The sequence below is a fragment of the Lagopus muta genome, chromosome 23 (genome assembly GCF_023343835.1).
Source record: "Lagopus muta isolate bLagMut1 chromosome 23, bLagMut1 primary, whole genome shotgun sequence".
NCBI lineage: Eukaryota > Metazoa > Chordata > Aves > Galliformes > Phasianidae > Lagopus > Lagopus muta.
Genome location: NC_064455.1, coordinates 3497439 through 3634370, shown reverse-complemented (window position 1 = coordinate 3634370; position 136932 = coordinate 3497439). Strand labels below are relative to the sequence as shown.

The 136932-nt window shown below is 48.8% G+C and overlaps 12 protein-coding genes across 35 annotated transcripts; 3 read left to right on the top strand and 9 right to left on the bottom strand.

Moving 5' to 3' along the window:
• Nucleotides 1-45111: 45111 nt before the first annotated feature.
• RRAGC (Ras related GTP binding C) lies at nucleotides 45112-54089 on the bottom strand. 2 transcript variants are annotated; one of them, XM_048968966.1, is made up of 7 exons: nucleotides 53807-54089; nucleotides 51835-52038; nucleotides 50998-51197; nucleotides 50076-50190; nucleotides 49722-49864; nucleotides 48399-48547; nucleotides 45112-47376 (listed from the first exon to the last, which is right to left on the bottom strand). In XM_048968966.1, exons 1-7 carry the CDS (start codon nucleotides 54071-54073, stop codon nucleotides 47225-47227), a joined length of 1230 nt encoding a protein of 409 aa, XP_048824923.1. In that variant the 5' UTR covers nucleotides 54074-54089; the 3' UTR covers nucleotides 45112-47224. The 2 variants fall into 2 exon arrangements, with proteins under 2 accessions (XP_048824923.1, XP_048824924.1); XM_048968967.1 differs by having other exon boundaries at nucleotides 45114-47376; nucleotides 54017-54089.
• Nucleotides 54090-55087: 998 nt separating this feature from the next.
• On the bottom strand, nucleotides 55088-57421 carry LOC125703886 (MYC binding protein). The gene is made up of 5 exons (XM_048968968.1): nucleotides 57308-57421; nucleotides 57094-57166; nucleotides 56230-56278; nucleotides 55737-55866; nucleotides 55088-55186 (listed from the first exon to the last, which is right to left on the bottom strand). The coding sequence occupies exons 1-5, from the start codon at nucleotides 57320-57322 to the stop codon at nucleotides 55142-55144; spliced, it is 312 nt and encodes a 103-aa protein (XP_048824925.1). The 5' UTR covers nucleotides 57323-57421; the 3' UTR covers nucleotides 55088-55141.
• Nucleotides 57422-58433: 1012 nt separating this feature from the next.
• Nucleotides 58434-61200, bottom strand: GJA9 (gap junction protein alpha 9). The gene is made up of 2 exons (XM_048968926.1): nucleotides 61101-61200; nucleotides 58434-59996 (listed from the first exon to the last, which is right to left on the bottom strand). The coding sequence occupies exon 2, from the start codon at nucleotides 59973-59975 to the stop codon at nucleotides 58434-58436; it is 1542 nt and encodes a 513-aa protein (XP_048824883.1). The 5' UTR covers nucleotides 59976-59996; nucleotides 61101-61200.
• A 1529-nt stretch (nucleotides 61201-62729) lies between these two features.
• PAQR7 (progestin and adipoQ receptor family member 7) lies at nucleotides 62730-67419 on the bottom strand. 6 transcript variants are annotated; one of them, XM_048969024.1, is made up of 4 exons: nucleotides 66866-67419; nucleotides 65918-65975; nucleotides 65729-65794; nucleotides 62731-64948 (listed from the first exon to the last, which is right to left on the bottom strand). In XM_048969024.1, exon 4 carries the CDS (start codon nucleotides 64908-64910, stop codon nucleotides 63870-63872), a length of 1041 nt encoding a protein of 346 aa, XP_048824981.1. In that variant the 5' UTR covers nucleotides 64911-64948; nucleotides 65729-65794; nucleotides 65918-65975; nucleotides 66866-67419; the 3' UTR covers nucleotides 62731-63869. The 6 variants fall into 6 exon arrangements, with proteins under 6 accessions (XP_048824983.1, XP_048824981.1, XP_048824979.1 ...); XM_048969022.1 differs by lacking the exon at nucleotides 65918-65975 and having other exon boundaries at nucleotides 65729-65839; XM_048969021.1 differs by lacking the exon at nucleotides 65729-65794 and having other exon boundaries at nucleotides 66866-67417.
• Nucleotides 67420-69118: 1699 nt separating this feature from the next.
• STMN1 (stathmin 1) lies at nucleotides 69119-73526 on the bottom strand. 2 transcript variants are annotated; one of them, XM_048969027.1, is made up of 5 exons: nucleotides 73441-73526; nucleotides 72374-72447; nucleotides 71478-71650; nucleotides 69945-70136; nucleotides 69119-69601 (listed from the first exon to the last, which is right to left on the bottom strand). In XM_048969027.1, the coding sequence occupies exons 2-5, from the start codon at nucleotides 72390-72392 to the stop codon at nucleotides 69533-69535; spliced, it is 453 nt and encodes a 150-aa protein (XP_048824984.1). In that variant the 5' UTR covers nucleotides 72393-72447; nucleotides 73441-73526; the 3' UTR covers nucleotides 69119-69532. The 2 variants fall into 2 exon arrangements, with proteins under 2 accessions (XP_048824984.1, XP_048824986.1); XM_048969029.1 differs by having other exon boundaries at nucleotides 72380-72447.
• Nucleotides 73527-74990: 1464 nt separating this feature from the next.
• On the bottom strand, nucleotides 74991-85737 carry PAFAH2 (platelet activating factor acetylhydrolase 2). Of its 12 annotated transcripts, none has more exons than XR_007380992.1 (12): nucleotides 84301-84783; nucleotides 84108-84213; nucleotides 83842-83995; nucleotides 83544-83640; nucleotides 83367-83435; nucleotides 83136-83250; nucleotides 82263-82376; nucleotides 82063-82154; nucleotides 81816-81986; nucleotides 80120-81339; nucleotides 78866-78940; nucleotides 75008-75558 (listed from the first exon to the last, which is right to left on the bottom strand). XR_007380992.1 is itself a non-coding variant. In XM_048969014.1 (11 exons), exons 3-11 carry the CDS (start codon nucleotides 84195-84197, stop codon nucleotides 80997-80999), a joined length of 1245 nt encoding a protein of 414 aa, XP_048824971.1. In that variant the 5' UTR covers nucleotides 84198-84213; nucleotides 84301-84439; nucleotides 85540-85734; the 3' UTR covers nucleotides 74992-80996. The 12 variants fall into 12 exon arrangements, 5 of the variants coding, with proteins under 5 accessions (XP_048824972.1, XP_048824973.1, XP_048824971.1 ...); XR_007380994.1 differs by having other exon boundaries at nucleotides 75010-75291; XR_007380990.1 differs by having other exon boundaries at nucleotides 74992-75291; nucleotides 75408-81339.
• Nucleotides 85738-85956: 219 nt separating this feature from the next.
• Nucleotides 85957-92208, top strand: EXTL1 (exostosin like glycosyltransferase 1). Of its 2 annotated transcripts, XM_048969149.1 has the most exons (12): nucleotides 85957-86380; nucleotides 86492-87667; nucleotides 89657-89750; nucleotides 89819-89926; nucleotides 90013-90132; nucleotides 90201-90333; nucleotides 90410-90528; nucleotides 90833-90928; nucleotides 91007-91093; nucleotides 91267-91427; nucleotides 91497-91668; nucleotides 91746-92206. In XM_048969149.1, the coding sequence occupies exons 2-12, from the start codon at nucleotides 86736-86738 to the stop codon at nucleotides 91926-91928; spliced, it is 2205 nt and encodes a 734-aa protein (XP_048825106.1). In that variant the 5' UTR covers nucleotides 85957-86380; nucleotides 86492-86735; the 3' UTR covers nucleotides 91929-92206. The 2 variants fall into 2 exon arrangements, with proteins under 2 accessions (XP_048825106.1, XP_048825105.1); XM_048969148.1 differs by having other exon boundaries at nucleotides 91267-91668; nucleotides 91746-92208.
• A 386-nt stretch (nucleotides 92209-92594) lies between these two features.
• Nucleotides 92595-94776, bottom strand: SLC30A2 (solute carrier family 30 member 2). The gene is made up of 8 exons (XM_048968870.1): nucleotides 94622-94776; nucleotides 94214-94413; nucleotides 93925-94071; nucleotides 93696-93849; nucleotides 93447-93621; nucleotides 93218-93323; nucleotides 93001-93135; nucleotides 92595-92919 (listed from the first exon to the last, which is right to left on the bottom strand). Exons 1-8 carry the CDS (start codon nucleotides 94672-94674, stop codon nucleotides 92774-92776), a joined length of 1116 nt encoding a protein of 371 aa, XP_048824827.1. The 5' UTR covers nucleotides 94675-94776; the 3' UTR covers nucleotides 92595-92773.
• A 764-nt stretch (nucleotides 94777-95540) lies between these two features.
• On the bottom strand, nucleotides 95541-99052 carry TRIM63 (tripartite motif containing 63). 2 transcript variants are annotated; one of them, XM_048968743.1, is made up of 9 exons: nucleotides 98428-99052; nucleotides 98168-98337; nucleotides 97069-97234; nucleotides 96709-96804; nucleotides 96374-96607; nucleotides 96226-96248; nucleotides 95987-96111; nucleotides 95828-95899; nucleotides 95541-95719 (listed from the first exon to the last, which is right to left on the bottom strand). In XM_048968743.1, the coding sequence occupies exons 1-9, from the start codon at nucleotides 98659-98661 to the stop codon at nucleotides 95709-95711; spliced, it is 1131 nt and encodes a 376-aa protein (XP_048824700.1). In that variant the 5' UTR covers nucleotides 98662-99052; the 3' UTR covers nucleotides 95541-95708. The 2 variants fall into 2 exon arrangements, with proteins under 2 accessions (XP_048824700.1, XP_048824699.1); XM_048968742.1 differs by having other exon boundaries at nucleotides 97069-97237; nucleotides 98428-99039.
• Nucleotides 99053-101200: 2148 nt separating this feature from the next.
• Nucleotides 101201-112672, top strand: PDIK1L (PDLIM1 interacting kinase 1 like). Of its 2 annotated transcripts, XM_048968868.1 has the most exons (3): nucleotides 101201-101289; nucleotides 102396-102697; nucleotides 105336-112672. In XM_048968868.1, exons 2-3 carry the CDS (start codon nucleotides 102413-102415, stop codon nucleotides 106074-106076), a joined length of 1026 nt encoding a protein of 341 aa, XP_048824825.1. In that variant the 5' UTR covers nucleotides 101201-101289; nucleotides 102396-102412; the 3' UTR covers nucleotides 106077-112672. The 2 variants fall into 2 exon arrangements, with proteins under 2 accessions (XP_048824825.1, XP_048824823.1); XM_048968866.1 differs by lacking the exon at nucleotides 101201-101289 and having other exon boundaries at nucleotides 101298-102697.
• A 17-nt stretch (nucleotides 112673-112689) lies between these two features.
• FAM110D (family with sequence similarity 110 member D) lies at nucleotides 112690-116943 on the top strand. Of its 3 annotated transcripts, none has more exons than XM_048968865.1 (3): nucleotides 112690-113717; nucleotides 114114-114200; nucleotides 115388-116943. In XM_048968865.1, the coding sequence occupies exon 3, from the start codon at nucleotides 115459-115461 to the stop codon at nucleotides 116494-116496; it is 1038 nt and encodes a 345-aa protein (XP_048824822.1). In that variant the 5' UTR covers nucleotides 112690-113717; nucleotides 114114-114200; nucleotides 115388-115458; the 3' UTR covers nucleotides 116497-116943. The 3 variants fall into 3 exon arrangements, with proteins under 3 accessions (XP_048824822.1, XP_048824821.1, XP_048824820.1); XM_048968864.1 differs by having other exon boundaries at nucleotides 112690-113822; XM_048968863.1 differs by having other exon boundaries at nucleotides 112690-114200.
• Nucleotides 116944-117164: 221 nt separating this feature from the next.
• On the bottom strand, nucleotides 117165-118491 carry C23H1orf232 (chromosome 23 C1orf232 homolog). The gene is made up of 4 exons (XM_048968869.1): nucleotides 118013-118491; nucleotides 117848-117934; nucleotides 117672-117757; nucleotides 117165-117505 (listed from the first exon to the last, which is right to left on the bottom strand). Exons 1-4 carry the CDS (start codon nucleotides 118172-118174, stop codon nucleotides 117244-117246), a joined length of 597 nt encoding a protein of 198 aa, XP_048824826.1. The 5' UTR covers nucleotides 118175-118491; the 3' UTR covers nucleotides 117165-117243.
• Between the last annotated feature and the right edge of the window lie 18441 nt (nucleotides 118492-136932).

The window sequence follows — 136932 nt, the reverse complement described above, 5'->3', positions numbered from 1 at the left end:
TGGCCTCTGCTGGAGTCGTGATGCTGAGCTAAGCTCAGCTTTAATGTTATACTCCTGAATAATGCCAGCCACAGCAGGGACATGCAGATTCCTGCCACCAGGAAGACTTATGGCCATGTTTTCCTTTGCTCTGATGGCTGGCTACACGCTCACCATCCCTCCCACAACGACCTGCAAGCGCCTGCGTGAGATTTTCTGGTGGAAAACTGTGATAAATGAGTCTCAATAGCAGCAAATCAGTCTTCAGGAACAGCCTTTGCCTCCCTAATACCTGCTCTCAGCATACACACAGAATACAAACAGCGGGTGCACAGATGGCCAGCAGTGGGACAGCCCAGTCCCCTGGCTTGTGGGTGCACTTGCTGCCTGTGTTCAGCTCCAATTCGTATTCATGTCCCTCGTAATTACAAAGCAGCAGCAGGGCTTGCTGTCCACATATATTTTGATGGCTACAGCATCAATAAATTCAGCTACTTCCATTCAGAATAATGTAAATGCCATACAAAGCCACTGGTTGGCAGGAAGGGTCAGCTCCGAGGCAGCACTGCTTCGATCTAGGCCAGGTTTAGGATGCACAGAGGGAGATGATGGCACCAGCTCAGCAGGCAAGGCAACAAAATGAGATTGGATTTGTGACATCTATTCATAACACCTCCCCTCTTACCATCTGTAAAGTATTCCTAGTGTGCCACAGCATGCTGGTGAGCATTAGGAGACAGTGGGCAGGAACACTGAGCCCTGGACAGCATCTTGCCAAACAGTGGAGCTCACAGCACTGCTGGAATGAACACAGGCAATGCAGACATTGCCTATCTCCTGACTAAACAGAGTTGAAACGCCACTTTAAAGAATGCAAAGTCCATTTTTGTGGCTCAGGGCAGAATAAGCTATTGTTGTGACATTCATAATGCATGTTTGCCTCTCACGCTATAAAGAACTGCAAGGGTTCAAACTCCACAGGTCGTCTTTTCCAGCTCTTGACTATCTGTGATACCAGAAAGCTTCCCTACTGCCTAACACAGAAGCTCCCTTTTTGCAGGAAGGGACACCCTGCCTGCCGTGGCTCAGACAAAACACTGCAGTGCTCTGTCTGAAGCTGAAACCCCCCCAGCAAGCTCCCTGTGTTTCACCTTCATGTGGTGGATGACTTTTTCTCCAGCTCATCACAGCTGCCAAACCACCATCCATTTGCTGAGTCTACAGACGTACTGACATCTCCATACACATCACCGTGTGGCACTTACTCATGTCTTAAGTCTTAAGTCCACATTTTGGAAGCTGACCTACCTTTATCTCACTCATCCCATCTCCTACACAGATAACATCTCGGGCAGTGATTATACCCGCACATCCCACAGGCTTCCCTTTTTCTCCTTCCCCTCCTACTGCACGTCTCCCTTTCATCTCCATTCCCTATGCTTCTCTGGCCTTTTCCCAGAGCATATGCAGCAAAAAACCTGTTGGAACGGGAGCTCTGTCAAACCTAAATTCCCTGACACTTGAAGGAACTCCAACCGTCCTCAAATCAGACTGAAAAGAATCTCTAATGATGGCTTATTTTTAATTCTTCTTAAATAGAGGACTCTAATGAATTTTCCTAAGATATTGGGGGAGGTTTTCACATATTCCTTCATGAATATTTCTCACTACATACTGGATGTCATTATTCTACTGAGAATCAATTAGCCCAAATGTTGTTATGACAGTTGCAGAAAAATTGTATTTTTAGCAACAATTTATAGTGTTCTGTCTCTTCCCAAGCAATCTTCACAGAAACTTCAAACCCAATCAGACGGTGAAAAAAACCCCTTTGATGAGGAGGAAATAAATGTGATTGGGAAGGTTTCTGAAAGAAAACAGCAGCTTTTGAGTCTGAAATGCACCCTTACTGTAGTGGAGTCCAACTGAGCCTATAAGCAGACCAAAAGGAAAAGATAGGAAAAAAGGAAAAAAAAAAAACCAACAGGAAAAAAAAGATTTCTTTTATTTTTTTCTCTTTCACTTGATGCGTTTCAGCATGGACAAAGAAGCAGACTTGGTATTCACACCACATGCTGTCACACACGTTGTTTTCATAGTGGCCTGGTGTCCCAGCTCAGTTCCCTGCCAACAGCAGGCTTTCCTCTATGTTTAAGCACATTAAAGTGAATGCACAGGCACCAAAGAGATCACAGTTCCCTGACTTTCTCGTCTGACCACCTCAGACTTCTGCTGCAAACAGGCAAAGCAGGCAGGCACTCTTTTAATGGAAAGAAGCCTTAGAGCCATCAAGCTGGCAGCAAAACAGGTTGAAAACGTGTCTTAAGAGTCTGAAATATCAGTAGCACCTTGCAGCAGAACAACTCTTCCCAAGGCAGAATTAAGGAAAACATCTGAAACCGGGATGTGATCAGCAAAGAGTTCACCTCATGCCAGAACTGTGTGGGACTGTCATCCCAACTGCAACTCTTTGAGAGAAAAGCCAAAGGTCCCAAATGCTGGAATTACTCCCTTTCCATGCCATTGCACCAAGCTCTTTGTGCTGCACACACTTTCCCTATACTGAATCCAATCTGGAGCCTCTTACAGAGACAAAGACGTACTAATGAGCCCCAGATAAAAAAAAACACCTGGAACACCCAAACTTACATAAAGCAACTGCCTCATAAGCTTTGATAACAACATTTTTAAAGCTTTTTCCTCTATTTTTTGCCCTGATTACTGTACCTTGCTTCCTTACAGTTAATCACCATAAACAATTGCATTAACAATAGACACTTATTTTGTTCTAAAGAGAGACTGAGGCTCGACTTCCCTTTCCACTAACTCCATAGGAGATATGACAGCCACCGGTAGCCTTACGCCCCCTTTTCCAGCCCAGACACAAGGGCCAGATTTCCTTCCAAGGAAGACAGCCCAGAAAGCAAAAATTCTTCCTTGTGGATCATCTCAGTGGTTTCTGTAAAGCCATTTGTTGTGACATACGGCAGCATGCGTGATACGCCGAGTCCTGCCCTGCACTGTTAATGCTGCACTGCAGTGCCAGAGCCACAGCACGAGGAAACGCAGGGCAGGATGGATGCCTGGAGACACGAGCAGTCCCAGGAACATGCAGAGTCATCAATCTCGTGCTGAACCAGAGAAAAGGGTTCTGTCACAGCATACTGAGCACTGGGAGCAGAGCAGGCAGCGAGGAATCCGGGGTGGAAAAGCACGCACGGATGTGAAAACAGTCATGAAAAACCTTTCTCTACAAGACAGCAAGGTCTTTGGTTACCAGATGCATGGGGAGCTGTTTGCTTACTACGGTTTTCAGGGAATTTCTCATTCTAGTAAAAGAAGGGGGAGTTAGAAGTTGCACAAATCAAACTTGCATCACCATCAGCACAAAGAATTCACCATATCTGAGCCAAGGGAGTCACCGTGTTCCTACACAGCAGAAAACATGAAATGAAAGAGGAAAATTGAATGCTTGTTGAAAAGAGGTGCAAAAACATCCTCTGGAAACATTATAAAACCAAAAGCACAGTTTGACCTCAAGGATGGTGTTTTGTAAATACTACATGTTGGGGGTTTTGAGTCCTGTGGGTAGAAGTGGTAAGACTGCATAGCTACATATGAAAAGAACCAAGAAAACCTACCTGTAAAGCCTTTAGGATTCCCCTACACTGAGCAATATCAGTCATATCAGCAGCTTGTAGCAGCATATTCCCACACAGAAAAATAATCAATGGGGGGATGGATAATTTGGGAAATGGGAATTAAGTCTGAGGAGGTCTCACTGTGACAGGCATCTCTCAGCAGGTGGTGAATTCAGCATAAAAATCCTCAGGAAAATACAGCTTGGGCCTGGAGATGTTGAAGCAGATAATTGGAACCATGAGAAAAGAAGATTTTAATCCAAGGATCCCAAAATTTCAAGTGAAGATGCATTGATGTGCGTTCTGTGAGAGTTTGAATGCATTGGAGAGCTGTGACAAATGAAAGCCTGGAGGAAATGCAAAGTTATGTGCTGATCTTCTGAAAATAGGGGGCTTGTTAATTTAATCAAACTTTCCCTTTGTGTAATTAAAAAAAAAGTCAATAGTATATCATTGTGTATCATTCGATAAAAAAAAGAACAACCTGTAAATATTCTTAAGCATCTTTGCTAAACACAGTTCTCAGAGACCTAAGAACTCATTTTTCCCCTTGGAAAGTTCACAGGACTGGCACAATTTGTTGTTTTCCTTTAAGACTTTGTTGTCTAAATAGGAGCTACCACTCAAAGTTAATCTGAATAACTGAATCGCAGGAAAAATACCCTCCAACCATGAGAAATGAATATTCAACATTCCCACCTTATCTCGTACTCTTTGTAGTTCTGTTCCTCCTCTGCATATTAAATGGACCTCATCACATGATGCTTTAACTCTGCAAGAGGGGAAAAACTTGCCACTGATCCAGAAGGTGCCCCCTATGGAACCAAGGCCCTGTTTGGTGGGATAATTTGGGGCACATCCCCATTTTTCTTCAGGTTATGGAATCATAGAATCACCAAGGTTGGAAAAGACCTACAGGATCATTCCGTTCAACCATCCACCAATCACCAACAGTTCTCACTAAAAGGAGAAGGAAACAATCAATTTATCAGCTTCCCACCAACCACTGTGCAGTCTGAGTACTGTGTGCCAATGGTGGCACACTGGGAAATCTTCTGCGAAGCCTGACCCTAAAAACACACTGAAATGTAGCTGATAGGCAAAGTGCCTTGTTGTCACAAACTGAAAAAGATCTGAAAGACATCACAGGCACAACTCCTTTGTATCTACAGAACCCACTGACTGCAGCCTTTCAGTACCTAAAGGGAGCCTACAAACAGGAGGGGAATCAACTCTTGGAAAGGGTGGATAACAGCATGAAAAGGGGAAACGGTTTGAAGTTGGGGGAGGGAAGATTGAGGTTGGATGTCAGGGGGAAGTTCTTTGCTATGAGAGTGGTGAGGTGCTGGAACAGCTGCCCAGAGAGGCTGTGATGCCCCGTCCATCCCTGGAGGTGTTTAAGGCCAGGTTGATGGGGCCCTGGGCAGCCTGGGATGGTATTAAACGTGGAGGTTGGTGGCCCTGCGTGTGGCAGAAGGGTTGGAGATTCGTAATCCTTGAGGTCCCTTCCAACCCTGGCCATTCTGTGATTCTTAGAAGAGCCAGTACTCAAGAGGCTGAAAGCTGGCACTGAAAGAAAGGTGGGAGGAAAAGGAAGAGCAGAAAATAAGGGAGAAGAATATGCAAGGAGTAAAGAAACTACCGACAGCATGGCAGGATATGTGCTGTTACTGCAGGAGACGGAGCTCCAAGTGACGCAGGGACAGACCGCCCCTAGCATCCTGCAAAAACATCGCCCTTACTTGCAATAGATTCCAGTTTAAGGGAAATTTAAGGGGAAAGGTGACTTGATGTGAGCTTATAAACAGGTTATTTTAAAAGCAAGAAGTTTGCATCATGATGCAGCCTTAGCACCAGCACAGGGCATCTCCCGAGTGGACACCTGGAGCCGTTGCAGAGCTCTCTGCAGTCAGAGCTGGATCACTGAGCGCCAACTGCTGCTGTAGACTTCAGGAAGTGTCTGTCACAACTCATCTGTTTTGATGTCTGTTATGAAAGCCTCCTGGGGTTAAATAATACACAGATACAAGACAGTTTCACCTCCACTAGAAGGGTTTTAAAAATGAATTTAGACATGTTTTTTGAGGCAAAATCTTTTGCAGTTCTCTCTCCAGTTCTGCACGTATTCCTATAGAATCCGTGGCCAAAGGAACCTCCTCTAAACCATTTCCCATCACCTCCTCTGATCTGTCAACTTCAATTGGGCTTTTCCTGTAGCACTGCTCATCCTGTATTGAGAGGATAACAAACAAACAACTCAACTTATCCTCCTACTTTTATAACCTCAGTCCACAGACTGTATTTATTCTGCTGGCTTGGAAGTCCAAACTGTTCCAACCACGGGAAGCACTACAGCACATTCTAGACTGCTGTGCTTCAAATATTTCCATCATTTGCCTCTGCTCCACCAGCAGCTGTGGTACAGAAACACAGGGAGAGTATTTTTTTCACTGTGAGGATGCTCCCTCTAACAAACAGAGGGGGAAGAAACGAATATGCAGATCTCTATTAGCAGACTTCACTGATCAACTGGAGGATGGTCAGTTTTAATAAGAGTCAGTGGTGTCATCATTTATTTTTCAGTGTTTATTGTTAAATTACCTTGTAGTTGGAAAAACTAAATGAATTGAATTCTTCTGAATGGAACTGTCCTATCTCCATTCCTCTTGGGGCTTCTTTAGGAGGAAAAATGTATTCCAAATCAGATTGACTGAGAAAGCTAGAGAAGTGCCTTGCTAGCTTAACATGTAAAGCATGAAAAAAATAAATAGGAAGTCTATGAGCCCATAAGTGAGACTGTATGAGCTGTTTGCAAAGATCTTGCTAGAAGAATTTCTAAATGGAGATAATTGCATGTATAAGTAGACCAAAAATAAGAATACTCAAAAGACAACTTGAGCTCTCAGAATAATTTGCCAATAACCCAGAGCAAATGATGCATTAAACCCTATGTAGGAAGGTGGGCTGATTACAGATCTCAGCAAGATGCTGTCATGCCCAGGTGAGATAACAGGATTCCCAATCCTCACTGGATGTTTGCCACTCCCCAAAGCCACAGCACTCTAAACTGAAAGGAACAACAATGCTACATGTGTAGGAATGGTACCAGATGCTTTGAATGACAACAAGTTATCTTTGATTTGTACTCTGTTTCTCATCTCTCTGTAATCTCTCCCCTCAACAGCAATTGTTGACAAACATACTGTAAATAAGCTCTAAGAGCAACGGGGATGAATATTTTGTTAAATGCATCTTCTTACAAGCCAAATCATTATAAATGAGCAACAGAGCATCACAACTGATGGCAGAAAGGAATAGGCAATTGCTGTCAAGTCATATCTGCATTTTGCACTCAGTAGCCAAAAATAGCAGCTTTTCAATTCCCAATTACATTGACTAGCAAGCATTGGTGCAGGTAGTGGAAGAAATGATGAAGACTTCCTCTGTAACGGTCACTACCAGGGCTGCACATTTTGGCTTATTTCTTATTTGCCGTTTGCCAGGAAGGGAGCATACAGAAAATTGCATGAGCAGTTATATAGATAGATAGATAAGCAGCAAATTTTGGGGAAAATGACTGCAGAGAAATAAGTTTCCTACCCAGTTTTCTGGAGTTTTTATTTCCTGAAGAGCTCCTAGACTTCAACAAACCTGTTCCTTCATTTTTAACGATTCACCAAAATATTTCCTAAGTACTCAAGCACAGCAGGATAAAGACAAAGGAAAAGCAATACCACAAACACTCATTCGAAGCATGGTTGCTTGAGCTGTGTTCAACTCTTCATTGTACCTTTAGTATATCAGCAAGTAAGTGATAATTAATGACTGCACAAAATGAAATTTAGTTAAGCAGGTTAATATCAAATTGAGCAACCTGCATTTATACAGAGGGAGCAGACAATTCCAAGTGATGCCCTTTTATGACAGTGAAGTAACACAAGCTCACATTTAAACTTCAGACTTAAAATTGAGGCAGTAAGACTGATTAAGTTGAGGAAATCAGACCAATAAGCCTCAGAAGAAACTGTCTGCTTATGGGCATTTGATGAGTTACATACAACCACCTATTTAAAATGTTTGTGCAGCAGCAGCTTGACTTGTGCCAGTGTAACTATCACAAGTTCAAACCAGCAATGAACTGCTGGAAGGAATCCATTCCTTCCACTACTAACCTCAGCAGCAACATCTATGGCCCAGTGATGAGAACTGAGTTCCCAATGGGAAGAGGAAAGAACCGATTTGCTGCCAGAGGACAACACAGAAGAAATGGATCCATAAAAGCCCCTTAGGAAATTGTCTATGTTTAGGTTAATAGCAGGATTTGGGTTTCTGTAGAGTAACTGACTGCTGGATGGGTGAAATATACAGATAGATCAGATGCGTGTTACACACTTCTGTAACATTCATCTGATTCAATCTTTCAGGATTGAATTCCTCCTCCTTTAGAAAGAAATGGGGCATTAAGAGGTGTTCATGTCCAATTCATTTTGCATATGCTGGGCTTGGACCAGGATCTGCAGATGGAGCATTGGTGAATACAAAAATTAGTGAAAGAGAGTGAAGAGCACTGGCAGTGCTATGGAAAACAGAAGGGAAGCAAAGACTGGGTTTGTACACTGAATGCAGTCATTACAACAGGGAAATAAGTGACACAAATGATAAAGAGACACATACAAAGGGAGAGGTACATTGGGAAATCACGAGATAGTAGGTCATGCTGAACAAATCTGATTAAGTTCCATGAAAAAAGTCGCAATAAGAACTGATGGAACAGACCAACAGATGTGATGTATTTGGACTTCGAGATGGCTTATGATACTTCACAGCAGAAAAAGCGAGGGCAAAAGGTCAGTAAATACAGTGCAGAGAAATGTGGGAATTCAATGCTGAATATAAACCAAGGGCAGAAAGAAGCAGCATATGGGAGAAGACCAGACCAAGCACTGACAGCTGTGCACATGGCCAAGCAATTGACTGCCTCATCCTTAGACAAGGCATCAAAAGCAAGCATGGGCTTCTGGAAGAAATTAAAGCTGTGGCCATGAAATACCCAACTGGATATGGATGGCACGTTTGGAGTCCTGAGCACCCTGCTTAAAGCTCAAAACCGCTGTCCTGCTTGCTGTTAAGCAAATTCCTGTGTAATTGAACTTCTGGGGTAACAGACCACACAAGACTTGCACAAGACTCTTTACAGTAGAGACAAAGGCTGGAACATTTTACTCTTTGTGATAGAAAATAATAATTTCCTATCACTGTCAATACATGAGAAGTCCAATCATTATGTGCCTGCTTTTCTAACTTCCCAATTTCAGCTTTGCCAACTGCAACTTTCTCTTTTAATGATGTCAGAAAGGATTCTGTCCATGCACAGAAACAGACAGAAGGTACAATTCTGGGGGTCACATCATGCAGGTGTGGAGACCATGAAACAATGGACTTGGCAGGTGACAGAGGATGGTGAAGATGGCAGCAGACAGGCAGGCAACAGCTCTGGCAGCCTGAAGTTGGAAAAAGAACACTACCATTATTAGAACACAAGAGAGTTTGCTTTGTGATGTTTTAAATGTAGACCTTAATGTCTGATTAATATATTCCACTGCAGTCTTCAACGGATTGCATTGAAATGACTAACGGTGACATAAGATAATTGTAGATAAAACTTCCAAATGCCTAATTAGTTTGCTTATTTATTCTTTCATAATGCTCTGAGATGTTAACACAGCCCCTTTCTTGCATTCTTCAGCACTTGACATTCTTCATTTTCCAAGTGCTCTTGTGAGCTGCAGAAGTGCCAGACATTTGCCCCAAGCTTAATTCAGACTGTATTGTGCATCACTCTGCTTGTGGGAATGGATCTTTCTGAAATGGAGAAAAGCTACTTTATCTCCAATAGAAATGTTCAACGCTATTTATTTACAGAGCAAGTATCTTCTAACCCTGTTTCCCAGCACTGTCCTGCAACCAGTCCCAAGAAAAGGGCACAGCTCAGAGCCACGTGTCACAATCAGATCTCCTCCTACAAGACAGATCCCTGTGAGTTACACACAAGCACTAAGACAAGGTCCCAAATCTCTCAGTCCCAATGCTCACACATCCTGTCTTGTCCCCATGCACGCAGGACTTTAGTTATGCTGTTTCCATCACCTACAAAAGCATCATTACGTCAAGCCTGTTGTTTCCAGCACTGCAGAGACTTGGCAACAACCTCCGGTGAAGGCTATTTCATAACCCCCCGTCAGCCTACATCAAAGATCATCTTCAAGCCAGACATTCACACAGAAATCCCCCAGCCTGTCACCACGTGTGTGTTCTGAACGCCTCCGGTCTTGATGGTGTGAAAGCAACAAGTAACAGCAGGAACTGTGCACAGGGCAGTTGCACACACACAGGGCAGCCCTGCTTCCATAACCCCTAGCCCTGCTGTCTCTGCAGATTTTTAGTTCTCATCTCAGCCTCTGTCAAACATCTGCTGTTCAAACTCGAGCCCCCAAAATATGTTTGATACGTTCAATAAACATTTTGCAGTTAGATTGCAGCAATTTCAGTCATTCTATGACTCAGTACTCAGAAGCCTTGTGCCTGGTGCTCAGAGCTGATGTGGATTAGCAGCACCCTTTGCAATGGTTTGTCTTCCATGGCACTTAATTGAAGGCAGAAATCCAAAGCACAGACACTGCAGTCATACAACTTCTGACTTACAGTCTTTGAAAGTACTGATCACAGTGCTGATCATACATCATTTATTTATGTAAGAGCCCATTTTATGACTGCCAAGAGCTCTCAGGATGCTGAAACAAGGTGGTGCAGAGGCACACCTCCAGGCCAGCCTGCCTGGCAACATGAAAACTTCTATGTTAGGTCAGTCACTTGCCAAGGTGCAAGCAATCCGTACACTTTCCAGTTCCCTCTGCAGCCAGATAAGCATTTTCTGCTTTTCAATAGCAAAGAAGTACAGAAACCTCCAAATATCTTGAAGTCCACAGACAGTGAGAAAAGACCTTAAAGAAATCACCCACCTGACATGGAGGATAGAGAGGTCCCCACAGGTAGGGAGGAGAACAGGGAACAAGTAGCATAATAAATTCAGTTCTCCATGTGGACAAAGCCCACGTAGAAACCTGGACTATAGCTAAAAGGCAAAGTCAGATCAAGATGCCAGCACAGAAGCTACAAGCACACATACACAGCCACCCATAGCATCACTATTAGCCCTCCCTATTTGCTTCCAAGGAACCAAGGAACTCGTGGCCAGCTTCTCAAAGAAAGTAAAGGTGTTCAATACTTTTTGCTCAACAAGAAGGGAATGCAGCAGGTAGAGAAATGATTAGAGAAATGAAGACATGATCACCGTTTGAATGTATACCGCTGTTTGGTGTATCAAATACTTCTCTGGATCTGATGAGTGAGAAAGCAGTGCTCATTTACAAAGGGAAACACACAACCCTCAGCAGCAGCAAGCTTCTCTGCTCCTCCAGAGCCACATCCTTCCAAAGTGGTTAAAAAAAAGTGAGGAAACAAATGGCTGTGCTGGGAGAAAGCACGGCCTTCGCTTAAGCAGACCTATAAATCAGGAGCCTGACGCGGGATGCGAACGATGGCTGGCAGGGCTAGAGCTGCTCCAGGCAGACCCTGCAAGGACACACAGTGCATCTGTAATGAAACAGCACCCAAATGGCTGTTAACCCTCCGTTCTCCTCCAAGTTCCTATTGCAGGAAGCTGCGGGAGCCTGCTGAAGAAGTGTCCCTTTCTATACAAAGCTCAGCCAAAACTCACGGCAGCACTGCATTGAATGTCAGAGGAGACCAGGTCAGCAGGACCTCTGTTTTAATTATAGCACTGACTCTCGCTGCATTTACAAATCATTCTTTTATTCATTCAAATGTCCTTGCAAGTCTTTGTCTGTTTGTTTTTCACTCAGAAGACAGAAGACGTGCTAGAGTTTTCTTTTCCCCTTTTCTACCTGCCTTGGTGAAGGCTAAGAGGCAAGGCTCAAAGACAAGCCAAAAAGGAAAGGACAGAAAAGCTTTTTCATTTTCACTGAAATACAATTATGCATGAGTATGCGATTTTTCATTTTAACAACATTATTTTGACCAAAACAAAATATTTTCCGCACACTTCTGACATGCTCATTGCATTACAGGCTTTAAAACCATTACTAGTGTACAAACTGCAATTCTATTCCTTTTTCTTTTCCCTTGCTCCCCCAGTGCAGACATTCCAGGCAGTGCACCAGCAGCAGCTTCGCACCCAATCCCATTTCACCAGACATCCTTCATCCTGCCACTTCTCCCCCTGTTCCCATTTCTTTTTCGGGACACCTATGACTGTATTTCCCTATTTTCATAAGCTGTCTTAGTCAGCCCATTAACCTTATCACCAATACAGATGATCGAGTGACCTTGTCTCCCACCAGGTCAGCTCCTCAACACAAGCTGACTGCCACATCCCCAGCTTCACAGCTGCAAGGTTTTAGAAGCCAACCTCATGTCTGTGCATGTTGGTGCACTCTGCTGTACAGCCACACGCAACAATAGAGGGTACAGAATCAATCTGAATTTTCCAGGTAATTAATTCAGTCTGTGGATAAAAACCACTTCCCATGCATCTCTGCACACATACATACACACACACAAGAAAAAGTTGCACACAAACATTTTGCATTCTTCCCTTTTCCTCTGATGATTCTGCATCACTGGAAGGCCTGAATTCGTAACACCACCCCTGCAGCACGGAGCTTGCTCCTGCCCTTGGTTATTTCCCCGTTAGCTGTAAAGATGGGCAAGGATTGCCTCCAGAGTAAAGCTCCTGCCCGACCCTGTGCTGACAGCTGTGTGCATCCCATAGCTCCGTCCTCCCTGAGAGCTGTCACTGTCACTTCTGCAGTAAGTCTCCACCAGCCAAAGGACCAAATATGCCAATTACAATCCTGAGCTGTGGTGATCTAGCTCGCAGCACTGTAAGAATGGACGTGCTTTATAAATGCAAGCACATTAACCTTTCACCTTAGAACTCAAGAAAAATGACTTTAATACAAAGCAGGTTTCTGAGTGGTCTCAGTTTCTTAAGTTGAGAGATTCCTCTATGGTCAGGTTTTTTTTTTGCTTTTGGTCTGCTCAGAAGCACGCGATTCCAAGTTTTGCTCTCTATCCTGCCCTGTGTTTCTCTGTAATGTGAGCCGCAGGACCAGACCACGTTGCTGTGACCACCCCTTGCATGGTGCTGATGCTCCTTGCTACCCACAAGCTCTTTCAGGTGGATGCAGAACAGCTGGTTCCCCATGCTGACAGGTGCTTGCAGCCACAGTAGGAGTCATTCTGCTGCCAGGGCATCTCATCACACACTGCTTGCTCCACGACTGCTTGCAGGAAGGCAGCGAGCCAGAAAGAAACATCCTATGCACCTGGATGCCTGTTTCTGCTCCCATGTACCCACATTTCATCACCGCACGGTGATCTGCAGCCTGGCTCCCTCTAGTGTGAGCTGTCAATAATCTGATCCCATCATTTGAAATGCCATGCTTCAGTAAGTTTTTGGGTTTTTTTTGAACAAAGCATTCTCAGCTACTTGTGTGGTATTTCAGGAGCTGGTAAGCTGTCTCTGAGTAAAACATCCTCGAGCTGCTTTAGCGATTAATACATGTGTATTGCTTTCAATTAAACCATTTCTGCTTCTCAGTAGGGATTTGATTTCGAGGCTTCACTTCCAACTGGAAGGAGCAGAGTACTGTGACGGGGATACATCTGCACACAGCCACAGCCTGCAGGTAACACTGCAAATAAGGCATCGCTGTGACATTCCAGAGCTGGAACTCTGCCTACTCCTACAACAGCTTACAAACACCAAAGAATGGAAATATCGAGGAACACTAAGATAAAACCACAACCCTGTCCAATAATATAACCCCCAACAAACACCTGTAATAATTATTAGCAATAATAACAGAAACTGCTAGTGGAAGTTACCCATACAGAGGCAGTGAGCAAACATCCAGTGAAGTACCTTGAAAAACAGCCTCAGAAAGAAATTAAGAAAAATGAGAGAATATTCCCCATTGCCACAGGGGGGAAATTAAGTTCCACTGAGCTCTCTTATTTAAGCCTGGCTTTGTCAGCATCACATGTCAGCACACTGCTCTAAGCCAATTAGATGACTAAAATCTGTTGGGTAAAAGCACATTTACGTTTCTTTTACTTTAGGAACTAATTCAGGAACACAGTGCACTTATGAATTTAAACCACGCTTTCTGTGAGCAACATTAAAGAAAGACCAGGATATCAAACACAAGAGCCAGAGAGATTGCTCTGTGCAACTATTTAAACTCAATTTGATCAGAGGCTGCTTTGTGTAGAAGTCCGTCACTCCAGAGTCACTGGTTAGTTGTCAGGTCCAACAAAAGAGATGAAGACAGGCGGGTAGAAAATAAGTAGCCCACTTCTATCAGTCATATTAAAATCCTTATTCTATCTGCCTACCTTTGCTTTTTTGAAAGCGATTTATGTGAACGTTTAAAAACTATCTGCAAGTAGATGCATGTTGTCAGGCTAACTTCATCTCACCATGAAAGATAGCTGAAGTTTAGCTGTGTTTGAACTACAGATGGATACAGAAGGTGCTCCCAAGGGAAAGAAATACACCAATGTTCTGCCGTGAGAAAGGGATGGAAGGAAGCTGGCCTTGCAACCAAATGACTGCGTGAAGGCTGGGAGGGAAAGTGCCTCTCCTTGTAAATACGTGGGCAAAAAGGGGAAGAATTTATTCCAGGATAAATTGGTCTTCACTAAAAAACCAATGCTGTTTTTTAAGTAAAAGTCCAATAAGATTTCTGAAAGCATTTCTGGAGCAACAGGTGCAGGAAGTAGATGACATAATTGCATGCTATAGCAGGACAGGAGATCTTAATCCGTTCATCTGAGTGGCTGCAACTCACTCCCATATCAGAGGTCCCTGTGTCATCAGCCAGTTTAAAACCCCTCATTATAGCAATACTGCTGCTCTGCTGGGAGGAACTGCTCAGCATCCCCGAGCTTTGCCTTTGCTCAAGAGCAGAGGAGAGAGGCTGAGGCGAGTCCTCATCACTAAAGAGTTTGAGGAAAGCATTGACCTCTGAGTGAAATAAATGTGAATCTCTTGGAAACGAAGCCAAGAGGTGAGGAACCAGCAGATCTCTGAATTGCTTTTATGTCTCTCCTGGGTGCACCCAGGCTCTGAAATAAGAAAAGGAGAGCTGAGAGCAGGGATTTTTTGGTGGTCACAGCTATGGATCCAGGCCAGGTAAGGTTACCTGAATCCTCCAAGTCCTAAACAGATTAGGTGCTGCAAGACTTCCTCAGAAGTGAAGAACTATAAACCAACACAGAGGAGAAGATGAGAGAGTGAGATTTCATCTGTCATCCCACGACCTCAAACACAGTTTCTTGGTTCTACTGTGTCAATATTTATAACCAGAAAGCAAACGAAATGATTTAAGCAGAAGACTTCTCTGTCCTGGCCTCACAGTACAGAATAGTACATATATTCTAATAAATGTACTGCCCAATGGATCAGTCATCCCCACCAGATTATGGATCTCTCTCTCCTTAAGAGCCATCACAGCACTTTGCAGGCTATCATAAAACACATCATAGTGCCACATTGTGCTGGATGTCATAGGGTCTGCAGCACGGACCTCAGAGCCCCAAGGTACAAATGGATTCAGCCAGGCACTAACTTCTTTGGCAGCAGGGAAGAAAGAAGCAGACTTGGATGAGCAAAAGAGAAGAACTGACAGATAAGGACACCTTGGAAATACGCCATTAATTGACTACCTTGTGATTAGAAATGCAAACAAATTCAGAACCTAATTAAATCTTTCTTACTATTTCCATTACATGGTTGTAAATTTTTTTTTTTCAACCTTTGTACAGAAGCAATTAAATAAATTTAGAGGCAATGTAAAATAAATCCCAATTAAACATGCCATTTACAAGTCACTTTGCAAATGTGGAGGCAGACCACTTACCTGAAATACAAAAAAAGAACCATAAAATAAATGCTGTTGGCCAAACACATGTCTGAGCAAAACTAAACAGAGGAGAAAAGACAGAGGAGAGACAGTAGAGTACTGTGAAGCTTTATTTCTGTAAAGGAACGAACTGCAAATCTGATCATATGCTTCAAACAATACTGCAAGTTTGCACTGTAGCTTACACTTATTTGCAGCCGTATTTCATTCATTATTCCACATTTTTCTATTATAGTAAAAAGCTGTGCTTGAGCAAAAGAAAAACATCCATAGGATGCCTTCTTGTACAGAGTTTGAAATCAGAAAGTTGTACGTTAAGGAACCACTACCATTGGATGTCACCATCTTCTGGAGCAAGAGAAAGGTCCAACGTACACCTCAGCCCCAAACAAATCATTTCTTAACTGCATCAGGCATCCCCCAGAGTTCTGGCCAATAGATAAGCAGTAGTTCAAGCAACAGGAGCTGCTGTATACCCAAGCACAGGCTGGTTGCTGTAGCCAATGTTGGCTTCTGAGCATTTAGGCTTTGGGAAAATGACTCTAATAGTTTTAAACCCACTGCTGAACACTTAACACACACCATTCCCATCCTCCCACCCTACACCTTGAAAATTACCAATACAAAAGCCAAAGTGTTCCTTATGCATAGATTTAGGTTAAATGACCACAAATATTCCCAATTAAAACTCGAGAGCTGGAAACCTCTAAATTAATCAATCCTTACTTTTCTTGTCTAAAAAGATCCCAGTTCACTACATGAAAATGCAGCACAGGGATGACAGACACAAACTTCTTTCATTCTGATCATTTCTAAAGGAACGTAAAAAGCAAGAAAGTTTCCTACTGCTAAACATCTTGGGGCATCGCATAACGAGTTACACATCTTCCATCTCCACCCCAATGGGAATCTGAAGCACATTGTACTGACAACAAAAGAAAAGCAAAGCAGAAAATCAGCCATTTGTGGCCATGACAGCAAAGAAAAAAATATATATATATTTTGAAATACGAACAAACTAAGATTTAGCACCCATTTGCGTGATGAGAACTACAGAATATTACTGGAAGAAAACTGCAGGTGAATCTCTGCAGGTTTGATACCAAAGTATAAAAGCTAACAGGAGTTCAGATCACAGAATATGAGAGGAAAAAAAAAAGTTATATCAGAAATTAAATATAATGGACAAATCTGCCAGAGCAGGTACAGAACTGCAACACGCCGTGCCCCAGATTCTTGGCACGAGGGATAATATTTGAAACACACATCTCTAAGTAGGGGCGTCAGATACGAGACATTTATTTCAGATTTCAGGAAACAGCCCCGTCAGGCAGAGGCTGCAAGATCTCCCTCTCCATATTATCTTCAAACACATCTGAGTGAAAGGGCAAACAGAGATTTGAAAGAGATGATTGCTTCCTTTGTGGGGGATACGGTTACCCACTGAGACAGGAACATACATGAATTCCGATTTGCAATCATTTCCACTATTTATGAGGTCACTGGACTTGCTCCTGCTGAGCTCAATTTAGCAAGAGCTTTGGCTAGATCAGTACAGAGAATATTGCAATCACATTGACTTGGTGATGGCCAAACTGCCACAGATACGGAACTCAAGAACATCCATAGGCTGAATGCTAGAGGCAAATCAGCAGACAGTCAGATTCTATAACCTAAGACGTAAATGTGGATGTTCTTGGTTTTAAACAAGACTTGGAGCAGCACCATACAAAATTAATTACAGGCTTAAAGCCATCATTAATTCTAAGCCAAGAATAAAACAGATCTCTCTCATGCACTAAGGTAGGCATAAGGAGCTAAGAGGAGCAGCCATGCCAACAAGGAAAGCTAGTTTCAGGTGCTTTACAGCACTGGATCTTGCTCCATAATATTAGAAGAAATCTACAGTGTAATCTGAGATTAAGAATACGCTTCTTAACCAGCACAAAGTTTAGATTTGCAAATGGTCTTCAGGGAAGTCCACAGCAATCAGACTTGCACAAGCTATTTTGGAGACTATCAAAACCAGAAAAGGGATGAAGTACATAAAAACATTTCAGCTATCTTAATCTTCATGCTTAACTTGTAATTGATAGATGTCAGCATTCTACTTCTGTTTTTCTTTTCTTAATTCCTCAATAGTGGTAAGATAATAGCTCAAATAGTAAGATTTATTCAGATCGGAGTTGCACTCCACAGTTTTAACTGTGAGGGCAGAACGATATAAATGCACACCCAGTGGATCCAAAAGAAAATGTTAAAACACACAGGATGACATGCAGAGTGAAAATTCTATGCATAAACACAGGGCTCTGCCTGTCACCCTTTGAGAAACCTCTACAGGTGGCGATTCAGCAATCTCTGAGCAGCTTGCCACCGCTCTTCCTACTTGTTGTTCTCCCATTGATGAGTGTAAACCACAGAACCCAAATAGCTTCAGGAAGTTTGAATCATCATGCAGAAATGGAGCCTCAATAGGAAAGAAACTCCTGAAACTGCATCTCACTCTGCTCTCTGACTTGCAGTCTGCAGCAAAAAGTATTTTTCTACCTGTCCAGCTCCTTGGAAAACAAGGCAGCTTTCCCACAGCACATTTTACTCCCAGAACAAATAGAGGAGGAATGCTTCCTCTCTCCCATCAGTCTTCTATTTCATGCGGATTGCAGCACGCTTGCAGGTCTCTCCCAGCTGACAAGCTTTGTGTTACATGGGGAAGTGACAGCTCAGCTGCTAGGCACGGGAAGTCATGAAAACACATCTCCTTCTCCACTTCCATACAGCATAAAATAATTACAATAATATTCCACGTAAGAATTCAGATTGGATGCAATCCCTCACTGTACCACAGAGTCAGTCTCCACACTGACAAGTGATTTGTTATCTTGTACAGTTTTCAGAACTTGAATTAAACACCCAAAGCACGCACTGAGGTATTGCATCCTTACAAGAGCAGCAATCTGTAAAACATGGTCCAAGCTCCTTCTTGAGAGCCCAGCAATCCAAACTATTTCTATGATGTATCCTAAGGACAGAGGCTGCACACCAAATAAACTCCAAATAAACAGGGCAGCTGCTAGCAGGGCAGCTCTGTGGATGGAATACTCCCCTGACAAGCATTAGCCACTACAGCTTATTTTCATGCAGCATTAGCAATGTGAAGAGTGCCTGAACCCAGGGGAGCACAGGGCAGAACCGCAGGACTGAGGATGGTGAATGAAAGACATCTCTGAATGCCTTTGCATGAACTAATGCTTGAAATGGGTGTGACAGTGTAGAAGGACTGATAGTTCTGTCAATATCTACAGAGAAACAGTGAGGGCAGAAAGTGGAGAAAAGGGAAACTCAGTAAAAGGAAGGTGCTGCAAAATACTGTTAGCGTAGATTTAAACCTGAGCAGTTGCCAGTGTATGAATACGCTCATTAGCAAAGGTTAGTGCTGGAGGCATCAAAAGGTGCATTTCCCCTCTTAAAATGCGTTACATCAACTTCCTGAAAAAAAAAAAAAAAAAAAAAAAAGACTGCTACATTCCATAAACCAATGTGAAGGAATTTGGAAATAATAAGCTACAGGAAAAGAGAAACTTGTTTGTAAATCATTTGTATATATCCTACATGAGGGAACGTTGACTGACCTCGCACAGAAAGTTTCCGTTTCCGTGCACATTACAGGGCGTTAAATTGGAGAATTTGCTATTGACCAGCTTGAAGAAAACCACTGGGGCTGAAAGACGTGCAGTGTGTGCTGTACATCCCCCTTTTTACACAGCCAGGAACATCCCCTTGCTCCTATAGGCGCCTTCACACCCCAGGCTTTTGTGCAGACCTGCCTGTCACAGCAGCGAGAGCGATGGAAATTGAACCAAGATGTTTCATCTGGAGACGTCGCCTTATTATTTTCTCTAAGCGCAATCTTTGGCTTCGTTATCCTGAAGTATTTTCTATTGGTGTTTGCACAGAAAGGAAGCAATGTGCATTTTGAAAGAGCTGCGAAGGCCTCTATAGACAAAGTTGGGAATAATGCGCCTCTGCTTCCCGGAGAACCAACCCATAGGAAAAAAAAACAACATTCCAGTAATTCAGTTTATCCCTAAGTATAAAATAACTGAAGTCAAGGTGCCTGCGCTGTTATTATTTTTTCTGATGTTTTTGACACCAACGTGCTGAATTTTATGGCATTCACAGTTTCAAAAGCAGCGAGTTCCCACTTGGTGTAGTCGTAATACTCCTTAATATTTTCATTTTGATGTAATTTACGGCCCCAGCTTTTTAAATATCCGCTCTGTAATAATGTTTAATTTCAGGGGTCACTCCGCCAAGGAGTATATTAAAGCTTATAAAACTCATTTCCAAAGCTCAAATATCAAGCTGTGATCAGGTTAGGAGGGCAGCATCTGTGAATATTTCATCTTTTATCATGCTGATAATAAGGAGATGACAGAGGCACATTATTACAATGAGAGAATTGCTCATTTCAGCCCCGGCTGCTGGAAGCTAGGGTCTGCAGTGTGTGTTACTCAATAAAAGCAATTCTGATATGAAAAGCAAGTTTACTGAGCCACCACTGTGTCTTATTTGATTGTAATGAATAATATATGGGCCCAAGAGCTTGTGCATCTGGTAGGGAGAAAGAAAGGAAAAGGTTTAAGTTTGGAGGGGCACTTGAATGTAGGCAATAATCTATCAAACCTGCACTTTATTGTTTAGAAATACGAGATAACTGTTCGTTAGACTTACTAGTCTGATAACAAATCTTTATGGTCTGCTAATGCAAAGACAGGACATTCATCTGCAGTGGCTGGACAAGGTCCATCTTCTACCCTTCCATTCACATCAAACGATGACCAAGCATTGGGCCAGGTCAAGGATTGCAACCACCTCTGCTGCAGAGCTCCTGGCCACGCTTCATGCTAACCTCTATCAAAAGAAACACGTGAGAAGTTTGTCTCTCATCTTGTGTAAAAGAGGGAAAACACCCAAGAAACTCTCCTATCTCTTGGGTTATTCAACAACGTCGTCGTGGCTCAAACACACTTCTGCCATTTGAAAACTACTTCCTATGAAACAGAAGTTTGATTAATGTCACAGAGAACATGACTCACCATTTGTCCAAATTTGTTAAATTTAACTACTGGTGTCATCATACCTCCCCCCCCCAGCCTGTTTGCTTTGAATCCCATTTGTTCCACAATTCAGATGTCGAATTGAAACTGGTTTGCATCATTCGAGCTACAGTTCCTATAATTACAGGCATTTTGTGATAACATTTATTTTAAAATAGAATGTTACGTATAGCAAAACTTCATTATTTATTATTACTTTAATATAATGCTTATTTTCTATTAAAACTACAGACAGTGTTTTGGGTGACACATTTCCATATCCTCATCATGAAAACAGCTGAACTGTATGCTGAATTATCAGAGGAAGCACCATTACATTGAAGAAATTCATAACTACGTAATCAGCAGTTTTATGTGGAGAAATTGATTAAAAAAAAATCTAGTTTTCAGGATTGTTGTATCAGAATATCAAGCCAACCTCATGTGTCAAGCAAACCTTTACATCACTGGGTACCATATGATGCCTGGTTGAGAAAAGCTGAATGTAATTTGTCTGGAATCTCATGTCCTGGTAGCATCTTGTCAGTGGCCATGGGTTCATCTACTTTTCCCTTTCCAACTCTTTTAAACAGGACAAATGCTCCTCAGTGTTTCACACTTTGCAGATATGGCAGACAAACTTCTGCCACCATTATAAATTGGCCTCCATCACAGAGTACAAGTTAGGAACCAGAACAAGAGAAACAGTTCTACAGGCAGATTTTGGCTTCCTGGAAATGCTGAAAAATATTATTTTCTTTCTTAAAACATCTTTGTAATAAACTGCATCCCACTACATCTGAGAGATACAGAGAACTACAGCTGTAAGTCACCTGCCTCACTTCCAGATTAGTCTAATTCTCAAAAGTCAATTATTTACTATTAGCAACAGCATCAAACAAGGCCATTTCTTTTCTGAACTTCTGGGAACAAATGGCCCTGATCACAAAGATAATATGACTTCTGAGTTGTCATTATCACCACGCTGTGATAATGACATATCATTTTGGCACTTCTAACTCTGTCTGTTCCAATCTCCTGTTGTATTTAACTCATTTACGCCTAAATATTTACTCTGCCTGCCTCCACGTCTTTCCCTCCGCTCACAACCCTGCAGGTTCAGTAGGGCTGGCTTTGTAGAAGTTTGTGTCATTAATTTCATGCTTTTAACTCTTGTTCATTCTCATACGGCTGCAGCTGCTGCAAACTGAAATAGCATTCCCTCCTCTTCAGAGAAAATAAAATAGGGAAAAAGTTGAATATGAGTGACAGGAATACAAGAAAGCTTCCCAAAGTGTTCACGTGCATACACTTCTTTCAGCAAATGCAGGCTAAGGAACAGATCACCACAGAAAGGCTCTGCTTGATATCAACACCAGAGAGGGCATCTTTTCAAAGCTGCAGAGCTAACTGCCTGCTGTTACTCAGGAAAGTCCCCTGAGCTGTGTGTGCCAGTGCATCATTAGTGCAAGATGTCACTTAACAGAACAAACAAAAACCTTCTTGTTTTACTCCTTCTGTGGCTCTACACCATGCCTGTTACACAAAACTGTGCTGCTTGAATGCTGCAGCATCGCACAGCGATCAACCTCATCTCTTAACAGTAACATTTAAGTCTCCAGTCATTAACCTGAGCTTCTCTGGCTTCAGTTGGCCGTTGATGATGCTTGTGTATGAAGAAGAAAGAAATCTTCTATGGTACACTATCAGGGGAGATCCAACTTAAACTCACACAAAGAGCAGGACTCAAAACCCAACAGCCCCGTGGATGCAAAGCTTTTGGATTTTAATACTGGAATAGAAGCATTGCTCAGAGACCTGTTTAAATGATCATGCTGAAAATAAACTCAAAGCAACAATTTAAATACAATAAAAATAAAGTTACAAACACAACACCAGCCCTTCCAGTGCAGGTTTCGGGGGGGGAGGGCTGATGGTTTTGCCACTTGCTGTAACAGACTGCAGTTTGCCAGCGTTTCCCCCCCATCCTCTCAACTTTCTCTACAAATAAATCATTTGACTGCATAATTTCACATACTTAATCTCAAGTCTGTTTTATTAGGTGATTTTTTATCAATTTGCACTAGACATATCGGAACAGGAGCAACTTTCCAGCACCCAGACACTCACTTTCACTACCCTGTCCTTCCCACCCCCAGAACTTCTCCCAGTGCCCAGCTCCTGTGAGCAAGACAGCAAAACACTTCCTCACCATTTTATTCCTTCTCGTAACATCGCATTAGGGAGCCTTTAATTACAGTGACCCCCATTTTTGATCAAAATCAATTAAAAAAAAAAACAAACCTGTACCTTCACATTGATTTAAATTTAATAACTTGGCCTGCCAAACAGCTCAATTTGCCACTTGAAGTTATCTTCTTGCTTTTATCTTTTGTCATAGCACAGAGTTAGATTCACTATTAATGGACAAAGCAGCACTTACTAGTGAGTATATAACCTTAAATACTTGATTAAAAAGTGCTGTTCCCATTTACAGAAGGTATTACTGTACTCAGTAGCTTTTAAATGGTTTGTTAATGGCTTACTCTTTTCAGCCATCATCAAAATTAAAGTATTACTAATAAATGTGTTTTATGAACTTAAGAAATATGCTTGTTCAGCTGTAAGAGCTCGCTTGCAAGTGATATTTGCTCCTTAAAATAAATTTCTGCTCTTCGGTGGTTGTAATGGTCCTATTAATGGAATTATAACTGTGTGAACATTATGAGCACTGCTTAGATGATGAGATGTCCATTACGCTCATCACAAAGCTGAAAGTTCATCCAACATACTATGGGATGTCCTGTCATGAGGATGTGAATTCTTAAAAAGAAAACCTACAGGCAGGTGCCTTATTTCATCCTGAATGCAGCAAAACAGAATCTAGAAGAACCACTCGGAAACCCTCCCGCTAAAACATCCCGTGCTTTTAATCACACAGAACAGGGCCCTGCTTACAAACTCCCAACAGCTCGTACATTTGAACTGCCCAGGATTACACCTTAATTAAGACCATTATTACACGTTGTTTTACTGCTGCATCCAGGAGGCCCAACTCAACTAGCATAAACCAGCACCATCCTCCCTCCTTTTCTCATCCTTCCCCACCACTGAAGTAATGGGAAAAAAAACTAAGAAAAAAAAAAGACAAGTCCAGAATGGATTCCTGCACAAAAGTAGTTCAGAAAAGGGGGGGAGGAATTATTCTACTACAATTCAGAGCTTTTGAAAGATCATCTATGCCATGCTTTTTAAGCTATTCTTTGAGATATATGCTCCATACTTTGCTATGTTGCTGCTGATATGAATGAAACCTAAGACAGGTCTTTACACACCTGCCACAAGAAAAGTCCGTGCAAATGAATGTCTTTGCACCTGCTGAGAATTTGTAGCTGCTGGTTTTTTGCCCACATTTACGCTTCTATAGACGTGGTGGTCATAGGAGTACATGGGCAAACTCACTGTCTTAAATGCTAATTCAGTGAAGCTGGCACACAAACCAGAGGCAGAGAGAATCGTGCCCCAGCAGTGCTGGGACAGGAAAGAATTCTGGTCAAGAAAGCTGGAAATCAGCCATCGACTCAAAGGCAAATAGCAACTGGGCAATCTTGGCTGGAGCTCCAGCAAGCATGGTGTAATTCTGCATTCACACACATTTGCTACAATTCAGGCCAAAGCCCACACCTCCAACAGAATAACAGCCTTCTCTCTGCTTCACTTTCCTGTTTAGCAAATATGACATAAGCCAGAATTGTACAGCACATTGCAGAGAACAGAGGCATAGATTAGAATGATAGAGTGACACTCTTTGCCTCTCAAATGCAAACCCTCCACACAAGGAGAACTCATTCTGCACACAGCAGCTATAGTCTTGAGAGGGGCAGGGAGAGGTAGGGGAAGGGGGAAAAAAGAAAAAACAACATTACAACTCTCATCTTTTCACTTGGTGGCATTATTTGCATTTCCCTTAATACATGCAAGCTCCTGCTGAATAGCTAGGTGTTATTATTCATTACAATTTTCTATTATGCTGTGATAAATGACACCCCCAGGGGTAGAGCTGCTCTACGAATGCTTATTACAGTCATTTAAGTAGGAGTTGATTTAGCTTAAATAGGTTGTTTCATATAGCTATATGCCCCAGCTATAGGGGCCTGCCACTGCTATTCGTTTCAGCTCTGGAATAACTAGGATTTAATTGAATTATAACTGTTTTGTGCATGTATTACACTGCATCCTCTTCATTATATCTTGTAAAACATGACAGCGCTGATTAATTCCACACGTTGCAGAGCAAGAATCTTTTTATTCTGTTTAGATACTTTCTTTTATTCCTTCAATTTTCAAGTGATTAAAAAGATCATCGCTCTCGAGAGACGACTCTATAGAGGACCATCTGCAAGTGGCACCAATCTGCTGCTTCTGCAAGTAAAGCCCACATCCTTCACCCAGGTATCCCAAGGCACACTAATAGCAGTGCCCAACTGCTGCACAGCACTGTCTGGATATAGGAGGGCAGGTGAATTTGACAGAGCAGACTGAACTCCTCATAGAGCTTTGCCCTTGTCTTTCCCACTGCTGGGTTTTTGTAAGCACACTAATTGAGAGCATATATTACACCACCTTACTTCAGCTTGCATCAGTACAGCAGGTGGTGAAGCCTATCGACAGCCCAAATGCAACCAAGGCTGTTCACTTTCCGAAAGCATCCAGTTTAATATACAGAAGATGTATTACACAACTTCATAAAGAGTGAATGGAAGGCGAAAAATAATTAACGCTCCGAAGGAAAATTCTCCCCTGAAAAAGGAACCAACTAGTCAAGCCCATTTTACATTATGCTCCTAACATGCATGAGGCTGAAACACTCCAGCAACAGCCATGGGTTGAAAGTCAGGCCAGTTCTCAGCGCTGTTTTCCCACCACAGGTAGCTGAGTTTGTTTCCTAAACCTAACACAGGTTTTTAATTTTATTCCTCTCCTGGTTTTGGCTTTGGGTTTTTTTGGTTGGTTGGCGGCCTGTAGTTTGGATTTTCCTGCATAATGCAGAGAGAGAATTGCAGGCAGCATTACCTGCATAGCATTACTCTGCTGGGCCAGATACAGCCATGGAGGCAGGAATGGCATTCACGCCATCAATCAGAAGTTCTAACTCAAAATGCTGTGCTCTCTATGGCTGACTCTCTGAGCGTGTGAAGGTAAGGAGGAAAACTAACAAACAACCAGCAAGTTTACCTCGTCCCCTTCCAAAATTAGATATTCAAGGAACTTTTTAAGACGATGCCTGAATTACCTGTCGGCAGTGCGTTCCACCTATTGCTACGACAGCACAAATCATCAACATGAATGGGATTTCTGTAATTATATCACCTACATACGTGGGCTGTAACAGTAGAAATGTTGATAAATAAGCAATTTCAAGTAGAAAAGTAAATTTATTTAATGACAACAGGAAAGGATGACCTCTGCATTCAGCTGCCACTTACGTTGTTCTTCAAATAATCTTCAGCATCGATTCACAGACCCAGATACAGCAGTTTTTACACCAACTTCGTCCCAATATTAAAATAAGTCTTTTAAATGCCATGCAGTAATGAATTAAACACAAGCTAGCTGAGGCAAACGGTAAGCCAACAGCTGAAAATATTCTAGTGAGAATATGTAAAGCAATTAAACTTTAACTACTTTTAAAACAAATTCTTTTAAATGCTAATGGCCATTGTTTTCTCACTTGGTAAGTAAAATTGTGTCATGGAAGGTTAGATGATTGCCAAGATTTAATTGAATGTCTAAAAGAAAGGGAAATGTTTCTTTAAAAAGCTAAGATGGACCTCTTACCACATTCCTACAGCGAAATGTCCTATAACAATGGAACTGTGATTTGCTGAAATTAAAATGCTATTATGGTGGAATTAGGGCTTCAATATTTTTAGCAGCTTAAATAGGCCTTGCATTTTTAAAGGACATCTGATAATAGATAATTACATTTCATCTTAAAGAAACTGAGTTGTTTTCTTAAGGAAAAATACTTTTCTTTCTTCCATAGAGGTTAAAGCATAGCCATCATTAGTAGCAGCAATAGGCTTTAGGTGCCTACTTCAGCTTGGGGATGGATATTAGCATATAAATAGCCGGCGGTAGCTGCTTGATTCTACCTATTTTATGTTTCAGCGTGGCATCACGATGCACTTAACAAGAAACGGGGAGGGGGAGCAGAGTGTTTGAGGAAGGGGCTCCTGGGTTTAGAGGGGGCCTCGCTACCACGGAAATTCCTATGGTGCTGAGTTTGGTGGGGCCTTTGCTTTTTGCTGTTGACCTCGCTGCTCATTTTGGAAGGTTTCTGTGCACCTCCTGCAATTCCAGCAATATTAGAGTCCTACACAGCAGCGTGGCACTGCGTTGAGGTGCATCGGGTTAAGCAGCAGCTGGAAGAATACAGGAGCGAGACAAAGTGGTGCAGTTTCCAAAGCATGAATATAACTGCTTATATTTTTACATTTATAAAATAATTTCTATCCTTCGCATTACTGGAGAGCAGTGGGCTGTTATTGCTCTGCCAATCCTGCTCACACGCATCGTGTTCCCTCACGGGAGGCAGAGGGGAAAGAGAGCCACGAGCGTTCCCTGTCCTCTGCTTCACACTGACCTTCAAGATTTACTGCTTTAAAATGTTAATCATCCTGAGTGACATTTCTTGTGTCACTCAGCTGATTGCTACAGCAGAGGGAGAAGTGTTCTTTTTACCCAGACTTTCCCCCCAGCCAGGCAGATGAGCAGGCAGGGGCAGAGGTGAGGCTGGTGCTCAGGAGCACAGAGCAGCCTGCCCTCAGTCTGCATGCTTATGAGCAAGGCAGCGAGTCCTAGAATGGAAGGAGCCTGCCTGGCTGCATGCAGAGACCCTTTCCCAAGTTACAGCCCTTCAGCATCACGTACCCAAGCCACTAAACCGGGCCCTCAGTCTGTGAGAGCTGCAACCAAGGCGTTGGGACCACGTCAATCCCAGTGCAACGCAAGGCTGTCCCCAACACCAGGCTGTCACAGTGCTCCATTACAAACATAAAGTGCAGCAGGCCCCTTAGGCACCTCCAAAAAAATAGAAAATCATGCCTTCATCGAGACTCAGCACCGTGGTACAACAGATTTGGCAGCCAACAGCATAAGATATAAGATGGCCGTTCAGAAGTAATGGGCTTCTTGTGCCACACAGTCTAAGCTCCAAACTCCTCGGACTCCCCAGGTAGCTGCCCATCATCCCCAAATACAATACAGAGAACTGGTCCTCCTGGGGCTGCTGGAGGCTGTTAGGTCACTGGCTGCAGCACTGGAGCTATAAATACAACTTGCATGATACAGATGCATTCCAACCACCTGCAGTAATGCATTGCAGGATTCTAAGAAGTTTGCTGTGATTACAAGGCAGCCAACCCTGCAGCAGCGCTTCAGCAAATGCTGCCTTAGAATATTCTGCCAAAAAGAAGCCCTTCTAAGCAGACTTCAAACCTTCTTCCTTGCATCTCCATTTTCTGGAGCACTGAAAGGTCTTAGACAGAACCTGAGTTGATTCAACATAAAACTTTAGCAGAGACGGTAAGGCAAACTATCCATTTTCTTATGAGATTTGAAATGCTGAAATTGAAAGTTAAAGAAATACTGTAAGAGATTTTTGATTGGGCTGACTAAGCAGCCATTAAAAATGTTACTGTTTGATTATAAATAAAATATTAGAAGAAGAAATTAAATACCAGTCCCATCATTTTTAATATTACCATCCCGCTTACAGCTAATCAAGTCAAAGGAAGGTCAGAGACCTCTATCATCCAACAAACAGCTCTTGATTCATTGCATTAGTCAAAAATTTTAGATTGTAAGAATGTGAAATAACCCTACCCATTTATCTGCATCATTATCATTTTTAAATACGTTATTTAATCTCCGTGACCTTTGCATTATAGTTTATACTGACTGAAGCTGGACCAACAATCTGCAAGTTAAATAGAATCCATCACTCACCAATTCAGATGGCTCTTCATTATTAGAAAAGCAAGGGGGGAAAAAAGTAATCTTTTCAGTTGTAAAGCCTACTTTTGTGGGTTTAAGTTGCTTAAACAGAACTAAAACTTCCTGAAGTAAGAGGAGGAACACCAAAGTATAGGCATAGAACATTTTAGTTCTTTCTTAAGAAGTTTGAAATAGAGACAAGTGCCTCAAAAATGAGAGTCTGGCAGTGGGATCCGTTATCTGGCTGGCTGGAAGCATAGCAGAGCTGCAGCTTGAGCCCCTCACCAGCCGGAGATGTGGGTTGGGTTTGCACTGCACCAATAAACACAGCCACACCACACACATTAAGGAGGAGGACCACAAGGCACGAGGAAGAAAATTGTTAAGAGAGTAGAACTGCAGCACGGACTGTTTGAAAACATCAGGTTTGTTAAACTTACACAGCCACAATCTTTCTGAAGGACCAGTATCTTTAGAAAATTCCCCCAAGAGAAAAAAGGTTGATAGGTTTATTTCCTAAATCCAATATGAAATCTTATCTTAAACTTGAAATCTTTTCTGCCAAAGACCACAGGGCACGTGTTGCAAATATCAGAGTGGTGACAGCTGTGTCTTCAGGAGGGTTGTGAGCTCGTTAACTGGTTAGCTCCCATAGCTAAACAATTCTAATTGGGAACATTGCTGTTAACGGTATGATTATCAGCACAGCAGAAATTAATTCCAGGTAAGTCAGATTTCATCCCCTCATGAAGCACACCAAAATGACTGCACAGAAGTACATGAACAGCAGCAGAAGAACTGGAGATCCTCTCTGTGCAGGAAGCAATCCATCTGAGCTCAGTTATTTCTCATGTACTCAACGTATTCAATACACAACCATCATACTAATGAACTTATACAGTAGCAAGTACTCATAACTATGGCTGTAGTACTTGAGCTTCAGTTCTGATAACTTCTCATGAGAAACATGCAGAAGCAGTTTGGCTGTCGAGCTCCAAATTCCTAGCCAGCACTGACACACTAATGAAGAGCAACAGAGCTGTGCACTTCCCTTTGACAGCTGCACCCAGAAGAGTTTAAGGGACAAAACCAACCAACCAGAAACACAACAACAGTCATCAGGAAAAAGACAACAAACCACACAGCATCAGATGTAATTTAGATTTGTATTTCCCAGACCAGGAGTATCTGTCACATATTAACATCCTGCCGTTTCAGGAAACCTCACAGTAACGGCTGTGCTCTGTAATAATTGTACCTTAGTCATTTTGGCATGGTTTCTGTAAAGATATTCCAAAAACATTGGCCTAACGACCAAGAGTACCAAGATCCCACAAGAACAAGGATTTCATAGCGTGGCACAGCAATGCTTCCAGCACAGAACAGCTTAATCAGCGTCACTGCTAAGCTAATTTTGCAGACAGAGTTGTGTTGTTTTACATCTCAACTTAGTAGATACTGCTCTACGTGCAACAACCTAATTAGCAAAGAAAACAGCAGGACCTGAGCAAGGCAAATGCAGGCATCCTTTTCCAAGGAACACAAAGGACACACGGTGAAAGCCCAAGGGTGGATAAGCTCACAGCAGTAGAAACATGGCAGCAGCACACTCTGTAAATCAGCCCCAGCTCAGGCAACAGGGCACTCTTCCTGCCTTTAATGAGATAGTTTTCCCCTGCATGGGAGCAGCTAACAATAGAATTGTCTTTGATGTGATTCACGGGAAGCACTATTTGCAGCTGGAGCAGCTCCATTCCAGGCCCCAGCACTTCCATCTGTGAGGACATCCAGCTCACATACCTGCAAGTGTGGGACTTTACTCTGCATTGCTTATTCACCAACCTCAATAAACAAAGGTTCTGCTTTTAGTCATCCTGGTTGTATAATCAATGAATATGCAGATGTTATAATTATCAAACATACAAGAGAGTTTAGCTAAGCAAGTTATTGCACTGAAACAAGAATAGATAGAGTACTTACCCTCATCCTGGGCTGGCTGAAAAACTCCAAAGGAAGGATCTCCAAAAAGAGAACCTTCCCCCCTGGTAGTCAGCTCTTACATGGGGGTCTAGGAGAGGTGGAGCCAGAATTGTCTTCACCTGTGCTCCCAGGACTGACTCATTGCTCGCCTCAGGTGGTCAATCAGAGGTTCAGGCCGTGATTCAGCAGTTCCTATGCACTGATCAAATAAAACACATCATTCTGAAAGTGGCCTTTATTTCCCCTGCTTAAATAGCTGAGGCCATTTCCCCTTGTCCTGTCACCTCTCAAGTTGCACCAGGAGAGGTTTGGGTTGGATATCAGGAAAAACTTCTTTACAGAAAGGGCTGTGAAGCACTAGAATGGGCTCCTCAGGGAGGTGATTGAGTCACAGTCACTAAATGTGCTTAAAAACCATCTGGATGTGATGCTTGGGGTCATGGTTTAGCTCTCCTAAATATTCAGAATTTCCTAGGAATTTGTTTAGGAATTATCCATGTACCCAAATTCCCTACTAGCAACCCAAGTACCTGCAGAACTGCAAGCAAGTACAACATTCCCACATAATAAATTCTGCAGTTGGATCCTCCATGAAGCACTATTGGTGAGCTTTATTCATCGTATTAAAAATGCATATCCATTCCAAAAATTTGAGCAACACATTTTGGCATTGCAAATACCAATAGAATTTCTTCTTTCACCTTACTTGTTCTGCTAGGAGGTAAGGAGGTATTGCGCTTCAAAAGCAACCCAGAAATGCATGGCACCACCAAGACAGACAGGTCTCCTGAGTACAAAAATATCTGTAATCGTAATTAAACAATAAAGTGCTGGTAGCATCTGTTTCCTCACATCCCTGCGGGGCTTACATGTAGCACTTGAAGTGATCTCGGTATACTGGTCAAAAGGGTTAATTATTATACAGTGGTAAGTAGGAAAAAAGAAAAGAACACTGAAGGGGAAAATGTCACTGAGGAAATGTATATTACTGAATCAATGGCCAGCAACTGAAGAACAGATTCACAGCAGGCTGCTAATGATGAGACAAAGATTACAGCAAGGCATGTCTTGCTGGCAAGCCCATCAGCTGAGCAGTAATAGTGCTGAGGTAGAGCACGTTAGAATGGATGATGTGTACCAAGGAGAAGAAAATGAAGAGGGTGGGTTAATAAACTAATAAACAAAACGTGTTCTCATTCAATTCTTGTTCATTCTTCTAATTATTTTAAGTTCCGTGAGCCAACTATACAGAAGCATTACTTCTTTCTAATCACACTTCAACAGATGAGGGCTTTTTTCTTCCCTTAAAGACTGCCTCTACAGAAATCTGTGTTCCAAAGCAGTCCACAAAACTTAAGGCTTTTTAAAAGGGTCATGTTCACAGGGCCAGAAACATGCGTTCAGTTACGACTGCTGAACCTATAAAAAATGTGTCATTTTGAATTGCAAAGATGAAGTACAACACAGTGAGATCTGTTCGGTTTCCTAATGCCTTAAGAATATTTTGTTCACTGTATAGTTATCACACACTCATTTCTGCAAGGCATGCTGCTTCTTGTACATGTCAGCTGAAACGACAGCAGCCCTATTCAAAGACAGATGATGTACCTCCTGCTGTGCTAGCAAACAGACACTCAACAAGACTTGACTTTCACTGCTAACAGGCATGGACATTGAACTTTGCAAATGAAGCCTCAGACTGAAAGAATGTGTCCAAAAAGCCCAAAGCTTCAGACTCCAAGTTGCAGTCTCTGCCTCTTAGCTTGATCGAAGCAGCTCTCTCAGTTGGCCTTGTTCTTTCCAGATCTTTAATTCAAATTGTGAATCAAGAAAAGACTCTAAATAGAAAAAGACAAGACTTGAATGTTGACAGTCAAAAACATAACGTTCTAGAAAACCAGTATAGTTCCCTGCTTAACAGAAAGCTAATTTGATTCCCCCTTAAGATGAGGACAGCTGACTTGCTGCAGATTTTCGACATCGTACCGTTATATCGTGCAAAATCTTTGTCATGTGGACACTGGAATAAGTGAAATTGGAATAAATGCGTAAGTGAAAGCATGTGTCAAACTTGTTTCCTTTGCAGGAACAAGAAGCTTCCTAGTTAATCTATCTAATTGATGACCTGGAAGGCAAGCAACAGTAAAGGACTTCTTCCCAGATCTGGGAGGATAACAGTGACTGCACACTTCTACCTACCACCACTTAAACAAAGCAGCACGTAGCAAAGCAAATGGAATCATGGAAGTTGTCTACAAGTGTAGGCTGCAGATTTAACCCTTTCTTCAGGTTTATGGTAAGAAAGCCAGCACAGCTTATCTAAGAAAGCATATTGCAACTGGGAGCAGGGTTGAGTGACACGGGAGGACTTTTTGCATTGGGTAACTGTTTGTCCAGTTAGTCAATCCAAAATGTATAATACAAAAACTGTGGAGAAGGTCCAAAGCAAGAAAGAAAATAGAAACGAGGTGCAGTGTGGATCTCCTCGAGTCAGTGCAGGATATTTGGCAGTGCAAAAATGACATCCTCAAGTACGAGAAATAGAGAGAGTAAAGAACAGAACACCTTTGTAGGACGTGTGGGAATCTGCAGAAGGAACTCTGTTCTTCTCTGTGGTCTCACTGACCAGGAGGGAAATGCAGGCAATTGTGAATGGATCACAGGATTTCTTTTTAAATGGGAGGCAGAGCAACGCTTCCTACAGAACAATAATGGTTGGATTCTAATGCTCAACGACTGCCATTCTATCCATGGGTTGGTAAAACCTTTTCTGCTGATGTAACTGAATACATCTCTGTCACTCTGCAAAATTACACTCCCAGATCTCCTCAGTTGTGGACTGCAAGTAGCACGGTGCTTGGGGATGGGACCCACTGACATGTTGTGCTGTTAGCACTTATTTCCATAGAAAAGTGACCTATAATGAGGTAAAGCAATGAGCCATCAGCTAAACATCCTCTGGTACTTTTTCTTATGTGTTTCTATCTTATGGAATTTAGAATTACTTCGGCTTGACTATCGTTTAAGCTCAATTTTACATTACAAATCACAGTTATCCATTTACCATGTGCATTACTGAGACCTAGGAGCTACAGTTTACAATCCCACTTAAGAAAACGCCCTTATTTCTACTATAACATTGCAGATATGAAGGGATGACACCACACGACTTATGTTATATTACAAACCCATTCCCAATATTTGCTCCACGCTTGAAAATATTTGAAATTTACTAGGGTAGCACTCAAAACACTCAATACAGAGAGAATGCAATGTGAGAGCTCTGCGCTGACAGACAGACGGACTAATGAGACACTGCTTTGCTTGGTCTGAGCGGGTGGAGCATCTCACTGCACATCTCCACCAGCGGGGAGGTGGGGGGGGGGGGGGGGGGGGGAGAAAAAAAACCCCATAGTTAAGAATATGGCTGGGAAGTAATGTATTTAAAACCACACCTGACACGATAAATGAAAGAGAATAAATGTATACAGCTAGTGAGGCTTCCAGGGAGCGGGGGGACGTCAGCACTCTGCTGACAGGGCCTCTCCTGTCAGCGCCCGTCTCTCTGCACGGCAGCTGTCAGTCATGGCACAGCACTCCCCAAGGAGTTCATTGTGCCGGCAGACAGCGGCGGGAGAAGCGCTCCTAGGCGTCAGAGCGGCAGATGGAGTGTATCTGTCAATCATTGTCACTAATTATTAACTTCTGTCACTCAGAGCAAGGCAACATCTCACTGCCTGATCCTCTGCGATTTGATCCGCGCCGCCACCTCAGAGACGGGCAGGCCAACCTTCCATCTCACGGCACGCGGAGCTCCGGCGGGTCGGTGCGCCGTGCCGGGAGCTCCGTGCACATGGAGGATGCTGAGGAGGGCACGCTCTGCTCACCGTGCCCACTGTGCAGGCAGAGCAGCGTGGAGGTACGGCTGCTGACTTCCAGCGAGGAGCAGTGATGGACTCCGAATGCACGCGGAGTAACCAGCACGCGTTCGGCTGCCCCGCGTGCGTTCACTACGTGAATTACCTCGTAAATCCAATTCTGAAGAGAGGCAGTTTCTTTTAGCGGCTGTTTTTTGTGACGTTTAGTGAGGTTAAGGCAGCAAAACCTGCGCAAGGGATCAGCAGTGCCCTTTTGCATAGGCCAGAAAATGACCATCAGTGATTTCTGATTTCTGCTTGCCTGGGTTTTCTGTCTTGGAATTTTCATACAGGTACTCGTAATTCCATGCACCACCATTGGCCATGCTTGCTAATGAGAAGAATCAATTAACAAAGCGTACTGCTGCAGGAAAGCCATATCTGTTCTCTGCCCCTATGGAATCCTGCATGGCCAAACCCAGAGCAGCATCCCCAACTGATGAAGAACATTTATTATATCACCTGTAATATTTAATTAAAACAGCCACAATGCCTTCAGTACTTTCAATTGGCTAAAACCAAGAGGACAAAAACACTTTATATAAAACCAGACATTTTCAGTTTTTCATCAGGAGCCTCTACTTTTGCAAAAGTCTTGTGCACAGAGCTATTTAGACACAAATAACCCTAAGCTAGCTTCAATCCTCTCTCTATCCTTTCTTCTGTCTGGTAAACTTACTAACAATGAGATTTGCTCATGCTATGGATTTTTAATCCCTTCTATTGTGTTCCAACAGATTATATTCTACTCTAATACAACCAGATGGAAAAGAAAAAAAAAAGGTGGATGTGGAAAAGGGACTCAAGACACAGCAACAGAAGATCATAGAGGGATTGTCCACAGGTATATGGATCTTCATGAAAAGAAAATGTCAAATATTACTTGAAAAAAGCAGCCCAACGCTCTGCAACAGCACTTTTGCACAGCAGAGGTGATCCTGTTCCAACAGTGGGTTGCCCGTGGTCTCTTGACACCCTCAATGGTTTGTGTCTCCAGAGAAACAAGGCCAAGTGCTTTGTGCTTTTAGAAACACTAATGGATTCAAGAAAGAATTAACAGCTGAAATACAGTACTAAGATGTTCATTTCCATTATTCTCCATTTTTAAGTCTCCTAATGTGTAATTAGAACTTAAGTTTTTAGTAGGCTCTGTTCTGACCTTAAATTCTATTAACCTGCATCCAATACCGCTCAGCCTGACCACGACACCTCAATAGCTAGCTAATGCCTTCCATCTCCTTTGCTTCATTTCCAAGAAAAAGAGTGATCAATACAGTTCAAATCTTAAGAACTCGTGCTGCACTTGAAGATTCCTGATGAAATATGTCATCGTGCACTTACAGGTTTGAACAGCACACTCTTCGTTTATTATTTTCCCCTATGAATATCATAAGACTTTTTGATATCAAAGGACGGAGATCAAGCTCAGTACTTCCCTCTCACCAAAAAAGAGCTAATAAGATTTAAAGAAATAAAATAAAATTGCAGCAATTTTGCCTAAGCCTGTTCAAGGTCCTTAGTCACTTCTCTCTTAGAATACTTCTGACTCAGAACCAAATCAAATTTCAAACTGACAAACAAAAGAAATAGGAGGAAAACATTGCCCCAAGGGGAAGCAGCTGCTGGAAACCGCATAACAAACTGATACTTCAAATCTTGGAAAATTTTTATTTATTTCCTCACATCTTACACGTGCAATTTTTGAAGAAAATATTTTTCAGTGCCTCTCATTATAAGGATTTTTGTGCCTTTAATGGAAAATGGGAAGGAAAGGAAGCCACGAGACCATTTCTATTCTCTCTGTTTGAGATCGTGAGCATCTGTTGTCATTGCAGCACAAAGTACATTCCATTTCCTTCCATAACCAGTGACAACAAGAATCACTAACAGCATTTTAGTGCAAGAAACTTTTATAAAATATTACAATCAAATCAATTGCATTAACACATTTGAACCCCTAAGTTCAACGCAGTGGAAAACACAATACTTCTTTATTATATCATCTGTCTGGTCATATCTGCATCACCCGTAACTAAAACCAAAAGTGTTGGGAGTCCTTTTTATCCAGAGTTAGCAAAAGGAATTACCTGACAGCTGAGAATGAAAACCCACTAATCAGCATTACAGTGTATTGAAAAGTTTGAACAATATGATTAAAGAAACTTCTGCAATAATAAGGGACGTGTGCGACTCTATCTTACCTTGCTAACAAAACCCCTCTGGGATTTCTTATTCCATCACACGGTAACTAAGCTGGAACATTGCAGCTAAACAACTCCCACATTCTACCTGCATTTAGAAAATATTTAAAATTGAGAGGTAATGTTCTCTCGCTTCACTAAAATGTTCAGACTTTCAATCAAATTATTTGCCCAAAGCAAGAAGCAAATGGGAAGTCAGAAGGTTCCAAATACGCCTTCAGCCACATCGTGTTTTTGAAGGTGGACTTTTAATCACCCTTCCTGAAGTTTATTTTTAAGAAATGAAACAAAGAATTCTTTAAGAAGAGACTGCTGAGTGGAAAATTGAATGAGGGGATATAGAGAAAGAAGGCAGAAAACAGTGTATGTTGTAAGTCCTGCAAGCATCCCATGTATTCCCTGGTAACAAACAGCATTGAAGAGGAAACTTGGGAACCAACAGGCCAGAGAAACTCAACAAATTTAGGAGGGAAGATGGCAAGGAAACAAAACTAAAATATCGTCTTTGTCCACATATTCCACATCACAATAGTTGGTCATGAAGCACTCCTATGCTGTTCACATCGTGATAGAAAGCGAAATAAATCATGGTGCACCTTGGAAATGCGTGCAGATAAGAAGGAACAGCATTTGTAATGCATTCTTTGTTTTGGTCGGCAGCATCAGACCTACAGCCAAACATCCATAAACAAAATTGGGTGATCCGCAGATCATTTACCTGGAAACTACAATGCTTGATAAATACTGTATTCCCAAATTGCACAGAATCACATACTCTCTTTGCATTCCCATTAAGCTCAAGTTTTAATTTGTATTTACATTCCTTGGTTAACTTTACACAGAGCACTCTTTGCAAATATCTGTGTGCTGAACAAAATGCTCCAGCAGAGTTTTGCCTGGTGCTGCCAAAACACAAAAATACTATGCATAATATTTCAAACCTCCAGACCAATAGAACTATTACCTGGTGCTACTTTACATGTCTGAGGTTCAGGCTTGTGCACATCTGGAATAGCACACGCAGTCTGTTTGCTTCCATCGTTACGGTGTAATGACACAGAATCTCAAAGCACACCCGAATCTGGGCTTTCGTTTTGCTCAGATCTTCAACTATATTTAAACCCAGCCACAAGAAGGTCAAATCCATAGTTAAGTGTAGCAGCTGTTTATGTCGAGAATATTGTCATGGGAACATATGAGGGTGTACAGTTATCCTACATTTCAAATTCATTTCAAGTAAAAGAGAGCAACCTAAATATCAGACACACGCACCCCCCTGCACAATCTCTGCTTTAATCACATCTCAACCTACACTGTTTTTCTTCAAACCATTCCTAGATTCGTTACATTTCAGATATCATCAACGGGAGAAATGCGATGACAAAACCATGCGTCACGACCGCTTGGCTTAGAAAACAGCTTTCTGAATGTTGACATTGCATGTTTCCAAGCAAGACAAATACAAATCCCAGGAACCCAGAGCTGTTATTCCTACCATCACTGTGAGCATGAGCTCGTTTTATCAGTTAGGTCAGTAGGCATAAAGAACCCTGCGTTCTGTTCTTAGGCTTTCAGAAAAGGAGCTGCAAAACTCAGAGGAAACATTCAGCACTCAGTTGACAAGCAGGACCTACGAGCCCAAATCCCCAACGCTCTGTTCTGCCACAAGCTCATCCAAGGGGCATCTGAGGTCTCTACGTATTGAAGTTCCCATAGGGCAAACTTCTGAGGCACTTCAATTTGTGTCTCTGGACCCGGAGCCATCTCACATTGCCCTTCAGCTGCTCAACAGCAGCAGACCCACAGCTGCACCCGGAGGTGTTCAGTGCAGCACTGCCCTCCGAGGTGGGCTCACAGGACAGCACCATTACCACAGAAAATAGCATTTCAAAAAACTCTCTTTCATCCAAAATTTCTAATTTTGCCCACGTTTTATTATGGACATCGTATTTTAGCACACGTATAATTCATATGAGAAAGGTTTGGAGAGCAGTTGGAGCAATTACCAAGCTGCATTCTCATGGCTGGGGAAGATCAAGAGGCAAAGCTGGCTGTATTTTAAGAGTACCCTTAAAAAGCTGAGCAATGGGAACACCAGCAGGAAAGGCAATGCAGTGCTCTCAGATACAAACGCTGCCTCGCTAGGAGCAGAGCTTTCCACTCAGGTCTTGGTGAACTCGGATTCTGTTTGAAACCCCGGTGGGATGCATAGAAATGAACCTCCTCCTTGCTGCATTCTGTAAGAAAAAAAAAGACTAATCTGCCTCAATGATTTCCAGAGGTCAGGTATCAGAATCCTTAACAAAAAGGAAGTCTTCAGCCCTTATTTTGGCATTTTCTATTTGCTAGTTGAAACAACCTGGTGAGCAGGCTTTCGCAGATCCCAATTTTAGGTGCCAGGCATTTTCTCTCCGTGGTGCAGCGAGATGCTTCAGACAGGAATCCTCACACTCAGCTAAAGAAGCATCAGAGAACTGCTTTGAGCTGGCAGCAGCACACTATTGTGCAACCAGACATAAAAGATGGGTGCTAAGATGCTAAAAAGAAGCTTACTGTGTAACCTAGTGGGTGGCTTTTTTTTATTTGTTTGGGTTGGGTTTTTTTTTGCTTTCTACAGGCTTTGGTGTTCTATTCTCCATAGGCTTCTCATGATTCCATTTAGCCTCAAATTTAGCTCTGTTTATGAAGAATTATACACACACAGGTATAGAGCTAAGGACGCGCAGTGCAGTTCAGAAATTTGAACACTGTGCAGTTCAAGAAGCTTTTAGGTGCTATGATAAAGAGTCTGTGATGTTATGAGACAACAAAACACCTTTGTCACGATAGAAGTTACATGGAAGCTGCGTTAAGCAGAGATGCTGAACCAACCAGGAGTGGAAAATGAGCAGAAGGGACCAAGTTCTTGGTGCCACGCTAACATTATGGTCCCTGTGCTGCCACTATAATGATGGACAGCACTGGGAGAAGAACAGGAAAGTTCACTCAGACTTTCCTGGGCCGATAGGATGGAATTCTCCCAGTGCAGGAATGCTCAGCTCCATCCAGACCTGAGAAGCATTTTACCCAACAGGACATCAGAGCCACAGCAGTCCCAGAAGGACACCGCCTGGCTCCCGAGAGACGAGCTTGGTAATAATGATCATAACCTTTATTATCCTACAACAACAACAACAAAAAACCATTTCATAGCGAATAAGCCGAGATGTTTTGTGCCCCTCACGGTAATCACAAGACCTGATAGCCTCAACGTTTGACTCTGACTACGTCTGTCACGAAACAAGCGCCAGCCTTCAGCAGCCGCCGCCTGATTAGCCTCAGAGCCATCAGCATCCCAGCGTGGGGCTGCGCCGCACCGCTGCTCCGAGCCTTTAGGCGAAGGATTCTCATAATGAGGCGCAGTGCCGTGACTGAGGCCACACTTCTGCTCTGCTGAGCTGCTTGCTGAGAGGGACTGCATGCTCGCTCGTTATCATTTTATGGGTTTTTTTTTTCCCCTTTCTCTTTTTCTCTTATTATTCCTTTTCCTTCTTCCCAACGCTCGGTGCGCTTCAGTCTGCGCTGAGCGCTGCCGCCAGGGCAGATCCATATGCTCACGTTTAATAACCTTATGGTGTGAGGCAGTGATAAAATTGATGATAAAACAGTATTGTGTAGAAGAACCAGATATCAGGCTGGTATCAAACCCTAATAAATAGGTGTAGTCATCCTCATGCCAACCAACTACACTGGTTCCAAAGAGAACGCACTTCATACTCTTTCATTGACGATCCTATGCAGAATTAATAAGTGGGGGGGAAAAAAAGGAAAAAATGATGACTCACTTTTTATTTCTTCCCCCCTCCCCCCCACCCCAATATCTGAGAGCTTTTTATTTCCCATATATATATATATATATACTGTTGTGAACACTGGGAAGCTGATGAATGCTACTGAAGCCAAAATGCAGTCACATCACTTCCATCTCACACACACTGATCATTCTCTCTTCTGGGGAGGGAGGGGGGGTAGTTTTGTTTTTTTTTAATGCCAAAAAATATACTTAGCTCCTTTATAATAATGGCAAATGATCCAGGTCTTCAGTTCACATTGCCATTGACTTGCAAGCTAAGCAGAAAATTAAAGAAGGGCACACAGCAGAATTTGCATCGTTTCACATGCAGACCCTATCAGCACTGACAGTGGAAAGCACAAAACACGAGAAAGGAAAGCGTTAAAAATAAAAACGCTGAAGATAGCAATGATCTCCAAAGAGCAGCATTTCCATGTAATCGGAGAAACACTGAATATGACAGCACAGCCTCACATCTCCTCTAATTTTACATGATTGGAAACCTCAAGTGTTCCAATCACGCATCTTTCCGTGGGATACTGCTACCTTCAAATCAATCAGGCTTACTTAAGCTGACTTCTAACTGCTGAGTTTGGGCAGATCTTTGTGCGTTACAAACACCTGAATGTTTCCTCCAGTTCCACAGCATGGACCACAGCTCTGTTCTGCTCTCACAACGTCAGCAGTGTCCAAAGGAACTATTTTAAAGGCAGCTCGCCTATATTCCTGCAGCCACAGAAGCACTGTTAACCTGTAGATGTACCTGCAGCCGTGATATTTCCCTTTTCATCTTCGTGGTGACAGGCTAAAGGCTCCACACAGCAGAACGGAGTGTCCAGAGCTGATCCTTGAGTTTGGTCCAGCTCAACAGCTGCATTCAGATTCACACTGTAATATTCTCAGTTATGTTTGAGTCAAGGTTATGCTCTTGTTTGGCATTTTGAGCAAGTGTTAGCAGGAAAACAGACTGCAACACAGAGAAAGGAAAACAAGAAATTCTGACTGAAGGACTCTCCTGCAGCCACTTAAATGATAATCACCTTTGTGTTGGAAATTTTCTGCTCGATTACTTTTGACCCATTTGGGGATTCTCCTTCCTCTTCGAAGATGACTGCTTTTACAGGGACGGCTTCTGGTGATGAGTGCTCACACAGATGCTCAGCAAACAAACCCAAGTCCTTCTCTCACTCCCCGAGTTTCCCAGCAATCTGTGATCAGACAGCTGCAGGCTTTGGAGCTTTCTGAAAGCATCACCTGGCCACTGAGCCGATTGGAAACATGCAGAAATTGCCATTCTGCTTCATTGAAACAGATGCATGTAATGCAGTGAAATCAAACATGAGCCTCACGTGCCATTCCTCTTAGTGCTGGCTGGGCTGAGGGTTGCTCTGTTTTTGTTTCAGTGACCTGTCATCCTCAGCCCATGATGTCAGAAGCCACGTGCCTGATGGTGCTCAGTTCCTTCTGTATTCACCCTTCCATCCCTAAGAGAGTTCTGTGACACAACCCTAAAATTAGCGTTAACTTTGTCAATAATCAATTCCTGTGTTCCCTAGGACTGATGTGCTGAGAGCCATTCCAGGCTAAGCTAAGCTGACAGACTCTATTAAAGCACCGTACTGTCATGGAAATGGTGATCTTCACACAAGTGCATGTGACGGAGAGCAATTACTTTGCTCTTTTCCATAAGAACTCCGCATGACATAGGAGTTATTAGGAATGACTGATCAGATCACTGAATGCTTTACATCATGATTTTCAAACAGGATTCATCCTTAATCACAGAGTAAGCCTAACTGCTTATCTATGGCATCAGGACCCGCTGCATGCAGGAGAAGCAGATTAAGCCCATCACCTCCCAGCCGAAGTTGCCATCAGAACGTGCTAATTACCATCACTTATGGAGACTGGCATCTTTCCTTATGACAGTGGAAGAACGCTTAATAATCTCAGCATCTCCCCTTCAGAAGCATTAACTTATTAGACAAGAGATTCTTTTCCAGAAAGCAATTATTTTAATCAATGCTAAATCATAGAAGTCATCATCTCTTAACAACTGTCTTTAAAAGCAATTAACTACACAGTTGTTTCTAAACACCATCAGATCAGTGCTGTCAAAGGCAGAAGGAGGACTCCGCTTTGAGTATGAGAAGGAGAAAAAAGTATATAAAGATTGCTAGAAAAAAAGAAGGGACACCATCAAAATGAAATGCCTTCCTCAGAGTTGTTGGCTTTCCTTATTGAAGGGCCCCCACGTCCCATAAATGCGTTGTGAATATGGAAACGTGTAAAAGCTGTGACTGTTCCAAAAGTTTCTCCTGCAGACACTCCTTGGGTCACACACGTTCTCCAAGAGAGAACAAGACAGCCATCTAGAGGGCAGAGCCAATTGGTTTTGGGTCATGGGCAGACCAAACATCCAAAGCCACTGAGAGCTGAGAAAACCACTCCATCATTATTCCCAGTGGGCATCCCATCATAACTCCCATAATAATCCAGAAATCAAAATGTGGCAATATGCAATGATCGTTCATAAAGAAAACACACGTTTTCTTGAAAGCAGGATGCTCGTTAGTATGCACAACATCATCCCTAATTGTGGATCTGAAGTCACTTCTGCTGTATTCAGCATTTCTTCTCCCTGTGTTGGCTCCAGGGCAGAACACAGCACAGCAAGGCAGGTAAGCAGCAGTGAGCTTTTGTGCTGCATGGTCATAACACAGCTGCAATGTCCTAAGCACCCGTTGCTGACAAATTGTGTAGAACATCACATTCAGTCATAGGAGCAGAGAGTTCCGAGTTGAGCTATTTGCTGGTGTATGTTTAAAAAATAATAAGTTTATACATTTGGAGATTACAGTCCCCTGAAAAAGGATTCCTTGCTGCTCACTCAGCTCCATTCCCAGCAGTGGGAAGGTTTCATGCACTTCTGTTAGCACAGCTGACGTGGAGCAGGCATTGTAGGTGAAAAGATTGAGAGAACAGGATGATTACTTGAAGAAAGAGGAGGGAAACCTTCCTAGAGTTTCATAGAATCACAGAGTCACCAAGGTTGGAAACGACCTACAACATCACCCAGTCCAACCATCTGCCTGCCACCAGTAGCTTTCACTGAGCCTTGTCTCTCAACACGATGTCTAAAGGTTTGATTCAGATCAAGAGAAACAAATAACCAGCATTGCAGCTCTTTCTCTCTGTCCAGCTGTCCTATTTTTGTAGGTATTTCCAGTCCTGTTTTCTCCCGTACCAGAGACATAACTGCCCATGGCATTACAGACCCAATGATGCAGGGCCTTTTAAGCCTGTTTTAAGCCCATTACAGACACCTGGATCACTGCCCACCGCAGGAGGACAAACACCGAACTCCCCCACCTCTCTTCCCATTTCTTCAACAGGGAGCAGAGGAATGGATTTATCCTTTGGGAAGAGGGGGTGAGGGAAGGGCTGCTCATCACACCCTGCACTCAGCATGGAGAAAGCCTACAGAAGCAAAGTTTTTCACTTCAGACACTTGCAGCCGCTACTAATAAATTTGAAGAGCCTATTAGAAAGGCTTGCTAGTTTAGTTAATTATTTTTCTCCATTGTTTCCTGAAGCCAAGCTTTATTCCTGCATTTCAGAATCACGACTAATTTTCCTTGAAAACGATCTCCAGAAAAGTCACAGCTCAGGTTCTCCAGTTTAGGCCTCACACCCTGCTCTCCTAACGCCCAGCTGCAGCCCCCAGCATCGTTCAGACCTCCTGCTTCAGGCCTGAGCAATGTCAACTGCTTCCTTTCCTTCTGAGCATACCTGGCTGCTTTTCTCCCCCTGCCTGACCAGGTGTCCCAGAGCTAAATCAGAATAACAAGGTTTGATTTATCAAGCTGAGTGATGGGGGTGGGGGGGGGAAGGAAAAGAAGTTGTGTTATCTGAAGTAAAAAAAAGAAAACTTGAATGTTATAACACAGAAATGTGGATCAAGGACAGAAATGAAGCAAGCAGCCAGGACAAGCTTTCATCTCCATCACATCTGCAGGGCAGCAAGCATGGCTGTATTCCCTGCTACCAAAAGAAAGCAGGACCTCATAAACCTCATCAAGGAACCTCGCTGTGTCACAAGGAAACACCCAGCACTGCTCAGTGACTGCATCTGCTCCATCTGCCCCACCTTTGCTGGCAGTGTTGGAGCAGCAGCCCAATCCATTGGGACGTCTGGTGAGCCTGCAACAAGCTGGGTCTGATTCATTAACACAGCTGTTAATTAAGGCCAAGCAGGATAGCAACATGTGATGCGAAGCTCAGCAGGTAGGGAATGGGAACGTTGCTCTTTAGGAAACATTTCTGAAGAACTTGTTGTAGCTGCGATACGAGGGTGCCATCTGCTGCCCATGGGGGCTCAAAGCTGACACAGCCCACCTGGGGGGCTTCTTTCTAATAAAAAATAATCACAGTAAAAGATTTTAGGTAATAAGGATGACACGCAGCAGAAGGCAGAGCTTCGTAATGCAGCCCAAGGCTCAGCATTAACCAAAATGATGAGAGCGAGGCTCTTTATCACAGATGTGCCTTTCACATCTAGAGCCATCTTCTGAATGCTGAGTATCACGTTGGCTTGGAGTTGAAAGGAAAGCAAAGGTTGGAGAGAATTATTAAAGATTGTTTAAAAGAAGAAAATAATATGGCCGTTTTATTTGCTTGTTAATGTGGCCCCATTGGACTGGGCTTGTTGGGCATCTCATCCTCCAACAGAAAAAACAGTGCCATGGTTTGACCTTTTCTCATTTTATTAGCACAGACTCGTGTACAGTGAAGACAAAGAGAGGAACGCATGTACCCAGAACATGGAAAAACTACAAAAATGGGAATGACTCGTGACCTCCTGTCATCCTGCCTCTTATTTCTCTCACCTCGAGTACCTGAACGCTGCCACGGACTTTGCAAGCCACAAAAACCACACTTGCAAGCCTGTGGCACACCTTTATAAAACCCTGCAGTTCCATTACCAAAAAGGGGCCCAGGTTCAGAACAACTGCACCCAGAGACCTGGACTAGAGCATGTGAATTGCCAAGTCTCACACAGACTTGAGTAAATTTGGAGCAAATCCTTTAGGTACTGAGTATCACATAACAGCTTTAAAAGAAAGGAAAAAACATTTACATGGTATGTGCATACACCCTAATGTAAATGTATGTATATTCAACTGTACATAGTTCAATGAAAATCCATTCTATAAGCACAGAAGCAATTTTGTGGTTATGTCTGACCACATAAATACAAACAGTCACAGAGATCGCTTACAGTTACAGACCTTCTTGTGGAAATCTTCATAGTGGCACTTGTAGTCAGTTGGTCCAGTGGCTTTGGAACACCTATACACACACAGGGATAGGCAGAAAGTGGCGAGATCTTTGTAGGCCAATAGCCAAGCTTACTGCATAACAAGGCTGATGTACAACATGACATCTGCAGCAATATTACCAATAAATTAGATGAAGACTGCTCTGATACGCATCCCATAATATAACGGCCAGCATTCATAAAAACAGAAAATATGCAATTCCATTCAGGTTGCACGGCGACAAACAAGAAGCTGTTTGCCACAGCGCAGCATCAACCCCTTGAGTGTCAGCTATTATCAGTAGGTTGTGGCACCCTGATATTCAGTCGCTATGCAAGGAGAACACCTCCAGATATTTTCCTAAAACGTGTTGTGATTATCAGTCAGAAAATAAAGAGAGATCCCACCATCAGAAGCCAGGAATGCAGTCACTTCTTCACTGGGAAAGGGCTGAGCCTTGTTGCTTTGCTCCAGCAGATGGCAGACATTTCAGTTTCGTTCGCATTTGTTTGAATAGGATTAATCAGGTTTATGACACCCATGGTTTTGCAAAAGAGAACAGGTGGATTTATTTCTGGTTTTAGCACTGCCCTTCCATCAAAGGGGGCTCGCTGAGAGGTTGTCCAAGGCAAAGTATCACCACCTCTTCAAATGAAACTGCAGCTCAGTTCTCCAAGTGAGAACACAGCTCTGCCTTGCATCCACTGCACAGGTACAGATTTCTAATGATACTCTGAGCAAACCATGGAGAGTGAAAGCTTCATGGAATGACTTGTGAGCCACAACTAAAAGCATGGGTTTCACAAGCCTCACTATTAACACTGACAACGTTCTGCATGACAAAAGGTTAAACTTAAGCCAAACTGGATATCTTACTGAACGACTCAAACAAAAAAAAAGGTTGAGCAAGTGACAATTTGGTGTTTCACATTAAAATCAACTCAACCATTCTGAAGTTTTGACCGGGGCAATCAGTCATAAACAGACTGCTAGAACAGGACTCCAAACTGAAATACCACTGCACTTGTGATAGAGGTGGTTTCAAACTGACATTTCTAACACCACTGGCCTCAAAGTATTTTTACAGTAGTTTCAGCTGTCCGACATGAGTTACAAGCTGCGGTGCCACACTTAAGGCTGCTCTTCTCCTTGTGAAACGCACTGCAGGCTTTCAGACTATTTTTCTCTTGTTCCACAAAGCTTTGGATTGAAGAGCTGACAAGTCTGTCCAATGTCTTTAGTTTTCCTCTAGACTGCATTCCTGGGTGTGCCGTTGTGCGTCACTGCCTTCAGACTGGAGGCGCTGGCTTGATGGTTGCAGATTCTGTGGGAGGCAACACCTACCTCAAAGACCTCGTGAATGGCTTTGCGGAAGCAGTGGAAATTGTAGTCTATCAGACCTGTCAAGAAGGAGGAGAGGGGGAAAGGAAAAGCTGCTCAGCTTGGCACATTTATGTAGTCAACAGAGCTTCAAAATCAACGTACGTTTCATTTAACACACAGCTATTTTGTTGCTTCCTGTAGTATGAATTTGAGATCTAAGGGCTATTGGTTTTACTAATGCCAGACTTTGTTTAGATTGTCTCTTTTCATAGAAACAAGGTGCTCGTTTGGAACGCAGGGTTTGTATTTTTAATTAAAGAGCAGATAAGGGGACAACACAAGACTCTAGCCACCCCAAAAATGTTCTAACACACAGAACAGTTAAACATGATAGTACAGCTTGACCATGGCTTTAATGTTAGCTTCCACTTTGCTGGTGTTGTTGATGTATATCCTAAGTGTGCTGAGTGGAACTTTAGACCAAATACAGTGCAGTTAGAACACATCTGCCTTCCACCTTTTGAACAGTCCACCAACACCAAGGTAAACATCACCATCATTTAAGCCCAATACCTTAAAATCAAGGGTTAGGATTTCATTTCTATCCCATAACATATGCAAGACCATTCATACCAATTGTCTTCTACAGGTCCATGCAACCATATAGTGGGTTAAGCCTGCAACACATTGAATGCTGCCCTACATTCCTACCGTGTATTTTGCCAGCCCACCGCTGTCCATTTCCTCAGCCATATGTTAAAAAGGTTACAGGAGTGTAATAAAGGTAATGGACAACGTGGTTATCACAACACAGCAGCTTGTCAAGCAGAACATAATAAGTGAGAGCACTACAGCAGATGGTAATGACAAGGCCTCATTAGCTACACAAGTAATTTCAACAGGAGGACGTCAATTAAGGCACTGATTCACAAGAACAAAAATAAGATCTGTTCATCTCTAAGAAGGGAGAAAATTCCTCCCAGAAGAAATTACACAAATTTAATTATACGAAATTAAGGTGAGCTGTAAAGCCTTATTAATACCTTACAGTTGATAGAAATCAGTAGATAAAAGCCATGCAAATGGGGGAAGCTCTTACCTTTGCGCTCAAAACTTTCTTCTCTAAGAATGCAAACTAAGGCCAAAAACTTTGTTACTTCCTTTAAGTACAGGACTGTTGTGTTATTGAGCTTGATAATTGCCATTGACTCTTTATCATAAGCACTTCCAGTGCCATCTTCTTTTAACCTAAGAAAGAACGAGTTCACCCAAGGTGCAGGTTAGTAAGATACGCTTCAGTAACTTCACAGCAAACACTCAATGCCTGTGAAACGTAGTGAAAAGAATAAAGCTCATATTAAGAACAAAGCAGGTGAAGGACTTTCAGCACAGGACTTAAGTGCTATTATAAGAGCATTACCACTACTTAAGTTTCCCCATGCTACACGAAAGCCAGACATGAACAGAAGAAAAGTCTCCCTGCACACAACCTACATTATCTGAATAGCTGCCTGCAAGCTCCCAGCTCGCATCCCTTTGACACAAGCTACAACTGTGGCAGTTTAGTGGATACTGTTCCCAGCATTCTATATAGTGGATACAGCACAGCACATGGGCTGTAACACAGTTTACCTCAAACCAAACACTCAGTGCTACACACTATCTGGTAGCACCCAGTGCCACGCATTATGGCAACCAGTGACTGAAGATTCTAAGGCAAAACTGGTAAAAACTTCAATAAAGTAACATGTCAGCAGAGTCACTTTTAATAAGTGAATACAAAGGCTTTCTCAGTCCGCATCCTTGTGCTGTATGAGATACTGATAACATATATTCTGATCCAAGGACTGGTCTGTTCAGTCACCCGGCCTGTTTAGTCACTTGAAGCAGCTCATAAAAAGGTTAAATATAAAGTGCTGTAGTCTACATATTTCTACAGTCATCCTCATAACTACTGAAGGCAAGTCTCATAGGAGCATAAAGAGCAGATGTAAGGACAGAAGCTTCAGGAGGACTCACAGCAGCCACTTTAATGGGAGCAGTCAGCCAGTAAGCTCCTACCACGGACTGTTTAGAACTGAAGCCATATAACAAATCACAGAGCAGTAAGACAAACTTTACAGTCAGCAAGGCTGGGGTGACCAGGCCAAACGAGACACAGCAATACTCACACTGTACACGGAACACTTGCCTCTAATGTCAAAAATGGATTCCCACAAACGTGAGCAGAGGGGAAAAACTGATCACAAAACTGAACCCAGCTGCCAAATCGTTTGGCTTTACTCCAGTTGCTCACAGAACAAATGTGCTCCACAGAGCAACTGACAGCACACTGCAAGATGCTGCAGCAAACAGCACCTGCAGTCTGCAGCCTGCCCTACAGCTTGTGAGGACTTTTTCCCTAAGAGCATTCGTCACTTACCCATATATACAGGAAACATCTATCACCACATCGATCATGTCACAGCACAACTCATACGACTGCATGTCCACAGGGGAACTGTCTGTTGCAATGTAGATTTTGCTGACTACATCGAAGAGAAAAGCTTTTTCAATGCCTGAATTCTTCGGGAAGAGAAAGAATTTGGATGAATGTTTACATTTCAAGTGCAATTCATATATTTGCACGTTCTTAACAGTGAGAAGTCTTTTAAACAATCAATTCAGAGGCTCAAAACACAATCAATATTCAGAGCACACACTTTACATCTGAGCAGAAGGAATTGCTTTACTGTTCCACATACTTCACTCAGAATTCTGTAAGATCACCACTTACTGATATAAAGATATTTAGTAGATTTTCCAGTGTTGGCAGTTGTGGAATGAGCTTCTGTACCACTTTACTGAAGGCTTCAAATATTGAGTGGTCGTAGATGCTGGTCAAATAAAAGCTGAGACAGGGCAAGGCAGGGGGGAGGAAAAAAGAGAAGAGATCCATGAGTCCATCACAATAGCAGTAGAGATGGTGAAGCTTTGTTTTCTAACACTCAAGCCTGATGAGTCAGCCAAGATATCACAAATATCTGTAACTTCTGAGAGGCTGCAATGAATGTTACACACTCTCCTCATCTGCAGGAGATGTGAGGACAGCGAGAGAAAATCATGCAAATGTTTTCACAATACACTTGGCCTACCAGAATACTTAAGGCAAAGGAAATAAATGCTTAACTAGGTTTCAGTGAGTCCTCTTCCCAGCCTTCTATTTTGTCACACTAATATCGAGATGCAGGCCATGTTTACAGGCTCCACAAGAATCAAAACAGCAGTAAAAAGAGAAAAAATGACATTTCATTGCACAGGGGTCAGAAGAAGACGCCCTACAAAGCAGGCCAAAAGTCAGGGATGAGCCTCAGCTTTGGCAGCCAGCTGTGCTGTAAAGCCAGCAGCAGGCAGTGCCAGCAGCCATGCTCCCTGCCCACCCCTCCAGGCCACCTGCATGAATTTGGCTTCACACACAGAATGAAAGCTGGGCAAGAGGATCTGAAATTATGAATGTGAGCTTATGAAGAAGTCTGAGGGGCATCTGATGGCTAGCTACCTGACTGAGGTAAGGCAGAGAGGGCCAGATGCAGCAGAGCATTCTGTAGTTTTGAGAAATTAACAAGACCTTATTCCAGTCCACTACTTCGTGTCAAAGCCAGTAGTCTGTACACATACAAGCAACAGCAAAATCACATTTGCAAGAATATAAAACTCACCTAAGGTGAAGTTTTTCAAGCCCAGCGTCTGTGAGGTCATCATTAGCTCTCTGATGAATATCCCTCTGAGTTTCTATTTTATGGTCATCTGATAAACCATCCACTTTATGAATAAAAACTTCAAAGTTCATTTCTGGGTTGACCTTGTAGGCCTTTGAAACTGTGATGTGGAGTCTTGTTAAAGCTTCCATATAGTCATCCTGTGAACAAGTTTTGGCAGGAATAAATGAAAAGGCTTTATCTTCAATATCTATTCCATTCAGTACAAAAAACTTCATTTCACTTCTGTAACGAAACAGAAGTTTGGTAGGAGAGAATACCTTGGAGAATCAGAAATCCACGCAGCTTAGATTCTGTTTCATTAGCTATGTTACACAAAACTAGGCTTCATAGCAAAAGGTGGTTATGCTTCAACTCCAGCACAGCGCAGCAGTGATCTCCAAGGCGGTCCCAACAACCAGGAACTCTCCATCGGTGCAATTCCTAAGTTCACTAGAAGCTACCAGAAACCTAACAGGGCCATTCCCTTGACATCGAGGTCAGAAGCGTGCTGGCACTACATGAACTCCACAGCAAGCAAAAGCAGAGGGAAGAGATAACTGGGTAATTCAGATCATCTAGCAGATCAGATTCTCACTGCTCCAGCTCAGAGTACTTGCCACTTTCCACTGGGGATACACATTCCACATAATCAATTCGTGAAACTAAAAGCAATTGCCAACACATCCTTTCATACATAACGAATCTTTCACAAACTTATCTTAAAATACACTCCCGATCATTCTTCTCACAAAGTAAAAGGAAACTTCTTCATAATTCTGAGGGATTTGTATTTACCTGAGCGTCAATAACATATATAAGAGCACCTGTTCCTCTGAAGATCATCTCGTAATCAAAAGTGGGATCAAAAAAGTCCATCTGCCCTGGAAAATCCCATATTTGGAAATTCACAAATGAACTGTTGGAAATATCATCCTTGTAGATCTTGTTGGTGCTTTCCAAGAACAGAGTCTCATTTGGAGACATTTTGTGAAACACCACCTGTTAAAAAGAACACAAATCACAGTCTTGACTTTGTCTCAGTGAAAGAGATTGCAAGATTCAAGTCACAGAACTTCTAACAAATAGGTTTTATCCTATATTCTAAAGCATACAGCTTTTCCTACAGTTACTTCAGTTCCCTTTTGGTGCATAGACAGCTTCCTACATCAGCCAAGCACATAACAGCCAACCAGAACCAAGCACTAACACACAGCCCATCACTTTCACAAGTGTAAGTAATGATGCAACCTAAAGACAGAGACATTCTGGCTATTTTCTAACAGTTTCTTCAAATTTTGCTCCATTACCCAGATCACATCAGGTATCAAGCCTGTGTTAATTAAGCAAGCCTTTAAGAACGGTCTATTTCCAATCTTAGAAACTCCTGTGCACACTGCTGTAGCCTGGCACTCAGCATTATGGCCCAACAGAGTCAGAGCACTCCAAAAGTGCAATACAAGTATAAAAATAACATCTCTCTTTCAGTGTCTGGAATAACTAAGTCGTTGCCTTCCCCAAGCAGCTGATGTATCTTGGTTGACCTTCTCCCTTTAGGTATCCTACAGGAATGCTGGCAGCTCCCACACTGGCCGGTAACCCACTTAGCAGTGATGAAAAATATTCTTCTTGCTGTGCTCAGAAAACCCCACTGGGACTTCAGCCCTTTCCTGAGCAAACAGGATATCGAAACATTTCAGTTACAGAATTCAGCCCCCAAAGAAACCACGTGCCACAATCTCTGCCTACCTGCACGACACACAGCTGGGCAGCACAGCACTCAGTGAGCTCCAAAGCTCCATCAGACTCAACTTTAAAGGATAAGGGGAAAGAAACGCACTTCCTCAAGGCAGAAGCATGAGAAAGCCAGGACTTTAAAGAGGTTTTAAACAGCAAGACATTTGTATGGAAAAGAGAGAACAGTTCTAGATAGGTTCCAGCCTTACTGTAAGGACTAAAAGCTCAGCAGGGTTTGAAGAACTCAGTTGTAAAGCAATTTGGAAATCAGCACTCCTTTGGAGCTCAGCATCTTTCACAAAGAATGGGGCAGAAACTGGGAGCAAAGGTTAAAGCAGACGAGTCTCTGAGAAGCAGTGAGCTCATCCTCCCTCCCTTCAGACTGATCAGGACACAGCCTGGATCAAATCCCACTTCTGCTGCCTAGCGTCTACCCCCATTCTTTCTAGATTTAAACAATTTGGATAAAGCAAAGGAAAAAGTCGTGGTAGAATCCAACTGGAAGCACAGAGTTGGCTCTAACACAGGCAAGTGACACCAGGCAAACACAAGCAGAGCAGACAGGCCTGGAAAGTGCTACAAAGAGCTGATCTTCTTCAGCATGGCTTTGCCTTTCCAAGTGTTCCTTTTGCACTTTCACAATCCAATGGTTTCAGCAACTTCCCACCAGATGCCTGAGGTTGCAGCTTCCCCCCGACTTTTAAGTTTCACAAATTTTGACTGCAAACAACGCAATCAATCTGTCTGCTGGCTGTCATTCACATCGCTTAGAGACTTAGAAAATACATCAGTCCAAACGCTGCATTTGCACACGGAGCGGGAGCATCAGGCCCAAATAACAACAAATAACTGGAAAGCAACGGCGGAGCGATCCAAAGGCAAAGTTTGCTCGCTAACACCCGGCGCGCGTTTTGCAAAGGAAGGGACGGACGGCTCTGCAGCACGGGGCGGATGTCGGACCCCCCGTTCGGAGGACGCAGCCGCCCAACGCCCCTCGATAGCGGCCGTGCCGGGGGGTTCAGCCGCCCCTCACCTTCTGGATGGAGGACTTTCCGCTGCGCCGCAGCCCCATCAGAAGGATCCGCGGCTTCGAGTCCGCCCCGCCCGCGCCGCCCCCGGGCCCTCCCGCACCGCCTCCTGGCCCTCCGGACCCAGGGCCGCCTTCCAGCTCAGCCTCTTCCTCCTCCTCCCCGTAGCCGAAGTCTTTAGGGAACGAGTCGGCCGCCCCGAAGCTGCCCCCCACCAGCGCCGGCTCCTCCGCCGCGCCCGCCGCGCCCGCACCGCCGAACTGCAGCGCCATGTCGGCCCGGCCCGGCCCTCTGCCTGCGCCGCAGAGCCCCGCCCCTCCCGATCCCTATTGGTTGGCAGCGAAAAGAACGACGCCGATTGGCTGAAGGAGTCGGCGCGGTGCGGAGCTCCGGTCAGGCGGTGCTGGTCACGTGACGGCACTGGAGCACGTGAGCGGCGGGGGCGGTGCTGCGGGGCGGGAAGCGGCGGCTGCGGAACAGCGGGGCGGTACGGCGGAACGGACAGACGGACACGGGCGGATCGGCCCGCCCGTCCGCCGGTCATTCGTTTCCCTATCGGCAGCAATTGGAAATGGTTTGGAGTTGAGGGAAATGGTTTTAAATTGAGGGAGGGCAGATTGAGGTTGGATGTCAGGGGGAAGTTCTTTGCTGTGAGAGCAGTGAGGTGCTGGAACAGCTGCCCAGAGAGGCTGTGATGCCCTGTCCATCCCGGGAGGCGTTCAAGGCCGGGTTGGATGGGGCCCTGGGCAGGTAGTGAGTGTGGAGGTTGGTGGCTCTGTGCGCGGCAGGGGGTTGGAGCTACATCATCCTTGAGATCCCTTCCAACCCTGGTCCTTCCATGATTAATCCATTCCACACAAGACTTAAGGCTCAGCAGACCCAAGGCCTGCCTGCAGCCCCATGCTTCCCTTGGCCCAACGCCACCCCCTGCTGCTTCCCTATCAACAGGGGCTCCAAACTGCACTGCTCCCCCCTCTCTTACAGCACCGATTCATCTGCCTCATGCATTCTGCACAGCAGCCCCTTCCCTGCCTACACACACCTACAGTTAATGCTGTACATTCTCATTTACCTCCTTTAATAGAAACAAAAGTCCAGTGGGGGTTGTTTTGCTTTTGAAACACTTACAGTGTTATTTCCTCTTTCAGGTCCCTTTAGTTCTCTTTGGCTCAACCACAGACACAGAAGTAAAACAAACAACCACAAAAGCAGCTGCACACTCACTATTTCCCTTTAAGATGAGGCACCACAAAGACAACGCAGTGCTCACACAGAAGAGACAGGACTGCAGTTCTCAGGAAGCCCTTTATTAAGTCAAGGTATGAAAGGAGAAACTACTGTTATTCATCACGCTTCTCTTCTTGAGGTGGTTCATATTGAGCCAGCTGTGGATTTAAAGAGAGGAATTCAGTTAGATGTCACATCTTAAGAGAAACAGGAGTTCCAAAGTTGTATTGGCTGCAGCACAAGTTAATGTCCCATAGGGGTAAGGGTGACCTCCCCTGGTAAAACCCTGCTACAGACATGTACCCAAGTTCCCCTCCTGCATTCGGCCTCTGGAAAGCCTTCATAGTAATGCATTAGCTTTCCCCCAGCCCTTCTTCTCAAAGCTCTTATGGAACCCACAAGCTATACAGTATCAGATCAAAACAAATGGGAAACTTCATCTCATCATTCAGTTTCCCAAGATGCCTTATTTTACTTATTTTGTAAAAAGAAAAGTCTGTAGTTAGCAAGAACTGCATTCCAGAATACGAGTCCCTCACCAGAAGCTACATGCAGGTAGGCAAGGAATGAAATGCATTCCTCAGCCACAAGGCCGAACAATTTAACATCATCATCATTTATTCCAGTGAAAGTTAGCTGTATTCTAAGTGTCAAAGTTCTCTTCTTGTCACACACGGAAGTACTTAGGAATATTAAATAGACTTTTACTTTGGTTTTCAGTTTTTTATTTTCTTCCAACACAGCTTCATATTTTTCCTTCATCTCTGCTACTTCCAAGCGAAGTGCCTCCACTTCTGGACTCTCGGGAGCTGAAGCTCCCAAGTGATGCTTCAGAAAGCTGATATTTACATGTTAAGTATTTCCTCAGATAGACAGAAAGACACTTGGTTTTAGCATTTAACCATAAATTAGTGCTGCAATAAACATGACTGGCGCAGCATTTAAATCACTCAAATTACTGCCATGCTTCTCATCCTACAGAAAGAAGCTGGAAAAATAAGAAAGCTTCCCAAATTTATTGCTATATTCTACAGAAAGACATCAGTACATACAAGACAGCTACTCACATTTTGCCACACCAACATCTTTTTTGGTTAAAAATTATCAGTTTGTGTTCCAAACAGTGAAAGAATAACCAAGCAGAGCAGGCTGCTTATAACAGCAAGAAACAATCCATAGGATAGAGGACAAAAAAGGATACTCCAGTGCACTACTTGGTTTCTCTGGCTCTTCATATAAGGCTACTAACACTGCAAATATAAAATATTCAATTACAAGACATCCATGCAACTCTAGTAGTTGAAAGCAACAGTCAGAATGCATAAAAGTCCCGTGCCATGCTTACAGCATGTTCTCCTGTTTAAGAAGATGCTCACCACATCCTTCATAAGGACAGAGCTGTACAGGAGGAAATAGAGCACCCCACACTTCAACAGTTGAGCAGAAGGGATTTTTTTGACCTAACCACAGGCTTTGAATACGGATGACAAAATAAGTGATGTAACACACACACACCAGAGGCACACACTTCCATACGTTTGCTTTCATAAATGCTGCTCAAGCACTACTTGCAGAGAGCTTAAGCGCCTTCCTCCCACTTTCAGCCACATGAATTGCACAGGCAAGCTGGTTTTAAGCTAAGCACTTAAGTTAGAAGCAAAACTCGGTTGCCACAGGGCTTGGAAGATTTATTTCGCTGTCACACTTTACACAGCAACACCTACAGGAAACCAAAGGGCCCCAACACACCAGGAAAGGCTCAGCACAGAGCCATACAGCTGCTACACCCCACCAACAATACAATTTCTCAAGCAGGAATACCAACATCCTGCTGAAAAGCTCTCGAGAACACATACAGATAATTTAAAGGACCTCAGCCATAAGAAAATAAGCGTGCTGAACTCGCAGCGTGCTTTTATTCCCTATTCGGATAAACACAGCCGCTTCCACAAAGACCCACGAGCTCCCCAGCGTTAGCAGCCCCGCTCCCAGCAGCGCCGTCCCGTTGTTCTGTCCCAACGCCCAACTCCGGCAGCACCACGGCCCGGCCCTCAGTTCGCCTTACCCTTGGTGAGCGTATCCAGCACCCCCGACTTCTCCAGGTAGCGCCGAAACTGCTCCCGCTTCGAGTCCGCGGCCTGAAGGAGGACGCCCACACGGTCAGAGCGCCGACGCACCCCTGCCTACGGAGGCGGCTCGGCGGGGCGGAGCGGCCCCTCCCCAGCGCCGAGGAGAGCACCGAAATGCCCCGCCGCCCCTCGCGGGCCCGCAGCCCCTACCTTGTGGTGCGCCATCTACCCCGCAGCGCTCGCACCGCCCGCGCCCGCCTCCTTTATGGCGCCCCGGCTTCCTACCGTTGCCATGGCGACGCAACCGGAAATCCCGCCCTCTGCCTCGCTCCCGGCTCGGCCGCTGATTGGCCGAACCTCGTGGAGTTTTCCGGTCGCTGGAGGTCTGCGCCTGCGCAATGCCTTCAAGTGTCGGCGTGGGCAGCGTAGTTGATGCGGCCGTCAAGAACCACCCACCTCAGAGCCCCGCGGCTGCCATTCGGGGTCCTTTCTAACCTCGAGCGGACAGAAGCGCACTGTGTGCCACATGCGAGCCCCTCGGCACCGTCTTTCTGCTCTTTAGCCTGTGCAGCGAACGCGTGTTTTACTATTGAGGTGTCCAATGGCAAAATGTGGCTCGCAGACCCTGCAGAGAGTGCAGGGGTTAAATGTCAGAATGAGCAAAATGGCACTGGTGTGTGTCCGTGGTGTCAAACCCCAAAGCGCCCACGGTTACCCAGAGCTGTAACTGAATACACACAGAATGAGAACAGAGATAAAAACAACAGTTGCTGGAGAAACACCTACAGAGAATGATTTTAATGACTCCAACACTTGATGTGGATGCGGTCAAATGGCTGCAAGCGAAAGCACTGTGCTGGTTTCCTGGTTCTTGTGCTGGTTTCCTGGTTCTAAGAATGTTATTTATTGTTAATTATTTTCTCTCAGGTGTCCCAGTGCCTTTTTTTTTCACCTAATTTCATTTACTAGTTTTCATAAAATACATTTATAGACTGGAATTTTGTCTTCTACTTTTAGCCGGCTTACATATCGCCAGCTATAATTTTAATCCTGACTTTTCATGTGTGGATTTGTATGTGGATTTATATGATGTACATTTTCCTTTGCAGCTGGAAGGTTAATGCAGAAGCTTGGCACGGAGGTTTAAGCCATCCCTCCATCGCCAGCGAAGCAAGCAGATGGTTCAGATGTTATTTAGCTAAAAGCAAAAGGGCTGCACAACTTCTACCTTAACCTCTGCGGAAGGCTAAAGCTGAACGAGAAAGCTGCTCGTGGCTGCTCTTGCTCCTATCACAAAGCCCGGCAGCTAGCCAAGCACAGTGCTTGGGCAGCCATGCTATATCTGCAGGTCGGTGGGGGCCCGCCGGCTGCTCGCGCTGCTCGACAGCGATGGACGCCCAGATAAGGGCAGTGGCTGGGGGCTGCCGCAGCCCTGGCTGTGCTTGGAGCCCGTGCTGGCCTCCCCTGCCGAGTCGGGGGTGTCGGGGCGGCTGGGGTGCCTGGTGTCGGCTTTGGGAAGCAGTTGGCCTTGGCTCACGCTGGGGCTGCTCCGTCTCCTGCTGCTGCTCTTTGTGAGGGAATTGGTGGAGGATCCGACGCTTTCAGCTGCTGCGGAGCAGTTCCAGGAGGAGATGATTCCGTGCTGTCTTCTCAGGCTGGCAACGGGAAAAGGCTGCAGAGGGGGCTGCGACAGCATCTCAGCAAAGCTTCTTGAAGCGGTATCTGCATTCTGAGTACCAGCAAGGAAGTGTTTCTGATCAGCTTCTTTCTGGGAATTCCTCCTTTCAGTCCCAGGCCTGCCCAGCAAGCCTTCAGTGCAGTTTGTGCTAGCATTCTGAGTCTGACCAGCTAAAGCATCTGTAGCTGGCTTTTTCTTCGGCAGTTTGTTGTCCTGATTGTGGTGGGTGTAATTGCCTCTATTTTCTGTGTGGTTATTTTGAATAGACTGGAACATGGGAGCAGAATTTAAGACCGGGTAGATGGCAGCGTCGGTTTGCTTTTCCATTAAAAAGGCATAACCGCTAAGTACAGAAGGGAGAGTTTTGGGGGGAGTTGCAGATATACCCAGAGAAGAGCGGGGTATCACAGAGTATTTCTTGGATTTGTTTGTGTAGAAATTGCCACGGTAATCCTTGTTTTCCTCCTTCCCACAAAGACCTATTTTAATTTTTCGGAATCCGAGGTGGATAATTTCTAAGACATTTAAAAGCAATGATACGGTCGCTATTGACTGCATGAATAGGATGAACACTGTCTTTTCTGTTGGCCGTGATACAAAGCAGTCGACTACGTTTGGACATGGATCTCTTTGACATTTGTAAAGGGGATCCAGGCGAAACCCGTAAAGCAGATATTGCCCAATCATGAAACCAACTTCCACTGCAGACCTAGTGAAAATGTGTATCACGTAAGTGCAGAGCAACGAACCTCGCAGGGGTGCTTTGTTCAGCTTTCTTTGGTCCAGCTGCCGGAGTTCCCTCTCCAGCCTTTTCCGATATTCTGTCATTTCTAGTTCAGTGCTTTCAAGTTCCACTCTCACCTGAGCTTTCTTCTTCTGTCTCTCTTTCTCTAAGGCTCTTAGTCTGTATAAGGCATGACCCATATACACCAAAGAAGGAGAAGACACAAAGATAACTTGCAAGACCCAGTATCTTATGAGAGAGATGGGAAAGGCCTCATCATAGCACACGTTCCTACAGCCAGGTTGCTCAGTGTTGCAAATAAATTCTGACTGTTCATCATTCCAGACGTCCTCGGTGGCCACTCCAAGGACAAGCATTCGGAACACGAAGAGGATGGTTAGCCAAATCTTGCCAATAATAGTGGAGTGAATGTGGACCTCCTCCAGAATGCCTCCAAGGAAATTCCAGTCTCCCATGGTTATTGTGCCATTTTAAGACTAGAACATATGAGAGAGCAAGCATCAGATATTGTAAAAGCTGAAGCCCTTCTTAAATTCATTACAAAAAAAATGACACCATCACATGGTGTCAATTGCAGCATGACTCATTGGCATTGTAGGCATTGTTATTTCTCAGCTAAAAGACAAAGAAGTGCATCCACCTGTCTCTAATTTATCATTAAAAGACACCCAAGACAAGGATGTAACTATGAGGTATGCAGCATCCCCTGTGCATCTGAATCAGTGGAAAATACAGTGCCTGCCTCACAGCAGCACTGGGCATCCAGGGATCTGCTTCTCCATCATCCAATAGATCCCACTGTGAGAGTGGGATGTTTATCTGTAGGATACCTGAGAAGGCAATGAGTTTTTATGATTTGCAGTCAAACAGAGAAATACTTCCTGACCCTCATTTTCAGTGTTGTGAGCAATGTGTTGCAGCTGAAGTGATGGTTCTGTCCTGTTAACTTTTTGCCATGAGATCTGGTTACACTTAGGATCTCATGAGGATCCTAAAACACAACAAAAAGGCAGTAATCGATTATTTTTAAGGATTTTTAAGCATAAAACTGAGAGCAAATAACTGCTTTCTCTTTGTGGATGACAGTGCTAAGCAAATAAATAAATCCCCATCGCCAGTCCAATTCCCTCTGCTTGATGACACCCCTGTTTGAAGTACAGAACAGTGTCCAAGCACCAAGAGCTGCTACCTTTGCCCACGAGCCTATGAAAAAAAGAATGACTTATGCAAAAAATTATCTGCTGGTTTCATAAACAGTTCTGTTTGTAGATATAACATTACTTTGTTTGGAATTCGGTCACATTAAAAACAGCATGATCTGATTTTTTAGTACATAGGTCATTTAACACAAAGCTTTCGGTTCCGATGTAATTAATCTTGGCACTGTAAAACAAGAATATTAAGGAAGTAAATGGATGTTAAATCCTTGTGGCTACAATATTGCTGACTGCAGAGGAAATGTTACATTGAGACAGCTATTAAACACGAAAATACACTTTCAAACTGGCAGACAAATAGGTGTCAGACATCATAAAAGAGAAACAAGTGAAAATAAACAGCACATTAGAAATAAAACGTACCTTTCTTTACAGCAAATGTGTAAAATTAAGCTCTATGGTATCCAGTGACAACCCCTGACATCTTCCATCCGTGTGCGTTGGATTTCACATTACGAACAGTTCATGTCACCACCCGAGCAATTGGTGGAATGCAGGCTCTGCACACTTGGATTTATATTTGCTGGGGATGGAGGGAGGAGAAAATCAATGTGTTGGTCTGTCTGCTACAGCTCCGAGCACAATTCAACGGTGACCAAATTAATATTTATGGGGAGGGGGAAACCACATTCAAAGAAAGGCTAGAAATGAAAAATCCACAGCTTGAGCTTCCTACCAACCATGTTCCCTTTCATCCTCCAAAGGAAAGAGGTACATCTGCTGAGTCGGAGCTTCCCAGCACAGGCAGAGATAAGGCAGGGATGGCCGGGTCATAGCAGCCCAACACGAGGCCGAGACGTGGCACTAGGCACTCCTTTAGGTTTCTCTGATCAGTGCCCTGCTAAAGTGCATCGCCACTACAAGTGTCCTGCATAGGATGAATGCACTTCCTCTACAACAGCCCCGAAGAGCCCATCGATACCTTTTAATTTCGGTCTGAGGATCAGTCAATAGGTCACGTCCGATTTCACAGCTCGGTGGCAGTGAGGGAAGCACTCGATTGCTCCGGCTGTGCCACCAGTGCTCTCTGGTAAGCACTTGCAGCAGCTCTGAGGCATCATCCTGCTGCTGCTACAGAGGGATCTTCATCCATCCAGGCGGTCTACATATGCCTCCCAAGCTTTGCAATGACGCTGAAGCTCTGTTTGATAACCTCAGGTATTAGAGGAAGCGTTGGAAGTATCCAGTGACAACTTCATGCTAGTGATGTGCTGCTCTGTGCTTTAGTGCAGGTATTTTGCATCTATAACTCTTTACATGGACTGGCACACCAATACTCAGCATTTAGCAGTGCCAGGACAGAGCACTGCTTTCTTTCAGGTCAAAAGGAGCACAGTGCTCATCCAGTTCCAACCCCATGCTGTGTGCAGGGTCGCCAACCATCAGACCAGGCTGCACAGAGCCACATCCAGCTTGGCCTTGAATGCCTCCAGGGATGGGGCATCCACAGCCTCCCTGGGCAACCTGTTCCACTCACTTTTACTGTAGTTGGTTTTGCTTTAAAATAACTCTATGTTTCACCTAACTACTAAATGGCGTTTTCTAAGCTCAGGGTCAAACTCCCTAAAATTCCTTTGATCAGGGAAACATTCTCCCAAGACCTTTTCATTCCTACTCATCAGTAATGTGCGCTTCATGTGCAGAATTGATTTTTATTTCCTACTCAATTTGTCTGACCCACAACGACCAACTGGATAACCAGAGCACAGACATCAGCAATGTCCCATGGGCTGTCAGCATAGCGCAGACTCACTCTGATGCTTCTGTTTCCATGGTTACGTCAGGGTCACAAAGGATGAACTGCAATACCAATAAATTCGGACAATCATACTATTTCACATTGTCCATGACTGCAAAATGCAGCAGTACTGTGTTAGAAAGCAGATTGCAGAGTGCTGTATAGAGACACACTGCTGGCATTCCACCATTCTCAGTGCTGGTGTATGGGATCAATTGGTATTGATGTCCATGCAAACCAGTAGATGCAGGCTGGTGGGTCTGCTTTCCTAAGCACTATTTCTGAGGATGGCCTGGCATTACTTAACCTGAGGGTTAAGGTGGTTTTTGGTCATTGGTTATTTTTAAGCTTAGGCAGCGTGCAGCATTTCTACTGGGGATGTTCTTTATTCCTGCACAAGTTCCTCACTCCCTTGCAAAAAGCTCCTTGCAAGGCAGCAGGGCACCCAATGTTCCACACTAAGCTGAGAGACAGCTCAGTAATGTTCACAACTTCCCAGCTTGGGAATTTTGTAGATTAAAGGTGGCAACATTTAGATGTCATTCCTACAGCCAAGAAATACCAACCTGACATGTCTCAGCATCTTCAAACAAAGAGCGGTTGGCACAGAACCAGTTGGCACAGAGCAGCAGCTGTGCTGGAGCCGGAGGGCAGCAGTTGTGGCTCTGCAGCTGCCCTGCACTGGTCTGGGGTTCTGTGCTTTGCCCCATCGAGGCTGTGCACTGCTGCTGTGCAGGGGTGCAGAGCTCCTCCGGATCCCCCAGGTCTCAGTCCCCACCAGATCACCCTTCAGACCCCAGGAAAGCAACAGAGTGAGTCTGGAAACTACTACCACACAAACAAAGCAAGGGATTGGGAAAAGCAGCACAGATTTACCAAAGGCAGCTCATATCTGAGCAAGTGGACACTGTCCTGCAAGATAACATCTTCAGCCAAGGTGGGGGAGCAGTGCTTATCGTTCACCTGCATTGCAACACACTGCTCCCCACAGCCTTCCTGGAGACACACAGAGATGCAAGCAGAGCAGGGCTGGGAGAGGCCATGCAGACGTCCCATCTGCAGCTGCCCCTTGTGAGAGGTATGCAGCCCCACTGCTGCTGAGATGGAGTGGAGGGGACAGCTGTGGGGACCCCCGGGACAAAGCACACAGGGCTCAGCAGTGACCAGGCTGCACCACACTGCCACGTGGTTCTATCTGTTTATTCAGATATAGGAATTAAATCAGTGCACTATTTCATGAATAAGATGGGATTAATTCTGAATTAAAAAGCACGAAGAGCAGCTCTTATTCTCCCTCCCTGGGGAGAGCAGTGCCAAGTGACAGTTTGCAAAGCACTTCCTTCCTCTCGGAGCATGCAGCTTTGGCCATGGCATCCCCCACTATGCCCTGGATCTCAGTCTTCTTTGAAGCTCAGCTTATCCTTCACTTTCCGTGCCATGTATGCAGCAGTGAGCACAGAGCACGTCACAGTGAAGACACACAGGGCAGAGAAGTGGTGTGCCAGGTCACCCTGCAGCGAGGAGTAGATGTGCCGCCTGGACTCATAGTCCAGCACCACGGCCTCGATCTGTGCCAGCGTGCAAAGCACCAGGAAGACATGAAAAATCTGATGGCTCTGCCCAAAAAAATAGCATTTCCCAGGGAGCAACTTCTCTGGGTAAGGATGGGAGAAAAAAAAGGCACCGATGAGGAAGAACAACACCTGACACTTGTGGTACAGCAGGGCCGGGTCCGTGTGCTCCGCAGGTGATGCGGTGCAGATGCGGTGCACAACAGGGCTGATGTCCAGCAGGTAGGCCAGGCCTGAGGGCACCTCCTGGCACAGCCGGCTCAGCAGCCATGCTGACTGATGGAAGTGGAACTTGGCATAGCATGAACCTGCACATGACAGCCAGGCCAGCAGTGCAGCCGTGGGCATGAAAAAGCCCTGAATCCTCTCGTGCCAGCTGGGTTCGATGGCATAGTAGTAATGCACCAGTGCACTGCCATACTGGTAGATGGCCACCCCTACATAGTCCATGAAGAAGAAGCTGTAGTGCCAGAACTCAGACTTGGCCTGCAGGAGGTGAGCGAGCGTGCTGAACGTCAGGTAGGTGATGGATGCCGTGATGATGATGAGGAGCGGCTGGGCGTGCGGGTCCTGCCCAAAATCCACCCTCTGGGAGAGCTGCTGGAAGCGCAGCAGCAGGATCAGCGTGGCCACCAGGTGAGTCCACACGTTGATGGCTTCGTTGTGTTGCTGGAAGAGCGTGGAGAAGTAATAGCTCCAGGTTTGGTGCACCGGGCGATAGCCGGTGTGGATGTAAGGCTTCCAGAAAACCCTCGGCACCTCAGAGCTGCTGACAGTGGTGGGCAGTGGGGGAGCCAGCAGCTGGGGGACCTGGCGCACGTTGATGAAGAGGCGGCTGAGCTTCTCTGCCACCACCGCTGCCATGGCGCAGCCACACTGCAGCTCTCGTTGCTCGAAAGCACCTTGGGACAAAAAGACAGTTCTGCTGTGGGGTTTAGTAATAACTTTACCAAAGAAGCTGCCTGAATGCCTTTTTTTCCCCTCTCATATGTAAAATCCTTCATGATTAAAGAGTGGCCTCGTTACAGCTGACATAACAGATTCACTAAAAACAGCAATATGAAGGAATGGGAAGGGATGCTTCAGCAGTGCCACTGCTGTGCCCCATTCCATACAGGTGACACCATCTGGAAGAGCAGAGAGGTAATTAACCCCATACCAGTGCTCTGTAACACTGTAATTAACTCTCCAAGGCACAACAGCTCCTAGTGAAGTTCAGCTCACTCCCTTCCTGTAGTTTAGTTTCTAACAACTTCCCCCTCCAGCAACAGCCTCAACTTTCCCTTGCTGGTTGCCTGCAGCATCTGTGTTCCCAAGCTGCAAGGAGCAGCATCCTGCAAGCAGGCTGGCAGCTGCCCTGCAACACCGCTGAGACCACAAATGACTGCAACATCAGAAACAGGACACGTGAGTGAGAAGGTCTGAGTTCTCAGCATCGTTTTCCAGCTCCACATTTTCCATGTGGCTTCACACAAAGACAGTGCAGCCTGAGTAAGTTTGTCCGGTTGCATCACTGATGTCCAGCAGCGTAATCTCAGTGAGCAAGCTTTCCATATTTACATTTTTGCAGCTGCTGTCCCTACTGAGATAAAGGCAGCTTCCCCAGCTTGTTTTGCCTTTTCACAGCAGCCTTAAGAACTGAACAGAATTTGCTCGAGGTGATCCCCCACCCCACTCTTTACCTGCTCTTGCTCAGACAAGTTGGGAAGAAACCAGCCCAGCTCTGGTGCTGCTTTAAGCCTCAGCTCCTGCCAAGTTCAGTCACTTCAAGTACGGCTCAGCCAGGAAAAGCTCTTCAAAGTTTGGAAATAGGAGGGGGAGGGAATGGGACTGGATTTAAAAACAAGCAACAACAGAATCAACAAACCCACCTCTAGAATTTCCTCATCAGAATGGAGCAGATAGGTCCAGAATTCAGCCTGCCTGAAGCTGAGGAGCAGAAATGCAGATAAAATCAGCTGTTTACTGCTTGACTTCCCTCTTAAATGCTCTTTCCCCACCTTGCCTGGTGTCTGAGGCACAGCACCAACAGCAGCCACTGGCACAGGGTGACCCTTGTCCTTGCTCGACCTCCTGTGACATGGGCAGGGCGCCCAGGGAAAGCCAACTTAGTGAACCTTCCATATTCACAGACCTGCTGATCTCAAACAGTCGCAGTGCTGCAGCAGCTTGTGCTGCTGACAAAAACAGAACTGCCTGGGTGAGGCTGATTTGACCAAATCTTTCCAAAACAAAGCCCTGGTGTCGCACGCAGAGCTCGCCCTGTGCCTGCACATGGGAAGGTGGCTCAGCTCCGGCTTCAGCCCCTGACGGTTCTGCTGCAAAAAGTCCCTGGGAGGAACGCTGGGGTGAGGCCAAGGGAAACGCGTGCCCAGAGCAGCCCAGCACGGGGCAGGAAAGGCACCGCAGCATGGCATAGGCTCTCCGCAACTTGTCGGAGCAGGACTTAATCTGCAAAGCTCTTCCTAGCTGCAAAACCTGAAGCAACGTTCGGTATGAGCAGATCAAGCTCTGCACGGTACCAGCAATCATTAACCCGGCTTGAGCTCGAATAACAGCCTCCACACAACCGTGAGATGTCAGCAACTCTGCCTTCAACGCCTGTTATTCCCTGCGGAGTTTTCTTCTCCCCAGCAGCACCCGCCCACCCTCTGGATGGGATTCAGCCTCGGCCCTTCTCCGCCGTACGGACGGCGCTCAGCATCCCGCAGCACAACGCTCCGCTGCCGGTCCCGCCCAGCTCAGCTCCTCACGACCCCCCTCGGATCTCCATCCCAACCCCGGAACGTCCCTTCCCCATCCCAGACCCCCGCCCTCACCTGCGGACCTCTTCTCGGATCACCGATTCCGACGGAGCCTCCGCAGCGGCCGCCCCGGCGCCAGATCCGCTCCGCCCCGTCGGGAAACGCCGCCGCCCCGCGTGGTGCGGAGGGGGCAGCGGGAGAGCAGCGCTCGGCCTCCGCCTATCGGAAAGCCTCGTTTGTATTATTCCCTCTTTTATGTCATTATTCCTCTCCCTTACTCCTATCACCCTTGCAGCCCAAATAAGGCTTCATCGTTTTTGTAACTCGCTACTGAATCAAAGACTAGCGAGTTAGGCAGCTACGAGCAGTCATTTTTAAGCAGCTTTTTCCACTTTCCTGCCTGAGCACAATGGCTGTTCTCCTCCTCCTTCCTCAGTACTCACCTCCCCGAGCTTCACTCCCACCTCACAACTCCTCTCTGAGGAGTTCAGCTCCGTTTATGCTCACAGCAGAAGCCACGGAAAGAACTAAGATAAAGGAACAGAAGGGTCCAAGTTTGCATCTGACAGCTTTTGGCAAGTCAGAAACTCGTGTTTTAAAAGCCTTTGTGTTCTTAGTGCCAGTTGGGTTCTGGCAGCGCTGTCATCCTTCTCTCCTCCCCCAAAAAGAAGGGGGGGTTTCCAGCATTAGGGATACTTGGGTTTTGCTCAGGCAGATGAACCCATTCAACTGAAGAGCTGATTTATTTTTTTTCCATTGCTACTGAGGTATGATCTTAAATAAAGGAAGTGATTCAGTGATGACTTAAGCCTCTACAAGGCAGTAGAAAGACACTCACAGCTTCGAGCCCATCTCCACAATGAGCACATTGCTCACTCCTCTTCACCTCTGCAGGTGGATTCTCACACCAATTTCCATACTCTCTGCTTACAGGCAGTAACACATGCCTCTAACCCCATAAATCACACTGTACCCCACTGCAGCTGGCTGGGTGATTACAGGCAGACACAGCCCATTTTAAATTGTCATCTATGTGACACCAGCACTGAAGAATCCTTCACACGGGATCTCAGCCATCCCACCTACCACCGTTGGCTTTATGTCACTGTATTGGCCAACTTTTCCTTCCGTTTCAACAGAAGCCTTATCCCACATCCTCCTCCCCTTTCCATTTTTGCTATTTAAGTACAAGTTCAACACAATCGAAAGCACTAAGCGTGAAATATGAAAGCTCCCTAAACATTCCTTCATTACCAAGCCCCAGAGGTAAACGATCCAGAACTCAGTAATACCCACTGAATAAAAGAAATCCTCACCTCGTTTTCCATCCTCCAAATATCAAACTGTCACCAGGTTGGTGCCAGATGATCCAGGCATGAATTAAACCCAAGCAAACACAGCAGCAAACCCCAAAATCAAGGACACAGGTGAGGGAAGGCAGGATGGGAGAGGCCTCAGAGCAGAGCCTCTCTGTGCCTGACAGAAGCTGCAGAACACTGAGCTTCCCTGCTCTGAGGGAAGGAACCACAAAAGCCAACTAATTCAGATCAGGGCACTGTTCATAATGAAAACGGGGGTGGCTATTAACTCACCCTAATTGCAATCTTGTCTTTACTGAGAGCAGCATGAGTTCTTGTGGGTGTGCCAGACAGTAACCTTAAAGTAGTTTTTTGTTTTTTAAAAAAGCACCTGCACAATGCAGACACTCTCCTCCTGAAAAGCATCTTTACTCACAGCACAAGTACAGTTGCATCTGCTTCACTGCCCAGAGAAACAAACACGACACGTGTTCCCGTGGGCAGGAGCTATCTTCAGACTCACCCTGCAGCAGTTTACTCCAACACATCTGCAGCAGGCATCAAATAAAAAACAATCTCCAACAGCACTCTGCTGGGGGAGGCACATGATGCCAACACAGAACAGGTTTGGCTTTCATCAAAGCTCTGTGATGCTGCAGGAAGTGGTACACAAGTCCCAATTCAACAGCACAAGTTACCATCCAGAATCCCTTCCCAAAAAAACAGAAGGGTCAGATCAGAGTCATGTGGCCACAAAGACGTGTTTGTTGAAGCATCAGCATCTGAAGGGAGGTGGTTCTGAAGCATTTCAACAAAAACACAACAGCTGACAACTGCTGAGGTGTCAAAACAAAGCTCTTATTGTAAAACTGAGACAATGAAAGCGCTCTAGGGAAGAGCCAGTTATGCAGCATGCCCATGGATGTAAGGAAAAGTGCTGTTACAGAGCTTTCTATGCAGTGCTGGGTAAGGATGCCTGCTGGAGGCCTCAGCCAACTGTTTATGTCATTTACAGAAATCATTCTCATGATAACAGCACTGTGCAGCTTTATTTAGTCACTCAGTTACAGCAGTATTTTAAAAGACTGGGACAGTCAGATTTTTGAAGTGTAACAGGTATTCAGCATGGAACAGTATACTACATATTCCTTTCACAAATGTCTTACAGAGCTGATACAGTACTAGCCATCAATCCAGCAGCAAGCGCTCTGGAGTAGAAAAGGATGCAACAAGATAGCTACACTGGAAAGACAACTTTAGAAAAAGTGAAACATGTAAGGTCTCCCCTCTAGTCCCCAAAGAAAGCATACAGTTTGGATCTAACTTTACAGTTCTACATCAGTTTCTAGAAACTTAAAAGAACAAAACCAAAAAGCAAAACCACTGGCCAGTACAGTCTTTGGATATTTAGAGGAGGGGGAGAATGTCAGTTTCCAGAATGAAGTCAGTTGGTTTCGGCCTCACCAGGGTCTTTGCCTTCTTTGTTCTTTCGAACCTCTTCAATATGCTTGTCCTGAAAGACACGAGCAGGGATATATCAGCCCCCCCAGGCCCAGAGGCAGGGCACACAGCAGAGCAAACCCAAGCTTGCTTCCCACTCCTCAGCTCACAGCAGGTTCCCAATGGGGGTTACTAAAGAAGGCTACAAAATGAAGCTCCCTGAGAGCAAACAGCCCAATCTCACCCCATCACCCCACAAGGAGCATTTCTACAAACCCTTTTGTGCATTTAATAATCTTATTTTAAATTTAGAAGCTCCACAGAACACTGAAGGATATCTGTCTGCTCCCTCACTTGGCTCTTCCTATCTTTATTGATACATTCCCTCCCAGACAGAACCAGGACTCTACACTCACCTTCTCCCTCAAGCGTTCCAGTTTGGCAGCCATTTGTGCCTCACGGTTCTCTTTGTTAGCTTCCATTTTGTGGGTCAGCTTCTCCTCTGCCATTTTGCTGAAGTTGTTGTTCTCTTCAATTGCTTTCTGAAGCACTTCTTTTTCATGCTCCCGTTTCTCAGCTAGCTGCTTCAAGACTTCTGCTTCATGAGACTACAAACAGACCACGCACGTTTTCAACACAGAAACGGATGAATGAGGACAACTACAATCCTGTTGCCTGCAATTCTTAAGAAGAGATTTCTCTGCTGTTTTCCCCACAACGAAATAACTTCCTGATGCAATACAAAGCTCCCTAGTACTTTCTCCACCCCCATAGCCTACATTTCACCATTACAAACCACACAGGAAAGCAAATTTCTATCATAACTGAAGCCTTGACAAGTGGGATACTTCCCAGAGCAAACAGTACGGGTAGGTCTTCATTTCAGCAGACACAGTTGTTCTTCTCAGTAGTGTTTGGTATGATGTTATGCTTTGATTTCAGGCAAAAAGCAGCATCAATAACATACCAATGCTTCCAGGTGTTGCTAAGCAGGGCTACAGAGAACCAAGGACATTTCAGTTTTCTCAGCTTCTCCTACTGCCTTGCCAGCAAGGGGGCTGGGGGAGGCACAAGGAGCTGGGAGGGGACAAAACCAGGCCAGTCGACCTAAACTGGCCAAAGAATGGCTACTCCACACTGCGTGACATCAAGCAGAAAGTAAATTTAAAGAAGGGGAAGTTCATCAGTCAGTGGGTGGTGAGCAACTGCTTGTATGTGACTTGTCCTATTTCTACATACACACGTATAAATAATGATCAGAACTATAAGCCTTTTTCCCTCTTCCTTTTCTCATATCTTAAATTATTATTATTATATTTTTTTAGCCTCAACTTGAGCTCTATTTCTTTTTTTTTTTTTAATCCAATTCTCTCTCCTATCCCACTGGGAAGGGAGGGAATGAGCAAATGACTGCATGGTGCTCAGCTGCCTGCCAGGCTAAACCACAGCAGGATATTTGATGCTAACACCTATAAACTCTCCTACAACACTCCTGCTTCTCAATATGGTGGGTTACTGTGATTCTGGTTGCACAGGAGACTGCACCCTACTTAGTAAGCCTCTGCACTGCTAAGGGCTCCAAACCACATCTGAACAGCAGGAACTTACCTCAAGTACTTTACTCACAAGGATTCTAGTTGCAGGTTCATCACTAGATATTGTAGAAGAAAATGAATCCTTCAGTTAAGTCTGTACTATTAAGAAAAGCTTCTTTCTTGAAACAGCCTCCCCTCCCAGCTAAATATCTCCCTGCTTTTCAAGTGATCATTCAAAACCATTTTGGGAATAAAGCTTTGTAAGAACAAACCTGAGTTCCTAACAAAGCCGAATTAACATTCACAATGTAATACCAGAAATAAGCTGCTCACCACTCATCTTAAGAAAGAAATTGTATTTAAGGAAATCCCACTGCTTGCAGATCTCGCTCCAATCTGTCGTTTCAAACGTACCTTGCGTCTCTCTTCTGCTGCTTCCAGTTTCTTCTGAATTTCTTCCAATGACAGATCCTTCTTTTTTGGAGGAGAAAGAGGAAATTCTGGGGCTGCCTCTTTTGAGCGGGGACCAAGGATCAGCTCAAATGCCTGCCCAGAGGCACGCTTTTCCAGTTCTTTCACTTGGATATCTAGGAACACACAACAACAACAACAACCCTCAGTGGTGTTTTAAGCCAGGAAACTGACTTGGCTAACATGAGCAAGCCTTCAGTAATTCAATGCCACCAAGCTGGCTTAAAGGAGACAGCTGCATCTGAGCCAATAGCTGTGCTTTAAGCAACAGCACCACTATTATGAAAAGAGAAAAAAGGCAGTGGACAATTTTGTCTGCTGTTCTTCCTGGATACTGCATCCTAAAGCACCTGATGCTACTGCAGCCTGAGGTATCCAGAGTCACAAAAACTAGCATGGCAGGAATACAAACTGGGGAGAAAAAAGAAAGTGCCTTCCTTTCAGTGAGAAGTCTGAGGCACTGCTTTTATTCATTAAAAGTCAGGAGAGCCAAGAACTGACAACAGCTCCCACGGAAACACACGAGGCAGCATTCTGCTCTTTGAAGACCTCTGAGCAGACACCTCAGCCCCACACAGTTTCCTTTTTGATCACCAAGCTGCCTGCATGACAGCTCTGCTGGCTGAGCAGATGGCACACAGATGAACTGCATCCTATCTGCTAACAGCATGTGATGGCTCGGGGTGCTGCTTTAGCAGCTTCTCCACAGCAAGCCTAGCGATGGAAGAGAAGCACGGCAAAAAACAGTTAAATATAAATTTGGTGCAGCTCAATTACAGAGTAGTAAAGCGAGTAGGAAGCAAGTAGACAAGAACAATGCAAAAGAGCATCGAGCATACCCGTACCAGAAGTAGCCATGACCGAGGCAATCCGCCTGCAGGAGCCAACGGGAGACCTTCAAGCAGATAAAGTCCTGGAAAACAAAGAAACACGCGTCTGAATCGCTCGCGGTTTCTGGACGCGTTTGGGATCTGACTGCAATTCGCCGAGCAGCAGACAGACGGCCGGGTCGCAACACGGTGTTTTTTTTCCCCTTTGTTTGAATCCACGTCCATTAAAACACGCAAAGCCAGTAATGTCAGCGCTCCCCTTCCCCTCCCCTCCACCCCGCAGCACCGAACGGGCGGACCCGACCCCAACCCCAACCCCGACCCCCCCACGTTGCATTGCCCCGCTCCGCCCTCCGCCAGCCAATCAGCGCCGCGCGTCGACGCGGAAGCCCCGCCCCTCCCAACCGCACCGAATTCAAACGGCCGAGCGAGACGGCGCGCGCGCAGGCGGGCGGGCGCGCGGGGGGCTCCGAGGGGGCGGAGCCAACGGCAACATCCGGGCTCCGTCCGACGCCCCCCCCCCCCCAACCCAACCGCCGCAGGTGCGGCCCCCGCCTTCCGTCTGCCCCCCCCCCCGTCCCCCAACCCGCAGGGAAAAGACCCCCAACGCGAGAGGGGCTTCGCAGGCGCTGGGGCGCGGCCGGGCGCCGCCCCTTCCCCAGCTGACAATGGCGGGGTGCTGTCAGCCGAGGGCGCGGCCGCCCCTTTTCTCCTCTCCCCAGCCGCCATCGGGGCGGTTCCCTCGGAGCGATCCCCCCCACCCCCAAGCCCATTGTCTCCCGCGGCGCTCTCTTCGTCGCCGCGACGCCCGCGGATCGAACGGACAACAGCTGGTGTTGAGGGGACAAAAGCAGCGCCTGCAAACCTCCCCCCCCTACGGCTGCGGAGCCGCCCCGTCGCGCTGTCAATCCCCCCACAGCCCCCCCCCGCAACCCCGCGCTGCGGCACCGCGACCCCCGCAAGGACAGCCGCCCCCCACCCCGAGCCCTTCTCCTCAGAGCCCTTCACAACGGCAGAAGGGCGGCGGCGGCCACCGCTCCGTTCATCCGCGGCTGATCCCGACGCCGCGCACCCACCTGCCCGCTCCGCTGCTCCGGTCCCACTCCGCTCCCGCCCGCCCCGCCGCGCACAAAAGCGCCAAACAAAGACACGTGACCCGCCCCGCCCCGCCCCTATTGGCCGAGCCGAGCGGCACGTGCCGGCCGGCGGGGAGGGCGAAGCTGGGGGCTCTGCGCCCCCTCCTCCGCCGCCCGTTGCATGCCGGGAGCCGTAGTCCGCGGCGGGCGGGCGGAGGCGATGCGGGGCGGCGACCCCCGCGGCCCGGCGGTGGCCCGGTGGAGGATGCGGGGCCGCGGCGCGCCGTGCCTCGCCTCCGCGGGCCGTCCCGGGGGCTGCGCGGCTCCGCGCCGCGCTCTTGTCGCGTTCCCGGAAGGCTGCGGGACTCCCTTTGTCTGCCGCCCCGGTGGCGGGGAGGAGCGGGAGCCCCGGGTGGCTGCGGTGACAGGGCGGACAACTCCGGGATGGCTTCTGGGCTGCGGGCCGTGACCGCGCCGTCCTTCATCCCCTATTGATGTGCAGCGGCCCCTTGGAGCCGTCGGTCACCTCGGGGCGGCGGTCGCTCGGGGCCGTTGTCTCTTAGCTCAGTCCCTCGGTTGGCCGGCACAGACCTCCACCATCTCAGCATCACTGCAGTGCCCACCTTTGGTCCCTCAGGGCCACAGCCACCCCATACCTCCACCTTTGCTTTTAGAGCCCTAGGGGAGCAGGCAGCTGTTCTGGGGTCAGCCACCAGCACAGCACCTCTGCTGGGAGGTGACAGCAGCAGAAAAGCCATCCTGCTGTTCGGGAGACAAGACACGTGTACTGCCTGCACGCGTTCCTCCATCCTTGGCTGCATAACGAGCATCCATTCCCCGGATAACACCATCAGATAAGTGCTTTGCTCACCAATGTGTCTTTTTGTACACGCTGTACAATGACCAGTGTGCGATTCCTATGGCCTGGCCATGCTGCAGTCACTTCAGCCAACACCAGCAGCCACTAAGAAGCAGATGGCCGGAGAAAAACACCAATCTGCTACAATGCAACCCAGCACAGCAGTCTTTGTACCCAAAACACCAAAAGAAAGAGTTTTCTGAGGGATCCGCCCTTCTCGTGCATAGTCTTGAGGATTTTGCACCAAAAAAACAACCACCCTACCTTCAGGAAGGTTAATATTGTGACAGAAATGTACAAAGCTTTCAAAACAGAGATTATTTTAAACACTTGCCCTGCTTTTTTTTACTGATCTGATGTCTATTTCCATGGAAACCACATCCAGCCGCCTGGCTGCTGGAACTGGGAGAGGTTTCTGCTGGAGTGAATGGAAGAGCCATTTTCCAGCAGCACCGTTGGGCCTTTTGGAGGGTGGCAGGGATCCCAGGTCCCACATGGTTTGTCTGCCTGGCCATTTGGGATCATGCCTGGTACACACACAGGGTTCCTGGCTCAATAGCAGCTGTACATCCATCAGTGTCACACACAACATGCTTGTTTTGTGTGAAATATCTCAAATGCTTGGATTAAATTGCACCAAATGCTGCTGGAAGACAAAGAAGCCAAGTAATAATGACATCAGCTTGTGTTTTGCTTTATCATTTGCTATTATTCACACAGATCAGTGTTGGATGCTTTAATATTAATGCTTTTCAGTACAATTAACGAGCTTATCCTGGGATGATCTCAGGATTTCCCAAAGGAAGTAAAGCTTCCTGGGTGTTGGGCTTCTCCTTCAGTACCTGCCTTACTGCCATTAGTCACTGCTCCTCCCTGGAGAGACGATGATGAAGTACTGCTTTGTTGCTTTTGAAGAAGGGCTGCAGGCTGGGATACAACCACATGTCACGCAAGAGCTGTTTTCTGAGCTTTCCATCTTATCTCGTGGGCTCCTCGCAGGGACAAAAAAACCAAAAGAGAAAGGAAAAAAGACCTGATTGTAACTTACCTTCCTTTGTAGATCAGCTTTGCAGCCAAAACCATTTAATTCAGCTAAGAACTTGCATACCTAAGAGGCAACACAGTGGGAGTCAGAATTGGGATCCGCTCTCAGCCCTGACATTTTGCAGCCCAGGTCAGTTAGGCAGACTTCAGCAACCTCTTTGTGACACCTGCCACCCACCACCCATTCCAATTGAAGCCAAAATCTCCAAGCACTGCTGCAATACAAAGAGGAGTAACAGCTCTTAGCAGCTGGAGGAGCACGGAGACGATCTCATTTTTGGCCTCATTGCAAGACTGCTTTTATTTTTGGAACCCGCTTGTTTATGTGGAATTTATTTTTGTCAAATCTCTGCGAGAACGAAGGATGTGAAAAGCTTTTATTACATTTGATTTGTGTTTATCAACGCTTTGACTGGGATTCTAAGCAGATTCTTCTCCCATAAAGCCTCAGCATTCTGCGGCTGCAGTCCTGTTCATCTCCCAGGCTCCTCACCACCAATAAGAGCTGTTTGTTAGAATTCCAGTTTAAAAAGAGCACGGAGCACTCAGACTCCTTCCACCACTGCATTCTGCTCTCAGAGCAACAGCAAAGCCAAGGGCTCATCCAGAGAGCTCCCTGTACGTGTAAATGTGGGACGTGACGTGATTAGATGTAGCACGAAGATTAAAGAGCCCCCTCTGATGTGATTATCAAAATACTCCACAAAGAGACTGACATAATTAGGTGACAACTCAGCCCATGGCAGCTCTTTTAACTTGCAAAAATATTTAATCTCCAGTGAGAAAATGTGCTTTGTGAGCATTGAAGTGCCACGCTTAAGCACACGTGGTGGACAGGCTGACATCCTATATGTTAGTTGGAGAATGTTTCAAAGCACCTTTGTAAGTGCTATCAGCAGCAAGTACTTTCTGAGACTAGCAATGGTCACTGCATGAGTAAAGCACGTCCTAAAGCTAGAAATCCAATGCTCTGCTTGATCCAAGCCAATCAGAGCCTGTGAGAGGAGACAGCAATAAAAGAAACTTGTGCTCAGGGGTAGAGAAAGGCTGCAAGGTTTCCCCTTTCCCTGTTTCCCAGCCTTTGCACTAACCTCCAGCAAGCCCCTTTGCTCTTCCCCATGTGCTGCTGGAAACTATTGGACTTTTTTTCCAATCAGACAAGGCACCTGAATTCTGTCGCAGGTTTGCTTTTTGGGAAACTCACTGGAACTTGCTTCATTCAATTCCCTCCCCTCTCCCACTTGGAAGGGCGCAGCGAGTGATGGGGCTGGGCAAGAAAAAAAGCACAACAGCTGAGTTCCTCGAGATTCTGGCAATCAGGTGAGGCGGCTGGGGAGAGGCAAAAGTGAGGGAAAGGACCCAGCTGTTAATAGAAAGCAGAGACTTCACACTGGGTAACATTCCAGGGTTGGTGGATTCCTCCATGACACCAGCAGTGCTGAGAACTGCCTGATAGAAGGGGTCTGTGTGCAGTGAAAGCTGTCCCGGGGGTCTCCTCTCCTTGCTCCGCTCTCCTTACTCTCAGCATCCTTTCATCCTTACATCTCAGCTTTCCTCCTTCTGCTCCCAGCACACATATCTGTGTTTCCCATATGGAGCACTGAGAACTTTGCTATTTGAGGACGCCTGCGCACAGCCCAGTGCTGAGGGAGGGAGAGCCATGGAGAGGGGCTGCTGAGAAGCCCTCTGGCAGGCTTTATGCTGGTTTTTGTGCGCGTGAGCCAACGTGAGAGGCACTAATTACATTTCAGAAGTGACAGTCAGTCACTGCAGGTGGGATAGAGCAAAGGAGACAACGTGTTTTCAACAACCAGGTGGAAGAGAGGTACATAAGAAGTCATTAAAAAAATCCAGTAGAGATGGAAGATTCCAGTAAAGACATTTGCTTTCGCTCTTTCCAAATGAAGTGAGGGAAAGAAAAGCTGGGGATAGCACTAATTATTCCCTGGTTCCTAATTAGTTCCTTGCATTTAAACGACGGTTTCAGCTCTCTCAGCATCTCAGCAAGCCCATTGTGCTATTAATACTTCCCTGGTGAGATATGGTTAAAAATACTCCCACCCTTTCACGACAGAATGTAGCTTGGAAGTGTTGTGATGGGAGGAGTTCAGGGATGGAAATCCTCTTAAAGGAGCACGACTTCCCCTGTGTCAAATAGATGAGGTGGGTGAGCTGGTAGCAACCCCAGAGTGAGCCTGCTTTCACTAGGAACAAACTCTGCAATAACACTCAATGCAGAGCTTCGGGCTGCTTGCTATCAAAGCAGATTCAATTACAGAATCAATGCAGAGCCCTATAGGGATGGATTTCTTGCAGAAATCTGCTGCCTGGGAAAATCCTACAGTGCCTTCCTCTGAATGGGCACTGTAAGGAAATGTCACCCCACACAGAACCACAGTGCTGTACGTGGATGAGATCTGTGTCAGACACCATGGACACAAACCATTTCTGTCTGTTTTGTGAGCCAAATACATATATATACATACACATACACGTGTGCATTTGAATATATATACACACACACACTTTTAAAGCATCTTTCCACACTGCAGTCCAGCCATGAGCTGCTTTCAGCCCCAAGTTCCCTTCAGGACAATCAGCAATTCTCTCCCATCTCCATCAATAATTTGGCTTCAAAACGGGTTAATTCCCACTCCATCCCCCTGGCTCTGTGTGCTGCCTGGAATCACTCAGTATGGAAACAATACCTGCACTTAACATTTGCTCAGTGCTGTCTGATTCCTTTTTCCCCCCCCCACTAATTTGAACTCCTAATCAATCAATACATATATTAAAAGAAAAAGACCAGGCACATCCACTACAGCTGTGAGAGCAGGCAAACAAAGGCAGCCTTGCCGGCTGAAAACCCATCGCTGTCTTTTATGCAATAAACCCAACTGCTGCTGTACTCTAAAATCAATACCCAGAGAGACATGCCTACGTTGTGACTGCTAACCTAAGTGCTTCATTTAATTAAATACAACCAGAAACCCAACCCAGGCCTTGGGTGCTGGATGTTGTTAGAGAGCTGCTATGGACTTGAGGAGACAAAGGCATCCTGAGGCCCCCGTGTCAGCCAGGATGGGGCTGATGGAGCACCTGTGGTTCACATCCCACAGGGTCTGAGCTCAGCCTGTGCTTCCTACACTCAGGGGAAATGACCCCAAATGATCCCTCTACCGTGTTTTGTACAGCCTGAAACTAGAGAGACCTCACGCAGCCCTTTTCCTCCTCCAGTGCCTCGGTTTCCCTGCATCCTCTTTTTCTTTTTTCTGTTATTCAGGGAGCATCTCTTGTCCCATCCAGGGCCAGCAGAGCATCGCTGCAGCTGCAATGGGGCTTCAGAGTGAAAACTGACAAAAAAAAAAGTACCTGTTTTTCCCTCCAGGTAGCCTGGAAGCGATGACAACAACTCGCTTCTGTCATAAAGGAAGTTGATTTTTCCTTTGAACTTCACCCGGAGTAAAGATTTGATTTGCCAAGGGAAAGAACAGAGCAAGGTGAAGAGCCGCGTGTACTCACCGATTAAAGGGCTGCGAGGAGAGAGGAGCTGGCTGGGAAGTGGGCTGGGTGCTGCACATCCAGGCTTTGCTATTCCTTTAACAAACACAAGCAAAAGGGAAGAAAAAAGAATCACGCTCCACTAGATGTTACGGTAATTAAAAGGAGGCTTTAACACAAGTCTCAATTTGCATTAATTAATTAAATCAAGCTGCAAGCTTCGATGGAACAAAGCTGGCTTTCGAGCAGCAGTGCTTATTGCTGGGCTGGGGTGTCTGTGTGTGGGTAGGGAGGGATGCATGGAGAGCCCTGAGCCTGCTGTGTTTGTGCTGCCCGATCTCAGCCCCAACCCTGGGAACAGCAGCTTTCAGAAAGCAGAGCTTGCACTGCGATAGAGGAATGCACCCATTCACACCCTGGCCACGCTGCAAGCACAGCTGTGAGAGGAATATAAACGGGCAGCTGTTGGGCTATTTATTTATTTATAAACCACCAGTCGGAATATGGAAGCAGAGCAGGCACAGTGCAGAGCTCAGCTTGAAGCAAGTCCCTCCCAACGAGGGTTGATCTCCCATTGAGCAGCAAAGCCCCCCAGTGGGACCCAATAGACACAAACCCCCCACATGTAAGGACAGGGTGACCGAGAGCTGATAAGCAGTTGGGTGCTAGAGCAGCTCCCAGATCATGGTAACCCTTAACTGCTGCTTCCTGCCCCCCCACCACCCCCCCCAAAAAAGCCTTCCATCCAGGTCCAGCAACACAGTGCATCGATCCAGCAGCAGGGTGAGCAGCACCGCCCTGTGCTACACTTGGGGATTTGTGTCACTGCTTGTGCACACGCTGCTCCTGGCATCCTCCATTCCTGTCCCCATGCCACACTCCAGCCTGGAGGATGCCCAGTGGGGGGAATCTGGGCTGGGTTTGGAAGCAGCAGCACTGAGCCTAAGGCTGGCACTGGAGGTGGAAACGAGCAGCTTTCAACACACCGAAGGGTTAACATATTGAAGTTGCCCTCCAACCACAGTCATCCCCCCCCTCCTCCCTGAGCCTTTACATAAGGCTCGTGCAGAATTTATAGCCTCCCTCAGCCACGCGGAGCTGAGCCACTCCCTGCAATGTCAGAGCACATCACAGCAGTGCTAATTCTGGGAGGAAGATGGGACTTGATTTCTGCACCAGTCACTGTCTCTCACTGTTAGGTAGGACACAGAGGTGTGTTCCCCCAATGGGCTCTGCAGGCAGTGACCTCAAGTGTCTCCTCCTCACCCTCAATACCTTGGTCCCAACGCTGCATGATGCTCCAGTATGCTCCCAGCACCGGAGAGGGTATAAATCAGTTAACAAGTATGTATCCAGAACCTTTAAAAGAATTGAGGTCTTGCAGCTTTGTCCACGCCAGTCCTTGCTTTGCAGGAAGATGAGCCCTTCTGCTGTTGCATCTCCCCCCCAGAGCATCCTTACCTCCTCAATTAAAAGGAGACAAGGAGGAAAGGATTTGGCTATCGCAGTGGCACAGATGGAGAACAGAGGAAGGATGCTGCTCCCTTCCCATTCTTTTCCCTTTCCCCTCCCTTTCCCCCAGGTTTGCTGTCACCAGATGAGGAATAGCTCCCAACAGCCTAAGCCAGGGCATCCTAGCTGCATGCAATGCTATGAACCGTGCCCATGGCTTCTCCCTGCAATGCAGGAGTTGTGGCACTGGGCTGACACTGCCCTCACCATGTGCATGCCCAGCGGGGACAAAGGAGGAGCAGATGGACACCACTCAGCAATGCAGCAGCTGCTGAACAGCGTGTCCTGCTGCATCCCAGCCCCACCGCCCAGGGGAGCCTGGGGACATCTGTAGGACCACCACCAGTGCAGCTCCAGAAGCACCGGGCTTCTGCTTGGGGACAGCTGAGGGTGGGAGCCACCTTACACAGCACTCCTTGTCCCAGCATCTCTGGTATTACACCTAGGATTGTGCCCTAGTTGATCCTCAACTCCCCCCAGCTTTGCACTTGCAAAGTGCCCTGATCAGACTTTGCCATCTCCATACTCAGAGCCCTTATTGCATCTTTCCTTGTGCTGGATCATTGCTTGAACCCCCCCAACCTGCAGCAACCCCACTGCTGCAGTGCACACAGGGCCCATTCACGCAAGCAGGGCACTATCACCAAGGCAAGCTCAAGTCTGTGACCCCAGGGGTTTTATTCCCTGAGCTCTGCAGTCTCCAGCAGCCACCACAGGCTCTCAGGCAGAGAGGGCTTCGTGGAAGCATGGCGGGCATCGTGGCCATATCTTGCAAGCACAGTTTGCAGGCCTCACTCTCCCAAGTGTCCTCCTTCCCTTTGGAGGCAGACCCCAAACATTTTAGACAAGGAGCAGCTGAATTCTCAGCAGCTGGATCCCAACAGCAAGCTACAGGTTGGAGAGGCGGAAAGGTGCTTCTGGAATGACAGAGTCCCCAATGCCTTCGAGGAGGTGATCCCATCGAGCAAACTCCTCTCTCACATCTGCATGGGGCAGAGATGGTTTCAGGGTTACTACAACAATAATCACCCTGGTTTCATGCATAAGAGGAGCAGGAAAGGGACCAAACCAGCAGCTTTCCCAAGGACTTCCCAACCAACGCTTCCCCATGTCCTCTGGACATTGCCACTCTTGCCCAGAAGATGGCAGCCAGGCAGCTCATGGCCGTATAGAACAGGGGATCATCAAACCAACCTCGTGCCTTCACAAGCCCCATTTAATTCCACCTGTGCCATACCAAGGTGCCTCTGCAGGAAGGCCAGAGCCGCCTGGGTGGTGATGTCCAGGCACTTGTGGGGGTCGAGGGTGCCCCTCGCATTGAAGACACGGGGGATGAGCTTCCCAGTGAGGAAGGCAAAATCAGTCTGGCTCTGGTGCACAGATCCCCTGGGGAAGGGAAGGGAGCGTGTGTAAGAGCCTCCCACTCTTGACCAGGCACCTGCCTCAACCCCAGACTCACAGGATGGTTATGATCTTTGTCTGGCTGTTCCTGGAGCTCAGCCTCTTCATTTTGGCCACACTTTCGGGGGTCTGGAACTTCTCGGTGTTGATGAAGAACACGGGCTTGGGCACCTCAGGGTACAGCACGTTCTCCAGGGGGAACATCCATGCATCCAGGGCCACCGCGCACCTGGTGGGATGGGCACATGTGCCCATAGCCCCTTTGTGGCCTTCCCAGCCCTGGGAAGCATCCCAGAGCCACCCACCTGAACCCAGATTCCTTCACTAAGGCCAGCACAGCTGTCACCCCACCAAATGAATGGCCCATGACGGCTGCTTTAGCCAAGTCAATGCTGTCCTGCAAGAAAGACGTGCACCACAATGAAGGCATTTTCCTGTTTGTCACACAACATGACCTGACCCTTCCAGCCAGGAGCACCCAGGCCAGCCCTGCAGCCCCATGTACCTTCAACACAGAGAGGTCGAAGCCCTGAGGAAGGATGTTGGGGATGGATTTACCACTGCTGATGGCCCGGAAGAGCTGAAGTGCTCGTGCACACTCATTTGCTCTGCGATGAACCTGCAGTGCAAGCTGCCCTCATCAGCTGAGCAAACCCTGTGGGGGTCTGCACAGGTGCTTCTTTTCCCCACATCTCCCACCAAGAGCTCTCCTCTGAACCCCCAGCACTCAGACACAGCTCATTTCCCTGAATTACCGCAAGCATAAAAGCAAACAGGAGGCTGCACCACAGCAGCTCCCCCGAGGGATGCAGTACATTTCTTTGTTATTATTATTAATTCACTTAATCTGATACCACAGACCACTGGAGATAACCCAAAGCCCTCAAACACTCTCCATTCTGAGCCACAGCAGTGCTGCCAGAAGATGCTGCACTTCAGACCGAGGCTCTGCCCTCAGCTCACATCCCAGTCCTGAGCACACATAAAAATAACAGGCTGGGATTTAGGACTGCCAAAAGCACCTCCAGGCTCTGCATGTTCTGAAGTGGCTTCGAGCCACAGATCTCAGCTCCGTGCTTCCCTTTTAAACAAGACAGAAAGGAGCAGTGGAGAACCTCGCTCAGCAGGAAGCCCTCCTGCTATCAGCTGTGCAGGGTAATCCCAGAGAGACAGCAATGGGAGAGCACCAGCAGGCCCCCAGACCCCAGAAAAGGAGACAAAAGGGGTGGAGTGGGTTTTTCTCAGTTTACAAGGAGAAAGCTCAGGTTCAGCCCCAGTATTAACACAGTACAGGTTTGGGAAGGGTAGATCCCCTAGGGTGGGGATGTGATCCATCCTGGTTTGCCCATCCCAGTTCCTCCCATCCCCCCCCCCTTACCTGACTGTTCCGAAAATAAAACTCCTTCTGTCCCTGTGGCACCTGCTGGTGGGGGATCCACTGCTCCCGGACAGCCTCTGCCGTGCAGAAATAGGTCATGGCAGCAGAACTGTCCCTGCAGCAGCAAGTAGGAAAGGGGAACATGGTGAGGCAGCCCTTTGCCTGGCCCCCATCCTGCCGTGTATTTGGGGAGGGGTTTCCTCTCGAGGCTGCAAGGACTGTGACACCAACCTGTGCTCCAGCGCAGCCACCACAAAGCCCCAGGATGCCATCTGCATGCAGACGGATGAGTACACAGTGCTGTGAAGGGATGAGGTCAGGCCTCTGTCTTGAGCACCAATGGGTTGGTGAGGGACTGCGAGGACCTCACAGCACTCCAGTTCCCATCCCAGCCCCAGCCCCCCCTACCGAAAGGCTCCCAAGCCATGTGAGAAGATGATCAACGGGTACCCACTGCTGCAGGTTTTGAAAGGTGCCTTCCAGCTGAGCGGCACTCTGCAGGAGCCTGTGAGGGACAAAAAAAAAAAAAAAAACACCCCAAGAAAAATCGAGGAGATGGGCAGCAAGGCACTGCTTGGACCCACTGCACCGACCCCAGCTCCTCTTCACTCCAGGGCCCGGAGGATTGGCCTTAAGCCCACGAAAGCAGCAGGTGTGGAAGACACGGGAATGCCTGCGTGGGGATGGGGGTAGGGCCGCCCCTCACCGACGGCGATGCTGAGCAGCGGAGCGCACCACCGCCGGCTGTGGCCACTGACATCAGCCAGTCCGCTGCAGTACTCGTAGCGAGGGATCCAGAGCGGCCGTTCGGCTCCATCCCGGGGTACGCAGGGGTAGAAGAGACGGAAGAAGAGCCCCTGCTGGACAGAGGGGACGGGGAACGTGGTGCGTCCTGGCAGCGGCCGCAAGATGTCCTCAGGAACTCAGCCCTGCCGATACCCAGCAGCCGCCCCGCCCGCCCCCATCCCATACCTGCTGCGTATGGCCCACCATGACGTCCGCGCAACCCACGCGGTGAGGTCCCTTCTCCGGGGGCAGTGCCAGCGACTGTTCCCCTCCCATGGCACCGCAGCCGAGCCTAGGCAGAGCGATGCGGTCAGCAGCCGTCCCCCCAAACCTCCTCTTTCTCCTGTCACCAAATCTCCACCGCGGTCACTCCTCATACCTGCCAGAAAAAAGGCTCCTGCTCCCCTCCGCACCTACGGAACCCCGCACACACCTCGGATCGCAGCGTATCCCCGCCGCCGCCCCGGCTCCGCGCTGCCCTGTACCCGGCCACGTGGCTGTCCCGAGCGAGCAAAGTCCTGCAGCCGATCAGAGGTTACGGCTGTGCTTTCTCGCCCCGTGTCCCGACTCGCCTCATTGACACACGCGGCTGTTAAACGCATCCCGTGCCCAATTCGCCCCACGTTCACACCGCGGCCGGACAGCTGACCCCATCCCACGATGGGGAACGTAGAAGACGAGAAGGGGCGGCTTGGCCGAGCCGGAGGTGGCACATAAAGCTGTGAGTGAGGGAATGGCGCAGGGCTGACACGGGGACAGCCTCGAACACCGCGGGAGACACGGGAGGATGCGGTTCTGTATCGCACCCACGGAGAACTACAGCTCCCAACGTCTCCTTGACTGAGGACTATATCTCCCAGAACGCACCGGGTAACCGGACTACAGCCCCCACCATCCCCCACAGCACCACAGCTCTCCCCGCCCCTCCCTCACGCAACCCCCCCACCAACCCACCCCGCCTCAGCCCCCAGCGCTCCCCGCCCCGTCTACTCTGCAGCTCTCAGCGTCCCCGCAACACGTAGCTCCTCGAACTCCCAATTACCCGCTGTGCCCTCCCCAGCTTCACCCCCCCCCCCCTTCGAGCACCGACGGCGCACCTCCCCGTGTCACTGCTGCAACCGCACCTCCCAGTGCGGAAGACGGTCCCCAGCTCAAATCACGGTTCCCCAAAGCCCCGTGGCGCTGCTGGGCTCCGCCTGCCCCCACGCCCTCCCCCCGTCCCCACGTTCCCCGTCTTTAATTTAAACCGCTTTCGCAGCCCCGCGCCCCCGATAATCCACGGCGGCGGGGGATTAAATCCCAGCGGGGCCGAGCTGTCCCCTGAGCCGGGCAAATCGCCAAAGATTTGGTTTAAAAATAATAATAATAATCCCTGACAATTTCCTATGCACGCAACCCACGCGCTGCTCCACCCCGGGGAAACTGAGGCAGGTGTGGGCCCGGTAGGGCTGTGGCGGTGCCACTCCCGCTGCATGCCAACCGCTCCGCTTCCCGCCCCGCGTCCCCGCGGGCTGAGGCCGGCCGCGTTGTTACACCCACGGCTCGGTTTCAACGCCTGGGCTGCCGGGTGGGGTGGGGTCTGCGAGCTCCGGCCTGCCCGCCGTGCCCCGGGGCTCACCTCCGGTAGGCGGGACGAGGGTGCCCCACTCCCACGTGGGACGCGGTGATGGCAGCACTGCGGGGCTGGGTGAGGGCACGGATACACACCGAATGGGCTCCGGGACCCTCACACAGACCCCGCCGGGACGGGGGAACCCCCACGGCCACGTGGGCGCGCCGCGATATCTCCGGGGCGCGCCTTTTTGGTGCCGCGGGCCACGCCCACTTGGGCTCGGACAGCCAATGGGAGAGCGGGGGCGGGGACTCGGTGGCGGGGGGAGCGGGAGGCCGAGTGACAGATGCGGCTGGGGGGGGGACAACGGGGGAAGTGACAGCTCGGGAGGGGGGAACAAGAGCAAGTGAAGGGACACGGGGACGGCACCGGGGGGAGAGAGGGACAGAGCTTGCAGGGGGGACAGACAGCGTGGGGGGGGAGGAAACAGCCTGAGGGGGGACACGCAGCTTGACTCGGGGTGTCAGCAGCCCGGAGGGGCACAAACAGCGCGGCGGTGGCTGTTTGTTGGGAGGAAGACGGACGGGCAGCCCAACTGATGAAGTGACAGCAGGGGGACACTGCCGAGGACAGTGACACCCCCAGGAGGCACAACAAGGCGCTGGGAAGGGGGGGTGCCCCCGACGCAATGAGCGGCGGAACGCGGCGGGACCCCCTCCGGGGAGCGGGGCCGATGGAGTGCGGGGACCGCCCCACAGCCGTCCCACGGCGGCGTTAAGGCAGCGCGGGGCCCCCGTCGTGCGGCCGCGTCAGGGATGTGGAGCCGGGGCTGCGGCACGGCCGGATCCCGCGAGCAGCATCGACCGAGAGCGGGCACCGGCGCCGGGACGGCGGAGGAGCAGCTGAGGTACGGGAGCGGCGGTGAGCCGGGGTTGTCTCCCGGAGGCTGCGGGGGGAGTCTCGCCGGGATTGACCCGCTTGGAAGGGAAGCGATCATGCGACCTCGCTCCCTCCCTAGGGATTTGAAGCTGGGCCAGACGGCAGAGGGAAATGTGACCGTCGCTGCACCGAGCCCGGGAGAGAAGGGAACGCTGCGCTGGAGGGGAGGCAGTGGGAAACCCACAAAAGGAGGATCGCGGGGTCCCCCATCCCCACACTGCGGGGCAGTGAGCGTCAGGAGCCGCTCCGCCTGGGGTCGGGGACACCGTTCTTTCCACCGGACCGCAGTACCCGTCCGAGCCTGATGAGAAGCTCGTGAACCTATGCAGACCAGGAAGAAATACATTTTCCTGACTTTCCTCGCCTCTTGGCTTCTGCTTTTCTTCTTTGGAAGAGAGCAGCTGCGTCGTTTTGCTTTCTTTCCCAGGAGGAACGTCGCAGCCCGCAGGAGTTGGCCCCGCTGGGCGGATCGTGCCCTCCTGCACAGCTTTGCGGAGCCCACGGAGCTGCAGGGCAGCGGAGACACGGCGCAGCCCTCACCCCGAGCCCTGCGGGCGGCACAGCTGAGCACATCCCAGGGCAGCCGGTGCCGCATGGAGAGCTGCTTCGACGCCTCCCGCTGCCAGAATGGCTTCAAGGTGTTCACGTACCCGCGGGAGCACGGTGAGCCCATGTCAGAGAGCTACAGCAAGATCCTCACCTCCATCGAGAGCTCGCGTTACTACACCCCACGTCCTGAGGAAGCCTGTCTCTTCGTGCTGAGCATCGACACGTTGGACCGCGACCCCCTCTCTGCTCACTACATCCGCAGCGTGGAGCAGAGGATCCGCTCCTTCCCCTTGTGGAACAGCGGCCGCAACCACCTCATCTTCAACCTGTATGCGGGCACTTGGCCCAACTACACTGAGGAGCTGGGTTTTGACATCGGCCACGCCATGCTGGCCAAGGCCAGCTTCCACAGCAAGAACTTCAGGCCCGGTTTTGATGTCTCCATCCCCCTTTTCCCCAGGGAGCATCCGCAGCGCGGCGGGCAGAGCGGGTGGCTGCACCACAACTCGGTGCCCCCAAAAAAGAAATATTTGCTGGTGTTCAAGGGGAAACGTTACCTGACCGGGATCGGCTCTGGCACCAGGAATGCTCTGCACCACATCCACAATGGGAGGGACATCGTGTCGCTCACCACCTGCAGGCATGGCAAGGACTGGGAGAGGCACAAGGACACGCGCTGCGACCAGGACAACGTGGACTATGAAAAGTGAGTGGGATGGGGCTGGGGCCAGGCGGGGGGAGAGGCTCTGTAGGTGTGCACAGGGAATGGGGACAGTCTGAGGCTCTCCTGGTTTCATTTCCGTCTTGTAAGGTGGTGGTGGTTTGAGGCTGATCCATTCTGTATTAAAGTTGGAGCAATCTGGTGAGAGCAGTTCTGATCTGCAGTCGCCACTGCTGCTCCTAATACGATTTCTCTTTTTCCTAACACCGATGAATGATGCTTTTCTACTCCCCTCTGCTGTCCTCCCCTAACATAAATGTTTATTTTGGAGATGAGCCTGAAACTTCCCCCCAGCCCAGCTCAGCTCCAAGTCCCATAAAACCAATGGGTGCTTGGGCATCCTGGTGTGGACATCACAGTGTGGGCTCCTTGCCTGCAGCTTTGGAACAGCTCATGGCCACACGAGAACTGATGGGAAATATCCTCAAAGTATCTTAGGAGGTGCTGGGAGGTAAAAGTGGAGCCAGGGCTGCGGGCACTTGGATTAGCCAGGGCTTCAGGGAGGCTCAGGAGGATCAGCCCTCATGGTGGGGCCTTCTTGGGGACGGGGCAGTGGGACATGTGGTGGGCCAGTGGGATGGGACCCAAGGTCAGTCCTGCACTATGGGGTGGGAAATCCCCCTTCCACCCAACCCAGGTAATCCTCTAATGCTGTTTGTGATACACGGGGATTTACACCTTGCCCAGGACAGCTTTAGAGAGCAGACTGATGGTGAGCACGTGGCACATGGCTGTGTCCTCCTTGTGACCATGTGTCTTGTCCCACTTGTCCCTGTGGGACACCTGGGTAGAAAGGCATCAGCATCTCCATCACACCCAGCCAAGAATGTGTGCAGATGTCCCCAGGTGGGACAGTGGCAAAGGGGCAGTGGGGACAGCACACCAGGGACAGGGCGCTCTGAGGTTTGGAGATGTCCCTGTTTGCTTGGGGACACAGGGAAGCAGCCCTGCCACTGAACCACAGGAGAAGAAGCCAGCCTTGTTCAGGGCTGCATCGCCCCCCTCACTCCAGAACAAACCCGTTCTGTACTGGATAAAGGGCAGTTGTGGCCATGCCACGGTCCTGCCCTGCTACCGCCACCACGGGGAGGGCTCCCTGCAGCCGCGGGTCCCCCGTGGCACCGAGCCCAGCCGGAGCTGCACAGGGGCCGTGCAGAGGGAGCACGGTGGGCACCCGGCCCGGCCCTAACAAAACAAGGAAGCCCTGCCGGCTCGATTGCCCGGAAACCACAGTGCGTCAGGAGCTGAGTGTTTCTATCGGGAGGTGCCGGCCCCGCAGCCCGGCCGGCGCCAGGCTCCCCACCACGGCCGCCTGCGAGGGAAGGATGCCCGGCCATTGGGGACACATCGCGTTCCCGTGGGGCAGGTGGCGGTGGGGTATCCCTGGGATGTGGCAGAGGCAGAGCGTGTTCATGGAGTTTTTGGTCAGATGGGTTCTCAGGAGGTGCATTTTGTTCCTAAAGGTTGGTGTTGCTGACGCCTCAGCGCTGGGCTGGCTCCCTGCAGGGATGCTGCAGCACACAGAGGGGGGTTCATCCTTACCTCACAGCCACCCCATCAGTTCCCCCAGCCTGGAAGTGGCCGGTGCTGACCCCACATCCTCACCACAGCTGGGTCCAGGGGACCTTCCCCTTGGGGTCAGCAATATCCCACATCGCTTTGGCCTCGCAATCCCCCCCATCCCACCCAGGACCCATCCTCTTTATGTGCAGGAACAGACAGGGTCTGTCCCACCCAAACGTCAATATTGGCTTTTCCGATGCGGTCGCAGGGCTCTGTGAATGCCTTTCCCTGCAACAGCACAGAAGGGGCTTTCACAGCCAGGGGGATGCACTGCCTGCAGCCCCCCCTGAGCAGTGCCAGGACTCAATGCAGTTTTGGGGCTCGGGGATTTGGGTGCTGACTGTGCACTGTGCTTCATTGCTGGGGAGCGGATGGTGCTGAGCCCACGCTTGACTCCCCTTCCCCTGCCAGGTTCGACTACCAGGAGCTGCTGCACAACTCCACCTTCTGCATCGTGCCCCGAGGCCGGCGTCTGGGCTCCTTCCGCTTCCTGGAGGCACTGCAGGTACCAGGGGGCTGCGAGAGCATGAGGGATCATCCCCGGTGTCCCTGTGCTCATGGGGTCCTGCGCAGGCCGCCTGCATCCCAGTGCTGCTGAGCGACGGCTGGGAGCTGCCCTTCTCTGAGGCCATCGACTGGGGCAAAGCAGCCGTGGTGGGCAGTGAGCGACTGCTCCTGCAGGTACTGTGGTGCTGCCCCATGTCCAGCACCAGGGGTTGACCTGATTTGGGGTCTGAGATGAGAACCCCATCCCTCCCATCCTGCAGATCCCCTCTGCCGTCCGCTGCATCCGCCCAGAGCGCGTGCTGGCATTCCAACAGCAGACTCAGTTCCTGTGGGACGCATACTTTTCCTCTGTCGACAAGATCGTGCACACCACACTGGAGGTGAGCCTGGCCCCAAAAAGCCCCCCCGGCTACCAGGACCACCTCGGTGTGCTGATGTCCTCACACAGATCATTCGGGATCGGCTGCTCCCGCACCGCTCGCGATCCCGCATCCTCTGGAACTCACTGCCTGGGGGGCTGCTGGCACTGCCTGACTTCTCCACGCACCTCGGGGACTTTCCCTTCTACTACCTGCAGCACGGTAGGACCCTGTGCCACAACATGCTCTGTGTGCCCAATGCCTGCTGCCACACCTCTCCTTTTCCCCCACATTGCAGGCTCTGGCCCTTCTGACAAGTTCACAGCACTGCTCCGGGCTGATCCCCCGCTGGGTTCCCTCTCCCAGCCCACCCTCAAGCTCATCCAGGCCGTCTCCAGGTCCCAGTACTGTGCGCAGGTGGGGAGGGATGGGGCTGGGAAGGGCCAGGGTGGGATTGGGGTGGGAGGGGGTTGGCAATGATCGTGTCACCCTCAATGTCCCCTGCTTGCAGCAACAACTGGACCACTTATGGTTTTATTCTGAGGCTGGTCCAAATCCTGGTGTAATGTTTTTGGGATGAAAGAGGTGCAGCCCTATGTGGAGAGTGGGCTGGAGATGGTCCCACAGCAGGACCAGGAGGGTTCAGCCTCAGCTGCCTTGCAAACACTGATAACAGACTCCAGGGAATGCCCCTCCACTGTGCCTTTCCCCCCTCCCAAAGATCCTGGTGCTGTGGAGCTGCGAGAAGCCACCGCCTCCAAGTGGGACGTGGCCACAGACTGCTGTGCCTCTCACCATCATCCAGGGCAGGACGAAGGTACACAGAGCAGGATGCAGGGAGCTGGGGTACACACCCCATAGTACATCCCATATTGAACTCCCACCTCTGCTGCAGCTCAGCGACCGCTTCTTCCCATACGCAGCCATTGGGACAGATGCAGTGCTCAGCCTGGATGAGCACACCAGCCTCTCTACCAGCGAGGTGAGCACTTCCCAGCCCCATGGATCTGGGCAGGATGCATGGTGGTCACTGCAGAGCTGGCAGGGAGTGCTGTCCCCATATCCCAAAGCTCAGGGACAGGCAATGGGGCGGCCATCAGCCTCCTCTCACAAGTCCCTGTGGGTTGAGACTATGCCATCCCCTGCCCTTTGCAGGTGGATTTTGCCTTTGTGGTGTGGCGCAGCTTCCCTGAACGCATCGTGGGCTTCTCTGCATGGAGCCACTTCTGGGACCCCGAGCAGAAGCGCTGGGGCTACACCTCCAGGTGGACCAACAAGCTCTCCATCGTCCTCACCACCGCCGCCTTCTATCACAGGTACCTGGGTGGATGGGGAGGGCCCTGTGGGGCTGTGAGGCTGAAGCCTGCCCTCCTCATTCTTCACAGGTATTACCACAGCCTCTTCACGGAGTACCTCCCCGTGGGGCTGCGGGAGCTGGTGGACAGACTGACCGCCTGTGAGGACATCCTTATGAACCTGCTGGTGGCTGCTGTCACCAAGCTGCCTCCCATCAAGGTCACGCAGTGGAAACAGCACAAAGAAGCTGCAACTCAGCCGGTAGGATGGCATCCTGGGCTTCAGAGACACCCCAGCTGCGGGCACAACCCTTCACCCTTCATTCTCCTCCTGCCCAGGTGAAGGACACGGCGGCAGGCAGCACCCGGCGTTTCTCCCAGCAGCAGGATTGCCTCAACCAGCTGGTGGACTGGTTTGGCTCCATGCCCCTCGTGTCCTCCCAGCTGCGCCTCGACCCAGTGCTCTTCAAGGACCAGGTCTCCGTCCTGCGCAAGAAATATCGCTACTTGGAGAAGCCCTGAGCTCAGCTGTGCAGCCCAAACCCCTGCACAGACCTCGCAGGGCATGGCACAGCCCTCCTGGACCAAGCACAGCCACGGGGCTTTATTCCTGATTGGGTTTTACCAGTACAATAAAGATCAGTGGAGGTGCAAAGTCTGACATACTGTACCCAGCAATGGCACAGCACTGTGCCACCTCTCACAGCACCTCTGGGCTTAGCAATCACTGCTGTGCTCCCGTGTTTGAGCCCCGAGCAGCAGCACAGCATCAGGAGCTGCGTTGTGGCCGCGGGTGCCCCATAGCCATCCCTACCCCACACACTGCAGGGCCACCTCCCCGTCCCTGTGTTCCCGTGATGCTTTCCTGCCACCATCCCCACTCCGCCAGCAGCTGGCCGGGAGGGCTGAGCTTCCCAAAAATAAACACAGCAGCGATAAGGGGTGAGAGCAGTGCGAGCCGGTCCTCCCTCCCCCAAACAGGACAGCGGGACCGGGGGCTCCTCCCTCTGCACTCCCGCATCCCGCTCTCCCCCCAGCGCTCCCCAAAGCTGGAGGGAAAAAAAAAACGTTGTTTCAGATGCTTTTCTCAGCTAAAATAGTGATAAGCGAAGCAAGCTTTGCCTCCCTCCCTCCTCCTCCCTCCCCCCCCCCCCCCCCCCCGCCTCCTCCTGCAGCCCTGGCTCTGCTTTCACTGCCGTCACTCCCGATAAAGCCCCGCTGCCTCCAGACTCAACATCGCCCATCCCGAGGCCGTCCGTCTCCCGCGGGCACCCGGCGCTGCTGTTTGCTGGCGTTTATTTTCCTCGTATTAAAAAAAAAAATTGGTGGGGAGAGGGACGGGGAGGAACGGCGGGGCTCAGCGTCGCTCAGTCGCTGGGAGGCTGACACTCACGGCAGTCCCGCATGTCCTCGGAGTAGCTCTCGATCTGGATGGTGGTGGTGTGGAAACGGAAGGCGCGCTGCAGCCGGGAGCTGGCCTCCTCCAACACCTCCTGCGAGTCGGCACCCGCATCTGCAAAGAGCCCGGAGGGGTGTTGGGGGCCGGGGAAACCCCCCGCTTCCCAGCCCCCTCCCCCGGCCCAGCAGCACTCACTGATGGCGATGTGCACAGAGAGCAGCGGCTGCGAGGCTGTCAGCGCCCAGATGTGCAGGCTGTGCACCGCCTCCACGCCGCCCACCGCCAGCAGCGTGTCCCGCACCGCGTTGAAGTCCATCCCCCTGGGGGTGCCTGGAGGGACGCGGGGTGGGATGGAGACAAGGCATCCACGGGAGGGGGGGCACATATCATCAGCCCCCGGGGGGCTCCCTACCCTCCATGAGGACGAGGAGGACGTCGCGGAGGATGGTCAGCGTTGTCCCCAGCACCAGCACGGAGAAGAGGAAGGTGCAGATGGGGTCCACGTACTTGTATTCGGGCTGGGGGGGGGTGGGAGCAGGTGAAACCCCCCCAAGTGCAGCCAAATCCGCACTGGCACTCAGCCCCATCTGACCTCACGGCTGGACAAGCCCACGTCCCCCATGTCTCCCTCCCCTCCAGACCTTAAAGAAGATGATGTAGGATGCAATGAGGACGCCGACGCTCTGCAGTAGATCCCCCACCACGTGGATGAAGGCTGCACGGACGCTGGGATTGGGCTGTTCATGGGTGTGGGGCTGCTCATGAGCCCCTCCATGGCTGTGCCCGTGCCCCGTTTGGTGCAGAGCTGCCCCCATCCTGCAGGCAGGGCAGTGGTGACATCCCCCAGCCACCGACCTCCTGCCCAGGGGGTGACAGCACATCATACATACACGATGTTGACGGCCACAGCACAGGCAGAGGTGATGAGCATGACGCTGCCCTCGATGTCGTAGTCACCCAAGAGCAGGCGTTGGGCCGCCAGGTACACTAGGACACCCGTCACTACCCAGATGGACAGCACGGAGAGCAGGGCCCCCAGGATCTCTGCAGACAGCCCTCAGATGTCACTGTGCCCTGGGGACGGCACGCAGTGGGGCTGCAGCAGGATCCTGAGGTTACCTGCACGGTGCCAACCAAAGTTCATGGTTTTGGTGGCGGGACGTGAGGACACCCAGAGGGCAAAGAGGCTGATCATGATGCTGGCAAAGTCCGTCAGGAGGTGGGCAGCGTCCGTCAGGATGGCCAGGCTGTGGGCCAGATACCCGCCTGCAGTATGGATGGGAGATCCCCATCCAGAGCCAAACACAGACTGGGTCACCTCACTGCAAAGCACGGAACCCTGCCCCATTGCATAGATCAGAACAAGAGGTGCCATGCAGGGCAATACGTTCACCCAGCACTCGCTCACCCACAGCTTCCCCCACCATGAAGATGAGGCAGATGCCAGCAGCCACGTAGAGCTTCCTGCGCGCCCGCTGCTGCTGGCGGGGGTCACTGCCAGCCCCCCCCGCATGGCAGTGCCGGCGGTGCCGTGCTCTCAGCTCCAGGGTGGGCGCCTGGCCCTGCGCCGAGCCCGCCGCGTGCTTCTGTGCCATGCCCAGGTAGGACCTGCGGGGACGGGTGACATCGGGACACCCGGCTGGGGGAAGGGGGTGGGGGGAGGGAGGAGGGGACCTGCAGCCCGCTCTTTGCATTCAGCTCTGCTCCTATGCATCCCCTTCCCCAGGTCCTCTCCCTGAACGGACGGCTTTGGCCACGGGGACCCCATCCAGGAGCCCTGTGAGGGTACACGCAGCCCCTCCGCGCACCCCCTTACCTGCCCGTGCCCTCGCCCAGAAGCTGCTGCTTCTCCCCTCCGCCCGCTGCCATCCCTCGGAAGCCGGCGCTGGTGACCCCGGTGCGGGTCCTGCGCTGGTGGCAGCTGCGGTCGCGGCCGTGTGGAGCGGCGGGACCCGTGTGCAAAGCCAGGCCGGGGGAGGAGGGCCAGGCCGGCTGCAAAGCGCCTGCTGAGCCTCGCCCCAGGCTGGCCGTGCCGCAGCCCGCAGCCGGGGGGCTCTCGGTGTAACGGGGGGCTGCTCCCCACGTGCATCCCAGGGGCACATCATATGCTGCATGCAGGATGTAGCTGCACCCCTCAAGGACAGGGCTGCATTGACCCCCCCCCCCCCCCCCCCGTGCACTCCCTTCCCACCATGGGAACCTCGCTTTCCCCCAGTTTAAATCCAGCTGGGCAGGTGGATCTCGCCTGAGATCTGTGGTTGGACACCCCCATAGCAGTGACTGCCCCCCACTGCCTCCAGGGACAGCACTCATTGCTGTGGGGCTGACTGCAGTCACGGCACAGCACTGAGCACTGCTTTCAGCACTGCCTCAGTTTACTCTCGACCCCAAGCTGGGCTTGTGTTGGCACTGGAGAACCTGACTGTGCTGTGATTTTGGACCCGTGTGAGTTCAGCTCCATGCTGGCCCCTTTTGGGGCTGGCAGAGTCTGGAGTGCTGTCACCCAACATCCCTGAGGCTGGGTAAGCACTGGGATAAATCTTTCCAGGTGCTGACCTGTCACATCCTGGGAGTGTGGCCAGCATGGGGTACCAGTGCCACCAGAGGTGTTAATTAGGCTGAGAATCAGGCACTGGTCCCAAACCAGGGAAACTTCCCACATCCCCAAACCCATCACAGGGACGAGTGAGAAAATGAGAGGTGAGGGGGGGAAAAAAAAAAAGCCAGAGCACCGGTTTTCTGTACAAAATACACAACTCCATTACAATTATATACAAAACAAGGAACATATAAAATGTGCGGAATAGTCCTCTTGGCACCCGTATAGAAAAGTGTCCTGTACTGGAGCTGGATGGCTGGCCCCGTCAGTGTGTCCCCAGGTTCTGTCCTGGACATCCTGCGTCCTACTGGGGGGCTGCAGAGGGAGAGGGCAGTGAGTGGGACTTCATCAACCCTCCATCATCCCCTCTGTCTGTGGGGGTTCCACCGTGATGCTGGCGATGCTGGCACAGAGAGGCCCTACCTGCCGCTACCCTTTCGGGTTCTGTGTCTCCTGTATCTTCTTCCACCTCCTCATAGAACTCATCCTCCTCATCTGCAAACGGGCACCAGATGTCAGTGAGGGCAGCTGCTGAAGGACCCTCGTTTCCAGGTCCCAGAGGGGTTTTTGGGGTGGGATTACCTGACTCAAAGTCCAAGGCATGGACGGCATCGGTGAGGTGCTCAAGATTGACTGTGAAGGCATCCATGTTCTCATAGCCTTGCTCAATCTTCTCCAGCCTGCCGCCCTTGGAGGCCTCCACAATCCTGGGGGAGGGAGCACAGCAGTGGTCCCACAGCCCCGAGCGTAGAGCAGAGCCATATGGTCCACACCTGGCAGAGGATGGGGATCCCCCAACTTCCCCCAGTTTGGGCACTTACGTTTTAATGAGCTGCTTGGCATTCTGTGGGATTAAGAGGAAAGGTGAGGGTGGCAGAGCAGCAGCAGCCAGCATGTCCCTGTGCCACCAGGACGTGGCACAAGGGGTTCCCTATAGGAAGCGAGGGCTTTAGGGCTTGAGGATCTCACCATGAGGAAGGCGGCCCCGTCGGTCTCCTCCATGGCCTGGACGGCCGTCTCTACCAGCCGGCTGGACTTCTCTAGCTGCTCCTTATACTTGTGGATGAGGCCTTGCACAAAGCCTGTCTTGTCCTCCTGCTCACGGGTGATGCGTCCCAGCAGCTCCATCTTCTTCTCCTCCAGCAGCGCTGCAAATGCATCAAAACGTGCACAGAGCTCCTGCTTGGCTGCCTCGCTGTTCTCCTGTGGGGACAAAGCCGTGTCCTTCCAGCTCCTATGTCCTCTGCTCAGGGGCTGGCTCCCCCAGCACTGGGTTTCGGGGTCTATATTTCCCTGTCCCTCACCTCAGTGCTGCGGCAGGAATCCTCCAGCTGGGAAATGATGGTCTGGATGCGGTCGTTCCCTGCCACTAGCATGGAAATGCAGTTGTTCAGCTCGCTCTGGTCAGGGACAGATGGACAGAAGCAGCTTTAACTCCTGCAGGGCAGGGATGGGTGCTGCCAGGATATCACCGTCCATCCCCCATCCCACAGGCTGAGAGGGGGGGCATCACACTAAATATAGGGCTGTCTCCTGGTCAAAGTCAGCCCACTGCCTATTAATACCCCATGAGGCATCCCAATGCTATTTGCAGCCACCCTAGCTCAGCACATCGCCCAGTTCTGGCCATGCCCCACCGTGGCCCCATGTCCTCCCCATGGCACCTTCTGGCCCTGGAAGATGCTCTGCAGAGGGGCCACTTCGCAGTCCTTGTGAGCACCGAAGACCTTGCACATGGAGCAGGTGGGGACCTCGCAGGTGACACAGTAGATGTTGATCCTCTCATCCTCGTGCTCCTTGCACATAGGGTGCTCCCCCTTCTTGAGTGGCCTGCTGGAAAGAGCAGCCCGGCCACGATGACATCCCCAGCATGATGACATCCCCGCCATATTGATGTCCCCATCGCGGTGATGTTCCCACCATGGTGACATCCCCACAGCAGTGACTTCCCCACCAATGCAGAACTACTGCCCATAACCAGATCCTGGCCCCCGTCCCCCTGCAAGCCCAGTAAGCCCAGTTTGCAGCAGTGTGTCATCAGCTATGGCAGCAGTTGGGGCCACGCTCCAGGGATGCTGCACAAGCTCCTAATTTTAGCTGAGTGCTGCTGGCATTTATTATTATCATCCAACGCATGACCCAGGCAGGGGCTCCAGGGAGCTCAGGGGGGTGACAGCAATTGAGTCACCACTGGGGGGTTCGCCAGCTCCCCCTCGGGGGCTGCAGCCACCTGCCACGTGCCTTCCATCCCTGTTTCCATGGCGCTGGAACAATATTTACAGTGGGGCAGGAGAATGGGGAGACGAACCCACATGTCTGGGTTGTTTAAAAAACATCACCCCCCTGTCTTTCCCCCTCCTGCTGCGCCTCTGCCACTGAGCAATGCCATCAAACCCCTCAGGCTGTCCCCTTGTCCCTTATCACTCCTTGCTGTCACAGGCAGAGCCTGGATTTGTCCCTCACACCCCTTATCTTCAACCTAAAGCCAAAGCTGCAGGGTGCCAGGCTGGGGGCAGGATTCGTTCTTCTGCCACCCCCTGCAGGGTCCCCCTGTCCCGAGGGAGCAACTGCAGACCAAGAATGGCACAGGCTGGAAGATGAAGATTTGGGTTGAGGGTAAAGATTGGAGTTGAGAATGGAGATCTCAGTTGTGAGGTGGAGATTTGGGTTAGGGACAGGTGGGGGGGGAGCACCAAGCCAGCCCCCCAGCTTCTCGCCCAAAACAAAATGACGTGGCAGTCCCCGTGTCCCCGTGGGACCAACCTGGAGAACTCCTGCTTGTAGATGTCGATGATGTTCTCCACCAGCAGGTTCCTCTGCAGCCCATAGACACCGTGGCGGTCCAGCAGGACCTCGTGGCGGCACGTAGGGCAGCGGAACCGGCCCCCCGAAATGATGCTGCTGCCTCGGCTCTGCCAGTACGGATTGGCAGCCTGGAGGGGGACAGGGGCATCAGAGTGTCCCCAGGTGCCTGCACAGAGCATCCCGGAGCAGGGCAACGTCCAGGGGGGCCCTCATCTCACCTGGAAGATGTCATTGGCACACTTGCGGCAGAGGTTGTGCTGGCAGGGCAGGATCACCACAGGCTTGCTGAACATCTCCAGGCAGATGGGGCACAGCAGCTGCTTCTCCAGGCTCTCCATGGGGCTGCCATCGCGCAGGATGCTAGGCTGGAAATCCATCGGTACGGCACTACTGCTCCTCCTCAGAGCAACCCCAGTTCTGCTGCCGGAGCCCCTCACGCAGCTTTTATCCATCGCCCAGCAGTCACGTGGAGCTGGCTCGGCTGTCTGAAGGCATCACCTGTCACATGGTGGTGACAATCGAGGCGCACGGCCGCAGTAAACAAGCTGGGGACATGCTGTCCGTATGGTCCTGCTGGGGGACGCCGGGAGACCCGGGGGGGGGTCGGTGCTGCGTGGAGTCGGGATGAGGAAACGCCAGGCTGAGGGTTTGCATGGAGCATTGCCTTTTGAACCCCCCAGAATGCGACCATTGTGGGGTGCAAAGCACCTGCAGGGCGGCCGATGGCTTTTTACAGAACCGCAGCGCCTGGGGGATGCAGCACGTGCAGTTGGTGCATGCAGCCTCTCCTCCTCACGCTTCTCTCCACCCCAAAAATCCATGTAGCAGCCTGCAAGGAGGTCAGCAAGGTCAGCACGCTGTACAGCCCGCCTGCCTGGCCGTGCCCCGCACTTGTTTGCAAAACCTGACCCAGAAACATCAGCAGGAAAACAGGAGCATGGCCCCTCCAGACTGCCCCAGGGAGACTGCTGGGAGCAGCCCCGATCACATTGCCCAGCTGTCAGCTAGCACACCAGTAAACAGGGTGTTCTTCCAAATCACAGCACCAGTGCACAGGGAGACCTGTAAATATTGGCAGCTGCAGGGGAGAGAGGATAATTATAACACCTCTGCTCTGAGTCACGGGATGGGTGGGGTGAGGTGGTTGCTCTGTTCCCCACAGAGCCTACGGGCAGGAGGTGCTGCAAGTGTCCAAAGGGACAGGTGGTGAGATGCTGGGTTATGTGGGTTGTGGGTGCACAGTTATGGGCACACAGAGGCACAGATGCATAGGTATATGGGAACAGGGATGCACAGGTGTCTGTCTAGAGGGGTGTAGGAGTGCACAGGTGCATGGGTGCACAGATACATGAGTGCATGATGGATGCATGAACATGCGGGTACAGGGGTACATGAGTATGAGGTTACATGTGCAACTTGGGTGCATGGGCACACAGGTTGCAAAGGTACACAGATGCATGGGCACATGGGGTATGTGACTACATGGACATATGGGCACACAGCTGTATGATTACACTTGTGCACAGGGACACAGGCTCATGGCTGCATGTTGCAGGGACTCTGATTTAACGGACCACCTCCCCAACAAAAACAGGCTGAGGGAGCTGAGCGTGTTCAGCCTGGAGAAAAGAAGGCTGTGAGGTGACCTCACTGCAGCCTTTCAGTACCTAAAGGGAGCCTACAAACAGGAGGGGAATCAACTCTTGGAAAGAGGAGACAACAGCAGGACAAAGGGAAATGGTTTGAAGTTGAGGGAGAGAAAATTGAGGTTGGATGTGAGGTGGAAGTTCTTTGCTATGAGAGTGGTGAGGTGCTGGAACAGCTGCCCAGAGAGGCTGTGATGCCACATCCATCCCTGGAGGTGTTCAAGGCCAGGTTGGATGGGGCCCTGGGCAGCCTGGGCTCATATTAAATGTGGAAGCTGGTGGCCCTGCCTGTGGCAGGGAGTTGTAGATTCATCATCCTTGAGGTCCTTTCCAACCCTGTCCATTCTGTGTTTCTGTGACTTTGCCACAGATGCACCCCCCAGGGAGGGACAGCCTGTTGCTGTTCCAGACGCTCCTTCCAGGAAGGCTCTCACATGCCAACCAAGTGACCTCGCCGAGGCTGGCCAAGCACATCTTGCAAAATTGTCCCCGTTTTGGCACTGGGAGCTCTTCCAGGGAGCTTTGTACACTGAGAGCACACGGGGGAGAATGACGGGGGGGTGACCACCGGATGCACACCTGTCCCAGTGCTGGCCCCTCCCGCTGAACTCATCAATGCTGGACTCCCATGAAGGGGATTCCCAAGAGAGGATGTGCTGTATGTAACATTCCAATCGGTTTTCCAGCCCTCCTCAGCCCCCGGTTGGCTCTGAGCACCGCAGGCACGGCTGCCAAACCAAGCTGGGGCGCTGAGCTCAGCGTTGCACACACAGCAACCGTCTGCTCCCTGCTGCCATTGAGGACAGCGGAGCAACCCCAAGCTGCCACCGAACGGGCAGGTGAATAAATGGATAAAGAAACAGATGGGTAAATAGAGGGATAGGTAAACAAACGGCTAAGTGAATAAATAGGTGAGAGAGGGTAATTAAACACAGAGGTAAATGAATAGAAAGGCTGTCGTTGCAAAGCTGCGGTGCAGACACACAGCCGAAGTGCAGCAGAGAAGTGCTGGGTGTTGTCCCACCCCAAGCAACGAAGAAACAGATAAATACAGAAACAGACAAATACGGACATGCACACGTGGGGAAACGAGGAGAGTCCTTGCGAAGCTATAAGGGCCAACGCACACAGCGCTGTTAAAGAGCGAACAGAAGCAAACAAACAAACAGAAACAAACAAACAAACAGAAACAAACAAACAAACAGAAACAAACAAACGCACACAACAACAAACGCGGCGCAAACAGCCGCAGCGCCCGCCGCCGCCGACCACGACCGCTACGCGCATGCGCGTGCGCACGCTCATCTCTCCCACTTCCCCCCGCCCCCCCCACCTCGCAGCCAATCAGAAGGCTGCGTGGCGGAAGGGGGCGTGGCGCCGGGGTCGGTCCCTATGATGGCGGCCGGGCGGCGGCGGCGGCGCGTTGGTGCTGAGGTAACGCGGGGCCGTGGCGGGCGCTGCGCGGTTCTGCCGCGCGTCACAGAGCGGCCGGGCGCTGAGGGGGCGGGCGGGAACAGAGCGCCGCTGTGTGAGCGCCGCGACGGGTCCAGGTGCCGCCTCAGGGGCTGAGCGAGGCCTCGAGGTTCGCCGGAGCTTGGAGTGCGCGCGGTGCCGTCGCACTGACGATGCCTGTCTTTCTCTTTCTCTCTCTCTCTCTCTTTTTCTCTCTCTCTTTTTTTTTTTTTTCTCTGAACAAATAGTTCCTACCGCGCTGGAATCATTTACGAGCTCCCCGCTAATAACTCTGATGCGATCCTCTGTGTGTGACGGAGCCGGGCGCTGTGCGGGGCTGCCCTTCCTCCTCACCCCCAGCCTCGTGCGTTGTTTTCCTCACAGAGCATCGCCCCGGCTTTTATCCTATCGAGTAACTTGGAAGTCTGTTGGGTGCTGCTGCCGCTGCTGCCAGTTTTTCTTTTTGATTCTTTTTTATTATTATTATTTTTGTGACTGTAGGAGTTTAGTTGGGAAGTCATAGTGGTGTTAATAGATCGGTGAAACTTTCTCTTCTCTGAAGGAAAAGCAAAAAAAAATCATTGCGAAATTAGAACGCAAATCTTTACCTATGCGGTCATCTTAAAAGTCAGCTCTGTTTCATTCTGTTGCTCCTCAACCGCAGGTTTCAGCTAGAACCTCTCTGATAGCCCGGGTGTGGATGGAGAGCATGAAACAGTCCTGTTATTCGCATAGAAATTCCCAAAAGACACTGAGAGAAAGGAGCAGCAGGATATGGGATAGCCCTGCCTCAGCGCAGTGCAATTCTAGGTTTGAATTGTTGCCTTCTTGAACGCTGAGCTGTGTTTGAAATCGTGCAGTCCCACCCAAATGAGGTATTAGGCAGCCTTTAGCGTGGCTGCAAGCTTACAGAGTGACTTCTGAAGTATTCCGGCACAGCATTGCATTCAGTGCGATGCTCAGGGACAGCCCTGCTCACCACAGGGTGTTGATGCAGCTGGCATTGCCACGCCAGGCCATATGGGGGAAAACACAGCTCAGTTCTCGTTCATAAGTTATAGTTCTGTGGGTTTTTCCCCCTTCCCCAGAACCTTTGATCTTGAAGATGGTGAGTAGCCAGCCTAAGTACGATCTAATACGGGAGGTTGGTCGTGGCAGTTATGGTGTGGTGTACGAAGCAGTCGTCAGGAAGACCTCTGCACGGGTGGCAGTGAAAAAGATTCGGTGCCATGCTCCAGAGAACGTGGAACTAGCTCTGCGTGAGTTCTGGGCACTTAGCAGTATCAAGAGCCAGCATCCCAACGTCATTCACCTGGAGGAGTGCATCTTGCAGAAAGATGGCATGGTGCAGAAGATGTCACATGGCTCCAGTTCCTCCCTTTATTTACAGGTACATGAAGCTGAGGTAATGGGGTGGAAGTGCTTATGTGGATGTGCAGCTGGGAGGGAAGGAGGTGGGTAGCTAAGATGGTTTTCTTGAGGTATGCTTAGGAAGGAAAGGGTGTCGTTTGCTTTATTTTATGTCTTTAAAAGAGCTTATCTATTGAACAATCACCTGGTCTTTTTAATTTGAAGCCATGCCATTCTAAAGGCTCCAGGACTTGCTTTGCTAAGTTGGGGAAACACCGCAGATAAGGCATGAGGGGAGGTGCAGGCTCTTGGTAGAGTCATGCTGCAGGTTAGTGAGCAGTACTGATGTCTTGAGGCAGAGATCTGAAGCATTTCATAATGTCAGATGCCTTTGGAAGGGGAAGGGGCTGTCTTGATATAGCAAGCCAACGTTTAATGCTCCCAGAAGTAATAATCAATTAAGGAAGCTCAGTGAGCTGGTTTAATTTCTTTTTTGGGTAGATAACTTCAAAGAGAAGTAAATGTGTGGTATGTAGAGGAATAGAAGAGTAAATACTGCTATCCCTTATGTGGGGCTGTTGAAAATTGAGTTGCCTAGAAGTAGAAAGGCAAATATTTCTGAGATATACGTAGCTCTGGAAGGACCTGAAAGCTCATGTGAGCTTGCTAGGAGTCTGCCCCAGCTATTAATCATCCCCTGGCAGACATTTGTCTCTCTGATGTTAAAAAGTCAGTGGCCTGCTAAACATTTGCTGTGTTATCCCTGATCAGCTTCTATCATTTCAGTTTTTATTGTTGTCATTCTTGCATGGCTGACATTGAACCTTTTGTGAGTGAGCACTCATTTGCCAACACTTCACAGCTGTTCTGATCCTGTTGTGCTGGGTGCTCTGTGAGCCTGAGAAAGGCTTCTTGCCTTTGTCAACTTGCTGTAGCTCAGTCATCGTTACTGGCACGTTGCCCCAAAGGGATTAGGGTGAAATAATACTGGTCAGCTCACATGGGGAAAAAGTAGTACCTTATCTTGTTGGTGGAGCTGTAAGATACTGCGTGAGACTTGCAGGCAGCTGTACAGGGAGAAGTCTGGAGGGGGAAAAAGAGGGGTGTGAGGGAGGCTGCAGGGTGGGACCATGAGTGAAGAAGAGCTTCCAGGTCGCTGCAGCGCCAGGTTTTTCAAGCAGTGCAGCATGCAGACCTTGCCCGTGTTTGTGGCACAAGTGCTGCGAGTTGTTTTCCTGCTTCAGAGAGCAGAGAAGAGCAAAGGGCAGAGCTGAGCACAGAGATCACTTGATGATAGCATGCGCTGAAAGAGAGAAACCCACGTCTCCCTTGGCTTGCCCTCTCTTCTGCCCACTCCAGGTGATATTACTTCACTGAGCTGAACTGGTGCGGTGTGAGGAGGCCTGGGAAGGGCTGTTGGTGTCTCCTGCAGTGCTTCAGGGCAGGTGCTGTAACTGCTGCCAGCTGAGCTGGGCTCTTGTAGAGAGCTCTGAGCTGGTGTGGCTTCCTTGTGCTGCAGTCCCAGATCTGGAGGTGAATTCTGTCATCCTGGTGCTCTGAACTGAGACCTGAGCACAGCTCCAGTGAGGCTGAGTGGAGGGAAGAGCTGCGTGCTGGGGTCGCTCCCTCCTGTGCTGCGGTTCCCATTTTGCTGTTATTGGCTGTAAACCTGAGTCTGCAGTTTAAGTTCTAACACAGAATTGCTCTTAAGTTGGTTTGAGTACTAACTGTGCTCGCAATTAAATGTAGTTATAATTTGTTACTAATTTTGCTCTCGGATGGGGGAAAAAAACCCACTTCTTACAATTTTAATATGTCTCTCTATGTATTAATAGCTGTATTAACTTTTGAAGGCCTGTAGAGGCTGCATCTGCTTTAGTAAGCACTGGTTTACTGCTAACAGAAATAATAGCAAGTCTTATGTTCTGGAGTATGCGAAGAGCCACCTCAGAGGAGCTGGAAAGACAGATTTGTAGCTGTGTGAACAGAGAGAGAGAGCATAATTGCTGGTGTATGTTGCACATTGTACAAAGAGGCCATTGGAACTAGCTGCTGGAGTTATTCTCTGCTTATGTGCTAGAAAATAGCTAGTGTGTTGTGGTGAGAAAGGTGTTGCTTGCAGCAGCTGTTGAGCTGTGCCTGTGGATTAGCATTCTTCTGAGCTAAGAGATCCTGTGCTAACGCTTGTTAGAATGCATTCACGTCTGAGGGATGGAGGGCAGGCTCCAAAAGCATGTGGTGAGGCTGCCTCATGAGCAGAGGACAGGCAGCCTCGTGGTGCTGTGCAGGGGTTCCTGGTTGAGGCTGTGTTTGTACTTGGAGTTAGCGAAATGGGTGGGACACTGTCCAGCTGAAACAGATGGGAGTGCAATGACTACATGATAGCCTTCAAAAAGCTGTTATCTGGGGCTGGCTCTGGCTTCTGGGTAGGAGCGTGAGGTCGATATGCTTCACACACACACCAAAATAACGAGGCTGGCAAATACATTGTGATTTTTTTTTTTCTTTCTTTAAATCAGAAGTTTGACATGAACTTTTATTTTTACCAGTTGCAATTCCTTACTCTCTGGGTTGTTGAGAGGAAGATCCAAAATTTATGCTTTTTTTTTTCCCCCCCATCATATCTTGATATTTTTGTGGTCATCAGGTAGTTGTGACACTTCTTTTCCTTATTGCAGCTTGTAGAGACCTCATTAAAAGGAGAAATAGTCTTTGATCCCAGAAGCGCTTATTACCTTTGGTTTGTAATGGATTTCTGTGATGGAGGAGATATGAATGAGTATCTGTTGTCTCGAAAACCTAACCGCAAGACCAACACCAGTTTCATGCTTCAGCTCAGCAGTGCGCTGGCTTTCCTGCACAAAAATCAGATTATTCATCGTGATCTCAAACCTGACAATATTCTGATATCGCAGAGCAGGATGGATGCCAGTGACTTGGAGCCCACGCTGAAAGTAGCTGACTTTGGGCTGAGTAAGGTATGTTCAGCTTCAGGACAGAATCCCGAGGAACCAGTCAACGTAAATAAGTGTTTCCTATCGACTGCGTGTGGGACTGACTTCTATATGGCCCCCGAAGTCTGGGAAGGACACTACACTGCCAAAGCAGACATTTTTGCACTGGGGATCATAATCTGGGCAATGCTAGAAAGAATCACATTCGTAGACACAGAGACAAAGAAGGAACTCCTGGGTAGTTACGTCAAGCAGGGCTCAGCAATCGTGCCTGTTGGAGAGGCACTGCTAGAAAACCCTAAGATGGAGCTGCTCATCCCTGTAAAGAAAAAATCCATGAATGCACAGATGAAACAGTTGATTAAGGAAATGCTGGCTGCCAACCCGCAGGACCGTCCTGATGCTTTTGAACTAGAGCTGCGATTAGTCAACATAGCTTTTAAAGACAGCAGCTGGGACACGTGAGCTGCGGAGCTGTCGTCTCTTGGAAGAGCTGCTCCTTGCCCAGCAGATGGTGCAACTTAATGGCAGTAAAGAAACGAGCCCGATCTCAGACCTGCAGGGTGTAGTTTCTATTGATGGAATTTTGTTTGAGTTCCATACGTTATAAGAATGTTGGCAGTTGTGTTAGAGATGCTTTGTGTTTGTTTCCAGGATGTTATGTGTTAAGTCTTAAGATGTGACAATGTTCGTTTGTGTGCGTTGGCAGTGGGACATCCTAAGAGCTGAGACTTGATTTCCAGCCAGATCTCAGAGTATTTAATACATTCCAGTTTCCTATATCAGTATTAGGATCTCTCCTGGAAGAAGAGATTTGCATGCTGGTAGTGCAAATCTTCAGGTTTGTAAAGTTAATTGTGTATATATTTATGCATATGAGTGACAGAGAGCGTATGCCTGCAAGTGTGTTGCATTCCATGAGGAAATGACACTTTTCCTAAATTATTTGCTGTGGGTCTGAATGTTTGGGTTCTGCTAGAAAACTGGGTGAATAAGATGGATGAGAATCATTCCTTCTTTGGTCCGGGATAACTTTATTATTTATTTTTATCTATTGTTGAAGGTAGGGTCTAAGACTTGACTTTGTGAGCAAAAAATACGATGCAAGTGTGTCAGCAGCTCTCAGAGTGCTGAGGTGGCTGAGCTTTGCACTCACAGCTCAAGGAGCTCAGCACTGAGGGATTCCAATGCCAAGTGTGTGCAGCTGGGTGCTAGCATGTTGGTGAGGTCATTAATCATTCAATTTTGCTTTCTCCTACTAATCAAATACTTTATTAATCCACTAATCTACAGTTCCACAACGTGCTCACTGCTCTCCTACCTGTAGTCCAGCAGCAAACAGAGTACTTAGAATAGGAGAGTACTGTGAGCTTCCATCACGAGAATGTGAACGCCTGGTGAGGGAATCCAGCAGCATTGAAGCTCTGGATTTAAGAGCACTCAGTTATGGTTCCAGCACAGCTGGATTGGATGTCACTGGGCACAGACTTTTCCTTTTTGATGCTGACTGTCACCTGGGAGCGATGGGGAGGAAGAGGTGACTGTCACCTCTTGGACATGGAACACATGCATTCTCTTGTGTGAATAAGCAGTGCAGGCAGAATAACTGCTTGTTCCTCCAGAAGCAAAGGATTCTAACTCTATCAGAAGTCAGTGGCTGTACAGGCTGCAGCAGCAGTTTTGAGCTGTAGCTCTGACCTGGTGCAGCACTGGTGGGGCAGCAGACCTGGGGTCATTAGCCTTTAATCCTTGTCACTTTGCATCACTTTGTGTAAGGCAGCTCACCTGAACAGGGATGCTCAGATGAGCATTGCTGCCTTGAAACAAAGCAATGTTTAACGTTCAGAAGATGTCATGGAGGAACTCTCAGGTGATCCATCAGCTGAGTGCAGCAGAGCACCTCTGGGAGCATCAGTTGGTGGGGAAGGAGGTGAGTGACAACGGGGTTGTGCTGCTGACCCTGCAGGGAGCTCAGGCTATAAGGCAGGGCGTGGAACCTGTCTGTGGGTAGTGGATGACAGGCAGAGATGCACCTCTCGTGCTCTGGAAGTGGAGATCTGCTCATTCTCGTGTTTTAATTGGGCTCATTGCAAGTGAGGGCTCAGCTTGTTATCAACAGGAGGAGAGCAATCCTCTTGCTGTCTGCACCAGCACTTTTACGGTACTTCCATCCCAGCACCAGTCATCCAGTGAGGATTTTGTGAAGTTTTAAGAGGATGTATCATCTTCCATGTTAAACCTGAGAGGTTTTGGAAACACATTAGCTCCTTCCTCTCACCTGCCCACCCAAAAGACAGAATCAACTATGTTAATCTTACAGCATTAAACTACAGAACAACAGCACTTACCTTTAAGTCCTCTGCAAGTCCTCTGGTTCTCCTCAAGCACTTCAAAGGTTGAACACAGGGTGCTGCCGAGCTGCACCACAGAGTTGGGTGCTGATGAATGGCACAGAAAAAATGTTTTTTGACTCCCACAGCACTTGTTTGCACTGATTGCCACTTTAAAGGGTGGGGGAACCTGAAATCCCTCTCATGGTGCTTAGCTGGTGGGTGACACTGGGCATGTCCTCGGTTCATGAGGAGTGGTAGTTCTTGAGGTGTGTGTTCTGTTTGGTGGTGAGGTCTTTGTTTTAAAGCCTTATGATAAATCAAACTTGTAGCAGCTACAGAATTGTTCACCAGCACGACACAAAGTCAAGATACTCTTCAGCACTCGTCAAAGGTTTTTCAAAATCTTCCTTTAAAAATTGTAAAATATATTTTATGCAGGATTTATAATTGAGAGATTGTGTAACTTATTAAGTTCATGCTTTTTTTTTTTTAATAAAAACCTGAATTTCAATGAAGCTTTTGAACTCTACTGAGAAGTGCTTTCCTTTCCCTTCAGTTGGCACAGCCGTCTCGCTCTCAGCCAAGCTTCAGGATGGTTTATTTGCTTTGCTAGAATAGCAGTAAGCTGTAGCAGTTCATCACGGTCCCACACTGTAAGTGATTTTAGCTCGTAAAAGGTGCTGGGTTGGCTGGCAGAGGCAGTGCAGAGCTTTCACTGGTATGTAATGCAGTGCTCTGACAGAGCAGGGCCGTGCTGGGTTTGAAAGTAGCTGGCTTTTGGAGCTGTGGCCTCGTGGATCCCTCTGCTCCTGCTGAGCCTCTTAAGAATCAAAGCACTGCTCCTCTGGGCGTGCTGCTTGGTTTTCAAAGAGGGATTAAAGGCACAGCAGTATTCTTACATCCTGCATGGGCTGGGAGCTGTTGCTACAAGCGGAGCAAGTACCATCCTGGACTGTATGGAAATCTCTGGCAGGCTCTGTCTGCTGTTACTGGTCTTACTGGATTTTTGGGGCTGTGAACCAGATGCTGCTGCTTTCCAGGGCTCTGATGTTCCTCCCTCTGCAGCCAGCCTTGCAGGGAGTCTCTGAGTGCTGGAATGGGAAGATTTCACAGAGAAGCCTCTGGTTGTTGCTGGTGGGTGAGCCCTGCTGCCCCCTCCTCTAACAAATTGGGATCCCCCATGCAGAGGGCTGAGCACAGCCTGTTAAGCATCCTCCTGCACGTTTCCCTCCAGTGTCTGAATGCTGACACTGCTGATCTAGCTGGCTTCTTTGGAGTTGCTGGACTGCTGCTGTGCTCCTGAGGCTGAACCAGATGTAAATGGTGCCCTGAAGGCTGGGGAGGTGATGATGACCTGCTGGTTTCACATGCCCTGGGAAACCTTAGAAATTAAGGTGAGGAAACACTATTACTTATACATGGCACAAGAGTCTAAAGTCACTTGCATGTTTTAATTAAGAGTGCTCCAAAGCAAAGGATTGTTGTGCAGTCTGGGAATGGGAATAGCCCAAACTGGGAACACTATAAATCACCTTGTGGTTTTATTTGTTGTCCCACCAGCAAGCACAGACCCGGCTGTTCGTTGGTGTCAGTGCCCTTGCATAGTTTGTTGCTTCCTGCACATCCTGGTGCTGCAGATAAGCAGATCCCCACCTGGCTGACAGCTGTGTGCTTAGATCTGTATGTCAGTGCAGTCACTGCAGAAGAGAAAGGGGTTGAAACTGTGACTCTTTTCAGTCAGAGGATAATTAAGCACCTGAATTAAAGGAGAAAGTTGCCTTTCTGTTTTAAGAGCAGTGATTTTGAATGCAGATGAAAGCTGAATTCTTCCATAAAATGAAGAAAACAAAACCTACACACATGGAAAAATGATGTGCAGAAATGGCCTGTGACAGGTAGGATGTGTAAGGCTGCATCCCAGCTCCAATAACTTGAGCTCTGCTTTATCTTCCTGGTTCTGCAGAGCACAGAGCCAGCACGTTGTCTGTCCTGTTTCCTCAGGCAAGGTTTGGCTGGGAGATCCCTGCTCTGCAGTGCTGAGGTTGTGAATTCCTCTTGTTCATATTTCTTGCTTTGTGCTCTTTTAAACAGAGCTTTCTTCAGAGCCACCCAATCACAGCTGCTGCTCGAGCTGCGTTGTGATGGCAGGTGTTGCTCTGTGCTTGTGTTTAGGTCCTGCCCCTTGGAAGGATGCCTGCATTTCAAAATTACTGCTTTTTTTTCTCCCTCTCTTGTGCAATGTCTCGCTGAGCAGACGTGCTCAGGTGCACTTTGCACTGTGGATAGCACAAACATGACTTTTACTCTCTGCCTTGCTGTACCCACATCCTGTGAATCCTTTATGGTGTTGCTGTGCTTCCAGTCCTTACTGGGGCCTGTGCTGTAAATCCAAGCAGCAGTGTCCCGAGAAGAGGTCGTTGAAGGGTTGCAGTGTAGTTAGCAGGGCAGCTTGGGCAGCGCTGTGTTTCGTTTCCTTTTTGGTCAGGGTCTGAGGAGCAGTCTATGCAAAGTGCTGGCTATTCTTACACACTGTTAGGGAAGAGGGACTCATATCAAATGTCACAAACTGTCCGGAGTGCCTGCCTTACATATGGGGAGGGGCAGGAGGTGGAAGTACTGGAACAAACTGCTGCTTCTCTCTGATCACTGGGTCTCAAAGTATTTGAGGCAGTCTGAGATGCTTTGCCTCTATAAGCAGAGCAGGGGAAGAGTGGAGAAGCTGAGTGACCCAAAAGACCAGCCAGCAACCCGCTGCATCACTGCAAGAGGAGCCATGGCCCGGGTGATTCTCTCCTTTAAGTCACTCTGTTCCCAGATGAGTTTCCAGGTTCATCTGGGTGCCTGAAGCACAAAGCAGTTGCAGAAGGGTTGTGGTTGGTGAGGAGCAGATGGTGCTGCCCAGGGGTGTGCAGTGCCTGACCTGCAGGCTGAGCTGGCAGGTGGCAAACAGGAGCTGCAGGTGGTGAGTTGGACCTGCATCTGCTGTGAGACTGGGCGAGGAAGAGGAGGAGGAAGGCTGCCTCCCTGCAGTGCCTCCCACACACAGCTTGCACCTCTGGAGCATTTTAGCCAGGTAAAGTATGCTGGGGTGGGATGCTGGAGATATGGCTGACTTGCTTTGCATTTTTTAAAGTGGGCAGAGGGAGGACCAGCGTTAGAATTGCACTGTGGTGCACTGAGGCCTCTGTAGCCTCTGGGATTTGAAATGAAACCATGCAACATAACAGTGTTTGTGGGTCCCTTGTGGGATGGGGCAGGTTCATCACAACACACCCTGGGGAGGCCCTCCATCACAGCACCACCTCCCACCTCTCCCAATAGCTTTTTTACTTCCCAGACACAGGCTCCAGAATTCATCCAGGCCGACTGTTCCAAAGGTTCATCCGTAGGGCACCAAGGTCTGTGTGAATCTCAGTCTTTCTTCTGTGCCCAACTGCTCTCTGGTTTCTGCTTGCAAAAGCTTGTGGATGGCTGCCTTAGATTAGGTGTTGGTTTCAGATTTATTGATGCCCATTTGAGCCCTTGATATTTTTGAGCTAGTGTAGCAGATCTTCCACTCCTGCTCGCTCCCCAGTAAAAGTCCACGCATCTCGGGCCCCTGGCATGCAGCTGTACTGCCCTGAGCTGCCAGCTCACTTCAGCTGCTCTCCTGTCCCTGGCATTTATGTGGCCTCAGACCAGGAAGGGCTTTTGTGGGTTGTGAAAATAAGCCGACAAGTAGCAACAGATGGTAACATTGTCAGTTTTACAGTCATGTCTGCACCTGGTCACCCCATGTTGGTGATTTTCAAAGGAGAAATGCATCTGGAAAGGTGACTGAGGGGCACGTTCCGTCCTGACCACTCTCCCACTGGCAGACTGAACTCCTGAGAAGTGAAAATCATTCAGCTCCACTTATTTACCACTTAATGCCACAGATTGGGCTGTTACCCCTTCTGCTTTTCCTAATATCCTGGTGCACGTTGGGCTGTTGAGGCCTTTTCTGGGGATCAGACCCTGCCCCCAGGAGTCTCTAGCCCACAGCTTTGCTTGGGGCATGCAGGGGCGATAGGTCAATGTCCTATGACTACACAAACAGCTTCTTCCCCCTTGCAGGAGTGGGCTGTGAGCTCTGCTAGCCATGCCAAATTCCCCCTCTGGAAGTCCTCCCTGCGGCATCAATTGGCCACAGCCTCAGCCTCCTCCTGGGGCTGCTCCTGCTGCTCCTCTGGGGTGGATCAGAGCCGTGCAGGAAGGCATGTGATCTCCTTGACGAGGTGGGGCATGCAATTATCTGTTGCCAGGAGAGAGGAGGTCATGCTGGGAGCGAAGCTGTTTAATCAGAGCTGGATGTGATCTGAAAAATCACTTTGGAGGAGAGCAGTGCTCCCGGCTGTTTGACCTTTGAGGACTTCCTCAAATTCTTCTCTGCCACCACGAGGGCTGGAAGCACCCCACGAACAGATCCAAACCTGAAGCCCCCATGTAACCACAGTCAGCGTTGGGGCTGTAAGAAAAACAGCCTTAATTAAATAACAGGAGTTTGAGCATCTGTATGGCTCTGGTGCATTTGTTAGAGGCTGATGGATGGAGTAAACAGCTTAAGCTGAAGTGACAAAGCTTCACTGCCTCACCCAAGGAAGCAGGAGCTGCCCAGCATCCCAGTGCCAGGACAGGCCCCTCAAACCATCCCCTTTTGTATCCCCAAAGGAGTTGGGGTCGGGATTTTAACAGTTCAGCAGTCGGTATGAGCTACAAGTGCCCCCCCCCCCCCCCCAGTGCAGCCTGTCTGTCTGTGTGTCTGTCTGTCCATCCCTTTCCCAGGGCAGGGGAAGTTGCAGGCGCCTGCTGGAAGTGCCTCACAGGAATCGTCCACATCCGCCACGCAAAGGTGAACTGAAGGCTGCTCTTCTCATGGCTGTCCTTACCGGAACGGCAGGCTGGGTTCCAGCTCACAAAATAAAACGTGTTTTGAGAAACAGTCATTGCTGTTGCCTGGCATTAACAATAGGGTCCGCTCCTCCCCCAGGTGGCAATCTGTGCTCTGTGTGGGAGGGCAGCAGATCCCAGCCTTGCCATGGGTTTCTCAGCCTCTTCCCCCTGTCCTTTTCCTCATCTTCCTCTGGAACGTTGTTTTCCTTGCTTTGGCTGCATCCTGCGTGGGGAATGAGTGCTGCACGGTGGGGTCCTCCTCCTCGGATTGGTCCTGCCTCACTTTCAGTGGGGTTTGGCCTGTGCCAGCAGAGCTTGGACAGGACCTGGTGCGTGGGATGTTGCTATGGCCTCAGCTCCAGCACTGGTGTACAGCCCTGGCTGCAGTGCCTGAACACAGAGGCATGCTGGATGCTGTGGAGCTTCCATGGGGATGGGCAGGGCTCTTTTCCCTTCTCCTCTTTTCCCTTTCAGACACAGAACCTACAAGTGTCACATCTTTGTTCCCACTAGAGCCTGCTGGTTCCCTGCAGGTAGCGGTCATGTGGCTGCAGCCTGGGCTGTACCCCACTCCCATTCAGCACGGGAGGGATGCGGGGAGCTGAGGCCTCTCTGGGGCTCTGCAGTGCCAACTCCAGGGAGCTGAGGTCTGCCCACGTTTTGGGATGCTGGGAGTGGAGGTGGGCTGGGGCCGGAAAGGACACTCAGCCCTCCGGGAAGGGAAGAGGGCAGAGGTAAAAATAACCCCTGGGCTGGCTCTGGTCCCTGCGGCTTCCTGCAATTTACAGCCCTTCCCGGGGAAGGGGAGGCAGGAACCTGCCTGGATCCGAGCTCACTTTGACCCTTTCACCGCTGACAGAAGGTACTGGAAGGACCTCGCTTTGCCCCGTTCCTGTGGGCTTAGGCAGGACCCTGAGGAAGGGGATTGCAGTGCCGGGTAATCATTGCCCTGTTCCTGATGCACCTGGTGTGTGTGGGGTCAGACACAGCGGGCTCCTCTGGGGGGAGGCAGACAATGCTGCTATGGCCTCAGGGGTCAGAGGGATGGAGGGGAGCCTGTCCCACAGCCAGGATCCTGGCTGCAATCCCGTAAGAAGAGCTGGGAGATGGAGCCCGTGGCTGAGGGGAAGCCTGGGGTGTAAAGGTTGCAGGGACTGAGGGCTCAGTGCTGGCAGGGTGCTGGCACAGAGCAGGATGTGCTGATGGGGCTGGGCTGGCAGGGGTTAATGGGGTGGCTCTTCCTCCCTCTCTATATGAGGCTCCTGCGGCTCTGGGCTCAGTTTGCTGCTGGCTGCTGGAGGAAACAGGAGCAGAGGAGACCAACCAGCACCCTGCACAGGCCCAGGTGAGCACGAGCAGCCCCAGCACGGGCACACAGCTGGGACATATGGGACCTGGGGCTGGGCTGGGGGCACGGAGACACTGCAGCCCAGGGGGGGGTGACAGAATCATGTACTGGGGGCAGCATCCATGGAAGCACTGCAGAGCTCTTGAAACCCATGGAGATGTGGGAGTTTGCCCCTCAGGAGCACAGGATCTGAAAAAATCTCAGTGCCTCAGTTTACCATCTGTAAAATGGGGGTGGATGCACTGCTGAAGCCCTTGGGCTGCGTGTGGAGGCAGAAGGTTCCTGGGCTGCCTGCTCTCTGGATAGCTGTGGTCTCTCTGTCCCCATCATCACCCCAGAGGTGGCTTTTCAGGGCCATTTGGGCCTCTTTTGCTCAGGGGCACCATCTGCTTTGGGCATTTACAGCCACCTCTGCTATTCAATTTATGGCCCCATTGCTGTGCGCCTGCTTGGTCCCAACATTGTCCCCCACTGTCCCTGCATGGGTGCTTGGTTAAAGCTGAGCAAGGGCTGTTTTTTGCTCCTTGACACTCCCAAATAAGTGGTGATAGGAGAGGAATCGATTATCCCAGAGCCTGCCTTAGGGACCCCTTGTTGCAGAGGGACAGGACAGGAGAGGATGAGCCCCCAGCAGAGTTGTGGTGCCGACCAAACAGCCTCTGCTTAAAATAAACCTTCCCGGAGCTCCTTTGTTTTCTTTTCCTGAAAGGGAAACAGAGCCGGGAGCCCGGCCCAGCCCAGCACCGTGGGGAGCCACGATGCCCCGAACAGCACGGAAACCCCAGCAGCCAAAAGGGCCCCCACTGCTGGCACAAGGGGAGGGAGGGCTGGGGAAGCACACTGGCTTCCCCATACTGTCTTTGTTCTGCTGTCCCCGGGCTCGTAAAGATAAAGCAATGGCTCCAGTAAGTTTCCTGTACGAAGCTGCTCTTGGGATCTTGATGAAGCCGGCGGATGCCTGGTGCTTCTCTCTTCCTGCCCGTGATTGTTCCTGCCCCGGTTTGCAGGGCGCCTCCTCTGCAGGCAGGGACCAGTCCTGTCCCCCTGCACGGCTCTGTGTCGCTCCCGGTCCTTTTGCTGGTGGTGCCACATCCCTTGGTGCCAACCTCACCCTCGGTTCCAAACTCATCTCTGGTTCCAACCCCATCCCCATCGCTAACCCCACCGCTCCTTTCTCCTCCCAGGACAGCGGCTGAGCGCAGAAGCTGAGCGCGGCTTTGGGGTCCCCATCCCGCACGGGGTTGGCTGGCAGGCGATGGTCCCACTCGGCAGCACCCCCCGAGCCGTCTGCGCTTCTGGCCGCGGCGTCTCCCCTCTGCGTTTGCTGAACCGGGGTCCCGAGTATCTGCGGGAGCAGCTGGGGGGAGGCGGCGGTGGCCGCACACCCAGCGCCGTGGAGCGGCTGGAAGCAGACAAAGTGAAATACGTCAAATCGCAGCAGGTCATCAACAGCCGACAGGAGCCGGCACTGCGAGGCTGCTCGCCCTGCTGCTCGCCCCGCGGCCGGCGACTTCTCGCCCTGCAGCAGCGCCACGAGTTCTGCCACGGCTCGGATCTGAGCTGTGAAGGCAGCCGCAAGGTGCTGCCCTGTCCTTCGTCCCCTGTGCCGCGGAGGGGAGGTGGCAGCAGGCGTCTGCTGAGACCCGACTCGCTCGTCATTTACCGGCAGAAGCGGGACTGCCCAGCGATCAACAAGGAGAACACCAAGGGCTACGGGCTGGTGCGACGCCTCTTCCAGGGGCCGCTCAGGGACAAACCCCCCAGCTCTCCCCCGGCCCAAGGGTCGGATAAAGCCTCCGAGAGCCCCATGCTGTGGGCATCCATGGAACAAGCAGAAGATGTGCAGACGCCGGGTGCCGGCAGCAGCAGCAGCATCGTCCCGGTGCCTGGCAGCCCCGTGCCGCAGCCCCCCCAAGCCTCCAGCCTGGCCCAGCCCCCCGCCTCCCCTGGCCCCAGCAAACCGGCACTCGGGCTGCGCCTGTCCCTGCCGCTTTCGGAGAAGGAGCGGTTCTTCAATTACTGTGGGCTGGACCGGGCCATGGTGGAAGGGCTGGGGAAGGAACGGTTTGTGCCAGCGGGATGGGATGCTGCCTCAGCACGGCTCCACAGCTCCTGTGAGTGGGAGCCCAGCCAGGCGTCAGGATGCAGCGGTGAGGACGTGGGGCCAGGTGAGGAGGAGCCGGACGCAAGGCTCTGCTCCGCCATTTCGGTGGTGGAGCGCAATGCCCGTGTCATCAAATGGCTCTATGGCTGCCAGCGAGCTTGGGCAGCCGCCAAGGAATCCACAGTCTGAAAGGAAGCACCCCAGCCAGCCGTGTGTGGGTCTAGGTGGATGATAACGGCCCCCTGCTCTTGCTGGATGTGGTTTGGGGAGTGGCAGCACCTTGACACTATGGTGCTGCTTGCAGGCCAGCAGGGACATCAAGTCTACCCTGAGCAGAGACAAGGTCTGCCCACAGAAGGGACAACTGCTTCACCCCTTGGATATGCTGCCCACCAATAGCTGCTTTTTGAGGTGTGGGTGGGGTGCCCAGGGACTTTCTTTGGGTGAGTCCGGCCTCAGCCGTGGTGGCTGGAAGGCTGCTGTTCCTTGCTGGTCCCTACCTCTTGGTCTTCCCTATTTCTGGTTGTGGTTTAGAATGGCAGCTTTCTCCCCATCAGCCTCAGTGGGAAAGGGGCTGCTAGGATGAGAGCAGGACTCTAATAAACAAACCTGTGGTTTTCTTCTAGCGTGGCTGCATCTGTGGTTTCTTCCAACAGTGCCTGAGCGGATGGGGGATGCTTTGAGGACTGAGGTGGCAAGCCCCCTCCCATCCCTCTGGAGGGTCTCAACCCGCTGGGGCAGCTCTGCAGTCTTGGGGATGGAACGGGGCTCCACACGTGGCAGGGCTGTTCTAGGAGACAAAGGCAAAGAAAGCACCACACACGCTCAGGGAGAAGGGCGCCGTGGGGTCTTTAGTGCCAAAACCTCCACATTGCCAGGGCCCATCACAGCATCACTGGCTGGCGCTGCCGCAGGGCCACGTTGGCATCGCCTCTTCTAGTTGCCCTTGGAAGCATTTTTATTTCGGATTTCAGCCAGTTTGCTGGCCAGGAAGCCCCATCTGAAGGCCCCTTCCTCTGGCTCTCGCAGGTCGCTGGGGCCCTCATCACCTGGTGGCTCTGTGGGACTCTCACTCAGCTCTGCAGGGGCCACCTCCTTGTCCGGTGTCGATGCTTGCTGCCATTTGGTAGCGAAGAGATCCCAAAAGCCGGCTGCTTTCTGGGCGGGAGGCAGCTCAGCTGGCACGGCAGCAAGGGGGCTAAAGGGAGAGCAGGGGAGGGGATGTGAACACAGGTACTCCTGAACCAGCTTCAGTGCTGGGGCATATCTGGGATCATAGGTGATGGGGGAACAGATGGGGATGCAGAGCCCAGGGCAAAATCTAGGCTACGGGAGCCCCCCTCCCTCCTTAAGACATAACTTACTGGTCGGCGCAGGGCTCTGGGTTGAGCAGCTGGTGCTCATCCTCGCGGGTGAAGAGAGATGAGAGCGTCCTCCAGCCCCCCTGGACCTGGAGAGGAAGCACAGTGCGACTCAATGGGGCTCACTGGGAGTTATTGGGACTCCCGATCCCAGCAGCACCCACAGCCGCAATCCTCACCTTCCGTGCCAGCTGGGACACAGGGCCGGATCCCTCCTCCATCAGCGCGGGAGGCTCCGCTGCCTCCATCAGCTCAGAAGGGTCTCCCTGCAACGAACCCAACCGAGTGAGAGCAGGAGGAGGGCAGGGGGCTGCAATCAGCCGTAACCCCCCACCCCCCATTACCTCCTCCTGCAGCGCACCGTCAGCCCGTGCCCCCCCCAGGGTCTGCAGCACCCTGGCTTTGTAGAGCCCCCAGATGCCCTGGGTCATGGCGCGGGACAGAGGCGATGCGCAGCGGCAGGCGGGGAGGTGGGGCGGCTCTCGTCGGCCATCCGATGCCCTCATGAAAGTTTCAGGGACTTCGCTCCATGCACAAAGGGGAACCTGAGCCCGGGTCGTGCTGGGGGAAAAGCAGCGGGCGGGGGAGGGCTTGGTTCACCCCAAACCCCCTCCTTGTGCCCAGTGCGCACATCGGGGCGGCCCTGGGGAACGGCCGAACACAATCAGGCAGCTCTCTGTAGAACCATCGCCTGCGGTGGGTGCGTTTTAATGCCCGTTTCGTGTGCATGAAGGAACGGCAGGAGCCACGCAGCGCCCAGCTCCGCAAGCAGGGCGCAAAGAAGCAAACACAATTTCCGCTCTTCCAGCGCATGCGCAGTACGGCCGGGCGGACCTGCTATCGTAACGGCAGAGGAGCGACGCCGGACGAGCGTGTGTCCGCCCCAGCGCCGCGCTGCTGCCACCTGCTGGCCGAAACGCGACACTGCAGGCGCTGCTCCGCACCCCGCGCCGCTGCGTTAAGAGCCGCTATCCCATCACGTTCCCGAGCAGCAACTAAACTAATTAACAATTCCTTTTCCTCCCTTCTCACGTCTGCTGGCTTAAAACAACACAAGAACTCTCGCATCTCCAAAGTCAATTAATCACTGGGCTAGAACTTTTGACATCGTAATTAGACTTCATTAATGGATTGCCGGAGGCTGCAAGATGGAAATGTGGTAGACGAGCCTCCCTTTGCATCATCCTTCAGTTAATTACATGCTTATCTTGGAAACAAAAGATACTGCACACAATGAAAAACCTTATTTGTATGTCCAAAAATATGCATTGGTGGATGCACAGTGAATATTTGTTGGAATGGAAAATGTGAAGTTACCTTCCCTCCACACAACCCGCCCTTTTCACCACATTGCCAACAAGCCCTGAGATCCTTTAGATCTTCTGGTGAAGCAATTTGCAAAATGCTGTCTTCTGGGACTAGGAAAAATGCTTGGCTGATCCTCCTGACCTCCCCTTGGTGCTGTGCATCAGAGACCTCTGCTCCATCTGCACACAGATCTGCCTGCACCACCCCTCTGGGGAAGGGATTTTCTCATGCAGGTCACTGATATCATAACACAGAGCCATAAGTAATCAAATTTAAAACATGCTTTCAATTAAACTGAGGGCTTTCCATTTGGTAACATCTTTCAGCAGCAATTTGGAACACCAACACCATATAATTGCTGCTAATAAACATGCAGGTAGCAGATAATCTTAACCACTTGCTAAGATTGTTTCTCCCAGCGACATCAGGCACTGCAGCCTGTCTCAGCTGTGTGAATTTACTGTTTCCCTGCAGAAAGCACTGCTCTCCCTGCCTCCAAATCCTCCTTTGAGGCAATTCAGTCAACAGACAGCTTAAGGTGCTGCTAAATTGAGGTTGTGAAAATTATCTCTCACTTTATGTCCCACTTGGGAAGAAGCTCCACCAAGCCCCCACACAGCGCCCTGCGTAATGCCTTTAATGATGGACTCAGAGGCTCAGAGCTCTGGAGATAAATTTTAGGTGGCTTTATACTTCAGACAGTCACTTGGATTTATTTATTTTTTAATCACCGACCACAGCAGGAACTGTTTGTGAGTTTTATGGTTGTTGTGGTATTTTATCATTCCATGGCCTGCTTCCCACTATTAGGATCAGGATTAGACCTGAGATAATGCTAAATGCTGGACAGTTATCTGTCCTTGGGCAGTACCATGGTGGAGATTGTTACCCCACTTCTCCCTAATGACAGCATAGGGGCATCGTGGAGCACTCCAGGCTCAATATGAGGTGCTATGCAGGTGGGCAAGGGGAATCACTGCTCTCCCACACTGTCCTATGGCAGACGAAGGGCAAAGCAGATGGGTAGGTTCCCAGCTGAACAAGGAGGTGCGTTATTATCCAGCCCACTGAGCACATCACACACAGCTGAACCCCATCATGGATGATGGACCAGCCTGCAGTTGGAGAACAGTCCCCTCTGGAAAGCTCCTGGTGACATTTCTGGGTTCACAACACACTGCTGCCCACAGCTCTCACATTATGCATCTCTCTCTTCCAACCCAGTGTGATTCCTGCTGCAAAAAAAACCCCCAAATTTCAAACAGAGAAGGGTAAAATGTCCATTCCTACACCTGGAGCTGAATGTTGCAGCCCAGTCCGCTTCAGGTCCATCCTTCAACCAGCTCCATTTTATAAGTGGAGACAGCAATGGAAGAAGCACTGCTCCAGATAAGCTGGCATCAGAGTGGCAAAGGGACAACTTGACCACAGCCATCTGGAAACAGGCTTTGGTAGCACAGCACGACCTGATGTGGGTCAGCAGGCAGCCAGGTGTGTGGTGTGGGCATGTCCTGTGTTGAGAGCTCCAGATAATGGGATTGTGCAGAGATCTGCACACCACAACAAATGGCAGAAAATGAGTCAACTGCCCCCATGGAGGAAATCACTGCCTGACCTTTCATACGGTTCACTTTCGATGCAATCACCTGACGTTTATGGGTTTTATCAGTATATCCACAAATTAGCCACAGTGTCCAACCAGCTACTAGGAAGAAAGTAATTATGGGCACCACTGCTGGAGCTGATAGCGAGGGCTACTTGGGGAAATAAAGGATTACTTTCAAATATATTTATGTAGGAGATCTTCATTGCAGCAGGTGTAAGGGAAAAGAAAATTTAAGTGAAAGCATTCAGTGAAAGCATTCAGAATTGAGATCTAATCTCCTCAGCACCTCGGGCAGCAATGGAAACTCTTGAAACCCAGAAGCTGTTTCCTGAGAAAACTCACAAGGAAAAGGCAGTGGTAGATGGAGGTTTCTTCCCACATTTCAGGGCACATCCCCATAATCAGAATTCGGGAAGCAGAGACATCAAGCCAGCACTCAACCCCGAGGCACCCCTTGTCATCACACTCATCCCCGTGCACCTGAAGGAACCACAGCTCGTGCTGGACTCTGCTCAAGGGGAATGTCCCCGCCACATGTGGCATTGAATGGAGCCCTGCAGCACAGCAGGACACAGAAGGGGCTGAGAAAAGACCCCACGGTCCTGCCGAGGACAGCAGGGTCAGTCCTAAAGGGCTCACCGCTCTGGGACATCTTCTGAAGGATGCTGCAGACGCGAGGAGCGCTTCCAGCAACACTCGAGCTGCTTCTCAAACCAGGCTTTTCATCCCTATTGTATCGCTGGGGTGCTCAATCCTCGCAATATGTCAGGCTGGTCACTAGATGTCCCCATCTGAATACAAATGGCAATCCTGCCAACTCCCCCCCCCCCCCCCTTCAACCAAAGTACGAACCAGTTTCACAGCCCCCCACTGCTCCCCGCTTGCTCTCCTTGACACCGACAGTAATTAAAGATAACACCACTTAGCCTCCTGCCATTTGCACTGAATCGCTAATGTTTGATTTGTTTAACCCTTGCGGCAGAAAAGTTAAACAAACAAGCAAGCAGCTCAGCAGGGCGTGCAGCATCAAAGGGAATGGAGGGTGGCAGGAAGGCTGCACCCAGCTTGGTGCGCCCTGTTTGCACCTTGTTTGCACCTTGCATCCTCTGTGCACCACCAGGCTCTGCCCTGCCCCTCTCTGATGTATTCTCATCCTTGTGGCTTGGAGGGTGGCAGGATCCTGGAAGGAAAAAAGCAGTACATGAGATTTTACAGTGCATGGAGATTCAGTACTGGGGATAAGGGTGAGGGCACCTGCCATGATCAGAGCTCAGCTGTGCAATGCCCTAAGCAAGCCACTGCATGTTTGCCCTGCCAGGAGCAAAGCGCAGGACCAGAGACCTCCAAAGGTCTCCGCAACTCACACAACCACGGATCTCAACATCCCTCTTCTCCACAGGACTACAGAATCACAGAATGGCCAGGGTTGGAAGGGACCTCAAGGATGATGAAGCTCCAACGCCCTGCTACATGCAGGGCCACCAACTTCCACATTCAATACCAGCCCAGGGCCCCATCCAACCTGGCCTTGAACACCTCCAGGGACGGACAGGGCATCACAGCCTCTCTGGGCAGCTGTTCCAGCACCTCACCACTCTCACAGCAAAGAACTTCCCCCTGACATCCAACCTCAATTTTCCCTCCCTTAACTTTTCCCTTGTCCTGCTGTCATCTCCCCTTTCCAAGAGTCGATTCCCCTCCTGTTTGTAGGCTCCCTTTAGGTACTGAAGGCTGCAATGAGGTCACCCCGCAGCCTTCTCTTCTCCAGGCTGAACAAGCCCAGCACCCTCAGCCTGTCCTCATAGGGGAGGTGCTGCAGTCCCCTGATCATCTTCGTGGCCTCTTCTGGACCCTCTCCAACAGCTCCCTGTCTTTTTTGTACCCACACACCCATCCCTGACTTCATGCTATGGGGACAGTCAGAACATTTTTCTTTTAGATCTGGGTTGCTGCTCCTCTGGCAGCACTAAGCTGTCCCCACGCTCCTTTCCAGCTCCTCTGTCTTTTTTCACCTGGCTGCTTACCTCAGTATTTTCAGGTCATTTAAGCTGCTTTATTTCGTTAAGGAAAAGCAAGTGGAGACTGTAACTGGAGTTGATAAATCTTTAGACCTTGACCTCAACGTTTAACTGCTTAGGCTGATGCTTTCCATTTCTCCCAGCTGTGCAAAGGAGAACGAGGAGCTCCATTTCCCCCAGAGACAGCAGGTGAGAGTGCACCGTGTGCAGGGATGCAGAGCTTTGGGTTCAGGGTTTGCTCTGCTCCCCATCAGCCGTCCGAGTTTGTCGTGGTATCACACAGCATCCGGGGGCTCTAAAGAGATCACAGAACTGATGATGCTTTGTGACAAGGAGACAGAAGGCTGAGTCCATAATATGTCCAAGAACTGCAAGACATCATTTCTCACATCACAGGAAAATGGCCCAAGGCCATCAAAAGGAAAAGGAAAGAAAAAAGATGCTCTAATAGCAGGCCATTATCTCATGACAATGGCTCTGTTAACACGTGCTAACCCCTCTGATGTGCTTAGAAATCTGAGCAGGGAAATGAAAGGTGCTGCCGGTAAGGAGAGCTTGTATTTAACGTTTCTGGCCAAGTGGGAAGTGGAATTTGAGAGAGCAGTCCTGTAGGCTTAAGGAAATAGATTGCAAAATGCGTTTGGAGTGGGGAAACAGCATAAAACACGTTGCAGTTTGGCTCATTTGGGATTCCAGTCATAGAGACAGCAACACTGTGGAGGATTTAGCTTGCCAATCAACATCTTATTTATTTCCTCTGAAGAGAATATCTTTATTCTGTGCCCGTCACTGCAGCCAATATCTATGGGGATTACAAAATCAAGCAGCATCTCCCATTTTTGTTTCGTCCATAGCGCCACAAGATATGAGAAAATATCGACACTTCAGAAAGAGCTCCAAAAAAAAAAACCCAAAACAAACCCAAACCAACCACCTCTCGGGGGGGAGAAAGCATTCAACTCCCTGTTTTCATCCTGTTCAAGAAAGAAACCTTTTCCTGCAGGAAAAGAAGAAGCCTCTGGTTCATCCACTGCCCCCCAGCCAAATAAAGAACGAGAAGAACATGTAAATGAGAGCCAGTAGTGAGAAGGTTTAATGCGTGCAATTAGATGTAGTGAAATGAAAAGGATACCAGACCCATCTCTTCTTTGCCATACTTGATTAAGAAAGCTCTTCCTGCTCAAAATGAAGTCTTCCCATCGTTTTTCCCCTTGAAACAATTTTAACTCTGTTTTAAAGAGAAGCTCAAGTCCAACTTTCCAAAAAGAGCCATCAGAAAGAAATCTGGATTCAAATAAATGTAGCATTATGTTCTGTTTTGGGGTTTGGAGCTGGAAAAAATGGGCTTTCTGCAGAAACAAATACAGTAAATGCAAGGCAGCGGGGAGGAAAACCACATAACAAAATTTTAGGGTGGAAAATGCGTTTGCTTCCAAAATAAAGAAGCACAGCTTCGGTTGAACTGAACAAAACAATATTATTATTTCAAGTGACTGCATGAAGGCTCAGCCAACTGCTCTCGTTTGGGCTGCTCCTCCACGCTCCCAAGTTTCATTAACAAATTCCCATTGAAAGTAATCCTAATAACGATCTGGAGCAACACAACAACCCTCCTCTCTTGAAATACACGCAACCAAAGGCTTCCCCACTGCAGCTCCTCTGACAAAGCTCTTCCTTTCCACTTTCTCCAAGGTCAGTGGGCAGCACCTTTCACACTTGGTAACGCAGCTCACAAATCACCCTGCACACAAGTTTCACCCGGGTTCTAAGCTCTTGAACAAACACCAGCAACCTGAATTTCTGCCATATTAAGGCCTCTCAAGCTGCAGGACCTCTGAAGCACTGATTATCTTCCAATCTCCATATTCCTACACAGCTTCATTTCATCACACTGCAGCTGTCACCAACTCTCCTCCTGTACATCTCAGCAGTAGGTCCCAAAGCACTTCATGTGCCATGGCACTGCAGGGGCCCTTTCTCATTTCTGGGAGATCTGAGAGGTACAGGCAGACACAAACCTCAGCAGCATCACTAATAGCTAAGGCTGTGTGGGGCTGAGGGAATCAGAACCCATTGAATTCAGGTGCTGCAGAACTGGGTGCTGTCTTCTGACACGCTCATAGCCATACTGATAAAACACAGCTGTGGTTAAAAACAACACAAAAAAACGTTAGTAGAAAGATGACAGACCTTGTGCTGTCTTGCCTGGAAAGGAGCAGACCACCAGGCTGCTATAACCTTCAGGGAGCACTGAAGCTTATCACAGAACAGTTTCAGGAGGAAAAAATGCTCTGTGCACAGGGCACGTCACAGCTAAAGCCCACAGCCCACAGTAATCTGTATGTGCTATCCTGCAAAGCCAGCATCCAGGCTTCAGTGGATCTAGTGTCACCCAGGTGCCTGATTCATCTTTGCTGCATGGCAGCCAGACCCATCCAAACTGATACTTTTTCTTTCTCTCATTTGTTTCATCCTTCTGGAAAAACAAGATAAAATACCAGTCACTTCCCAGAATGGGGCAGGAGGGGAAGGAATGCTGTTGATAATAAGTGCTGATGAGGACAGAGAGTGGGAAGCACATCTGCAGAGGATACTTTCTGATAGATTATTGTCTGCTGGGTGTCGCAGGCCCATTTCCTCCCATCAGAATTCTGCTGGTGGAAGCACTCCCGGGAGACACAGCTTCACATCTGTACGCAGCACCAGAGCTTACAAGAAATGAAAATCCTGGCTTTTAAATGCTGGTAATGAGAGAAGAGTGGAGGAGTAAGAATTGCTTCTATTAATCACACTCCCCCCTTTCATCTGCACTGCCTGCCACCATCCATTCTGGAGAGCATCACCCAAGTGTGAGGGCATGGCAGCCCTGTGCTTTTGAAGCCTATGGGCAGAGCAGCCTTGGGTACCTCTGTGTGATGCTGGTACCACTGCCAGGGCTTGGGCAGTGAATGGAGGACTTTGTTTAGCAGCCTGGAGGGGTGATTCCATCACACAGAGCTCAGACTGCAAATACAGGATGCCAGGCTCACCAGAGTGATACCAATCAGGACAGATAGGGTGAGGACAAGGAAAGAGAACACTCATGCTGATCTGCCTAATACCCAACTTGTCATCTCTCGGTCCCAAGTGCTGAGATGCCCAAAGGGAGAACACAGCCTAGGGCAAATGTTGGCTGCAGAGAGGAAGCTGTCAGGAAATACAAGGGAAGAACAAATCATCCAGATGTGGGCGAGGTCAGAGTTCAAAGATCTCCTAATTTTCTGTGGCAGAGGAGGAAAACCAGCTTCAGTTTACACCAAGGAACATGGATAACATAGGGATAAGCTGAGGATGTGCTTGTAGGGGAAAATGACAGGAGCTGCATCTCAGCTGGTTTGCCAGTGAACCTTTCCTTGGTGGTTGGTGGCTGACCTCAGGAATCAGGAATCATTCCTGGGAGCTCAGACAGTGGATAGTTGCTAATCTCTCACTGGATGGACCTGCCCAGCTGGTGCCAGTAAGAACCACTTGCAGGTTTTCAAATTCCTGCCATAGCCAATCTAACAGAGAGGGCACTGTGCTGCATGCCCAGTGTCAGCAACTTTGCCCCAGGCTTTCATATGCTGCTGTCTGTGAGCCTTGAGCACAAGGGAACAGCAGGCTCCACTGCTGACAAGCATAACCTGAGGTCTTGTCCTCCCCAAACAGAGGTGGGTTTCCTCCAGACTGCAGCTCAGGCCCAATACAGCCATTTCACTGCTGAGGCTGCAGACAGTGCTGCCTCCCCAGTGACAGGGAGATGTGACATCTGGGACATGAGGCAGCATCCACCTGAAATGCTTTTGTTGACCTCAGCCTTCAGCTTGCTTCCCAAGTGTCAGGGCTGACCAGCACCAGCTGCTGCTTGCTCCCAGGCCAGCAAGCTTTGTGTTTCCTGCTCTTTTTTTTTTTCACCCCTTTGTTATTTTTTGGAGATTTCTTTGACAAGCCAGTGGGTTCAGCTGCAAAGCAGCAGCAGAATACCTGTGGTCCAGGGCTGTGAAAACCAGCAAAGAGTGCACTGCCCTTCCACTGCATCTTCTTCTGCTCCCTCCAATGCACCTCCTTGGGGCAAACCAACCCCTGTGAAGCAAGGACAGGATTCATTTACATCACAGCATTTTGCAGCCGCTTGGAACAGGCATGTGGAAATTCCTGTTGCTCACTACGTCTGTTGTAAAGTTGGTGTAGGCATCAGAATAACTGCAATGTTTCCATTTGGGGCACTGAGCAGTGGTGGTGTCAGGCTCTGATGTGGGATCAGAGCACTATTCTGTGTTGTAAAACCCTAAAGAATGCAGGTTGTGCTTGCTCTTAGGAGGTGGAGACTATGAGAAAATCCAGGTCTGCACTAGGTGTGCTTCAAATCACTTGTGAGTGGTGCACAAATGAAGATGATTCTTGTGCAAATGAGTACAAGTGGCTATGAGGAAAATAGGGCCAGGAGAACAAGATTTCATCCCTCTTTTACAGGTAAAAAAACAAACAAAAAACAAACCAAAGCAATGCAAGTGTTAAGAGCTTTACCCAAAATCACACCAGGCTTTGTCAGCACAGCATTCTCTCCTACTTGCTGCACGACCCTCTGTTGACTGGAGCTCTTTTTGATCCATGTCATCCATTTTTCTAAATGGAGCCACTTCCAGCTTGGCTGGAGGGTAAGGGGATTTGTGTAACTCTGTGGCCTTATTGCCAGCAGGAACATGTGACATCCATTAGCATCAGCAGATGTGATGAACTTCCACCTACAAGGAAAAAAAAAATTGCATACCTCTAAATAAAATGACCCCACGGAAAGGAAAATACATTGGAAGCTTTTATTCAATCCCATTAAGGAGAAGTGCCATCTACCCTGCTGTAAGCAAAACGCTGCCAGCCTGGCTTAGACAACCACGTTGCTCCCTGTAGCCTTTTTCAGAGGTAGAGATTGCTGAGTGCAGAGGTGATATTGAATTGATTCAAAACAAATTTTTGGCTGTTTCAGGCATTAAAGTTCTTCAGGAAGGTCACTGGTTATGTGGTACAAGCTGCTGCTTTTCAATCTACCCTTTAGTTTCAATTTACGGCTCTGCGGAGAAACATAAGAGCGTTCTGATTCCTGGTTTTAAAAGAAAATAAAACAACCTCACGTGGTGAGCGTGGGGAGATGGCTTTGAATTAGACTGTAGCAACTTCCCTGCTTGTGTCAGTAGCTGATCCTTGGATCTTGTGGCTAAAAGCAGGTTCTTTTTTGATGTGAGATTAAAGAACATTACGAAACCAAAGGAATGCAGCCACACCTGGGGCTTTCTGGTTTGGAGAGCAGCCTGCTTGCTCACCTCTGGGCAGGAGAACAGGAGGGCTGGGAGAGCAGGGGGAGCCAGTGGGGCTGCAGAGGGGAAGTCAGAGACTTGAGGTATGGGAATGGACTCCTGAGTGCAGAATTACATAAAGGTCATACACCTAAGTGTTGATGTGGGCTATTGAAGAGAGAAATGTGATAGAGAATGATCTGGATTATGAGCCAGCAGAAAGTGAGGGCAGAAGGGTCTGTGGTAAGGGCTGCTGAAAGTCTGGAGGACAGTGTGGTAAGGCAGCTGAATGATGGAAGAGTGGTAATGAGATGGATGTGCAAGAGTGGAAAATGGTAGCTGTGCTTTGACCATCATGGTCAAAGGATTCCATGGAGACAAGGTTTGCAGGGAGAGGTAATAGCTTCTATTAGAACAATTGGTGTCATTGAAGGGGAAAATGACTGGCTTTTGAGCAACCAGCCACTGCAGAGCCACAAAAAGGAAATTGGGGTGAAGTATTTCAAAAAGAACATGGGGAGAGGACCTGACACACCTCTTCCTATAGCTGGAGAGCAAATGCTAGACGTTTGGTTGTCCGATGCTCCTTCAGAGCTTTTACATTCATGGAGGCAGGGTGCAAAATGCTTCTGAATCAGAGTGGGCTGTTCACATTTCCCTGGTTCTCATGTTTGCTTGTGTAAAAGACAAGAGAAAATCCAGGACAGAGGAGATGTCTCCTTGTTATTCCCACAACACACACTCCTTTTTTTCCAGTGGCCAGGACCACTACGCACTGCAGATACATCAGTTCAGTGGGACATGCAGAGAAGGAGAGACAGCATGAATCAAACCACACATCTGGGGGTGAAAGCCTCAGCTCTCTCTTGACAGTGAGATGGAAAAATTCACTAATTTGAAGGCAGGAAGGTGGAGGCAATTTTCATTGCTAGAGGCAGCTACTAGGGGGAGACATGCTCACACTCTCTCTAAGCCGAGGCCACAGAATTCGTAGCAATGTGGCCACATTGTACTTCTCGAATAATGAGCAAAATGAATGCATTCATATCAAGCTGAGGTGAAAGGAGAGCACTGACCCAGCTGAGCCTCCAGCACTCCCTGCTACTCACACATCTGCTTCCTGCCAAGCTGTGCAGCAAGATAACGCAGTGGTCCCACGCTTCCTCCACTGCTCTGGAAGTCACAGATTCCTCCGGGACGTCTGAAGATCCTGTCTGTTTTTACAGCGTTGAAAAAGCAACTTTTCTCTTCTGCTGTCATCTTTGCCCCGTTATTCTCCAGGGACTCAACTAAAGGAAGCTTTAATTCGCAGTCCTTCTCCATGATCCTTCCAGCAGAAGGGACACAGCCACTGTTGGTTAGCTTCCCTGCTGATTTCCTCGGTTTTTGCTTTCCCTCTTTTCTAGCTTGCTTACAGACTGAATTGCTCCTTTTATTTCTTAAAAGGGGTAGTGACCTTTCTTTGAAGCCCATCTTGGAAGTGCTGCTTGTTTGCAGGTTATTTAGCATTTCAATGCCAGCACAAGGTGTAGAACTGCACCAGTACTCTTTTGTTTGCCACTACCAGCAGTTATGTCAGCTCCATTTGTTTTGGTGATATTCCCCCCCCCCCCCCCCCCCCCCCCGCTCTATCTATCTATCTGTCCGTCTGTCTGTCTGTCTGTCTATCTATCTATCTATCTATCTATCTATCTATCCATCCATCCATCCATCCGTCTATCTATCATATCTAAGCACACACAGAGAAGTTTTAATTTATTAGGAGATGAAGAAATGGCCTCAAGTTGCTCCAGGGGAGGTTTAGATAAGGTATCAGGAAGAATTTCTTCATGGGAAGTGGGGTCAGGGGTTGGAAACTGGCTGCTCAGGGAGGTGGTGGAGTCCTCATCTCTGCAGGTACTGAAGAGATGCCTACATATGGTGCTCAGGGACATGATTTGATGGTGGACTCACAGGTTGGGTTGGGTTGGTTGGGTTTGATGACCTTATGCATCTTTTCCAACACAAATGATTCGATGATTATTTATTGTTTGTTGATAAGTGGATCAACTAAGACAAAATGCTGTTGTATCTTATCAGAAGAGCAATCCCACAAAGGACGAGTGGACTTCTTCCTTCCCTGACCAGTGATGGAGGTAGCATTTGTCCTCTCTTCATTAGGACAGAACACCAGTGCAAATCCTACAGAACTCCTGAGACTTGAAAGCAGAGATAATTCACACTCACTTGTCTTTAGAGAAAGCAAGAGCCACGAAAATTGCTTTAATCTTGCTATGGATTAATAATACTCTGTTTCATTTGTTGTGGTGAGAGGAATGCAGACCTCCCTTGTCTCCCTGCTACATTCATAATTTATCCCCAGCCAATTAACTTCTCCTGCTGCAGAATTAATAAACTGTTATATTATTGATGCCACAAAGGGGCTATGGCAATCTCTGTCTTTCCGACAGTGGTGTGAGAAGTGATGTATATGACTGCAACAGCAAAGAGAGTTTTCTGAATTCCTTTTTGTACCAAACTGTGGGAGGCGACACCCTGTGGGAATTACATCTTAATTGTTAGCCCATTGCTAACTGTGGTCGCCCTGATCTGATAACTCTGATCTACCCAAAATTGCAGAAAGCCCCCCCTTGTTGTGCAGCCAAATCCTCTGCAAGGTCACCCAGGCACCTTCGCTGGAGGTGGGGTGGAGGTCTCACCTGTGTCATGGAAGTGTGTGCATGGAAGAGTCAACGTGGAGAGGCGGTGCTTGGTGATCCCAAAATGCCTTCTGTGAAGTTCCACAGCTGGTCCCCAGCAGCTCCTGCCCTTCTCTTCCCATCTCCTCCATGGACCTGCACAACGAACCTAACCTTCCAAGGGACAGCTGATGGGAGCTGCCTCTCTTTTAATTGCTCACTGTTCGTGCCTTCTGTGTAATACAAAGGGATTGCAGTGCAATAAATGTAGGTGCAGTGCAATAAATTTCCACCAAAATAGCCGCTCTGCAGTGTTGTGATTCTAAGTGTTTTCAGCACTGCCTCACATCCATACATCCCTCATAGGAAGCTCCAAAGCAGGGGACAGTGTCAGACACAACCCTGGTTCTGTCAAGCAGGTTCTTGTTTGGAAACTTGGGTTTGTTCTCATCGGAGCTTTTTGAGGGAACGCATCTTTTCTGCAAGCAAAAATCTCCTGGACCCACAGTATCTCATCGGTTTCACTGGGACCTGCCCACCCCATGATCAAAGGCCACACTGTTTCCATAGAACAAACAACTCACCAGCAAGCCAGCAGAGCAAGCCCCCCTGCCCAGTCTTGCTTTCAGGGTTTCAGTGCAGTGTAAACAGCAACAACTGTTTAAACATTTGTTTAGTTTCTGCAGTGATAAAAACCCTCCCTGCTCTGCAGTGGACTGAGGGCTCAATTTCTGGCTCATGTAAAGTTTTATTTAAAAACTGAAATGTCCGTGTAAACAAAGTAGAAGTGCTATTGTTTCTAAAGTCAGCTCTGGGCTTTTCTCTATGGTAACCTCGCAGAAGGTAATTAGGGAGCCATGGCAACAGCTATACCTCCTAGCAGGCTGCCTGCTCTCACAAACACTGGACAAGCTCCAAAGCATACAAGCAAGCAACCTGGAGATGCCAAGCTGGTTTACATTATGGAAGAGGCGATTGATGTTTCCCAGCATCACTCTGGGCTCTGTTTCTGACAATGTTCTGTTTATTTCTGCTCCTAGGGCCCAAAGCTCCCACATCCTTGCTTTACGTGGCATGCCAGGAGTGCTGTGTGCCTGCCCACGCCACAAAGCCTTGCTGGCTGAGTTATTGCACGCCGTGCTGGGACCTGCATCCCACAGGCAGCTCTGCACAGGGCTGATGTGCTGTACAGGGGGGACAATGACAGCCTTAGCATTTAGCCCTCCCCAGATTTGAGTTCCATTGCTGGTATTGGTTTTATCAATCTAGGAGTCATCCAGTGTGCGTACTGGGTTCTGTTGTTCCCCAGTGAGCATCTACAGCTCTGATGCCCATAAAACAGGCTCTCTGAGAAGCCCAAAAACACAGCTTGGCAAAAATCCCCAAGCAGCAGCAATGGAAAAGCAGCGAGGCTTTGTGCTAAACATGACATCCAAATATTGCAACCAGTGATTATCTCCATCACTTTGTAAGTATCTTCCTCTTTGCAAAATGGGCCAACCACATTAATCTGCTTGTGAAATTCTTACAGGAAACATCCAAAAGCACTCAGGTGGGTTTCTCATTAAGGCTTCTCCCTGCATGAACTTTTCTTTTGCAAATACTCAAATTTTCATTACAAGAGGGCAAAAAAACCTGCCTCCAAGGTGACAGCTTTCAGCCTTCTCTTGCAGAGCAGCAATCTGTAAACTGCAGTGAAGGGTAGATCAGTCCAAGCCAGTCAATTGGACGTCACCCTAAAAGACACATATCCTAAATAACATTTCATGAGCTGTGTACCTGTATCAGCATTCATGGAAGGCACCACCTTGGCCTGACAGCGTGTAACCTTCACAGACTCTTTGAGGGAGGGCCTGGAGAGGTTCAGTGTCTTTAGATGGGTAATTCTTCTGACACAGCAATGTCTTGCAGGAGCCCAATGCGATGGTAACAAATGATAGATCAAGATCAACAAATGGTAGATCAGCCTGGAGAAGAGAAGGCTGTGGGGTGACCTCATTGCAGCCTATCAATACCTGAAGGGAACCTACACCCAGGAGGGGAGTAAACTCTTCAAAAGGGCTGACAACAGCAGGACTAGGGGAAATGGATCCAAGTTGAAGGAGGGAAGATTGAGGTTGGATGTTAGGGGGAAGTTCTTTACTAGGAGAGTGGTTAGGCCCTGGAACGGGCTGCCCAGGGAGGTTGTGGATGCCCCGTCCTTGGACGTGTTTAAGGCCAGGTTGGACGGGGTCCTGGGCAACCTGATCTGAATGTGGATGTTTGGTGGCCCTGCTAGGCAGGGGGGTTGGAACTACATGATCCTTGAGGTCCCTTCCAACCCGGGTGATTGTGTGATTCTGTGAAATGAAAGAAGCAGGGATGGAAAAGCCATTTTAGTAACTGGGCACACAGTGGAACTCCAGGGCTAGGTTTTGCCTCCCATTTTTCCCTTTCTCCACTGTTCTCTGGGGCAGCAGAGTGGAGGAGAGAATGTCTGCCTTCCCCATGCCTCTGGCATCTGTCCCCAGGCACCAAGGAGCAGCAATTTCTGCTAACAGCACAACGATCCACCCACTTAAGCAAAGTAGATGCAACAGGTCTGCTGGTTTGGAGCTGACAGGCGTTTACTTTATGAAGACATGAAAGCTGTAATTTCCCATAATGAAAAGCAACTGCTTATTAGCTGATCGCTCCTTTCCTAATTTTGTTTTATATGCGATCTTCACAGAAAGGCAGGCGTTCAGCTGCAGGTGGGAGTTAGGAAGTAAACTTCAATACGCAGGAAGACAGAAAGAGTGCAGTAGAAAAATGTAGTAAGAGAAATTAAAACACTTTGCAGAAATGGGTCAGGGCTGGCGGGCTCAGGAAACGTTTTTCTCTCTGGACCAGCATTTCAGTCACACTCACTGGCAGGAAGGAGCACTGAGGTTTCCAGTCTCCACTCTATGGCTGTATCTGATATTGCTGAATACAGCTGTTGAAGATCAGGACAGGACACGCTGTTCTCATTGCTCCTCAGGTTCTGTCTGTTAGAGAAATGCAGAGTTTCTTCAATTCAAGGATGCAGTTGGTGGCCTCCAATTATTTGTTATTTCATCCGAGAAGAGCGTTTTGCAAATCATTCTCCTTCCTCCTGGTTTTGCCATTTGATTTCTATTTGTGATACCTCTGAGCCACACTTGCAGCTCCTGTAAATGCACATGATTTATGTGTTTTGGGTCATCTTACTTGTTGGAAGGAATGGATCCTTTTCTTGTCTCTCCCCCAAGAGTCCCAGTATGGTAGATACCATTGTATGATCCAGATGGGAACGAGACAGGTGGGTCTGAAGATAAAGAAAAAGCAGCTACACTATAATCATCACAACCACTGAGCCTAATGAGAACTTTGGGGCTGTTCCCACAGGAAGGATGGCTCTAAATGGACCACGGAGAGACACTCACACTCTCGTGGCCTCCTGATAGTCCCATTAATGTTGTTAAGAGACTGGCAGAGCACTGCAAGGGTTTGAACTGTCACTGTTTACCTTGCAATCATTCTGCAAAGGGAATATCATCATCTTCCAGGCTGTCCACTGGGGAATAATTCTCCACTTCCAAGAAGAGTGGAGGCGTGAGTTGATGAGAACTGTCAGCATATACATGCAGTCACTCTGACTTGTTTAACCCTTTTCCAATCCCAAGAAACTTATCTTTATTTTAAACTCTTGATTTCACTGTTTGCAAGGAGAATTGACAGAATGTGGACTTCTGGTTCCTGCTATAGGTGGCTTACTGAAAGAGGCAGAGTAGTGTGTTGGTAACTGGACCCAGTGCTTTTCATTACCAACAGCAGTTGGTTGCATTACCAACAGTCCAGTGGATGCATCAAAGAGTTAAATGCAAAGAGAAGTGATCAGCTTTAGAAGGTGCAACTACTAATAGAAAGTTGACTTTCCAACTGACTGCCAGGCATTGCAACCTTGATCATTACCTTATAGCACCATCTATATGGGCAAAACCAGCAGCCCAAGAAATGTTCCCAATGTGTGAATAGGAGGAACAAAGAGGTTAATGGAGTGGTAGCAGCCAGCTCCCTCCTGCCCTGTGTGTTCTGACAGCAGCGAAGCCCAGCGCATGCTTTGTGTCAGCATCTCATGGGCAAAGCAGTCACAGAGTGGGGGGTTTTCACTTAATTTAATTTCTTGCCAATTAACAGCAAGTCCTGATGCCTGGTTTAAGTAAAAAAAGAATACAATCAAAAAAACACTTAAGGAAATGCATTACCTCCCACTCCCTGAGGCTCGGTTACAGATGAACACCTCTCCAAGTCCCAGCTCCCCGTTTTCACCACGTGCTCCTCCAGACCCTTTGGTGGGGTTACAGAATGTGTGCTGGAAGGAATTCTGCTGTTCTGTGCTTTGAACTGTTTTTTTTCCCCCACCCACAGTCCTTCATGGGAGTTCCTGGGTTGCTGTGGACCAGGCTGCAGTCCCTTGCAGGCATCCCTGTGCCAGTATGGGTCACCCATAGCTGCAGCACCTCTGGGGTGTCCATACCCAGCATTGTGTCCTGGTGTTCTTAGGGAGGCTTGGGGGGCTCTTCTCCCTTCTATGCTTCCCTCTGCCTGGCTTTGGAGAGAGTGTTAATTAAACAGCGTTTCAAGGATTCATCTGCCAAGGCTTCTTTCTTAATTAGCACACCCTGTTAGCAGTAAAGCTCTGTAACGCAAGCGAGGTTTAACATATCTTCCCATTTTCTTCTCTCGTGTTTGCTCTGGAGATAATGGAAGGTGGATGATGCAGGGGTTGTTCAGGACTAGGAGCCAAAGTTTCATTTTCTCCTTCCCTTCCTCATTTAGGAATGTTCTGTGTGTGAACAATTCCAGAAGGTGAGGTGAGGTGAGCACTTGGAGGACTGCCCGATGGATGCACACCCCGAGTGTGTCAGCATGGTGGGGACAGGCTCCCAGAGGTGCCCCAAAAGACCAAAACAACAGCAAAGTGTGAACACAGTCAGAAAAATAGTTCTGTTTCATTTATGGGACACAGCATTCACCTTTCTGGATATCACCCATCCCAGTGCATCGGCACGAACCCTTGGAAAACACCCAGCTTGGCCAGGCTGTGGTTGGGATGCAGAGTGGCATGGGCATGGCTGAGCCACCTTTCCTGCTCATGATTGAGCCCTGTTTCCTGCTCACTGCTTCCAAAAGAAGTGACCCAGAAGCAGAAGCGCAGCCCCAAATGCTGGGCAGCCTCGATTCATCCCAGTGCTGCTGAGAGCCTCATGACTGGGGTCTGAAATGGTGAAGGGTAATCATTCCTGAATTCCACAGAGGAACACAAAGCCCAAATATTACATTCAAGTGTAGAGTCTCCAAAAACCTTATTAACAGGCTTCTCTTCATTATTCCTTTGATTTGCATACTGCTGTCTTAATGCAGACTAAGTGTAATTATTTCTCATTGCTGTTTTGCCTGTATTAGTAAAAGCTAATGCCACGGGGCCTTGTTCAAAAACTGCCTGTATAAATATTGTTAAAAATAAATGCATAGCATTAATTCTCCATCGTTCATGTCACTGTTTATTTAATGCTCTAAAAAGCTAATTACCGCTAATTTTATTCTACATCTTTTTCAGGTCTTACAGTTTTGGCACTATAAGATAAAAGAATTAATTGTTAATTAGCATACCTTTCTCGGAGTACACTTTTTTCTTTATCAAAGATTACAAGAGGAGGAAGAGAGGGGGAAGGGAAAGAAATGAAGCTCTCAATTTTTCTGTCAGCTGTAGTGCCAAAATGGGCTTTTTCTTAAACAACAACACAAAACTTTCATCTGGCCCTAGGGAGGAGATGTACAAGCTATGGTGTGTGAAGCCAATAAAAAGCACCAGTATTATTATTAGTTTTTCTTGCACTGGATGTCTGAACACATTGTACCTGACTGTGTCTGCAGCATGATGGATTTGTAAAATGGGAGATGATGTCGCTGGAATTCCAGAAATCCACCACCAAAAGTCAGGGCGCCCTGTGCTATGGAACGACCTGGGAGGCAGTGCAAACATGACCATGAATATTAACATTTGCAGGAGCATTGCAGGGGGATGCCAAGCACTGCAGTGCCTACGCCTGGGTATCCTGATGCCCAGGGGAAGCCTGAGAGACCCCTAAGCTCGGCAACCAGACATGAGATGTTTCACACGACCGCCTTACGAAGTCTGAGGGCCGTCAAAATCATCCTTGCAGAACGATTTACAACTGGAGCCACGCGTACTCAGTCCCTCAGCTAAAGCTGTGCCTCTCAGGGTGAGATGATGTGTAGATCTGGTGCAGAAAACATGAAGACATTCAGGCCAACAGGCAGAGGGAGAACTGCAGTGCA

Excerpts from the sequence above, each read along its gene's own strand:
- LOC125703886 (XM_048968968.1), bottom strand. Across the intron at positions 55,867-56,229 it reads AAACCAAGTAGTGCACTGGA|CTTTCTGAAGCATCACTTGG; the intron begins GTATCCTTTTTT and ends TGTAAATATCAG. Across the intron at positions 55,187-55,736 it reads ATAAAAAACTGAAAACCAAA|CTGGCTCAATATGAACCACC; the intron begins GTAAAAGTCTAT and ends TTAAATCCACAG.
- PAQR7 (XM_048969026.1), bottom strand. The coding sequence starts at position 64,910 with ATGGCAGCGGTGGTGGCAGAGAAGCTCAGCCGCCTCTTCATCAACGTG.
- RRAGC (XM_048968966.1), bottom strand. The coding sequence starts at position 54,073 with ATGGCGCTGCAGTTCGGCGGTGCGGGCGCGGCGGGCGCGGCGGAGGAG. Across the intron at positions 51,198-51,834 it reads TATATGTTATTGACGCTCAG|GATGACTATATGGAAGCTTT; the intron begins GTAAATACAAAT and ends ACTTGTTCACAG. Across the intron at positions 49,865-50,075 it reads TACTAAATATCTTTATATCA|AATTCAGGCATTGAAAAAGC; the intron begins GTAAGTGGTGAT and ends CTCTTCCCGAAG.
- EXTL1 (XM_048969148.1), top strand. The coding sequence starts at position 86,736 with ATGCAGACCAGGAAGAAATACATTTTCCTGACTTTCCTCGCCTCTTGG. Across the intron at positions 89,751-89,818 it reads GCTTCCTGGAGGCACTGCAG|GCCGCCTGCATCCCAGTGCT; the intron begins GTACCAGGGGGC and ends GGTCCTGCGCAG. Across the intron at positions 90,529-90,832 it reads GGTCCCAGTACTGTGCGCAG|ATCCTGGTGCTGTGGAGCTG; the intron begins GTGGGGAGGGAT and ends CCCCTCCCAAAG.
- PAFAH2 (XM_048969015.1), bottom strand. The coding sequence starts at position 84,197 with ATGGGAGGGGAACAGTCGCTGGCACTGCCCCCGGAGAAGGGACCTCAC. Across the intron at positions 82,155-82,262 it reads TCGACCTCTCTGTGTTGAAG|GACAGCATTGACTTGGCTAA; the intron begins GTACATGGGGCT and ends TCTTTCTTGCAG. Across the intron at positions 81,987-82,062 it reads GTGAAGGAATCTGGGTTCAG|GTGCGCGGTGGCCCTGGATG; the intron begins GTGGGTGGCTCT and ends CCATCCCACCAG.
- C23H1orf232 (XM_048968869.1), bottom strand. The coding sequence starts at position 118,174 with ATGAGGGCATCGGATGGCCGACGAGAGCCGCCCCACCTCCCCGCCTGC. Across the intron at positions 117,758-117,847 it reads TGTCCCAGCTGGCACGGAAG|GTCCAGGGGGGCTGGAGGAC; the intron begins GTGAGGATTGCG and ends CTTCCTCTCCAG. Across the intron at positions 117,506-117,671 it reads CCAGAGCCCTGCGCCGACCA|CCCCCTTGCTGCCGTGCCAG; the intron begins GTAAGTTATGTC and ends CTCTCCCTTTAG.
- SLC30A2 (XM_048968870.1), bottom strand. The coding sequence starts at position 94,674 with ATGGCAGCGGGCGGAGGGGAGAAGCAGCAGCTTCTGGGCGAGGGCACG. Across the intron at positions 93,324-93,446 it reads CCTACATCATCTTCTTTAAG|CCCGAATACAAGTACGTGGA; the intron begins GTCTGGAGGGGA and ends ACCCCCCCCCAG. Across the intron at positions 93,136-93,217 it reads CCTCCTCGTCCTCATGGAGG|GCACCCCCAGGGGGATGGAC; the intron begins GTAGGGAGCCCC and ends GCGTCCCTCCAG.
- STMN1 (XM_048969027.1), bottom strand. Across the intron at positions 70,137-71,477 it reads CAGCAGAAGAGAGACGCAAG|TCTCATGAAGCAGAAGTCTT; the intron begins GTACGTTTGAAA and ends GTCTGTTTGTAG. Across the intron at positions 69,602-69,944 it reads TGGAACGCTTGAGGGAGAAG|GACAAGCATATTGAAGAGGT; the intron begins GTGAGTGTAGAG and ends CGTGTCTTTCAG.
- GJA9 (XM_048968926.1), bottom strand. The coding sequence starts at position 59,975 with ATGGGAGACTGGAATTTCCTTGGAGGCATTCTGGAGGAGGTCCACATT.
- PDIK1L (XM_048968868.1), top strand. The coding sequence starts at position 102,413 with ATGGTGAGTAGCCAGCCTAAGTACGATCTAATACGGGAGGTTGGTCGT. Across the intron at positions 102,698-105,335 it reads GTTCCTCCCTTTATTTACAG|CTTGTAGAGACCTCATTAAA; the intron begins GTACATGAAGCT and ends TCCTTATTGCAG.
- FAM110D (XM_048968865.1), top strand. The coding sequence starts at position 115,459 with ATGGTCCCACTCGGCAGCACCCCCCGAGCCGTCTGCGCTTCTGGCCGC.
- TRIM63 (XM_048968742.1), bottom strand. The coding sequence starts at position 98,661 with ATGGATAAAAGCTGCGTGAGGGGCTCCGGCAGCAGAACTGGGGTTGCT. Across the intron at positions 96,608-96,708 it reads ATTCCTGCCGCAGCACTGAG|GAGAACAGCGAGGCAGCCAA; the intron begins GTGAGGGACAGG and ends TTGTCCCCACAG. Across the intron at positions 96,249-96,373 it reads ACGGGGCCGCCTTCCTCATG|AATGCCAAGCAGCTCATTAA; the intron begins GTGAGATCCTCA and ends TTAATCCCACAG.